The 109,578-nt window shown below is 39.0% G+C and overlaps 5 protein-coding genes across 8 annotated transcripts; 2 read left to right on the forward strand and 3 right to left on the reverse strand.

The window, feature by feature from the left end:
- Positions 1 to 17,534: 17,534 nt before the first annotated feature.
- Positions 17,535 to 72,828, reverse strand: LOC128742198 (uncharacterized protein DDB_G0283357). 4 transcript variants are annotated; one of them, XM_053838470.1, is made up of 15 exons: positions 72,646 to 72,828; positions 71,951 to 72,237; positions 44,905 to 45,025; positions 44,677 to 44,837; positions 44,425 to 44,612; positions 44,198 to 44,354; positions 43,845 to 44,135; positions 38,583 to 38,630; positions 37,954 to 38,136; positions 37,758 to 37,882; positions 35,841 to 35,919; positions 33,689 to 33,742; positions 33,250 to 33,625; positions 33,138 to 33,152; positions 17,535 to 19,186 (listed from the first exon to the last, which is right to left on the reverse strand). In XM_053838470.1, the coding sequence occupies exons 2-15, from the start codon at positions 72,062 to 72,064 to the stop codon at positions 19,062 to 19,064; spliced, it is 2,037 nt and encodes a 678-aa protein (XP_053694445.1). In that variant the 5' UTR covers positions 72,065 to 72,237; positions 72,646 to 72,828; the 3' UTR covers positions 17,535 to 19,061. The 4 variants fall into 4 exon arrangements, with proteins under 4 accessions (XP_053694445.1, XP_053694444.1, XP_053694446.1 ...); XM_053838469.1 differs by having other exon boundaries at positions 72,365 to 72,828; XM_053838471.1 differs by having other exon boundaries at positions 17,535 to 19,183; positions 71,951 to 72,828.
- Positions 72,829 to 75,780: 2,952 nt separating this feature from the next.
- Positions 75,781 to 77,786, forward strand: LOC128744368 (glutathione S-transferase C-terminal domain-containing protein homolog). The gene is made up of 2 exons (XM_053841328.1): positions 75,781 to 76,988; positions 77,059 to 77,786. The coding sequence occupies exons 1-2, from the start codon at positions 75,881 to 75,883 to the stop codon at positions 77,733 to 77,735; spliced, it is 1,785 nt and encodes a 594-aa protein (XP_053697303.1). The 5' UTR covers positions 75,781 to 75,880; the 3' UTR covers positions 77,736 to 77,786.
- Positions 77,776 to 80,927, reverse strand: LOC128744367 (uncharacterized). The gene is made up of 6 exons (XM_053841327.1): positions 80,791 to 80,927; positions 80,403 to 80,729; positions 79,706 to 80,347; positions 79,494 to 79,645; positions 79,245 to 79,435; positions 77,776 to 79,185 (listed from the first exon to the last, which is right to left on the reverse strand). Exons 2-6 carry the CDS (start codon positions 80,671 to 80,673, stop codon positions 77,934 to 77,936), a joined length of 2,508 nt encoding a protein of 835 aa, XP_053697302.1. The 5' UTR covers positions 80,674 to 80,729; positions 80,791 to 80,927; the 3' UTR covers positions 77,776 to 77,933.
- A 4,580-nt stretch (positions 80,928 to 85,507) lies between these two features.
- On the forward strand, positions 85,508 to 94,137 carry LOC128741535 (peroxisomal multifunctional enzyme type 2). The gene is made up of 6 exons (XM_053837420.1): positions 85,508 to 85,581; positions 86,081 to 86,871; positions 86,943 to 87,457; positions 87,518 to 88,115; positions 93,361 to 93,546; positions 93,751 to 94,137. Exons 2-6 carry the CDS (start codon positions 86,223 to 86,225, stop codon positions 93,960 to 93,962), a joined length of 2,160 nt encoding a protein of 719 aa, XP_053693395.1. The 5' UTR covers positions 85,508 to 85,581; positions 86,081 to 86,222; the 3' UTR covers positions 93,963 to 94,137.
- Positions 94,138 to 98,228: 4,091 nt separating this feature from the next.
- On the reverse strand, positions 98,229 to 105,678 carry LOC128742518 (putative phosphatidate phosphatase). The gene is made up of 6 exons (XM_053838912.1): positions 105,482 to 105,678; positions 104,615 to 104,769; positions 100,096 to 100,260; positions 99,959 to 100,029; positions 99,599 to 99,896; positions 98,229 to 99,537 (listed from the first exon to the last, which is right to left on the reverse strand). Exons 1-6 carry the CDS (start codon positions 105,564 to 105,566, stop codon positions 99,394 to 99,396), a joined length of 918 nt encoding a protein of 305 aa, XP_053694887.1. The 5' UTR covers positions 105,567 to 105,678; the 3' UTR covers positions 98,229 to 99,393.
- Between the last annotated feature and the right edge of the window lie 3,900 nt (positions 105,679 to 109,578).

Raw genomic sequence — 109,578 nt, forward strand, 5'->3', positions numbered from 1 at the left:
CGGTCCTGGGCTGCCTTTCTTCAATTTCCCCACGAGCACCAGCTGAACGTGCATCATCTTCGACAGCGCGCACCCATCAGAGGTGGGGTCTGCCTCGGAGTCTACGACCTCTTCCTGGTTCTCTGCTGAAAATAGTTTTGACTATTCTTTCGTCGAGCATGCTGGCCACGTGCTCAGCCCACCGCAGCCTACCACATTGTACTTCCTTCACTATATCAGCATATTTGTATACTTGGTACAGCTCGTGATTCATGCGTTTGCGCCACACTCCATTTTCCATTATGGATCGCAGAATTTAACGCTCAAAAACCACAAGCACTCGTCACTTCCTTCAGCGTCCATGATTTATGTCCGTAAAGGGCCACCGGAAAGATTAGTGTTCTATAGAGCGCCAGTTTTGTGCGAATTTGCAAACTACAGGACTTCAGGTGGCTACGTAATCCGTAGAAAGCCCGATTCGCGGCTGCAATTCGTCGTTTCACTTTGCGGTTTACATCGTTGTCACATGTCTCGAGTGTACCAAGATGTATAAATTCTTCCACTACTTCATATTGTTCCCCATCTAACTCCACTTCGGCACCAACACCACTTGGTCTTCCGTGTTCCCTGCCAACTATCATGTACTTCGTTTTGGCGGTGGTAATGGTAAGCCCAATCTCGCCACTTCCCTTTTCAAAGGCCTGAAGGCCTCTTCCACTGCTCTACGGGTGATTCCGATGATATCGACGTCATCCGCAAAGCCAAGAAGCATGTGAGATTTCGTAATGATAGTTCCATTCTTTTACACGTTTGCTCTTTGTATTGCACCTTCAAGGCGATGTTGAATAGTAGGTTAGAAAGTACATCTCCTTGCTTCAGTCCATCCAAAGTCACGATAGCTGCTGAGGTCTCATCCGTTATTCTAACGCATCCAGCGTCGCACGAATCAGCGTACTTAGTTTCGTCGGGAAACCATGTTTTAGCATTATCTGCCACAGCTCATTTCGTTCGACTTAATCGTACGCCGCCTTAAAGTCCACACACAGATGATGTGTCTGCAATCACGCTCTGCTGAAAGCAGCAATCAAACCGATTAACCTTTCGCTGCTTGGCAGCCACTGCCTTAATTTAGTATAGGTAAAAGCTAGATCAATTCGCCAGCTTTGTCAACTTGAAAATACTTGAGCATGAGCATACGTGAGCAGAAAAGTCAAAGTTTTACTGTCAGATCATCATTCTGTAGCATGTGCGCATTGAATTCTATCGTGCATATTGATATAATAGGTGGATAATGGATAATGGTGGATAGGTGGATAATAGGTGGGGGTGGCGCGCCTTCGAAATTTTGTAAAAATTTCGCATAAAAAAATGATTTTGGCGTTGAACTTTAGTATTCTTCATAATAGCAGCAAAATAACTGCTTCGTCAGGGTTTTACCGTTTGAACAGCTCTATAAAACTAACAGATTCCTTGCGGTTTGAAAAGCAAGCTCGATAAGATCAATTTTGATTGGTGCGCCATTCCCAGATAACACAAAATCGTAATAGAAAGTTCACATTAAATCGTTTTCATGTCAATTTGACATTGGAATTGTATAATGATTAGAGTATGTCAAATCGAAGTGAACAATAAGTTGTTTTGCAGTCGTGCGTGTCTTCATATACAATTCATGACTGTGAATTATAAAGCAGTATAGACGGTTGCAATATTCGATTATATCTTAATCATATATTCAGGAGTATTTAGTTGCGTGTTATAAAAACTACGCAAAATAGAATTACAAATAATTGTCAACATTTTCGCACGTATATCGCCTCCACTTTGGTACATATATGTTCTTATATGGCGTGAAATATAACTTTTTGGTTCAGATATGATTTCGTATATCTCAGTTGCAATCGAGATATACAAACCAAATGGTTTACTGGGTTGTGTATTGCTACACCACACTTATGGTAAGTGTATAAGAGATGTGGCGTAGCCAACAAGTTTTAACATAGTAATATAAGCAACCACAATAAATTTGCTTTATTAACAGTATTATTATGGCTTTCTAGCTAGCTATTAGTGTGTTTGGACTCGTATCCTCTTGGTATTGCCATAATAAAACCAGAGGTAATGATTAATACCGCAATAAAACCTTTATAAAATTCAAGTAAAACCAAGTGGCTGTAGAATTATTATTTGGGATCTTATCCATCGTGGAGCGACGCACGAAATCAGCTTTGTACTCGCCAACGAAAGACTTCACTAACGGCCTCAGCCCTCAGGATACGGAAGAGCACATTATAAGCAGAATTGAGCACTGTAATTTTTCGATAGTTTTCACACTCGAGTCGATGCCCTTTTTTAAAAATTGGGCAAATGAGACCATCCAACCACTCCTCCGGCATTTTTTCTTCCTCCCAGATCCTGACAATGATTCGGTGGATTGCTTCGTCCAGTCGCTCGCAGCCCACTTGTAGAAGTTCAGCCTGGATATCGTCCTTCTCAGCAGCCTTACCATTTTTCAGCTCACTGATTGCCTTCTTAACCTCCTCCTGTGTTGGTGGCTCCACAGCTTGACCATCGCTTACAATTCTTATCCTGTCCCTGCTGGTTTCCGCGTTTGCCTCTCCATTCAACAGTGTCTGGAAGTATTCCTTCCACCTGGCTGCTACCGCCGTTTTGTCAGTAAGCAGGTTGCCAGCGCTATCATTGCAGGCATGGCAAAATTCCTGCTTCTCACCGTTTTGTAAAGACTCCGTATGTCGTTGCTGGTGTATCGCTCCTCCACGCCGGCGAGCATATGCTCCTCGTACTCGCGTTTTTTTAGACGATGGGTTCTTTTTTTTGCAGCTCTGGTCTCTCCCCAACAAACATTGTTGTTGAATAACAACTTATTAAGCGATTGTTGCCCGGCAATTGGCTGTACAATGTTTGAATGAGCTACAAAAAAATGTTTGTTGGGTCTGTACCTCTCTGTGTTTTGACGCGTTACCGCAGTGAGCAAGCGACTCCTGGCCTGTTTCTTCTGTCACTCCCTGGCATTTGGCATCTACCAGCTGTTACGCTGTCTTCGCACTTTGCTTCCAATACACTATGGTCCAGAGAGCCAAATGAGGTGGAATAAATTGTTTACTCAGTAGTCGTTGATTTTAGACTATTTACGTGTTAGCAACAAATTCTTGATTTAGGATGCCGCTTTTTCTGGCATGAGCTATTTTTAGGGTGACCCTTAAATTAACCAAGATCCAGAAATTATCTTCTAAACGAAACAAGATAGAGCGATACTCACTTCAGCAATTTTTTAGCTTGAAGTATTTTCGTATTTTCGACAATTTATTCCACCTAATTTGACTTTTTGGACCACAGTGCAATGCTTGCTTGCCGTAAAGACGAAAAAAGCAATCGATTACTAAGCATTTGTTCCACCCACTTCATGACTTCATGGTAACGAGCAGCCTCCAAAATGTTGTTTTGTTTTCCATTCAAGTGATTTGAAGACCAACAATTGAAAAGGACCCAAGTCGAAAATATAAACAAGCCGAGTGAGAGTTCATTTTCCTATGCTAGTCTAGCAAGGAATAACTCACACTCGGTTGGTATACATTTTGGACTTGGGCCCTTTTCAATTGTTGGTCGAGCAGTTGGTTTAAGCAAGAAAGACGTTAGACTGATTGATTTAAAACTTTTTGCTTGCTCGTATGTCGCGTGTCCACCCTTAGGATTAAACTTAACGGTTATTTCACGCCTTTGAGTTGGAATGTACCCAATACACACAAACGTCCTTTTCAAAATATGTTTGAAGTATATGAATCTTTTCTGCAGTAGAATAAGGTATATTCCATCTGTTCCAGAAGATTTTTATCAAGAGAAACTGTGACTTAGTAGTACTTAGTTGTGCTTTAGTTGTGACAAGTCTCCGAGCGGAAGCTCATGAGTCTAACTCACCTAAAAACGATTTGTTGATCGTTTTGAACTTCAAGTTTTACACAGCTATGATAATGATTATAAAAGAGATCTTTCGATTTTGACAGTATTTCATTAAGGGGACATAAACGACTGAATTTTTATTTCAGATCTTGATTCTACAGTCTTTTCCGCTTATTTTGATACTGATTTTGCAATGATCCGACTACGAGAAGTGGTCGAAAAATGATCATACACGTAAGTAGGGGAAGACTGTCCAGAACGACCGGGGGGGGGGGGGTCAAATGGCCCATGCTATTAATTGTTTAAAAACGCGGAAACTATTTGGTAAAATTATGAATGCACATTTTATTTTGGTGTAAAACAAGCTAATTCATAATTGTGTAGAATGTAAAAGCATCAAATATAGCCACATCCAATAAAATGAAGCGATTATCCGCGATCTCATTCAACATGTAAGAAATCATGGTTTTCTCTTAAGCTTTTGCCACTAGTCGGTATGCAAATTTCATAATAAATACAGTCTATCTACTTGATATACTATCATACTCGATGTTTCATCACAAAAACGGCATTAACTAGGCAGGTTTTTTACATATAGAGTAAGGAGGGGTAAAAGTACGATGCGGGTAAAAGTGCGATTCAATGATTTATCAGTGCGGATTCCGAGTAAATTGACTACATTGGCATGGATGGGTGAGTACTTTGACAGCTTAAATCCATCATAAACATTTGTTGTTTACGAATCATAGTTGCTGAGTTATGGGTAAAAGTTATTTTAGAACGGTTTTGATGTAATATTCCGTTGTACGGCAAATACGATATCAACAGGAAGATATTACTTATTCACAAATTGTAGCAGCGTTTTACATCACTCAGATATCTCTCTTGAAATTGCGGTGAGAAGAATTTACAAAATACATATATGTTGCTTTTCCATAATTTAATCAAACCCCTTCAAGCGCCTAGCGGGGCAAAAGTTCGATTTATTGACGGGGTAAAAGTTCGATTCATGGATCGAGAATCTAACTCATTTTACTGACGGGACGACGACACTATGCAAGTCCTTGCGATTTGTAAGGTACTGCGGGCGACGCTGTTCGTCCGTCAGCGTTATAGCCACGATTCTCAACGGGGTTGTTCGGGGAAAGGAGTTCTAGTTCTATCACGGAGCGAAACAATTCGTTTGTTTCAAACGAATTTTTTGTAACAACCTAAAAATATTTTTGTTTCGAAACGAAATTCTATTTGAATCAAGAAAATAACAGTTTCGCTTTTCCATAATTTAATCAAACCCCGTCAAGCGCCTAGCGGAGTAAAGGTGCGATTCACGGACGGGGCAAAAATGTATAGCTTATATACAGCTTTTGGCACTATATTACAGATACTAGAAATGGAAGATCTGCAGAAAACTGTGTTCTACAGATGTTGGTCGAAGGAAAACAATGTTTTTCCGCTGATGAAACATAAAACAAACGTTTGGGAAAGTTTCGATCTGTCGGAGGCTGCAATACACCAGCGAAAAATAGGAAAGGTGTAAATTGAGAATATTCCTTACCGAAACATACCGCAGATTGTCGATAATATGGTTTTGTTAGCTACTGCTGTGCTAATTTCATGGATTCGAGCTTCGCACTTTTGCCCCGCGGTAATCGAACTTTTACCCCGCTAGTGGGGTATCACAGCGGGATCGAACAGTAATAAAATATTTTTAATTTGCAGTACATCTTTTGTTTCGGATTATTTATTAAAAATGTAGCAATATTACGTATTGTATAGGACTTAGAATTTGCCTTAAACCTAATTGTACATTGTTTAACTTACAATATTTCATCACACATCAGTTGGAGAAAAGTAGATGATTAAATTTTATTGCCAATTATGTTGAGATATGAACCCATTGTATTCCAGCAAACAAGCGTATGCAACAAACGCTATAACGAACGCTCCCGCCATTTCGGCAGCCTAGTTTTAGGAGTTTATACAACACGTGATTATATGTATTATATGCTGGTTGCGTTTAACGCCTAGCTGCGCAAACTTGATGCGTTTGGCCACGGGCTTTGGCGTTTTGCCTCACATAATGATTTTGACTCTTGCCAAAAATCGTCAAAAATAATAAAAAAATACTGGTTTTTGTTAGAAAATTTCACCAGGAGTAAGAGTAAAAACCTGATTTAATCCACCTAGTGGTGAAAGGAACCTTTGTTATACGGTTTTATTGCTCTTTGAGATAGAAATCGACAAGTCTTCGGAACCTAATTCATCTATTGGTTAACGTTGCGTAGTGCGTTGGTTTTCATAAAACTTTTGGAAATTGAATAAGTTTACAAAATTTTAACAAAATAGCAGCACCTATAAATTTTGATAGATCCTTTTGTTATGAAATTACTGAGTAAGGGTAAGTTGGTTGTTACTAATTTGAGTAAGTGCAAGTAAAAGAAAGTTGTAAGAGAAAATATTATTCGTTAACATATACATTGCGTAGTAAAAGTCTAGTTCATAGGTTTTTGAACTACGCATAAATTTCTGTAATGCCATTCTTTTTGATTGACATCAATAAAGTTTTCTTGAATAAATTTCATCAATTTTTATTAACCTTCGGTTACTCACGCTGTTGCATTTTGTACAACACGTGTAGGTTTTTGAATGCCATATTGTTATAAAGTTACGAATCGCTGTTAAAACTAACGTATATTTTTCAATAAACTTGTTATGAGCAAAATGTCATAATTATTCAATGCATTAATACGTTAAATTGTTGGGAAAATAGATCAGCATAAACCGACATTACAGAAACGAAGCTAGCAGCATTAAGGTGTACCGCAATTGGCCCCAACTGGAATTTTCTCTCGTTTCTTCATATAGAAAAATGGTGTCTGTATGCAGCAAAACTATCAGCAAATGTAAAATGTATAAAATGTATCGGTGTAAATGTATAAAAATTCGGAGTCAAAATCAGGGTATCTTTTATGATCAAAGTTCTACAGTTCCTAAACAAGCAAACATAGAGGGATACTATGTTCAGCAAAGTTGTGTATTTTTACTGTTTGCACAGCTTTGTAATACACAAAAAAGGCATACAACAATTACAAAAAGAGCTAAAATAGACAAACTGATTTTACAAATGCATATACAATAAATAAGATTTCTCTAACTTAGCTGAAGAGATAGAAGGTTACTGTCTTCAGCAAAATTTCTTGTAATAATATGCTCTAAAACTTTGCAGAACATATCAATGTGTTATATTGAAACTGAAGAAAAATAATTTTTTTATTTCACTTTTAGGGGGATTAATCAAATTTTAAATTCTATCAGACGATAGAGCATTCAATTTCAAGAAACTCTCCCAAAGGTTTGATAAACTTTAAGCCAAGTTTTCCTAGTCAAAAGTCTAGTACGCACGTTTTCTTTGGTTTGGGCTATTGTGCGCGCGAGTAACCGTGTTACAAAAGTTGGCGCGAGTGTTAATATCTTTTGACCGGTAAAACCAATTCTTATGAAAATTTGTATATATATTCGTAGTGTCAAAACCTCTCGATTGATATAAAAATAATAGAAATTAGGTAAATTATCTTGATTAAAATCGTTATAAATAATTGTTAATTTTGGTGTGGTGTATACGATTGCTCATAACTTTCAAATTAAACGTCCAATCAAAAAACCATTCAATAGTGATCTATCCGGCTATATTACCTGCCAAATGAAACTAATAGCGCATAAATCGGTTTGGCCATCTCTGAGAAACAGGCGATCATTTGAACCTTGTCAAAACTGGTTTTTTAAGGCTAACTTTTAAACCACTTGTTTGTTTTCAATAAAACTTGGCACAATGTTTAGCAATAGTAAGAGCTTTCATTTGGTACTAAGATCGTTGAAATTGATTGTGTGGTTCCGGAGAAAATCGTGTCACGTAGTTTTCACATTTTTGCTTATAACTTTTAAACGAAAAGTCGGACCACAAAACAGATAGCATAGCAATATTCTCCACTATAATACCTTTCAAACAAAAGTAATAGCAGACAAATCGGTTCAGCCATCTCCGAGAAATAGGCGATAGAAAATAAGCAGCGCACACACACACATACACACACACACACAGACATTGCTCAATTCGTCGAACCCTATCGATTGGTATATGTGACTCGGCCCTCCGGGCCTTAGATCAACTTCGTGTTTTTCGACCAATTCCTAAACCTTTGTTATATAGTATAACAAAGAAGATCCCAGTCTTCTAGAAATTGAAAAACTCAATGGAACAAACACGCCGTTTCTCTGCAAAATGATGTATTGCTTAAGCGGTGCATTCTGGACCATTTTACCCTATTCCAGTGCGGCGTGGAACAACGGGGCACAATCTCACCCCTTCTGGGGGTGAGATTGTGCCAAAAACATAAAGTTGAGCTAAAAACCTAAACAGTGAACATTAACATGTTTATAAACAATACACATAAATATCAGTATGGGGCCGTCCATGAACTAAGTGGACTATTAGGGGCAGGGGGTCGGCCAAAAACAACGCATCTTGCAAAAAGTATGAACGAAAATAACCCGGGGAGATCTGAAATAACTAAAAATGAGTTCACAGTCAATGAACAGCCTTTATATAGCCAGTAGCGTTTCAAGGGTTAACAAGGGGGAGATATATGAAGGACGTGTATCCTAAGGGGGCATACCAATTTGATCATTTAACAAAAGTAACCACTACTTCGTTCGAGAACCCGCGGCCGCATAACAGGTAGCCCATTCCACCCCCTCCTCCCTCCTAAAACCTGGCAGTTTATACAGGGTATAATATATTCGTCTTATATTAGAGTCTTTATTCAAAGCATTTGAAATTTCCAGAGAAAAAGTAAAAACTAGTTTAAATTATTTAGCGACCTACGATTCTGTTTGCTCGAAAATAGATGATGCAATCTAATCTGTCAAAATATTGTGCTCAATATTAAGAATGTGAGTGTACTGGTGTATACTGACGTATTTTTGTTGTGTATGTGAAATCCACAAATTCGATCATTATGGGTTGGCACATTCTCACCCTCGTGAAGCTCGAAAAGTACAAAGTTTCGAAAAATATTATTTTCGTAATCAAAACTTATCCAACGCATAATAACCTTTCAATACATTGTAAATGATTAGTTTACATACCTTCAAAATAGCAAGTTGGTGCGTTTTCTTGTTTGGGTTAGTTAATGGGGGACATTTTTTACAAGCATTATTCCCGAGTATTTTTGATCGCGAACTTTGAAAGCCTGTCTAGAGTATTTAGTTTGCTAATATTATCTGTGTTCCATTCTAAGTTATGAATAAATATGTTATTTTCATCATCATTTTGAATTCAAATCACCAGTTTCTATAGATATAATAAATTTTCACAAATAAACATTTTTGGTTTTTGGCACAATCTCACCCCGGATGGCGGTACCTACCTTTTTCTCAGAAATTACACATCGTATTGGAACAAACTTTTTTTGTTGTTGGTAGTAGCTTGACAAAGACTTTTATAACTCTTGAGCTTTGTAAACGAAACACAGCAAGAAAAAAACGAAAAAGAAGTAGAAAAGATGACTGAAAAACTAAAATTTTGTCTTAAAAGACTGCAGAATCAAAATCTTAAATAATAAAATTTTTAAACATTCAAAAGTTTCAGTCGTTTATGTCCCCTTAAGCCGACTTGTCTCACCGAAACTTGAAACGTTGCTGAAGAACCTTTGCCAACTCGTGCGAGCAGAAGATAACAGAGCCTTTGCATAGGCTTTCCGGACCAGCTTGAATTGAAGGCTCCAGATCAACCCTAAGGCGGCTATTCCAGGCTCTCCTGCGTCGTTTCGTTAGTTACGTGAGATAGTTAATAGTTCTGCATTCGCATGAGTGCCTTCTTTCCTGTCCGTATACGATCGTATACGAGGTTGGTTACGGGATTTCTATTAAGGTTGCTCGTATTCCGACTGGTACCACGGGGAGATAGGGATAGGATTTGCTGGATAAGAGACTGAGGTTGTGGGGTTTATTTTATTCCAACAAGTGCGCGAAGCAAAGTTGAGAAATTTTCCTTGAAGTTTTCTAGGATAATAGGAGAGAAATTCTTAAATTTTTCTTTCGTTCATATTTAAATTTCAGCATTCCCAAGCTGTCAGCATTGGCACCTATCATGGAATTTCGGAATAAGATGCATAACATACCTATTTGGATTCATTTTATTTATTATGCGATTTTGATTTTCATCACAGCGACAACTGCTAGATTCTTTCTGTTTGTTATACATAAATTTTATGCACTTTAGTCCGGATTGTATTTTTGAAGTGTGGTCAGTTTGGTACGATTACTAACATTATTTGACAATGACATAATTTGAGGATCAATTGTTACTGAAGGAAACACGCTCGAATTCTTAGAAAACTCATATTGTATTTGTTCCGAGTGTGGTCAAATGGTCGTTGTCCTTTTTTTCCTAAAGCAAAAATAGAAACCTTGGATGTGTCATTACGGATCAACTCTGATGGACTATCATAGACGACAAAGTCGATTGCTCAGAGGAGTTTTCGATTAGTGTGCTGAATGGTCAATCTTTACAGTATAGAATCGTACTGAAACTAATTGTGATCCACAGCAGTCATGTAGTGGTAATTGACATCACACAAAAATACAGATCAGATGCTCGTTATTTCTTTTTCGATTTTGCTTTTTTCGTGGTTCTGTTCCGAAGTAATACGATAAAAAAAACCTGGATACTCGACACTCTGCTTTACATTTATTACTTTTTCTGCCTATTCTAATACACATTTGAAAACATTAACAAATCTTAAAGTCTGAATGCCGTAGCAATAGTATTTTAACTAAATGGCATTTTAAATCCTTTCAGTAACAAGATTCCATGTAAAGGGAAAATGTGGCAAACGTGGTTACAATTTCATTCTATATTTTTAAATATTTACATTCAGATTTAGGTCAATTATAAATATTGATTAAACTTTTCTTCGTTTTTTTTTTGTTTTAAAAAATAAGTCTATACAAAAGGTACACTTGCAGAGACGTAAGGCGCAAGCTGGAACAAACTTGTGCGAGTTCTCTATTTTTATGTTTTCAATTACTCGTCATGTTTTGCTTTCTCTCGTTTTATCAGTTTTATATACACAGCATATCAGTGTTAGATTTTGGGTCGCTTTCGAAAGGTACTGTCGATGGTTGAAAATAATCTTCAAATTGTATATGTTGATCTCAAAAAATATACACTATATGAGATATATACTTACTGGGTAAACATGTATTTTCACAGAAAACTTTAACAAATGAAAAATAAAAAACAAAAGCAAATATCCAAAAATTAATAGAAAAAGTAATCTCAAAATATGAGTTTAATAAATCACAGGTTCATATTTATGATGCAAATTTTGTAACGAAATTTCTTCAACATGCTGGATGGCACAACTCAACTCAATTGTGATGTAGTTATTATTCAACTTTGACAGTCTTTCCATGAGATTGTCTGGAAGAACTGTCTTTTTGCAATACAAACGTAAGCATATCAATTATGTCCAGGTTGTGTGTTATTGAACCTTATTTGTAGCCAATGTTATTTTTAGAAAAATAACAAAATTTTCATGTATAGTCACAGGCAAATACGGTTGATTAAACGAAAGTAAGTTCAAAATATTACTGGGATAATTGTGCAGAAACACCATCTCTGATAAATGTCACATATATTCATAAAGCATAATGTACTCCATGTAGCAGCATTGTGCTACATTTTACAATTTGTTTTGCAAAAGTACTGCAGGGCTGTTCATGAAAATGTCACGCTTTTACTGGAAAAACAGTTAACGGTATAATGTTCTACTCTTTTGTTACGTTTTATTCAAATTTACTTTCGTGTGACCCAATATCAGGGCAGTGATTCTCCCTACTTTTCATCAATCAACCGTTCTGAATCGAAATTTTTTTTGTAATTCTTTTATCTTCAAGAAACTATTGCTAAGAGAGCGAAATCAAACAATTTTTTGCGAAAATATTAACCTTCTTCGTCGGTTCGCTTTTTACAATCGACCGGTATCCCTCAATCGGCATCAACTCTATGGTATTGAATTGACTAAATGCCACTCCTTATGAACGTCATTGTCGTTGTACAATTGACATTGGGTTGATATTGATAGTGTTCCAAATAGAACAGGAACGAGGAGTGGAGTGGAGAGCGGAAATTTACGTAAGAGAGGGTCACTGAAGCAACGCTTATTAAGTTGTGTACCGCAATCTTTTATCCAATCTGGGGGATGCGCGGATTAAGCTAAGCTATAATTGGGCCCAATTATAACCGAACACGAACCCACTCATCCTGCTAAGCTCTGTGGATCGCCGGTAGTGATGAACCTTTAAACCACAGCGGAATGGACAAAAAAGAGTCTCCACAACCCTCTTATTAAGCGTGCGATATCCACAAACTGGATAATAACTCCAGCAAAATTGTAGATAATAGGTACTAGTTCTACAAATGAAATATCCCATATTTAACTTTTTCAAAATTTGCTTGGCTGAGACGATACTGCGAAATGAATAAAAATTGAGTCAAAAGTAATCGAGCTATCCCTAGCTCTTCTTCTCCGACTCCCCTAGTAGCATAAAGCCGGAGTGGCTCGTGCTATATCGAGAATTTTTTCCACTCTACTCGGTCTTGGACTACACACGCAAGTCGGCATCGACCTGGTCAAGCCACCCGGCTCGTTGGGCCCAAATATTTCTAATGCCGGTAATGGTTCTTGAAGAGAACAGATTTCATTTCATTCATTTCATTCAACAGATTTCATTGCCCACTCGTCCGGCATCCTTAAGACAAGGTCAGCCTGGAATTAAATAAAAATAAAAAACTATTCCAAATAAATTCTACTATTTATATTTATTCGCGACAGGTACGTATTTCGCCTACGACTTGCAGGCTTCATCAGTGTTTGTTTTCAAACTGTTTTCTTTTCTTTTTTTATTTAATTTCAGGTTTTGTATTCTACTAAGACGCCCCAAAAACTTCAGAGGTTACCCTACCGTAGTCTCCCGACTTCCGCCAGATGTATAATGGGAATCTAGTTCCAAGTAGTGCCGGCAGCTCGTGATTCATAAGGCTCAGACCCAATCCATACAGATCATAATACGTTTCGGAAATTTGATAGAAAACCCATGGAAAAACTGTCAAATTTCCGCAAGGTATTAAAATTTGTATGCATTGCGCCTGAGTCAATACGCCTACGCTTCTTTTCTCCTTATGTTTGTTCCTACAAAAATAGCCCGCAACATTTTTCATTCAAATACGGCAAGTGCACGCACGTAAGAAAAGTTACAGTCTCAAATCCGTAGAGAACTACCGGTCATCGTCGTCGTCGTCAGCCTAGAACTGGGGCGGTTCGTACTGTTTCAAGCAGTTGTCTCCGTTCAACCGATCTTAGGTCACTCGTCGCCAATTTCCCATTTGCCTCAGAAGTCGCAAATTACTTTCGGCCTGGTCAAGTTATCTTGCACGTTGAGCCCACCCTGTTTAAGGTGCCTATTTGATTGTGGAAGGGAGCTGTTTTCGTCGCACTAGCGTACGGCATGCATGCGACGTGCCCGGCCCGCCGTAGTCTACCTACTTTTGCCAGACGTACGATGGGAATCTCTCCAAGCAGTTCGTGTAGTTCGTGATACATATGCCACTCTCCGCTTTCAGTTTGTACTCCGCCTAATATCGTCCGTAGTACCTTCCGCTTGAACACGGTAATGATGCGTATGTCCTCCGTGAGCAGCGTCACGGCTTCAAGTCCATAAAGAACTACCGGTCTAATAATGGTTTTGTACAATGTCGGCTTCATACGGTGGCGTACGCATCTCGATCGAAGCGTTTTGCGAAGCGTGAAGTGGGCCCGACTTCCCGCTTGAATGTGCTGCTGGTTCTCTTTACTAGTGTTGTTGTCCGCAGTCGCTAGCGATTCCAAATATCGGGAGGAGGAACGCGTTTGTTTCCTTAGAGCCTCTTCTATTCATGTATTTGGTCTTCGACGCATTTATTTTTAGGCTAATCATCCTAGACTCCGCTTTCAGTCTGGCGTAGATTGCCTCCACCGTCGCAAAGTGCCTGGCTATGATTCCAAAGTCATCTGCAAAGCCTAGGAGTTGGCTACCCTTGGTGAAAATCGCGCCTCTCGTTTCGATGCCTGCTCGTCGGATCACCCCGTTAAGAGCGATGTTGAACCGAATGCAGGATAAACCGTCACCTCCTCAACCTTCGCCGCGCTTCGAAAGAACTTGAGTATCTCTCCAAGATGCGCATGAAACTTATGACTCGATCCAACTGTAGCTCTGATCAGTCGCAACAGTTTATCCGGAAAACCGTGTTCAACCGTTTTCTCGATGGACTGACTGTCGTATGCTGCTTGACAAGCGATAAATATGTGATGCGTGGGCACGTTGTATATAGTCCCGACATTACTGCAAGATCTGTCGGATAGTAAGAATTTGGTCCGGAGCTGCGCGAGCTCCCATGAAACCCTCCTAGTAATTCCCTACGAAGCCTTGTGCTATCGGTGACAGCCGGCATTGAAGGATCTGGGAGAGTACCTAGCAGGCGGCGTTTACCAGCGTTATGCCACAAAAATTGCAGCATTTGAGCTGAACACCTTTTTTGTAAATGGGGAAACCACTGCTCTCATCCATTCCGTCGGCAGCTTCTCCTCCTCCCAAATCTAGGAAATAACCCAGTGTAGAGTCGTAGCCAGGCTTTTCTCGGTCATATTTATAAAGCTCTGCCGGAATGCGGTCCTTACCAGCGGCTTGGTTGGCCTTCAGCAACCCGATTTCTCGTTTGACTTCTTGGAGATCAGGTGCTGAAACATTGCTATCCTTCATGGGCACTCCTAGGTTAACTGCTACTGGTCTACCGGTTCCGAGGCCTTATTCTCACCGTTACCACACCTAAATTTGCACAATTGGAGATTCTGAATGTCACCTTGGTGACTTCGGCTATTACGTGTTGCTTCTAGTTATAGAAAGAATTTGCTAAAACGAGCTGATATTTTTGTAGTTTGGCCACGTGTGAGGTAAAAGAAGAAGAAATATTTTTGCTTTTCTACCAATGTTCTGACAGTTCAGTACGGCATTACGTGTAAATGCGGGTAGTTTCCAAAATCTCTTTAAATCTACACACAGCGGTATATGCATAGATTGATAATATAGCGTTAGATAGCTCAGGTTAGTATATCAGCGATATCTTGCGGACGAACAAACGATCTGCTCTTTTGCACGATCTTGTGACTATTTGTTTTCCACGGATAGAAAACAATTCGGCGTGTCGTGGAACATCCTGGGTGATGTAGACTACTTAAAATAGCGTCTGTACCACGGATTGAATGTGGCTTAGGCAGTATCTCTTCCGGAGCGACCGACTGAGTGAAACATACGGCATCCAATTTAAGATACGTAAAACGGCGACCCCATCAGCAGTATTGTGAGCCCTGTGTATACGAAGCCTAAAATGCAACAATAAACGATAAGAATAATTCGGAAAGAATCAATTGGCAAAAGCCATCGCAAGTCATACGGAAACCATTTAAGGTAACCGATCGAAAACTCAGCACATGGAATGTCCAAACTCTTTATGAGGCGAAACAATGTGGTTTGTTGCTTCAAGATTACACTGCCAAGTTGGGAAGAACGCAGTAAAATTACTGAACTCGTTCGGTGGGCATTCCGGGGAAAGGTGGATCCTATAGGACGCACCTATTTCAAGGCGGTAATGCAGTAGAACGTAGGGTCGGATTCGCGGTGCTAAAAAATTCAAACAAAAGTGTGGGTGGAAGCCCGAACATTAGCATATACTCCAGCTAGTACTCTTACATCTTTGTAATTGCTTTTATGACCAAGCTTTTAAGTCATCAAGTCATCTTCCATCGACTGTCGCCAATAGTCAATAGCTTCGTGGGAAGTTATCAGTTCATGGAAGGTCGGTCTACAACGGACCAAATCTTCACCCTGCGGTAGATACTCCAAAAAGTGTCACGAATTCTGAGTCACCACACATCACCTGTTCATCGATTTCAAAGCCGCATATGATAGTGTAGTCCGATAAGAGCTATGAAAACCTGGACAAAAACGACTTTCCAATGAAACTTAATAGACTAATCGTGGCTACGCTGGATGTGATCGAGTGCTGTGTGAGAGTTTCGGATGAATTGTCGGACCCATAAGAATCACGCTGCTGGAGGAGGATATGCGAGCACTTGGAGTTTTCGAACGGCGGGTTCTAAGAACCATTTTTCGCAGTGTGTAAGAGAACGGTGTATGAAGACGAGGAATGAAACCCGAACTCGCGCATCTCTAGTATTCAGAAAGAAGCCAGCGCTGGACGAATACGCTGGGTAGGACATGTTGCTAGAATGCCACACAACTATGCTGCACAAATTATTTTTGAAACAAATCCGGAAGGAACAAGAAACAGAGGGGCACAGCTAGTAAAAAAAGCAAAGCCTGGGTACTAATTCCGGGCCCTATTCTGTAAATCACGTCGAGCAACTCGGCTCGACTCTGTCACTGTCGAGTGTCGAGTGCAAGAAGAACGGGCAGCATAGCGGTTCATTGCACGACCAAAACAAAGCTAGCTCAGGCGTCACTTGCTAACCTTTTAGTCACTAGCTTTTTAGCGGTGGACTCAGTCGAGTTACTCGACAAAACCGGGTCGCGTGTGACTTACATAATACCAAAAGTCGACTAGTCGAGCAAAGTGACACTCGACGTGACTTACAGAATAGCCCTAGGGCCCTCCGTTATCGAAATTTGACCTTTTGTTTTTATACGACAGACTTCGCAACCAGCTGTTAGAATACAGGACAGTGCGGGGTCAGTGCTACGATTCTATTGATTCTAACAGCCTCTCCCAGCCGAGATTCGAGTATATGACGACTGGCTTATTAGACCAGCGTCTTACCTCGAGGCCAACTGGGAGGTGCGCACAGCTAGTATGGTGGTACATGATTTGGCGAGAATTGGGTCGTCAGACCAACCAAGTAAGTGGCGCAATAAAACCAAGTTGTTACTTGGGATGTACGTTAATAACTAAGGATTTATCACTTTTCAATTACAGTTTAATCAATAACTACGCACTGACAAACGACGACTACGCCGAAAAGCTGGGCCAATGATTGTAGGAGAGATATACATGTTGGCACGGAATAAGCTGCGAGGGTGGTTGTAAATATAAGGCATGGAATATTCCATAACTATTAGTTATATGCTGAGAACCAAAAAGCGATAGATGAGAAAAGCCAAACCAAAGGTCTCGTAGACTCACTGTGGCGAAGCGTTAAAGCACAGAGCAGCCAAAAATAGAATCCATCATTGAAAGTAACCTCTTCTTCTACCGAACAATTTTCCAGCATGAATTCATGACAAAATCGTATATTTTTATGATTTTAAAAGGTTCTTTGGTGGCAAAGAATGTGTCAAAACTCTTAAAAGAAATGACGTCTTTCATTCAACAGTCCTTCCTTACCTCCGAAAAGAGAACTAAAAATTGAAAGCCTCCAGCTCAAAACAAACGAATAACACCAACAGAAAAAAAGGACTAGTAATAAATAAAAGAACAGAAGCAGATTTTCATCTTAAAACATACTTTATACAGTTTTTGTTGAAGGTCTTCTTAGTGTAACATTTACGCTAGGTCGTTTTTTCTTCAGCTTCGCTTCACTCTACTTCTCAAGTTCAACAATAAACAGGTGCTTGTTCCATCTGTTATGTGACCATTGCTCCATTTTGTGTTTGCTCAACGTTTAGAATAAAAAACTTCGAAGTACACTGATCTCTTGTGGTTATTTCCTTAGTAACGCAAAAAATGTGTATTTTAGGTGAAGATCGTTTGTTTGTTTTTAGTTTGTTTAATCGTTTCGAGGAAAAATGTAGAACGGATTGTATGATAGATAGGAAAGAGAGTAATGGTTTAACAGTATAATAGCATGTATTCTAGTAGAAGCATAGTGAAATAGATTTATTCATAGTCGGTGACTGCAAGGCTAGTTGGAAATGCGACTTTTGTTTGGAGAGAGAGAGAGCAATATCGAGAGAAAATGAACGTTATTTAAACTGCTATTTGACTTTTCGATTTGGTTACATTGTATAAAACTGTTTTGGGAGCGATTTTATTGGATTACTATTTGTCTGCTGCAGGGGAAAAGATGGATTTGATATGTTACGATATTTATCTTCTCAACTAGTTTTCTTCTTATTAAAATTACACACTGTCTCTCTTAGCCACGTCTACTTCCTTGCATGCAGCTTTCGTTTGGATTTAGTTTTATTTTTCTGAAGGCTCACAAGTTAATTTATTTTGCATATAACTCTATCTAAATACAGCTTTATCATTCTTCCAGTAGTTGTTTTGTGTAAAAGATTGAGACTCACTCATAAAAAAAACTCATCTCAGTCACAAACGATCGTCTTCTAAATAAATGTTAAGTAATTTCCGTAACTGTTCGCATACCAGGCTAGTACGGTGCATGTACGTTTATTGTTAACAAAACTTCTGATTATATACTGCAGATAAACTACTAAGGTCATGTATAAATTTGCTAACGTAAAACATGCAATATCAATCTCCATGATATTAGTACGGAATTAAACCTGATCAACAAATAACTAAAAAATTTGCGCCAAAATTAAGGTAAACGGTATACGGAGTCGATTTGTGCTTTTATGTCTTAAATTCCAATTTAGGTTCGTTCTCTATCAATGCCTCGGCTCTGTTCTATTTCGGTAAGTCTCTCACATGCTAACTAGTGTTCTAAACTATTCACCTTTGCCCTGCCGCCGCTATCGATTAACTTACCTAATTGTTCCTCGTTATCTCAAGTATCTGTTCATTCTTACGATAAAACCTTAAAACACACTAACCACTTGTAGTAGTACTGCACATTAATAGTCTTATGATATTTCGGGGTCACCTACGTTTTAAAAGCATGACTCGTATAAAAATGAACCATCTCATACGCGAAGTAACAGTGCATCCACATTCTTCCAGGGGAGGAAGACATCCGTCCCGATGCTTCTATCATCCCGTTCGCCTAGCTCTATAAACGCAAACGAAAACGCTAAACTTAAAGCAACGTAACAAAAGCTTGTAACCGTGTTGTTGTCGAATCATCAGCTCGACCAGCTGGAACGTCGTCTCACTGAAGTTCCCGTCGAAAACTATCCTCGTCCATCGGATCAATCATCGTGCCGCTATCGGATAGCATCTGGAAACTCTGGAAATCCATCTGTCCAAGGCCCAGGTCGGTTTCAAAGTCATCTGCTAAAATGAAAACGAAAAGTAAAAATATCGTCGTGTGAGAATTGTCGTGGTAAAGTATAATGCGAATCGCATCGATTTCAATAGGAATTCAATAATTCTTTCGTTGAATATGTTATTCTCGAGTAAAGATTTTCAATCGTTATTTTATATATTTAACATTAGCGAAACTAGGTGAGGTGGGGGAAAACTGACAGACTGACACAAATTTCAAACGATGCCCACTCTCACGCAACCGAGTGTGAGAAGCATAGCATCCAACGCTTATGACGCTGATGCAAGTGTACGACAAATAACCGCCAGTGCTATGTGGCGCACATTCTGCTATCGCGAGTGCACAGCCTCGTAGTGTCTTTCTGCACGGCCCGCTCACGTAGCCAACAACTTGCGAGGGCTAGTGGCACACTAGGATGTATGTACTTGAATACAGATTTTGCATTACTTTTTCTTTTCTTCTTCATCTTACGCCCTCGTGAGTGATCGGTATCAACTACTCGAGTTGTATTGACGAGCGAGAAAGTCGATCATGGCGCATGTTCGAAAATTAGACCACGCGAGTGCGGGTTTCGCAACACTGGGAATAGCCTTGTCCCCATGTCAGGGGCGATTTTCGAGAATTAACAAACAAAGAGAACAGTTGTACACCAGGTTAGGAGCGGCTTGATCTGGTGCGGGCGGCTAAATTAAGAAATGTGTTGTCTCGACACCAGTGCACGCCTGAGTTGATGCAATATACTACTCATTCTCAACATACTGCTCATACAGATTAGATGAACTCAGCATTGCCAACCTGAAAACAACGATTCTAGCGAACCACTTGCGTTCATGTTCGCGTTGTTCTCTACATTCATTCATTCTCGATAATAATGAAAGAAATCAAATGTGAATCATTCATTCATTTTTAACTGCCGACAACGGTAAACAAAATTACAATAAGCGTAAACATTGCTCCAAAGTTTTAAATAATTTTCTTCAGCTGGGTTTTGGTTGATTTTAAAAAGCAGGCAGTTTAAAAAAACTAAACTTTGAGATCTAAAATATCAGTCAAGAGCAAGAAAATTGACTGACAGGCTACTCGAGCAATCATTCAGCATTGCAATTCATGAATGAATTATTTTGAATGTTAGAAAACTGACAAACACATACACTCTCACCAGCTCAGTGGCCATGTCCGTGGGTTGACAGATAAAAGAATACTGCCAAGGGTACAACTATATGCGCTGAATGTGTGCAACTTTGGTTGTCGTATGCAGACAGAGAAGGTGGAACACTCGCCGTGTGGTTTCCGGCTACCTAATCGTGCAGTTCGGCGCAGGATTTTCGGAGGGCGCGGCTGCGGGGTGTGAGCACACCGGGAGAGAGTTATTTTCTCAGCTGGCTTAGCACAGAGAGAGAGAGAGACTCTTAATCGGTCTGTTTTACACAATCTGCACTTACGCCCTTTGGCGGTTGGTGCCGAATTGTACGTTTGGGCAAAAATTGAGCCACGGGACCTGATCCTGCCGGGAGTCGGCAAATCAGGTGCCCCTAAGTCAAGGTCTATCTCCGTGCCGATGACTGAATGGCTGGAGGGGTGAAAACATGCCAGTCGCGAACGGAGTGCTTTGGGCATCTTGCCCCTACTGTGCCATGCGGGGCTCTGGTACGGTCGATCTTTGTTGTCCCTTGCGTTTCGTGGGAACAGCATAGTAGTCCTGCCCAATTTCCCTTATGGGTTTTACGCCAAGTGCGTTCTGGCCAACTTAATTGGCTTCGCTTACAATTTGCTGTCTGATCTGTGTTGGAGATTGTTTGTGCATATACTCCGCTAGTCAAATAGTTAGAGTCGCACAAATAAATCTTCAACACAAACAGGCAGCAAATTTGTATTTATGCGAAAAACTTTTTAATGGCTCTGTCACCATCGCATTGGTCCAGGAGCCATATTTTCGCAAGGGGTACTTTCATTCGACGGATATTGGAAACCAGAACTTTGCTGTTTTCAGCAAAACTGGTATGACAAATCCTCGTTTGATGCCCAGGGCATGCATATTGTTGCATAGGTCAATTAGTGCATGCCTTATCTCTGAGTTGACTACTCGAGATATTTGTGCAGTCACAGTAGAACTCGTCGTGGATGATGTCCATAGGCGCTATGTCTACTGTTCTGCATACTTACCACACGATGAACCGTCTCCCAGCGACGATTTCAGAAATGTGGTGAGATACTGCCAATCTAGTGGGCTTCCGCTCATTGTAGGCAGTGATGCCAATGCCCATCACATCATTTGGGGCAGCTCGGATATCAATCTGAGAGGCTCTGATTTGATGGAATATTTGAGTGGTACCAACCTTGGAATACTCAACATTGGCAATTGTCCAACTTTCATACGAGCTGGTAGAGAGGAAGTGTTAGATATAACACTCTGCTCTAACAGGATCAGTCATGAGTTGGCACAATGGCATGTTTCAAATGAGACACCAATATCTGATCATTGCTTTATATATTTTGATCATTTGGGTGTCTCCTTGAACGCTGCAACATTTCGCAATCCGAGATTTTCTGACTGGGAACTCTTTGAGGAGGAACTGGCGACGAAATTTCAAGGATTCGAACCGACGATTGAGTCATCGATCGACTTGGATGTGGCTGTAGATGTCACAACATCTTTTATTGCGGAAGCTTTTGAAGTAGCTTGCCCGCTAAAAACTATTAAAACGACTAGAGGAACACCATGGTGGAACTCTCATCTCGCGGAACTAAAGAAACGATGCAGGAGAGCCTGGAATAGACATCGCAGGGATGGCGTGGAGCCTTTCAAGCAGGCCCGGAAAGCCTATGCAAAGGCTTTACGATCTTCAGCACGCACGAGCTGGCACAGGTTCTGTAGCAACGTTTCCAGTTTCGGCGAGGCAAGTCGACTTAATAAAATACTGTCAAAATCGAAAGATTATCAGGTTAATAACATTCGAAGTTCGAACGGTGAATACTGTTCGAATGACAATGAAATCCTGGAATGTCTCTTTTATAGTCACTTTCCGGGCTGTGTGGAACCTGAAGTTCGAAACGATCCAGAAATCGTTTTAGGTGGCTTAGACTCATGGGCTTTTGCTCGGAGACTTGTCACAACTGAAGCGATTGAGTGGGCCGTGAACAGCTTCTCTCCATACAAATCTCCTGGAACAGATGGAATATACCCTATTCTACTGCAAAAAGGATTCAAGTACTTCAAACACATTCTGAGAAGGATGTTTGTGTGTAGTATTGCTATTGGGTACATCCCAACTCAATGGCGTGAAATAACCATTAAGTTTATTCCTAAAGGTGGACGCGCGACATACGAGCAAGCCAAAAGTTTTAGACCAATCAGTCTAACGTCTTTCTTGCTTAAATCACTTGAGCGGATTGTTGATCACCACATCCGCGAAACAAGCTTAGTAGAAGTTCCTCTTCATTCAGCACAGCATGCTTATCAAAGTGGCAAGTCTACAACCACTTTATTACATGATGTGGTGGATAAAATTGAGGTTGCTTTTTCACAAAAGGAATCTTGCTTAGGAACTTTTTTGGATATTGAAGGCGCGTTTGATAACGTATCTTTCGCTTCCATTTTGGAGGCTGCTCGTTATCATAATGTGCCTTCAATAATCATAAAGTGGATAGAACAAATGCTTAGTAACCGATTGCTTTTTTCGTCCTTACGGCAAGCAAGCATTTGGAAGCAAAGTGTTTGTGGATGTCCACAAGGTGGCGTTCTCTCGCCTCTTTTATGGAACCTTGTGGCGGACGGCCTATTGAGGAAACTCAATGGTCTAGGCTATCCGTCATATGGTTTTGCGGATGACTATCTCATCCTAGTAGTTGGAAAGTGCATAAGCACATTATTTGACTTAATGCAGCAGGCACTACGTGTCGTAGAAACGTGGTGCCGAGAAACTGCACTTTCGGTAAATCCGAGCAAAACATCTATCGTCTTATTTTCAAGACGTAGAAATACCAATGGAGCTCGCGCTCTGCGCTTTTACGATTCGGATGTTGATGTTGTGAACGAAGTGAAGTACGTGGGGTTGATTCTCAACTCCAAGCTTGACTGGTCCACAAATATTGATTTCCGAATTAAAAAAGCGTGCATGGCCTTTGGGCAATGTAGACGAGCAATTGGCAACTCTTGGGGGCTTAAACCCAAATACATACACTGGTTATACACGGTCGTTGTCAGACCAATACTGGCGTATGGTTGTCTTGTATGGTGGCAGAGAGGGGAAGTTGTGACTGTCCAGACAAAGCTAAACCATCTTCAAAGGATGTGTTTAATGGCAATGTCTGGTGCATTTACTACAACTCCTACTGCCGCCCTAGAAGCTATTTTCAATATTAAACCTCTACACTTCCACCTGAAGCAAGAGGCACTAATATGTGCTTATCGACTACACGCGATTGGCCTTTGGCAGTCTGTGGACGGTTCCACTGGTCATACTCGACTGTGGTCGCAAATTGTTGCTGAGGACAAGTTTGCCCTTGCTCCTAGCGATGTAACGCTCATGCGTACTTTCCCGTATAGGACTTTCTCAAGTGACTTTCCTCCTAGAGAGGATTGGATGTCAGGCTACATGGAAAGGAAAATTTCCGACTATGTGGTCTGTTATACCGATGGTTCCTTGTACGAAGGTCGCGCGGGTGCTGGTGTTTACTGCCGTGAGCTGGAATTGGAGGAATCCTATTCGTTGGGTAGTTACTGCACCGTTTTTCAAGCTGAAATCTTTGCAATTATGTGCGGAGCTCAGTTTGCACTTCAGAAAGAACTGATAGGCAAGATTATCTACTTCTGTTCTGACAGTCAAGCCGCTATAAAAGCCCTTTGTGCGGCTAATTCTAAATCTAAAACAGTCATCGCCTGCCACACCCAATTAGAAGAACTAAGCATTCTAAATGCCGTTCATCTGGTTTGGGTTCCTGGCCATTCTGGTATAACCGGAAATGAATGGGCTGATGAACTAGCAAGATCTGGAGCAGAAAAGTCGGTTTTCGGACCGGAACCTGCTTTACCAATTGCGGCATGTTGGATAAAACAAAAGATTCGATCTTGGTTTTCATCTGAACATGTACGTTATTGGGAAAATCTTGAAACTTGTCGTCAAACGAAAAGTTTCATTGTTAAGCCTTGTGAGAAGGTTGCGAAATTTCTTTTGCAACACTCAAAGGTAAATTGCAGTATTCTTGTCAGATCACTGACTGGTCACTGCAGACTAAATTATCATATGGCTACGATTCAGCGAGCTGAATCGTTTCATTGTAATTTATGTGAATCCGACTACGGTACACCATATCACGTAATTTGCAACTGTCCTGCAGTAGCACAATTGCGTCATAGGATCTTTGGATCCTACGTCTTAAATGAATCGGATTTTAGGAAACTAAAATTACGAGACATTTTGATGTTCCTTACCGAAAGCGGTATTGAGCTATAAGCTCTTATTTATCATGAGTATACCCCCCAGGGGGTGTACTTTTGATAAGTTAACTACCAAGGATTGCAGTATCCCCTCGGGGGTACAAAAATCTCTCGGTATATATATGTTTGTGTTTGTCCAAATTCCTCATCCACCCCTTCCTATTCCTCCTGTTTTCCTTCCCGTCCTCATCAGGTAAATGATGACACGGGCAAGATGGGCAAGGCACAAATCTTCCACATGATTGTGAGGAACGTGCTGCTCGAGCCAAAGATGCTGATACCTGATACCTGATACTCGAGCAATCATTCAGCATTGCAATTCATGAATGAATTATTTTGAATGTTAGAAAACTGACAAACACATACACTCTCACCAGCTCAGTGGCCATGTCCGTGGGTTGACAGATAAAAGAATACTGCCAAGGGTACAACTATATGCGCTGAATGTGTTTCATATTCGCCTTCATGCAGGGCTGACAGTTTTTTCGGGCACTGCTCGACACTCCTCCTAGTTGGTGTCGAGATACGATGCTGGTCTAATAAGCCGGTCGTCGTATATTTGAATCACGGCTGGGATAGGCTGTTAGAGTGAATAGGATCATTACACTAGCCCCGTAATTGTCCTGTATTCTTACGGCTGGCTGCAAAGTCTGTCGCATAAAAACAGAAGGTCAAGTTTTGATAACGAAATGTAGCACGTAAGCTTTGCTTTGTTGTCTCGACACTAAAGCTAAGGCGTCAGTACCATCACGGGACTCGGAAAACCCGGTAAGGCAACCTACCTAAACAATGATTATTACAAACACGGAGCGGAATACTCGACATCGACCTAAGAGACGTAACAAGGACGATAAACGGAGACTCAATACCTCGCAAACTCGACATCGTAGCTCTGCAGCAGATCTGTCGCTAAGGAGAGAAGGTTTGGAAGGTTCGTGGCGGCAAGACACTATTTTATAAGAGCGATGGCTCTACCAACCAACTGGGTACGGGCTTTGTAGTGTCGGGCGGAATACAAGATCACGTGATAGATTGGAAGAGAAGCATCAATGAGGGGATGTTCGTTAAGTTACAGAGTCATCAACATGCACTGCCCGCTGGAAGGTAGACCCGACGATGAGAAGTGTTCTACACGCGGTTGGAGGCAATGCGCGGCAGCGTCATTGGGGATATGAAACCCGGTCTATAGGGAAGAAGTCATAGACCGGTGATAAAACCTCATAGCCCGCACACCGACATGAATGATAACGGCCAACGATGTATAAACTTTGCAGCTTCCTTTCCAGAGGGCTGATCTGATGCATCTTTTTCTCACGCAATGCTACCTGGAGATCACTTGACCAACGTACAATGAACCAGATTGACCACGTTCTCTTAGAAGACCGATTCTTCTCTAACATCACGAACATACGTTCCCTACGGGGTGTGGATATTGACTCTGACCACCACCTAGTAGCAGTATATGTGCGCTCAAAACTGTCAACTGTATATCAGAGACCTCAAAGCCGCCTTTCTCGGCTGAATGTTAGGCGGCTAGTAAACCCGCAACCTGGCAAGAACAACGCCAAATACTGGATGTAGTACTGCGTTTCTCCCGATGAGTTAGGTGCTTCACACAAGGCACAAATCTTCCACACAATTGAGACTCACAATTTGTGAGGAACATGCTCGAGCCACAAATGCTGAAACTGGATAGGTGCTTCAACCCTCGAAGACAGTTGAGGCAGAAAATGCTCAACCATAGGAGAAGCCACTGAGCTAATAGCATGAGCAAGATATACGAGAAGGTGAACCAATCTTGTGAGGGCTACACAACGTAACCTGACATGCCATAGGGACGAGGAAGGGCAACTGATCAAAAAGTGCGAGGTAGTCGAAAGGTGTTTTTTTTTTTTTCCATGTTGGGTATTTTTATCACTGCGACCATTTGTTTGATCTATTGTGATATATCCCCCGTTTTATTATAGCTATGTTGTCAAGATGACGTACCACTATCAGAAGTGATCGTCATTGTTTGACTAATAGCATTTGTCCAGCCCGGTGATGCACTTCGGATGAAGTGCACTACTGCGCTGGGAGTTGTTCTCCAAATATCAGAGGGTTCTAACAGCCCTCTTTCAAAGAACCTTAATCTTTTATTGAGAATTGCCGGACATCGGCATAACAGGTGTTCCGAGTCTTCTTTTTCTATGCCACAGAAGCGACATATATCATCTTGAAGTTTTCCCATTAGCTTCAGATGATATCGGCTCGGACAATGTCCTGTTATAAGACCAGTATAAATGCTAAGATCTTTCTTCGAAAGCTCCAGGATTTTGCGAGTCATTGAAACGTTTGGAGAGATAAACCGTTTCGACTGCCTAGCAATGAAAGTGTTATTCCAATTTGATTCCACTTTCGCACATTCCCATGCTTTTAGCTCCATTTTTAAAGCAGAGGCAGATAAACCACAGAAGGGCTCAGGTCCTACAAATTGATGAGATGATCCGAGTCTTGCAAGCGCATCAGCTCTTTCATTTCCATCGATTCCACAGTGACCTGGGACCCAATACAGGTTGACTTGATTACGACAAGACAATTTTTGGAGTAATTGAATACATTCCCAGACAAGTTTTGATGTGCATGTCGCCGACTTTAGAGCGTTTAGAGCTGCTTGGCTGTCTGACATGATGCATATATTTGAATGTCTATAGTTCCTGCGCAAGCACACAGTCGTACATTCTATAATTGCTTGTATTTCAGCTTGGAATACAGTTGGCCATCTGCCCATAGAAATTGACATGTCTATTCTTGGGCCAGTCACTCCTGCTCCAACTTGATTGTCCATTTTTGAACCGTCTGTATAGAAAACTGTCGAGCCTGGACGAAGATCGGGACCACCATCTTCCCAATAATCACGTCTAGGCTCAAATACCCGAAATATTCGAATAAAGTTGTATTTTTTCTCCATCCAATCTTCATTATTATTTACAATAGGATTAATACTAATAGTTTTTAGAATACTGAGATGACCTGTTAGATCACCTTCAAAGAGGTTCATTGATCTTTTGATTTTTAGAGCACTCTTTTCAGCTTCTAATTGTATAAACTGATGCAATGGAAGTATATAGAGTAAAGCATCCAATGCCTTCGATGGTGTACTTCTCATTGCACCTGTTATTGAAAGAGTGGCTAGCCTTTGAAGTCTTTCCAGCTTTTTTTGGGTAGCTTTCTCTTTCGTTTTTGGCCACCAGACCAACGAGGCATAGGAAATCCTGGGTCTGACAATTGCCGAATAGATCCAATAAATCATCTTCGGTTTCAGTCCCCATTGCTTACCAAAAGTTCTTTTACATATCCATAGAGCATTTGTAGCTTTGTTTACTGCTTGCTCTAGATGTGTGTTCCAATTGAGTTTTCTGTCAAGAAATACTCCAAGATATTTGACAGTGTCTGAAAGTTTTAAAAGTGTTCCTTTCAATCTGATGTTGTTTAATGTAAATTGTTTTCTTCTCGTAAATGGTATGATAGTAGTTTTATTGGCATTTATGCTGAGGCCCTGCCTATCACACCATGATGAAATCAAATTTAAAGCCATTTGCATTCGGTCAGCGATAATAGAATCAAATTTTCCTCGAACAATTATGACTATATCATCTGCGAAGCCAATTATTTCAAAGCCTAGCGCTGTCAACTTTTGAAGAAGATCATCAACTATTAAAGACCACAATAAAGGTGATATTACGCCTCCTTGTGGGCACCCTTTTACTGCTCTAACGCTTACAGATGAGCTTCCAAGGTTTGCTGATATCTCCCTTTTTGATAACATTTCGCTAATCCAGTGGATAATGGATATATCGAAACCACGTTTCGTCATAGCCGTAATCATTGAATTATGAGATGAATTATCAAATGCGCCTTCTATGTCTAGGAAGGCAGCTAGTGAAATTTCCTTCGCTTCAAATGACTTTTCTATTTTTTTTACAACAGTTTGTACTGCTGTTATCGAAGATTTGCCTTCTTGATATGCGAATTGATATTTGCTCAACGGATCTTGAGCTATATATGATGACTTTATATGCTCATCAATTATTTTTTCTATTGTTTTTAAGACAACAGAGGATAAACTTATCGGCCTGAAGGATTTAGGTGAAGTTTTATCCTTCTTATTAGCCTTCGGAATGAACGTGACCCGTACTTGTCGCCATACTGCTGGTATATGGCCTAGTATCAGGCTTGATTGAAAAAGGTTTGTTAGAATAGGTGTTAAAAACGCCTTGCCCTTCTGCAGTAGTACAGGAAGAATTCCATCCCTACCCGGCGATTTGAAGGGTTCAAAAGTGTCAATCGCCCATTCAACCTTGCTTCTCGTAAAAATTTTTTTGGCCAAAGTACAAGCATCATTCCTGTTTCTATCTAACCCAGTCATTTCATTCGCTATTTCGTGAATGTCTGTCCTGGTTTCAAGATTCACAGTTCTCAATGCCGGTGCACTTTGGTCTCCGCATGTATTAATGATTGAACAGGGAAAATGTGTTCTCATCATTAATTCTAATGTTTCCTTAGTTGAGTTAGTAAAAGAGCCGTCCTCTTTTTTCAATGTACCTAACCCATTAGAATGATCTTTAGCGAGGATTTTCTGCAATCTAGCGGTTGCTGGAGTATTTTCAATGTTTTCACATGTGTGCCTCCAGTGAATCCTCTTTGATCTTCGTATTTCCCTATTATAGGCAGTGAGAGTTTGTTTATACTCCTCCCACTGTTGTGTTCGTTTAGCCCGGTTAAATAATTTCCGAGTTTTCTTCCTAAATTTCTCCAAAGTTTTGTTCCACCAAGGTACATCTCTATTCGTAGAGCGTTCCTTTGCAGGACAGCTTTCGTGATAAGCTTGTTGGATCAGGTTTGAAAGTTGTTTTGAGTTGTCCTCAAGTTCTTCACATGTCCTTGAGCAACCTTTCAAATTCTTGACTCCAACCTTCAATTTCAAATTATACTGATCCCAGTTTGTTTTCCTGGGGTCTCTTATAATTTCCTTAAGTTGCTGATTAGCTTCGTAATCAAATATGATTTGCTTGTGATCGGACAAAGAATCCTTCGTTCGATACGTGCCAGTTTTTTATATTATCAGTCATCGTTGGACTGCATAGTGTTAAGTCAAGTACTTCTTGCCTTATTGCGTTTACAAAAGTTGGCTTTTCCCCTTTATTGCATATATCTATATCATTTGATGATATAAAGTCTAAAAGGAGTTCACCTCTGTTATTGGTATCTGTGCTAGCCCAGACAGTGTGGTGGGCGTTTGCATCACATCCAATTAAAAATGTTTTGTTTTGTTTCTTGCAATAAGAAACCAAATTTACAACTTCTGATGGAGGTATTTCACCCACGTCTCCTGGAAAATATGCCGATGCTACGCAAATTTCAGTCTTGCCGTGGGTCGTTAGAACCTCCATCATTATTGCTGTGAGATCTTTTGTAATCAATTCTGTGATTGGAAAACTTTTTATGTTTTCACTTACCAAAATGGCAGCTCTTGGCGAGAGCTCACCTTCGGCATAAATCAATTTACACGACTTTGTAGGAATTCCTTGTATCCTACCTTTATAGGTCCACGGCTCCTGGATCAGTGCTACATCCAGGTTGCTTTCTGTGAATCTTCTACAAAGTACAGCAGTTGCTCCCTTTGCATGATGAAGATTCACCTGGACAAACTTAATATTTTTTCTTTGTTGTTTTATATGATTTGTGGTACGACCGGGCTGTTTTGGGTTTAGTCCTGCACCGTTGACACCACTGGATCCTGGGATTTGACTGATTATATCAGCATCGCCAGTTTCGTCTTCGGTCTTATCGATGTCAGGCTCACTCCTAAGCGCTGATCCCCCACTTGATTTGTTAATTACATTTAAATTAGAATTTTTATTAATTTTTTCCATCTTAATAGTTTTAATTTGCTGGATGAAAGAATCAACTGTTCTTTACCAGCTTAGAACAGAGGGAGCAATTTACTGCACGGGGTGCCCTGGTACCATACAGGCTCCGTTTGACCTTGGGAGACTTAATTAGACCCCCCCAAGCATTCATCCTTAGGCACGGGTCGCGTTACACCGAGGATTGGGGTCCTCTTCTGCACTTCACTCAAAGTGCAGCATGCTGCAATGTTGCTTGCTACATTGAGAGCAAAAGTTTTTTATAAGATTTGCCGCGGAAGAGACTCGGTGTGCAGATCTAGATGGATCCATCACATGTTTGCCATGGTTCAGCATTGCACACCGAAAGACAAATCTCAACACTCCTCCTTTATCCTGGCTTGTGACAGACAGTTCGGGTCCCGATCCAATTTCCCCATCACTTGTTCACTCTTTTGTGGAGCCACGCGTGTTAGTTCATCGGCAAAGGTCCCTCACTGGCGGAGGCGAAAGGTGTTAGTAGTTTTTCGAAGAACACCTCAATGGCGAAGTTGCAGAAGGAACCTAAGAATGGCCATGAAAGATAGTAGTGTCCCAGCAACTGATCTCCAAGATGTCAAACAAAAAATCTGATTGGTGAAGTCCAACAAAACCACGGGTAAGCACCCCCTACCAGCAGAGCATTATAAACATGGCCCAGAGACGCAGGCAACGGCTCTACACTGGGTTATTTCTAACATTTGGGAGGAGAACCTATCGGAGGAATGGATGGAAGGAGGTGTTTGTTACACCCAGCCACAGATTGATCGGGTCGACTACTGCAATTATCGCGGCATAACGCTGGTAAACATAGGCAAGCGCAACCTACAAGGTAGCCTCCCAGCACAGAACAGAAGTGGAAGTCCGAAGGATTCGGTGATCAAAACTGGTAACAGAGACTTTTTTGTTTTTCTTTTTCTTTGGGAAGGTTTTCGCAAAGAAGCGAATAACAGCAATATAAGCAGAACGCTCGCTGCCAATCGCATAGCAGCTTTCACATGTTTTCGTGTGCATTCGTATGCGTTCGTGTGTTTTTGTGGGAAAAAGTGACTCGCTACCGCCAGGTTCGCTAGTATCTGTAGAAAGTAGCATGTACGTGTTTGGATTTCTACTTCCACTTCTGTTCTGTCCTCCCAGATCATGTTACGCTGGCTGTCACCGATAGCACAAGGTTTGTAGGGAACTATCAGGTGGGCTTCATGGGAATTACGGCCACCACGGACCAGTTTTTACTATCCCATTCATCACATCATTATTGACCTCACAGCAGCATATGATACAGTCGATTGACACCAGCTATGGCAGATAAATGGATAATAATTCGAAAGAGTGATATGTTTCCAAGGTCAACAATACTAGTAAGGACATCCAGTAGCTCATTCAAGCAAGAAATCGGGCCGACTGAAGAAGCACACGCCGCTGTGCGAAGCTGGCTTTGTTGAAAAACCTGTTTATACCGGTAGTTCTTTACGGACTTGCAGCTGTGATGCTGATCACGGTGATGCTGTGACGTTCAAGTGGTTTGTGCTGCAATTTGAAGAGTAATTCAAAGTTTTTTGTTCGGGGTGGACATCAAAAATCAATTTTTTCACTTTGAGATTCACCAAAAACGAACATTTTCTTTAAAGGAATCAAGCCGCTAACTCCTTCGATTCCGAAATTACATTTATAATTTCTAAAAAAAATTGCTTGTGTGTATATTCGATAGGTCGGGCTCGATTATCCGGTCGAAAGATTTTTTTTCAGGTGAACCTGTAGTAATATATTGGTCACCGAAATTCATTGAGATCCATCGGTCAAAGTGTGGGGCCCTATTTTGCTAGACCGTATTGAATGTTGAAGTAAAATTACCATTTTACTTACCAAAATCACGATTTTCTGTTAATAGAATTGATTCAAAAACTCGAAATCAATAGTGACTTTAACTTTATCGATGCTCAAGCATTAAACATTATGTAGGTTTTGCTATTGTAAATTAAGCTGGATGTGTGAATTCAACTTAAAAAGTGACAAAATGCGACAAAATTATTAAACGTATCAATTCCTTGCAGCGGGTGTTTACTGTATTGATTTGATTGCCCATTTAAAGCGAGAGGCTTTTAATAATTGTTACTTCCTTTGGATTCGTTTATTTAGAACGATGCATTCCTAGTACAAACAACTGTGCCCACACGGTGTTAGGTATCAGCATCTTTGGCTTGAGGAGCACGTTCCTCACAATCATGTGGAAGATTTGTGCCTTGCCCATCTCACGCACTTTATTTTAATATTGCAAATTGTACCTAAGTTATAAAAAACTGCCTTTACATCCGGAAATAATTGAATTGTTTGTTTGAGAAACCCCACAAGCGCCATTTGACATAAGTCAATTTTCATGATTTTTTGACAGTTTTAAATCTTCGGAAATTACTACAAAAATCCCGCTCAAGTTACATAGTTATCTACTAACATAAACTGAATACTTCTATTTTTATAACAAACGTTGACAGAAAAATGTACTGGTTGTAATTTTCAAATAATTATGTTGAACCGTTTTGAATGGAGAAATATTTAAATTCGTTTGGCTAGATGTGTTACAAACAGATGACAACTTACCTCTCGTAGAGAAATCTGTAAGAAATGAAAGAATGACGATTAGTCACACCATGCAGCTTACACTTCGTGAATATTAAACGACGAAAACGTTACAAGCCGTTCAACTACTCACCGGTAAACACAATCTCTGGTATCGTGGTGGGAGTTGTTTGTATTTGTGGAGCTGTCTGCAGGCTAAGCAGGGGTTCGTTACTCCCGTTGTGATTATGGCTGTAGCTTTGGTGATTTACACTGTTGGGAAGTGAACCACACGTGACTGAGTTTAAGTGTGGCGATTGCTGTGGAGGGGTATGCTGCGGATGTTGCTGCTGATGCTGCTGATGCTGCTGGTGCTGCTGGTGCGACTGTTGGGACTGTTGCTGTTGCTGCTGTTGGTGTTGTTGCTGCTGCTGCTGTTGTTGCTGTTGCGATTGCGGTTGCTGCTGTTGATGTGTTGGGTCCGTCCGCAGGTTGAGATCGTTGTTTAGCGTCAGGTAGGGATCGTCAAACTGTGTTGGACGGGAGAATATTGAATAATTATAATGAAATTGAAACCAGAAAAAAAATTATACCGTTCCAAATACCAACTGGTTTGCGGAGAAATCCGGTGGTAATGCGTTGTCTCCCTAGAGAACGTTTGGGGATAAGAAAAAGAAATGTTAGCATGTTGCCGAATTGGATGGGCGAGCAAAACTCCAGTAATATCAAAAAGCATAGTAGTACTACCCTAATGAAAGCAGGATGATGCAGAAGTTTAATGTTACTTGCAACTTTGATAGATAAAAAGAAACTGATGGTCAAAAGATGACGTGTACACAAATAGTCAAGATAATATAGAATTAAAAATAATTTTAATTATATCAAAGTTATTGATAAGCCTATACTTCTCCATTTTTTTGAGAACTTGTTTGAAGAAATTGTTTATTATTTTTAATTTGTAGGTTAGGAAGCCTAATCGGTAGGTTTAAGCAAATGTTTACACGTATTTGTTATTAATTCCAGTATTACAGTTAAAAACCACAAATGTTACGGTTGCATCCCGGTCCTTACTAGACCCTGGTAAGAAACGGTGAACGGAGGGCTCAATAATATGAATGGAGAAAATTATACTAAACTTCTAATTGTAGTTATCAACCTGGTAGCTGATAGTCAATTATTCGAAACCAATATTCGTTGCTATCAACCAATAACATTTATAACAACACAATACAATATTGTATTGTCCAACCTAGCAAATAATGTTCAAGGAAATCAAAAAAGTAAGGGTCGTAATTTTAACCACTCGGCATAGGAACACAATCTTGGATATCGGAAAGTATTTGTAATGATCCCAATATTCGACAGAACGAAATTAGCGGAAGCACAATGCCGAATGCAGAGTATAAGTTTTGCAGCCTTCAATTCGCCTTTCATTTCGTTGAAATGAAACCAGAAAGTATGGATATCAGTATCTCTGCATGACAGAAAAATATAGAATTGCAAGAATAATATTTGTAGTAAAAACATCATAACCAACAGGTTGTACAAGGAAATTTTTAAAACTTGATTTGGACAAAACTAGATTTTCAAATCATGAATGTAAAGCGTCTCTATTGAATGATTTAAAAATATAAAATTAGAATATATAAATGAACTCGAAAGCATTCCATAACTACTACTAAACTGCGAAAAGGAGAGCATCATGCAAATACAATGTGGGTACCTACTTAAACAACAGCACAAAAGTCGTTACAACATTTGATTCAAAAACAATGATAAAAGATACCGATAAGAATGTTTCGAGGTAACAATCCTCTACTATGCAGGACTTTAAATTATCTGATTCAATAACCGAGAACACATACAGAAATCATGAAAGATCCAATTGAGAATTATTCGCAAATTTATGCAATGAAAGCAATGTTTTTAAAAAAACAGCATCAGCAAGAATAAGAAAAATAGAGTATAATAGATATAAAAAAGAGAAAATATCTGAAAAAATAGATATTGGTATCAACCTGAACTTGGGCGGTTAATGTACATCCAGACTCGACAAGACTTCGAACCAAAGTAGTCCAGTCCTTTTAGAAACGCACACCCAGTTTTAGCGCAGTGCATTTGCAATATTCGTTACCATCACGTATTCGTTTTATGATTAACGTTTTTGGGTGTTATATACGGGGCGTACGGTACGGTACGGTATTAGCATTTAAATCGCGGCGGCACACGGTGCATATACAGTGATGGAGGAACGGAGAAACGATGATGATTTATTTGGCGGTTGATGGTAATTGTTTAAGTAGATGGTTGGAAGGTGAATTGAATCAGCATTAGTCATTCGGAAATGATAATTCAGCTCTTCGCTGAATGTTTTGAATCGTTAGATTATTAGAGAAACTGTACAAATTAAAATAGCCGGTAGGCAAACGGCCCATATCAGAACGGTGAAATAAAGCAGTAGAAAAATCAAACCAACGAAACGGAATAGTGGGAAAAGCCGAGGTGGTGATAATTCCTAACAATAAGGATAAATAGATTGAATTTGATGCGGGGTGAGGAAGAAGAATATTTACAATAAAATAAGAAACTATAAAACGTAATACAGTTTGAGTTTTTATTTGATTTAGATATCATGGAATAAGTATAGGTAAATATCTAATTTGATGTCTGAGAAAAGCGAAACACAAGATTTCGAGTTAATGACTGAATGTTTATTTGTAGAGCGTTTCAGTAACAATTACTTACCAGGGTTATGTGTTCCAGGTGTTGTGGCAGGGTGTTTTGAACATAAACATCATTCGATGGATACTTGTCATAAGATTGTCTGCAAAAGGAATGAATTACAGAAACGCGTTAATACATGAATTCAAATTAAACTCTTATTATGTGTACGCTCATATCAGAAGAAGCGGATCATATCACTCCTTTATGAATAAGCGTTCTCGATTAACCAACTGCACTAATTTGATAATGATGCTTTAATGATTTAAAGATATCTTTAATTTTGTATAAGAGAATATACTCTTGAGCAAGAACTTTATGAAGTAAACAAACGATCCACGACAATGGACACTAGACAGTTTTGACTGATTAGCTTAATATGCCAGTGGTCGTAAGCTTAAATCTCAGAAGTATCAAGTTATTCGATGTCAATTGCTTAGAGCATGGGTTTATTATCAGCCCCTTCTATTATTCTCCTTCTTGCTGAATTCAGCATTATCCAGATGAAACTGCGGACATCCCGTCTCGGCATGGTTTGTTTTGGCTGCAGGCATCCCGTCACGCTTAAAATTATATATATCATAAGTCTCGGGTGATACTTTGTAATCGCCATTGTGATATTACTTTGACGGGATCGCCATTGTCTTATTACTTTGACACAGCTTACCCAAAATTCTGAAGGCTGTAAATTGAGGTGTTACTTGGCGTACACTTCACATGGTCGGTGTTAAATCAGACCGAACCAAGCAACAAAAACCTAATTTCGAGAAAAACGAAGTCAAAGTTTGCTACTCTGTGTTGCTTAATGCTATCAACCGTTCGAAATGAGTTCATATCCCTGGCTATTTCAAACATTTATGTAATCTGATTAGAGTAAAATGTAGTTTAGGAAGTTCTTGATCGTTTCCTGTCAATAACCCATTTTTTTTAAATTTTGCGACTTGCTCCGGTCTCACTTAACACCGATCACATATCGCACAGAACTCTCGACATAAATGTCATTCTTACAGCTCGTGAGCTGGTCAGTGGAACGAAGTGGGCACTCGTCAGGGTGAATTAAAACGAGTGATACTAATACGAGGAACGATATTCATATTGTTGAATGAGCTTCGAGAGAAGGGTAAAATTCATTACACAGAAGCACGGATAAAAAATTTGGAGGTCATCTAAAGCGATATTGGAAAGAAATGAAATGCGAAATACAGTACTGGGACCACAGTAATGCGGTTGTTACTGTGCTACTGCACCATTTGGTATGTTTTGTACGAAGCAATTCAGCGGATCATTGTCAGGATCTGCGCAGAACACATGCAGGAGCAGTGATTGGACGGCCTCATTTGCCACATTTTTGAATTTTTAAAAAGAACGACTCGAGTGTACAATCTACCGCGGTATTATATTGCTCAATTCTTTCTATAAGATAGTCTCCCGTATCCTGTTCTGTGGGCTGAGGCCGTTATTGGATTGTTTCTTCGGCGAGTACAAAGCTGTTTCTCGTGTGGGTCGCTCCCATATGGATCAGATTTTTACCCTGCTTCAGTTACTAGACAAGTTCCGGGAGTACAACTTGCCGACTGTTTATGGACTTTAAGGCGGTGTACGATTCAGTCAAACGAAATGAGCTATGGCAGCTGATGCTAGAACAGAGTTTTCCAACGAAACTTTTTAAACCTATTCGTACGACGATGGATGAAATCATGCGTCAGAATAGCGGGCGAGACCTCAGCCGGTTTTGTGACGTTGGATGGACTGACACAAAAGAGAGCAAATTGGGCTTTCTATGGATTACGTAGCCAATTGAAGCCCCGTCGAACCAGAAGAGCTTTGATTCTTGAAATATTTTAAAGCAAACATATTTTTGACATAAAATTTGACCATCGCTTATTTACGCTCCCCACGATTTGCCATAATTACAAAATATTTAAAACAAGCGAAACTTACCCGTTATTACTTCCTATACTATGAGACACAGGACTGCATGGTGCACTAGAACTTGAGTCGAGGTTGAGCACCAGACCAGGACTAGAACCGGGACTTGGCCTATTTCGGTAATCTAGCATCACATGCTACGAGAAGAAAAACGAAACGAAAAGCAGTTTTAAAAATTGTTAAACATTTCACGGAAACCCTTTCTCACCGGTGAAATGTTCCCATGAGATCCATAAAGAATATTTTCGGGAGAATTTTGCTGGTTCGGCGACGACAACCCGTCGTTTATTTGGCTGAAATTGTCGTAACTAATTTGATCCAATGTTGGTACCCGCTGCTGTTGCTGCTGTGGTTGGGGCGATTGGCTCAGCTCGTAAGTATTATTACCCTGCTGTAAGAGAAAAACAATTAGAGAGGTATGTGCAGTGCCGTGTGCAAGTATTGTTTTCTTCTTTAATTTAAACCCTTTCTACTGAAGTTTATCTCGTGGTTTTGATATCGAAAAGATGAGTTTTTTTTGTTTGGTACTACGAGGTATACTTCAGGTAGGGATTATTTTGCACTATAACACACGACTGCGTTATTTATTATACATCAACTTTATACTGTTTGTTACGAATTAAAACATCGAGGGAAAATGCTATTGCTTTGCTTTTTTGCGGTTTAAGAAGTGCTTTATTTACAGTTATGTATTTTTTCTAGCAACGAAAAAATAGATATATAAAATATAAAATAAAACAGACGCGTGTTGCAATGAATAGAGAAAATGGGTTCAAACCAGTCGCCGACTGGATTGATGCTTAGAACTAAAAAATAAATAAAATAAAAATTATATACCTTCGACATAAATGTAAATCTATTGCTATCTGGTACAGATAAAAAAGGCTGTAAAAAATTAATGATGAAGAATGTAAATAATTTAACACATCGAATGAAACAAGCCTGCAAGCGAAGACTGAAATTTGAAATCAAATAAAATGGCCAATCGGAGAAAAAACACTACTTTAAACGATATTTACATGAAAAAAAACACAAACAACGTTTAAGCCTTCAATTGTGTTGTTACGTTAGTCCGAGGAATTGTGAGAGACAAGCACGGGGTCACAGGCTGAGTTTTTTTATGTGATGTGAAATGAGATTACTGGGATTTTATCGGAGAAGTGATCCTAAATAGCGTTGTTTGCCCACATTAAAGATCTATAAGTTTCTCCCTAAGTTGTATCTCAAAGCTGAGCTCGTGTTAGTGTTAAATTGATGATTGTTAAATACAAACTTATTGCCTATAACGTAACACGCGGGGACGAGATATCCTTGAATACTTTCACTAGCTACAATCCCAATTCTAATCTATAACTATGACTCAAGACATACTGGATGTGTGACAGTTTCTTTTCAAATCCTTGCTCGTAAGCGTTCAAAGGCAATTGATAGTTGTCCAACTGAACGCCATTTTTCTGTAAAATAAATTTTCTGGTATGCTAATCAAAGAAAATCGGTCACTTCACTTTGACTTCTCGATATTCTATTAAACTATTTCGAGATTAGAAATTGAGAAATTATTTTAAAGTCAAGCTATTTCTTATATAACAGTTTCTACTAAAAACAAATACGTTTTGCCTGTTTTCTCAAATATCCATTTTCAAGATTATCGCTCAATAGGCCGATGGATCGCAGAATTCCTTAAAATTTTGTAAACCTGCATAGACTCATAAACGAAAATGATGTTTAAAAAACTCAAGGTTCTTTTTTTTCCGAAATTCCAAAGAAAAATTTTTGATTATCCGTCCGAGAAATCATTGCTGAGCAAATTTGGTTACCTATTGGCGTACCTTACATGAATTTTGCCGTATGAAGAATTCATCTATACTGCACTCGATCCTGGGCGACTCGTCACCAATTCCTTGAGCGTTTCGATACACGCAAGTCGGCTTCAACCTGGTCGCCCCATCTAGCACATTGGGTCCTTGAAGAAAACAGATTTCACTGCACAGTCGTCCGGCATCCTTGCGACGTGTGCAGCCCTTCGTATCTCGTTCGCCAGATGTACGATGAGAATCTCTCCAAGTAGTGTTTGCAGCTCGAGGTTTAAACGCCTCGGTTACTCTCCGGTTGTACGTTTGTACTTTCGTTCAAATACGGCAAGTGCACGTATGCCTTCCATAAACAAAGTTACAGTCTTGAATCCGTAGAGGACTACCAATCTGTTTAACGTTTTGTACATCGCCAACTTTGTGCGGAGGCGTATGCTCCGCATTAAAGGGTGTTGCGGAGGGAAAAGTAGGCTACAGCTTGAATGCGTCGTTGAATCTCCTTACTCGTATTATTTTCGGTGATGGCCAGAGATCCCAAATATATGAACTCATCAACCACTTCTAGTTCATCGCCTTCAATAGTTACTGTCCATAGGTAAGAAACGTTGTTGATTTGTAACCCAGTCCTTCTAGCATCCGTTTTAGTCTTGCGTAGGTTGCCTCCGCCGTCCCAAGGATTCAAGTAATGATATCGAGGTCGTCTGCGAAGGCTAAGAGTTGGCATTTTTTGCGGAAGATCGATCCTCTCGTTTCGATGCCCGCTCGTCGGATCACACCTACAATAGTGATGTTGAATAACATATAGGACAGTTCATTCCCTTGTCCGCGTTTCGAAGGGACTCGAGAGTGCCCCCAAAACACGCACGTAGCATATCACTCGCCCAGTTTGACCAAAAAACATTGTATCATATACTGCCCTGAAACCCCCGAAAATATTAGGCGAGGGCACGTTGTACTTCCGACATTTCTGAAGGATTTGTCGCAGAATGAAAATTTGATCCGTATTGGCACGGGTCCCAATAAAGCCCGCCTGATACTAACCTACGATTTCTCTTGCTATTGGGGATAGACTTTTTACTTTGTATTAAAGGTAAATGTAATATGTTACTGAACTGCATTTAAATTTATATGCATTTTTACTTCCACATGCTTCTGAGCGGACCTTTCTCTGAACTCCTTCCATCTTCCATTAATCTTATCGGCAACTTTTTTCGGAACGTTGAGCCACTCGAATCAAAATTCTGAAACCGTTGATACTTCTCCACCGAGCTTCTTGAGGTTTTCCTTCACAATCGACCAGTATTTTCGATCGGCCAGACAGATAGGTTTCATTGGCCGTAAATAATGTAATTTCGTTATACCTGCAGTTATAACTATGACGTAATGACAACTGGCTAAGCCTGGCCAGAACAACGGTTGCACTGCGTGTTGATTGAGGAAAGGCAATAGACGCTTTTTAGGACATTCTTGTCGGTACATCTCTGCATTTATGTTGTTATCGAATCTCTATTGGTATCTCTGTTGTTACGAATGTTTGAGATTTTAACCCGCGTAACATATTGCTTGCCAGGCAAGATATTTTTCAGAAAATTTAGTTTGGTCTTCAGATTCAGACGTACAGGGGCATTGTTCCGACTAACTGCAGTAACTGCGTTATCCATGTTCATCAGCACTTCCAGCCTTTCTTTCTTTCAAAGTGCTGTCCCAAGTCATCTTCCATCGACTATCGCCAATAGCCAATAGATTTATGGGAAGTTACCAAGCCGGCTTCATGGAGGGACATCTTCACCCTGCGGCAGAATTCTGAGTCCCCACGCATCACCTATTCATCGATTTCAAAGCCGCATATGATAGCGTAAACCGACAAGAGCTATGGAAAATTTTGGACGAAAACGACTTTCCGAGTAAGCTTCCTAGACTTATCATGGCTGCGACGGATGGGATCCAGTGCTGTGTGAGAATCTCGGGTGGATTGTTGGACCCATTCGAATCTCGCAGGGGACTTCGACAAGGAGATGGTCTTTCCTGCCTGCTATTCAACATTGCGCTTGAAGGTGTTATAAGACGAGCGGCGATCGAAATGCGGGGCACGATTTTCAATAAATCCAGTCAATTTATCTGCTTTGCTAATGACGTGGATGCCGTCGGCAGAACATTTGAAGCGATGGAAGATCAGTACACCAGACTAAAACGCGAAGCAGAGAAGATTGGATTGAAGATAAATACGCCTAAAACGAAGTATATGCTGGCGGGCGGGACCGAGCGCGACAGGGCTCGCTTGGGCAGTACCGTGGTAATCGACGGGGATGAGTTCGAGGTAGTCGACGAGTTCGTATACCTTGGCTCACTGGCAACAGAGGACAACAATCAATACCAACCGTGAGATTAAAAAGCGTATTATCAGCGGAAGTCGGACCTACTACGGACTCCACAAACACTTGCGGTTGAACAATCTGAACCCCCGTACAAAGTGCACACTGTAAAAAGCAAAGCCATGGGTTTATACCGTCTTTAGACATTACCCTTCTTTATCGACAGACTTCGCAGCCGGCTGTTAGAGTACAGGAAAATTACGGGGCCAGTGCAACAATCCTACTGACTCTAACTAGCAAGCACCGCCTAGCCGAGATTCGCCGAGCACACTGTACAAAACGCTAATTAGACCAGCTGTCCTCTACGGGCATGAACCGTGGACACTGGTAGAAGAGGACCTACGAGCACTCGGAGTTTTTGAACGGCGGGTGCTAAGAACCATCTTCGACGGAGTGCAAGAGAACGATGTATAGCGGCTAAGAATGAACCACGAGCTTGCGCGTCTCTGCGGCGAACCAAGTATTCAGAAAGTAGTTAAAACTGGACGGATACGTTGGGCAGGACATGTTGCTAGAATGCCGGACAACTATCCTGTAAAAATGGTTTTCGCATCGAATCCGGTAGGAACAAGACGAAGAGGGGCACAGCGAGCGAGGCGGCAAGATTAGGTGGAGCGAGATCTGGCGAGCACTGGGTGCCCGCGGAAGTAGAGATCAGTTGCCATGGACCGTAATAGATAAAGAAATTATACTGCGCAGGCCTTGTCGTAAGTCGTTAGGTCAATTAAGTAAGTAAGTAAGCCTTTTTTCCACAGCAAAGCACTCTTAATGACGTTTGAGCAGATCTGCAACAATTGATTTTGGCAAACTTAATGATTTTGCGTTGGAACGAATCGAAGAATGGCGATTTTTCAAATAGGTACTTCTGCAAAATCTTTCCATCTTATAAGATGAGAGCTCATATCAAATTAATGTACATATGTGATTTACGTTTGTTTATGTATCGATCATGAGCATAGAGAGATTTGTTCCGCTTTGTTCTAGTGTCAGTGAGTAACATGCTTAATGCTATGCCCGCATTTTGGTGTGAAAGACCTTTAAGCGATGTGCGAACAAGCCGGCGAGTTCTCATAGTTTGTTAGGAAAATCCTATTTTCCTTGAATTTTTTAAATATTGATTTTTTTAATGGAATTCTGAGATCATTCGGTCGATTGTGTACGTTAATCATTATCCCCAAAATAAGCTTACAGCATTTATCAGTAGTTAGCAAACGAAATCATGAGATTGTCAAGTTTCATGCGTTTTGTGGCATTAGAATTAGTGTTGTATTTTATTATCGATTTTACGGTTTTCATTTCACTTAAATTTTAACCGGCCCAGCAACAATTTAAGCTTTAACGCTCTCAGGTTGTATTTTATGATCAATTTTGGTCATAAAATATGTTTTAAGTGTGCAATAAAACTCACATTATTGTGTACTTGGATGCCATGTGACTTCACAATTACGCTAATTTCACGTCGAGAGACCACAAACAAAGAATTTTTATAAACCATTTTTTAAAACAAGATAATAATTTTCGTAGCTGGTGTAACGTTTAACTTTGTAGTTCTCACCTAACACTAATCAGAAACAAAAGATAATAAAATATTAATTGAGGAGATTCGCCGGCATATCTCTAATACCAAAAATCGAACCGATTAGTGCTTGTTAGCATGATTTACCGCAGTAGGTACAGCTTTTCACTAACGAAACAATACTCATGCAGGCTTTAAACGTTAGATTCTGTGATAAAGTGAGCGCAAGCGATTTCAGTTAGGTATTATAAGGTACTGGCCAAACTGGCTTTTCACTTTACCAGCTGTTGTTTGTTTTCGATAGCTACTATTATAGCTAGCTAGGTCAGCTCTAAACACTAGCGGCAGACAACATCTACAGCGCGGAAAAGAACACCAGAGCCAACAAATTGCTACTTACCTGACTAGACTTCGGCTTCTGATTATTATTCTTTGTTTTGTTGTTATGGTTAGTACTACTAACGTTGTTGTTGTTGTTGCTGCTGCTGGTAGTGCTGTTTAGGTTAGTGATGGTGGTGTTGTTGCTGTTACTGGGGCTGACATTGCCACTGTTGGGATGACTGCTGGTCGGAATCGGATAGCCACCACCTCCTCCGCCTCCCCCGCCGAAATTGTTCGGTCGAGGCTGCGGGTGATGGTTGTGGATGGCCGACGTTGGCGATAGCGATGACGGGGATGTACCGAGAGGACTCTGTGTACGAACAAAGTTAGATAATGACGGGCTGTGAAACTGAGGATTGACTCTTTACTTACAGCACAGTAACTATTGTTATGGGCGTTCTGATCGTATTCTTGATCCAGTGACGAAGGGTACATGGGATAACCGACCGAAGTCAAATCCGGCAACGAGCCCGTATTACTGGGGATAGGAATTTGGATACTATCTGTGTGATTTTGCGATGGATAAATGCTGAAATGTTTTACAGACGCAATAGTTATTCTTTATATGTCCACGAGAAAATAATTTCAGTTCAACGTACTTTATCCCTGGTAGACCCGGTAAACCGGTCGATGAACGGGATCTCATATCATGTGGCGAATGATTTTCAAGATGATTTGACGATATATGATGATGCACTTTAGAGATACTTTGAGCATTTGAAATCTTTCTTCGAACTGTTGGACTTAACGTTAGAGGTGAGTTTGTGTTCAGGTGATTGGACTCTGGCTGCAATTTGAAAATAATGTGTCACTCAAACGTTCTATTTAGGATGAACGATGTACTGTGTTACCTGGTTTTGACATAAACTCTGGTGGATAGCGGAGTCCGAAATGGACCGATGCCAGTTGCTTTCCATCGGAGGTATAAGATGCACCGAATTGCTACCGTATGGTGACGTGTCGTGGTTCCGACTTGACTGCCGATTCCGCATTGGTCCACCAGGAGTTCGAACTAGAATATGCACCCAATGGTACTTTATAGTTGATTCAAAATTTAATACAAGCTCAAGCATACTCACCCCTAGATTCTCGACTGTGATTGGATGGAGTATTCGGCTTGGCTGCTGATTCCTTTTTAATTTTTACGCTTTCCAACTGCGTATAGGACTTCAGTTCGGTCAGTGTGCTGCCGTCATCACCCTGATGTGAAGAAACAAAATAACACCGTTAGAATGAAGCAATCACAGAATGAACTATTAACAGTTAATAACAACAATGTGCGACACCGATAATGCTACTGTCAAATTAAATCGTGTTAAATTCAAGGCGCCTAAAACGTATATACAAATGAAAATTCTAAAGGTAAAAGAATATTTTCTATTAATTTCAAGCATGAGTGCATATATTACTACTATAACCAACCACTACTGCTTTGATTGATACATATAGGGTAATTACACAGTTCCTAAAGCATGCCTTGGTAGGTTTAACTTATATGAGAAAAACCATAAAAAAGTAATAATTCCTCCTCGAGCGTCGTTAGTTTTGTGCCACATTTTTACAGCGTTACTCGAGTAATTGTAATAATATTTTAAACCTCACGTTGAGTCTCAGTATCTTAGTAACGCATTCAAAATAATTTGTATTTGTAATAATTGCAAATGGCTAACAGTATGTACGTCTCTTTAATAATTCTTAAAAACTAATCGCTGTATTTTAAATGTAATTGCTTTCTGCGCCAATATTCCTTCAAAAGCAGTTAGTGCCAAAACTTAACAATCTAAAAGCTGTATGCACTTTTCAAAAAGTATCACTTTCATTTTGCTTGCAGTCACTATAGAAAAACTGCAACAAACCATGAACTCAATTTTAAAGTATTTCTGCATCGCATTTTCGCATTTACTAAAAGCTAGTCGAAGCACAATTAGCAAACAACGATATAAACAAGTGTATTAATAACTCCAGCAAAACGGCCAACATTCAAATAATGAAAGAAAAGAAAAGTAAACTGAATCTTCTCGGTACAAGAGTAAGAGTAAGAGAACACCACAACAATTAAACCGACACATTTCGGAATTTTGCATGCTGGACCTTTTCCTGATACAAGTTATCGTTATCGTTGTTGACGTTGGGCAGTGAACCGCCTCGAAATGTACCCAAGCCACCGAGCGTGGGCGTAAGATTGGCACTCCTCGAAACCTGCATGCAGCAACGCCACCACAACGGCAGGCACCGATGACCACCACCACCAACCGACCGAACCGACGATAATGGTTTGCATTGTGCGAAATAGGAAATGAGCAAATCAACGAGTAAAGCGTTAGTTCAATATACGATTCTACGGAATAGGTTGAAAAGATCGTGAAGTACCTTCAATTGAACCGGATATCTGATATTTAAAAACAATACTGAATGCTAATAGTTGTAAGGGCTATATGACTTTATACTTAATTATTTCAATTAAATTTAAATAATTAATTAATTTTCATCAATTTGGTATTTTAAAAGTATATAGTAACCTGTGTAATCACTATCCCATCTTTAAACAGAAATAACAGAAACATTTCACTCTAGTTCATAATTTGTAAGAACGTACTCTTGACGATAATTTTTGTTTTCAATTTTATGTGATAACTTGAACGTTGCAGAAAGTTAGAGCAATTTTGTCGAAGGCTAAAAGCTATATAGTCTAAATAGCTTAAGTTATTAAAATCACGTTGAATGTTGTTGGTTTTTCACACCATCAATCGTCATTGGGGTGTTTCTGTCTATACCAATGCAAGTTTATGTTAGGAATGCTTTAGAAGGCAACCGGAAGACAAAGAAAATTATCATCTTGAGAGGTGACAAACGGCAAAATGATTTGTATTTTCAACAGAATAGAAATTGTTATTTTTAATTAGTAAGCTGCTAAACACCTGTTCGGTCTCGTGCGATTCTTTTTACTTTTGTAAGTTTTTATATAAATACATTACTTCATACATATGGTATCTATCCTAGTTCATGCAAGTTCAGCATTTTGTCTGTTAATTCTCATAATCAATTAATTGTTTGAAGCAGTGTAAATTGTATTGGACTTAGACATTTTCCCGATAATCTTATTTTTTCACAATAAAGCGTTATGACTAATTGACCAAAAATCTCACTTGCATCCGTTAGAATTAAGCCCAGACTAGATAAGGCATGACGAGATGTTTGCCACACAACTAACAGGGAATCATTTTTGCCCATATCGCTATTTCACTAGTAAATATTTCATAGCATCATAATACTTAGTAACTTAGTTAATTTTTCTAATCTTTAAGACCAAATACTTAGCTAAAACATAAATGCCCCTAAATAACGGGCACTCTATCTAATCATTTCTATAGTTGTGCTAGCAAATCTAGAATGTAATTCCTTCGACCGATTTCTACGTCTGAATAAAAATATCAATTTCATTCATTCGTCAAAGCGAATGCACATAAATAAATAAAGCCAATATGTTCAATATAATTTATAAACAATTTTGAAAAGCATTGCAACCTAGGAGTGCCCATGGAATGTCCCAGTACCTAATCACCAAGAAGTCAAACGAGAAATCGGGGTGCTGAAGACCAACAAAGCCGCAAGTGAGGACCGCCTACCAGCAGAGCTTTATAAATATGGCCGAGAAAAAACGCTGACAACGGCTGGCGAATTTCAAAGATTTGGGAGACGGAGAAGCTATCGGAGGAATGGATGGAAGGAGTGGTTTGTCCCATCTACAAAAACGATGATCGGCTCGACTGCTACAATTACCGCGGCATAACGCTGGTAATTGCCGCCTACAAGATACTTTCACACATCCTGTTTCGTCGATTGTCACCCAAAGCACAAGGTTTCGTAGGGAATTACGAGGCGAGTTTCGAGGGGACTCGCGCTACTATGGAACAAATTTTCACAATCTTACAAATCTTGCAGAAATGTCGGGCGTACAAGGTGTCCACGCCTCACATCTTTATTGATTTCAAAGCAGCATTCGATACAGTCGATCGACACCAGCTATGGCAGATAATGCACGAAAACGGTCATCCGGATAAACTGACGCAACTGATCAGAGCTACATTGGATCGAGTTATGTGTTTCGTGCGTATCTCGGGGACACTCTGGAGTCCCTCCGAGATGCGGCGAGAGTTGAGACAAGGTGACGGCCTATCCCACATGCATGTTCATGTATGTATAATCATGAATTAATGTTTAATTATGGTTGCATGTATAATCTTACATCGTGTACAAGATGCTCAGTTGTAAGATTAGGCGGGTGATATATGAGAAGCAACAAATTCTACAGCTCTTAAAAATGGTCTCAAATTTGCAAATGTTGACCGATTTGGCTGAAATTTTGACCAAAGTCTTAGGATTGAATATAAAACAAGTGATGTTGAGCTATGAATGTGGGTCATTTTTAAGGTCACTTTAAGGAGCCCTAAAGAGAGAAAAAATTCATTTTTGTAGTTAAATTTCATATTTAATTGAAAAAATCTCATCTAACTTTTGTAGAACCATAGTGAATGTGTATATATTCTGAAAGCTTGTCCTCTAAGCTTTCCAAAAATGTATAAAACACTTAGAATTGCTTGAAAAATTATTGAGTTATTCATTATAGCATGCGTACACCTAGCCAAAAAAACGTTTTTTGCAATAACTTGAAATTTTGAGGGTGTTAGGATGATGTCATATGTGTTTTAATGATGTACTAGGTGCAACTAACAACGTAAACTAGGTCACTTGCAAAGTATATTAAAAAAATTTTTTTGTCACACCGTGTAATCAATCGAGTCTAAAAACTCGGATAATCGAATCCCCGGATAATCGAATCTGCGGTTAATCGAATCCCCGGATAGGGGCCATCCATAAAGTACGTCACGCTTATAGGGGGGAGGGGGGTTGACCTAATCGTGACGATTTGTGACGTATGGGTGAGGGGGGGGGGGGTATAAAGTTATGAGACGTCACATGAAAAAAATTTCAAATGGAAAATTTATTCGGGGAATTATAAGGGTTTACAGAATATGCTGTACACCACTGAAGAGCTCCTTGAGTACCGTCCTGCCTAAAAAATTTTTACAACCGCAAATAGCAGCCGCACAAACTCCTGAGGGGCTACTGGGTGCTACCAGAGACCAATGGCAATGTTTCGCCTTGATATTCGTGTTAAACTCAATTGATGAACATAAGCTCATACCGAAGTTCCAGCTAGTTTTAAGATTCTGCCGTCCCTCACTCAAAGGCTCCCTGAAGGATAGAGTTTGTACAACTTGCAGATTAAATTTCGCATCTAAGGTAATGTTGAGTGATTGCAAAAAATACACAAAATGACAAAATCCGTCAGAAAAGTTCTTTCAAGACTTTGTTGTTGCAAGGCGTCAGCAGGAAATCCTGATTCTTTCAAGATTTTCCATGAAAATTTTCCTTTTTTTATTTGCTAGTTCTGTTTTGTTATTTGATGGATTAATTGAAGTGAATTATATTGATAGGTTGAAAAAAAGTTGGAATGTTTATTTAATTATTTTGTTGTGAGGGGGGGGGGGTTTAGCCGTGACGTGACGTACTTTCTCAGGGGGGGTCATGAATGTGTGACAAAATGTGACAAAGGGGGGAAGGGGGGTTGAATTTGGTCAAAATTTGCGTGACGTACTAAATGGATGTCGCCATAATCGAGTCTGAACTGTATATGCGTTCTGGGACGGCATTTTGGTTAATTCACTCAGCAACGAGTATTGTACGACGTAGTAATATGAAATAATATTGCTGAAACAAAGTAAATTGCGAACCGATATAAAACTTTCCAATATTACCGCATAAAATACAACATATAAGCTAAATATTTAAAATCCGATTTGCGATTAGGGCGTAACTAGCAAAATGCAAACAATGAAAAATATCACATTCAAAAATTAGCGAGAACTTTTTTTTACATTATAATTTAAATGGAAGTGACTAAAACCAATCAGGCCATTACAAATATTTTATAAAGTTTTTGTCCTTCCGGTGTTCGGCCACTGAAGGGGGGGGGGGGGGGGGGTCGAAGAAAAACAAAGTGAATTTTTTAATCGAGCAAAAAAAAACATGGATTTTAAGAAATTTTTTTTAAGGTTTAAACGTGAAAACCGAATCTATTCTTGCTTATAATATATACGTTATTATTTTCTATGCAAAAATATACGAAAAAAGACAAAAATGAAGGAAAATTTTTTGGACGATTTTCGGAAATTCCATTGACTCATATCCTACAAATTATTTTTTGCCCCCCGATTTTGCAAACCAATTTCCAAGGGGGGGGGGGTGACAAAAACTTTAAATATGATTTGCAATGGCTTTATTTTTGTTGATTGACATAGAATAAACCTGTCTTAAAGTTTCTCAACCATACTACATTAAATCTATGCATTTATGCTTAAAATCTAGGTTTTCTTGTTTAGCCATTTTGAAATGAGTCTCAGCGTATTTTGACAATAAGATTCGCTCAGTACTGTTTCGCCTTGTTTTGATTTTTTGTAAAGTTTTTGCGAGTTTACATGCGCCTGTGTTTTGAAAACAATGTAGTTTCGCTCTTTACTAACGCCTGTTTTCCAAACGATTTGCAAATGAGCCTGTTACTGAAAAGGTCTAAATTTCAAATTGTCTTTTATTTTGATTAAACTCTTCTATCGCTTATCACCAAAATTTTTTTTTAATGAAATTATATCGATTACTATAAAAGAAAGGATTCTTACCATCAATATTGACAGTCTTTTTAAAGCTAATGGTATAATAAAACGATTTGTTTACATTTGGCTAGTTACGCCTCTATCGCAAATAACTCCGGATATATGAAACATTGATTCAGTGAGTCAACCTTTCTATTTGAGTCACTTTTTGTTTTGATTTCAATCGGTGCTCCACTAATTAGTCACTAATTAGCATAAATAAACAACAATCCTTCGCCAAATGTTGCTGTGGGCAGAGCAACACCATAGCAAATTTTGTTTCAGTCCCACGCACATTGGCAACCCTATATCGTTACTACCCTGGTGACAAGGCGTATTACGATATAATTCAATACACTATCAAAAAATCCAACCGAACATGCAAAACATGACTGCGTCATAGTTTTGCTCATTAAAGCCACAGTATAAAAACAACAGCAATCAACATGAAGGCAATTTATTTATCAACAACTAGTTCAATCTGACGCCGATCAATGGGTGCATTTTCACTGTTTACTCGACTAAAATAGCAACAAGTTTAAACTCTCGCTTCTGCTTTGTTTTTATTTACCTACTTTCGTTCCGTTTTTCGCGCGCTTTGCTGTGGGTAAGGCACTTTTCAGATATGACACTACCACCAACAGCACAAGCTACTACTAACGTACACCGGATTGACTACTCACTGTAACCGCTTTGGTGTAGTAGCATTCGAAAGTACACACCCCTCTGCCGTTTGATTGCACGATCGCTGGCAGCTGTAAATCAGAACGCTGGGTTCCTATATACCGACTGACTCTTACGGAGTCAGATCAACAAACATGTTATTTAGTAAAAATTCCATTCACAGAAATGATAAGAGAAATTCGAACATTTCGAGCAATTGATAGTAGAGAAGCTACTAACTCTATACTGATTATGTATACAATGGTGTAGGTGCACATGGTGCTACGTATTTTTGCCAACATAACCCATCTAGCGAATATTCGCCCTGTTGCTCAAAATCTAAACAAGTGCCTAGTCTCAAGACATATAGTCTCCGATAATTCTAAATATAACCCCGACGGTCTTTGTTTCAGCATTTGAAAAGCTCTCAATAATTATTCCCCCCGCGCGAACCCATTAGGCGCCATGCACAGGTTATTTGCACAGTTGTTTTTTTTTTTCACATATTTCTATATCAAACCATTTGTTCTACAAGCTAGACGGAGCTGCCTTTTCAATTTTCTTTTTAACATTTTTTATTTATTTTCAGATAATTTAAATGAATGCAAAGTTCGGCATATTCGTGTAAAATGTCAAAAGAGATTTGTGCTTGCTGCGCCATATTTTAGAAACCATTTGAGAACTAGTCGCGTAGTATTATATGTATTACACTTTCAGTGTGAAATTGGAAATCCCACGTAAAGGAACAGGCTCGTTTGGCAAATTCCAAAATTTTACCGGGAGCAGAGCTGGGTGACACGGTGGCGAATTGACCGCATCGAAAAAACCAGTTTCTTAATCGATTTGCGTCATTCGTGTCGGCCTTCTAAGTTGGCAAACCAGTTAGCCAGCCTGGATCCCACATTATGTTGCAAGGATTGAGAAGATCACTAATGAGTTGTAATAACACGAAAAAGGTTTGAAACCGTCACGTGCTAATTCTATGATTCATAAAATTTCACTATGATTTGCGTAAATGCAATATTAGCATAACATTACCGGGCATAATACACCAGACGGTGGACTTTTTTCTAACAATATTCAGATCAAATTATCTTAAGAACGCTTTCATCTTTATTGAGAACGGCCATGCGACCCCTTTTTCATATCCGATGGAGACTAATTTTTCATTTGTCGTCCGTCTTTAGTAGACAAGTGAATTATCGCAAATGCATAATTTGGATATTGTAATGATATATAAATTTTCCCATATTCTGATAAGGTATGATGTCCCTTACCATCACCTTTATTTAATTTGATTAGCGGAAATGTTAAAAAACATCTCTTAAATGAGTTTATGAGGCAGTGTTTCAAAATACCCTTAACCGTCTAACGAAAAAAACCGTAAAAACGATGGGATCAAGTTAACGACTATTTTACATGAAAGTACACTCAAAAGAAGCTCAAGTTTTGATTTGCATACAAATATAATTGTCTGGAGAAGTACCAGGTAAGAAATAGTACAATTTCTCTTTTTCGTTTTTTATGTCTAATGCTCTACCCACTATAAAATGGGGAAAGCAGCTAGTAAAAAGCATCCAACATTGCTCTAGCCATGTCAAACTCGAACCTAGCGCCTCCATGTGACCATACCTGAAAATACTTCAATTTGTAGTAGCCAAGCTGGGAGGTGCAGATCGTGTGTACTTTATTTTCAAGTGTTATATTATTGATAAGCTAATATTTTTGAAAGACCAATCTATTTTCAGAGAGCGAAAAAAGGCGTATATCCTTGGCCAATTGCAGCCTGGCTTCTGGTCTAAAACAATTAGTTCACCCCCAAGGGTCCGGAGTATAACTGAACCTTTATTAGCAAAGATACTCCCAACGTCTGTAAATAAATCATTATCTATATGGGAAGCGTTTGGTACAGGAGGTCCACGGTTTCTTCCTTCCCCTTGATTTCGAGGAGTTTGATGGAATTAGGTATTATTTCTGGTTTCACTCAACTCCTTGGAATTCTCTCTACGGTACATGCTGCGCAGTTGGTCTGACCGTAGCTCAGTGGTCTAAAATCGTAAAAAGCAATTGGGTAAAAAATGCGTAATTTTTCAAAGGTGGTATCTTTGAAGAAGTTTATCAATAAAATATAGCGCATCTTTCTGAACTATTAGGGTGACCGTGAATTCACCTATTAGGATGATACAAAAATGTTTTTTAAATAGTTAAAAAACAATTTTCCTCCAAAAAGTTTCAGAACATACTAAAATGAGCCACTTTACTGTTTACTGGTTGCGAAATATAATGATGTGTCTAAAAAGAGCAATTAAAAATCAATTATGCTCAATAATTTTGCACACGATTTTCTTATTGCTTTCAAATGTTTTACAAAGGTACCCAGTATATCAAAAATACATAAGGCTGTTTGTCGCTGGGACGCATATTTAATAAGTTATGCAATATTTGAAAAAAAAAATCGCACTGCCTTTTTTTAGGCAGGTTAATTTAATTTCGGGCAACTTCTCGCAATCCAACAACTTTCAAAGGAAAGTACTATATTTTGTCTAAAAAAAATTCCGTTAAAGAGATCCCTGAAGCATCCGCGGAAAAAATTTATTGAGAAGGGTGTTATTTTTTGATAAAATATTTTATAACTCAATAAATATGCGTCCTAGCGACAAACAGTCTTCAGAGAAAATGTGTATTTTAATATACTGAATAAGGCCATTGCAAATAATTTTGAAAATTTTTGTCTGCCCCTCCCCCCCCCCTTGGAAATTGGCTTGAAAAATCGGGGGCAAAAAAATAATTTGCAGGAGATGAGTTAATATTTATTCATAAAATCAATTGTCTGTGGGTTCTTCACCCTGAAAAACACGAAAAATGAGTGTACGAGTTAAGTTAATGTTTCTAGCACGAAACAGAAATGGAAATTCGAACAACGGAATTTTCGAAAATCGGCCGAAAAATTTGTCTTTTTTCCTCTCCCCCCCCCCCCCCCCTGCAGTGACCGAACACCGGAAGGACAAAAACTTTATAAAATATTTGTAATGGCCTAACTAAGTGATTATTAAGTACGCTTTTTAGACACATAATTATATTTCGCAACCAGTAACAGCTAGATAGTTATTATATTCAGCCTTATAGATTAGATTAAGAGTTTAGTAAAAGTAGCATTAGACATTTACTATACAGTAATATTTTTAAGGGACCGGGTCGAGAATAGCGGTTGAAATCTCCAATATCGGAAGTTTTGCATTGACTCGATTCCAAGCAAATAACTGATCAAAGAGTTTCCCGGTTTACTGAAACGAAGGCATTGGCGGAACTAGCGCACATTTCTAGGGGAGCTATAGTCCCCGGTATTTTTTTTACCATTTTTTTGGTCGGCCAGGTTCATTTTTCTAGGGAGGGCTTTGCCCCTAGCCATGTGTACCCCCCCCCCCCCCCCCTAGTTCCGCCAATGAACGAAGGTGTTTTTTTGTAGTTGGAGTGAGCGGTGGCTGGTTAGACAACAAGCGTCTGCCCGGTATAATGCAATCAACATTTTCGGCAACCATAATTTTGACGAGACCAAAATAAAATTTTGTTTCGGATCTAAAATTGAGTTTTTTTTCCCGATAGCACGTTACTCAACATTGGTAGATTTTTACCCTTTATATCTGAACCCCGTTTGGTTCGTTTGTAGATTACACGTGTTTTAATCAATAGAAGGTTACAAATTTTGGAGATATTTGACTAATCTATTTTAATACGGGCTATTGAATTGTATATTACATTGTCAAAGGTTTTGGTATTGTGGCTATAGCCACGACGGGTCATCCTAGTTTCAATATGAGTCAACATCTACTACTAGTATCATTCAGTACGTAGACTCAGACTACTTAGAAATCTGAGCTGTATCGGACACTCATCTAATCTGTTGATAAACATCGCCCAGGTTGTGAAAAAACTGACATTTATTACTCAAAGCATATAAATTGGGTACAGTAAAATTATGTCGATCATTCTTAGTGTGTTTTGGTAGAATTGTAATAACATAAAATCATGGAATAATTTTGGGCGCAATTTTTGGCTTTGACGAGGGCGCTTGAACTTAAAGTGTACTCATGAGTACACTTGAATAAGATGACGTTGTCAGAATGATGTTATGCTGGGCCAAATTATGAAGTAAACCGGTTTGAACAAATATTTCACTTTATCGATTAATTGTGAGCTTTAAATACATTTCATGAAATTGATATTTACGTAATTTTGACGTAGCTTAGGCGCAAAAATAAATCAGATATTTATTATTCTAATCGCCAGAAAATTTATATACTGAAATATAAATTCAAATACAACCCTTATAAATTTCTTCAGTAATAAAATTAGAAGTAACTCTCACCCTTGACACCAGTATGGGGGACACTTCTTGCATCGTCCTCTCGAACTCCAACTGCTGTAGCTTCATTTTTTCCTCCTGAATCTTTATCTTATCACGATATTTTCTTGGATTTGTCATGGTTACACCCTTTCACTTTAACGCAAATATACGAGTTAATTTTTTCAACACTTTTTTACACAATTATATCAACCGCAAACACAGTTTTAGTTTTCGCCAAAAGGCTGGTCCCAACCAAACACGAAATAATTCTCACACCCAAACGCTATCTAGAATAAACTTCCGCAATGTTCCATCGATATTTAATTGCGATGCATACTCTTAGCTTCCCCAATTCTGACTGATTCTGATTCCAAGGTTCAAAAACGGTTTGGTACCGGTTTTGCTAAGAAGCGGGCACATTCCAGCCAACGCTACATGTTTTCTTCTGCGCATTTTCGACACCTGTAGATCTTTTTTTTCGCACAGAGAACCTTAACACAAATACCCAAAAACATTCGTGACGAGAAAAAAAAACTTGAACAGAAATTGCCTCGCCTCCTAGCCGGGAGACCCAGTGCACGACACAACAGCAACACACTCGAAAGCTTGGCCTTGAATGTGTGTATTGATCATCATTAGCATCATCGTCATTATCATCATCATCATCATCAACAGCAGCAGCAGCAGCATTCGAATGGTAAAGAATAGAATACACGAGTCGTGTTGTATTTGTCAGAAGCGTAAACAACGGTTCACGTCGGATGCTGGTTCGCGAAAAAAAAGTCTCGTCAATATCGTTGAGATATTTTTTATGCATACACTGACAAAGGAGTGCAAACAAATTTCATCTACTATTTCAGTTCACTAATTGTTAACTCGACCGTTTGACAATATTATTTCGCAAAAGGTCACAGAGTCCTCACGGAGCACCAATGTTACTTTGCTACAAAGTACAAGGAATGTGGGATAACTTTCCGTTGTGGATGTAAACGAACAGTGCTGTCATGTTCATCCACGGTATGTACCACATTGGAGGAAGAGCAAAGAAAAAGGTCACCAGACGCCCAATTACCCCCTTCTGTTGTGCTCAACCTAGTAACAATTCAACGTGATACCGGAATGAACACATTGTGTTGCGTAAGATTTATTAATGCTAATAAAAGCGTGTCAAAATGTAAATTGTATGCCGCATTGTACCCGTTCCGTCGTCGGCGATCACCTACCTAATCGATTAATTTGCTCAGTAACTCAACCGCAGCCGTGCCCAGCAATCAGTCGTCGGGTGAGTTTTCAGTTAAATTCGCCATAAAAACAAATTAGCCCCAGCGCCGATGGTCAGCGTCGTATATAAGCGATCAAAATACTGTCTGAAGATAAATATATTAAAAGAGGCGGATGATAGTCGTGACTCGGTGACGCCATGGAATTCTGACCGGAATAAAGAATTAGATTAGTGTGGCATACAAGGAATGTATCGAAAAGTGGGTATATAAGTATGAGACAATGAGCGATTTTCGATCGGCATTATCTTCGATTAACTTTTTTGCAGTGCCGGCTGTCACGCGCTCTGGAACGATTCTATTGATTTTTTTTTGCAAAAATTAGTGATTGCGAAAGTTGCGACTTTCTGCATCCCCTGAGCGAAAAAATTATTGCAACAAAATTTCCTAAATGATTGAATCCAACTGATCCAAGAAATAAAACCATAAGACCATGCTCTTGTTATAACGAAAACTGATGTCAAATAAGCTGGAAGAACGCACTTAGCAGGGCAATTGTTCAACTAGTGGAATAATAGATAAACAGTAAAATAACAATTACTGTTGTATTAAGATAAAATATGTTTTTTTGATAGTTATAGATGCATGTTCGGTAATAAATAAACAATTGTAGTGAACTGAACTTATAAACTTATTTTGAGAAAACAACTTTTCCCGTTTTGAATCAGAACATTATTTTTCTTAAATAGGGTATGAAATGGGGAAGGCAAATGAGGAGCGTCCAATATAGCTCTAGCCATCCCAAGCCCCTACCTAGCGCCTCCACGTGGTCATACCTGGTAATGCTCTACTGAGTAGCCAAGCTAGGAGGTGCGTTGCTGGGTGGTTCCCGGCTGCCTGGTCTCAAAACCGCGGTTTTGGCCAGACAGCGGAGCCACACGGCCTAGTTAACAGGTAAGCCTAATAAGTTATTTTAATTTTTTTTTTCGTTTTAGCTTATGAAGCATCTCCTGCTATATAGTAAAAACCTTGGCCAAAACGAGTTTTAATACTGCACATGGATACCAGAATGAAAAATTAAATTAACTATTAGAAGCATTTATGGAACCTTAAAGGACGCTACTCTATTCTATACGAAGGACTGCTGGTGAGATTGTTCTATTTTTACCATATATACCACATTTCATCTTAATATCATATTATTAACAGTATTATTATTGATATCATAAATGCGGAAGGCTGGATGACGGAGTGGATTGCCAACCTGAATCCTTAAGGTCTGAAGCAAATATGGCACATCTCAATTCAAAACAAACAAATCATCACGTGGGTTAAAGTTGGTACAGCGAAATTGATTATTACATGGAAGGATCCTAATGCTGGAAAGCGACTCTTATAACCCCGGAATGCGCACAAGTGCCTCTGCTTGTGGGTCCGCCCAATCCCTTTTGGCCCTTCTGTAACAACATTAGTGTGAAATTCATTTGATAATCAAATTTGGATCTACTGTAATTCTACCCACATACATTGGCAGGTCCTTGAAATGATAGTGGCTTTCCCCTACTCATCCTCCTAGAACATTATTTTTCTTAAATAAAATATGTATGTATTAAACTTGACGCAAGGGTATTTAATTTACATCTTTTGAGCATCAATTAACCAAAAAGAACTTTGTTCTTCCAACTTGAAAGACATTAAAAATTGTCCTCAGTGACGAGACGCATTTTTAAAAAGTTAAATTGTCCAATTCTAATACTGTTCAATGATCCAGAAATATGCACTTATGATGCGATTAACAAGTTGTTGACAGAAGCATATTTGTTTGAAAATCCACTCGTCAGTCACCAATGAAGCATACTACCGGGCGGGGACCATCTATTTTTTTATTGACTATATAGAGTAAGGACGGCTCAAATTAAGTTGAACAAGTTACAAAAGCTTGCTACCATCTCCATAACAGGAGCTATCAGTAGCACCCCCTCTAAAGCCTTAGAAGCTCTACTCAATCTTCTTTCTCTACAGCAATTTATCCAATTGGATGCTATGAAAAGTGCTTTGAGGCTCAAGCGATCCATGAGGTTCTTCGATGGTGATCTCGTTGGACACTTAAGTATTCTCAAGGAGTTTTCCATAAATCCCTTAATATTAATGAACGAAGACCATATGCCTAAGCGTAACTATTTCGATCACAAATTTCGTGTTCTTGATTTTACTCGTTCTGATTGGAATGCCAAAGAACCTAACTTTCGCTCAGGATCACTGGTGTTCTACACAGACGGATCAAGACAAAATAACATGACAGGTGCTGGTATAACAGCCCCAGGGATTAACGTTTCAGTTTCAATTGGAAAACATCCCACTGTATTTCAAGCAGAAATATATGCAATACTAGAGTGTGTATGGATCTGCATAAAAAGAAACTACAAAAATGCAAATATCTGTATTTGCTCGGATAGTCAAGCAGCATTGAATGCTTTAAAATCAAAAACTCACACTTCTAAACTGGTGTGGGAAAGCATAAAACTGTTGAAAAAACTTTCCTGTCGCAATATGGTCAATCTCTATTGGGTTCCTGGTCACTGCGGAATCAAAGGGAACGAAACTGCTGATCAATTGGCAAAGAAGGGGTCATCCATGCAGTTCATAGGACCCGAACCCTTTTTTGGACTATCTTCATGTGCCATTAAAATGGCCTTAAAAGTGCCCTTAAAATTATAGAGCCAAATGCACTTCAATCACAAAAACTATTAAACCTTTCAAAATCCGACTTGAGCACATACACCGGTTTGATAACAGGACATTGTCCTTGTAAGTACCACCTGAAACTCATCGGCAAACTTAATGAAGCTAACTGTCGCTTTTGTAATCATGAGATTGAAAGCTCCGAACATTTGTTGTGCGACTGTGTTGCACTATATCATAAACGACGTAGATATCTTGGTAAGGGGCTGACTCAGCCCTGCGATATTTGGAATGTTGCTCCTAATCAGGTGATAAATTTCATACGAAATGCATCACCTGATTGAGATAAATGCCGACAGTAGTTGAGGTGGCTCATCAAACTTTGATAGCTCACTGATACGACATGGCATAAATTAACACACCACAATAGATCAAAATAATGGTCGCGGTGGTAAGTCCCCAACACGAAAAAAAATATAGAGTAAGGAGGGGTAAAAGTGCGATGAGGGTATAAGTGCGATGAGAGTATAAGTGCGATTCAATAATTTTAAATTGACTACAGTGGCATGGATGGATGGCTACTTTGACAGCTTGAATGTATCGTAAACATTTGTTGTTTACGAAGCATAGTTGCTGAGTTATGGGTAAATGTTATTTTACAACGGTTTTGATGTAATATTTCGTTATACGGCTAATACGACATCAGCAGGATATTATTTGTTGAAAAATTGTAGCAGCATTTTACATCACTCAGATATTTCTCTTGAAATTACGGTGAGAAGAATTTACAAAATATGTTTCGTTTTTCCGCAATTTGACCAAAACCCGTCAAGTGCCTAGCGGGGCAAAAATGCGATTAACGGACGGGGCATAAGTGCGATTCATGGATCGAGAATCTGACTCGTTTTACTGACGGGGCGACGACACTATGCGGGCCATTGCGACCTATAAGTTACTGCGCGTGACGCTGTTCGTCTGTCAGCGGGTTAGCCGAGATTCTCAACGCGGGTGTTAGCGTTGCTTCATACGACCCTTCTTTACCCCATCATCTTCCACTCTTTCCCCTTCACGCCTGGCATCAATTTGTTAGATTATATCGACTCTTTCTTTCATTACTTTCTTCTACCGTTCCCTCCGTAAATTGTAAAATCTACGCTCATAATTATTTACATTTTTAGGTACTATATTACAGTCACATTTTACGTCTATTCACGTTACGAAATTTCGTTTTACGTCGCCTTTTTTAAGTCCAAAATTTGAATTAACGATCTCTCGTTTTACGTCCAAAAAGTGAATTAACGTCCTCTTTTTTACGACTGATTTTTTTACGTCCCCCAATAGCGGACGTAAAACGAGATTTGAGTGTACTAGAAATGGAAGATCGGCCGAAAACTGTGTGCTCTACAGATGTTGGCCGAAGAAAAACAGCGTCTATTCGCAGGTGATGCAAAAAAAATGGTAAAGTTTCGATCTGATGTTGGCTTCAGTACGCCAACGGAAAATAGGAAAAGTGCAAATTAAGAATTTCCTTACCAAAACACATCACAGATTGAAGATATTATGGTTTTGTTAGCTACTGCTGTGCTAATTTCATAGATTCAAACTTCGCACTTTTGTCCCGCCGTATTCGCACTTTTACCCCGTTGATGGGGCAAAAGTGCGATTTAGCACATGATTAGAAACATGGAGAATTTATGTTGCATAACACTATTGCTCTAGATGATTTATAGTTTAATGTGAAGATATTGAGTATTTGCATCAATACAAAATATATTTTATTGCTATGCTTTTTAAAGTCTCGTGAAAACTGACGTCTTACTCTATAGAAGAACAGTAATTTCAGCAAGACGTCGCTAAATGCCATATTGCGTAAATAATTGCAGAACATAGACTCCGGAGTTTACGGATCCGGCATAAATGAATCAATTTTATTAGAAAAATGGTCCACCATTTTTCAGGCAAACATGCGCAACTTGGTACATTTGCGGACGGCCAGACTCAAATGTCTAGGGTTGTTGATCCAATAGTTGTGACTCACGACCACTCATCTTGTGCAGAAGGAGCACAACAACAAGCAGAGCTAATATTTTCTTCGTACACTGGCGACACGAGACTATACGCTCAGTGTCCCAAAGAGAATATGCGATAGGCAATTAGGTATATGGACTGAACCGATTTGCTCCGTGACCTTGAGAGCATGCATGCGGTATGCGGTCCGGCAGAAAAAGAAAGATGAAACCAAACTGATGCTCACTCGCCGGCAGAGCAAAGCAGCAAAGCACTGCAAAAGCAAAACAAAATTCGTCGCGTCGGAGAAGGTAACATCCGACTGAGAGAGAGCAAATCGATTCGTCTTCTGCGCTTTGCTAGTAAAACGCCGAGAATTTGAAATTTTTTGCAGAGCACGGCAGAAGCCTGACGTGGGACCCGACTCTCTTTACTACTCAGACCCGACAAACCGACAACCGAAAAAACCGAAAAGTTATATATCTATAAATCTGTGCGACTGAACAATATTGTCAACAAAATAAAGTTTCGCTAAGTAAATGTGTGGAGAATGATTGGGAAAGTTTAAAAGAACTTGATATAAGACTGCAAAATAGAAGACGGTGGTGTAATCGGTTAAATTACTCGACCGAATATTGGGAGCTGTAGCACAGACAAACAGAGGAGACGCTTGCGTTAATTACATCGTCCTGGAGTCAATTCCTGTGTCGTGGTTAGCATTCATGCCACTCACGTCGAGGACCCAGGGTTAAATCCCAACTCCGCAGAAAGTCACGAAAGATCCTAGCTGTTAAAGTAACAGTAACATCAAACAAATAAAATCCATCGTCCATACAAAAGCACTCATTTATAAAAAAAGTATGTTTCACAGCATGGCCACCCGACAGCGCTCGAACGTTATTTCAAGTGCTGAGTATAAAACCCTTTGTATAACAGAGGGAGTAAGTATGCAATCAAAATGCGTAAGGTGATGTTTTTTGATGGATTTTCATCTATGTGTTATGTTAGTTCGTCAGTGGTCGTGGGTTCGACATCACAAAATCCACCGAATGACGGCAGATAGCGTGGCAGCGGAAAGCTTGAATCAGAAAACTTGATCAACGAATCACAGAACAGAAGGAAGAAAGGGAAAAAGATATAAGTGGGCTGTGGAGGAAGCTCCATGGTGCCATTGAAACAACTGCGAGAGAGATGGTAGGCACGATGTGTGGAAGACAGCGTAGCAGCTGGTTTGATGTCGAATACCAGGGAGAAAATGAGAAGATCCAGGCCAGGAGTGGCATGCTCACGGCGGCTACACATCACAACAGAGAAAGGTATAAAGAGACTAGAGCTACGGAAAAAAGAATCCACTGTCTGAAAAACGCGAGTACCAGGCGCACGTGCTCGCGGGCGCAGAGAGATTCGGCGGTAACGGCCTGTGGAGTTTCTACAAAACAGAGCAGTGCTGACAAACCTGTGATGTGCAACGACTGCCCATTTAGCTTCGAGGTTCGAAGCTGGTCTAACAAATCGTCGTATGTTCGAATCTAGGTTGCCACCAATAGGAGGAGGCTGAGAAGACAATCAGTGAACTGCCAATCAGACAATCTGACAATCAGACTGCTGGGAAAGACGGTGTCCCAGCAGAACTTAAAACGGGGAGCGATCGGATGCACGAAGCAATCACACAGCAATCTCTAACCTATTATTCAACATTGTCTTGGAAAATGCAATATGAAGAGCGCGGGTGCTGATGTTTACTGCCGTGAGCTGGAATTGGAGGAATCCTATTCGTTGGGTACTTACTGCACCGTTTTTCGAGCTGAAATCTTTGCAATTATGTGCGGAGCTTAGTTTGCGCTTCAGAAAGAACTGATAGGCAAGATTATCTACTTCTGTTCTGACAGTCAAGCCGCTATAAAAGCCCTTTGTGCGGCTAATTCTAAATCTAAAACAGTCATCGCCTGCCACACCCAATTAGAAGAACTAAGCATTCGAAATGCCGTTCACATGGTTTGGGTTCCTGGCCATTCTGGTATAACCGGAAATGAATGGGCTGATGAACTAGCAAGATCTGGAGCAGAAAAGTCGGTTTTCGGACCGGAACCTGCTTTACCAATTACGGCATGTTGGAAAAAACAAAAGATTCGATCTTGGTTTTCATCTGAACATGAACGTTATTGGGAAAATCTTGAAACTTGTCGTCAAACGAAAAGATTCATTGTTAAGCCTTGTGAGAAGGTTGCAAAATTTCTTTTGCAACACTCAAAGGTAAATTGCAGTATTCTTGTCAGATTACTGACTGGTCACTGCAGACTAAATCATTATATGGCTACGATTCAGCGAGCTGAATCGTTTCATTATAATTTATGTGAATCCGACTACGGTACACCATATTACGTAATTTGCAACTGTCCTGCAGTAGCACAATTGCGTCATAGGATCTTTGGATCCTACGTCTTAAATGAATCGGATTTTAGGAAACTAAAATTACGAGACATTTTGATGTTTCTTACCGAAAGTGGTATTGAGCTATAAGCTCCTATTTATCATGAGTATACCCCTCAGGGGATGTACTATTGATAAGTTAACTACCAAGGATTGCAGTATCCCCTCGGGGGTACAAAAATCTCTCGGTATGTATGTGCTTGTCCAAATTCCTCATCCACCCCTTCCTATTCCTCCTGTTTTCCTTCCCGTCCTCATCAGGTAAATGATGACACGGGCTAGATGGGCAAAGCACAAATCTTCCACATGATTGTGAGGAACGTGCTGCTCGAGCCAAAGATGCTGATACCTGATACCTGATGAAGAGCAAACGTAAAAATGGGACAATCATCACGAAATCTCGCATGCTTATTGGTTTTGCGGATGACATCGATATCATCGGAATCAACGACCGAAACGAAACAATTATTGGCGACCTCTACAGGAACTAAATCACCGACTTTTTTGTACCACTATTGAGTGTCCCAAATGTGGTTTCGACAAGACTGCGCACCATGCCAGACCACGCGTTGCAGAATTGAAGATCAGCAATTCAACAGGGCTGAACTCTAACAAGTAGACACTGATATACGGTGTCTATTGCTGCAAACAGTGTGCGAAAATGGGATTTTTTGCATGCCAGTCGAGGTAGGCAAATTAAATTTTGAAAATGACACAGAATAATCTTTTGAATGAAGGATTTATAACAACTAACATCATTTATCTGTTTTATTTTAGTTTTAAATTCTACACCCTTTAGAGACCCTTTAAAGAATAAACGATATTATATCTACGTCGGCATATTAAATAACTGATGGTAAATTTCTTCTCTAATTATCGAGCATTTAACGGAAAATTGTATTATCTTCAAATTAAAATTAAAAAAAAAACAAATGCAATTTACACCAAAGGTAATAGACACCAGACAGGATAGTTGTTTCCATTCCAACATTGCTCTGCTAATCAACAATTCTTCAATCTCGTGAAACAGGAAACCAAAGAAAATGCAAAAATTTAAGGCTCGTCACAATCAGCACGAAAAAGGTAAACCGAATGATGTTTCATCGGCCAACGTTCATCTATCTAAAACGTACCGTGCCGTGCGTCGTCATCACTCCTTCCACGAGACTAAGAATTGAAATACGTACCGCGAAGAGGACTGCAAGGAGGGAAGCAATTGCCAAATACAATCATCTACTAATCGCGTATTCTGTCGGTACTCGTAACCAAATCGGTATGTGTAGGAAATAGGACGCCTACCATCTGAACCTTTTCATCTCTCTCGCCGTACACATACGTTATAAACAACTTGAGCAGTTAATTTCAACAAGTCTCTATTCTGCTCAACAGAAAAACGTTCCTTCTGCCGGTCTAGCAGTAAGCAAACCCATATAATGACGGTATAGGCACAAGTTTGAAACTACATAGTCGAGAAACGAGCTCTGAAATCGCATGTCATCTCATCACACTGAATCTACAAAAGACTTTTTTCGTAGAATTGAACCTACCAATCCAGGTGTTGGTTTATCGCGACTTCAAATAAGTCGTCATATTGCAAAAGTATGTTTACTATTGGTGGAAGTCATTTTTACATGTTCATAAAATTCATTATGTTTGATAACGCCGGAAATTTAGTGTACAGAGAGTAAACAAGGACAAATAACTAAAGATACTGTTCAACAGTACCATCATTCATACTTGGTATGACGAATCAGATATTCGCTTTTCAAATGCAAGATATTTGTCGGCTAATACGGACTTATCGCAAACTAGTGTCGGGAAATAATCGAAGTAGCAGTTCAGAAAAATAGGCGCCATTATCAGCTTTTATCAGCAGTGGTACAAAATTTAAAAGTTATACTAGGACGATGCTTCGCGTGTCAATAAATATTAAGTCACGCACATCATACATCACCCTCTGTCGGACCAACACACAGTTCAGGTCACAAACTCATACAAGCAGAATGTGTTGCGCCGTACCACGAGGCGAAAAACACAAAACACGTTATATTTATAAATACAAAACAGAAGCAAAAAGAGCGAACCAACCCGCAAACAGAGAGACAGAAAGGAACACAAATCGCATCACAGAGCCAGCATGTATTACGCGACCGCCAGTATAACCATCTTGAAAACCGCATACTCTGAAACTCATTCCCATTTTCTTATCGCAAAAATCGAGAGGTTGGTATGCACCTAGAAATGATACATCAAACACAAACGAGCTTCTAAAACATACGATCGGTATTGACACGTCATTCATAATAAAATGAGATGAACTAGCCCCGCTGGCTTTTTCAGAGAATTTTTTTGAGAATACTTAAAGTAGAAATGGAACTTGTGAAAAAATATTACATGTCAAGTTTCTTCGAGAAAATGTGCTATGCAGCATATGAAAGCCTTTCTGAGAATTGGGAAATTTTTTTTGGCAAAACTCATTTTTCAACCAGGTGCCCACAGCCCACCTTGCCTCGTGGGTGTGCTCATCTTACCTTGGCATGATTTAGACCGCTGAAAAAACTTATTTTTTTAAAATTAACTTCAAATATTTCTTAACAAAAGGGAAAAGGAAAATAACAGCGATTAGGTGACAAGCTTCAAGCTTTGCATAGCAATCAAAAACATAAACTGAGTTTAGGGTGCTCATCTTGCCCCGATTCCCCCCATAGAACATAATATGAATAATTTATATCGTATCAGCCAGTACGAAATACTACAGATAAAATCACCTCACGGTAAAGTAATATATATACCTGCCAGTCTGTAACCGGTGATATTGAAAAACCGAAAAAACAACGGTTTCATATTACTACCTTGCGGATCTCCACAGGTGTTCATACATTGCAAGGAAATACAGAAACCAAGTTCTACTTGGAGTTCCCTACTGCGTTAGTACTAGGTTAGTCATTATATCGTGAGCCCCCGCCAATTTGAACGTTTCCTCATTAGTTTGCAGGGTAAGTTTTTAATTTGAACTGGTAAAATATGCTGAAACTTGTAATAAATGATCGCCTTACTCATTGTTATTGTTTCGGCGGTTTGATTTAGTTGGCAGTTGCAAGCAGCGAATATTTCATTCTCTGAACGAATTTGTATCAGAATCGTTGGGAAAACGGTACGTGAAACAGATTAAACACGCTAGATCAGTACCAACAAATCAGGTTTATGCGCATTATCTTTATAAGCAAATGATGTCATGTTGATTACGACATTTGAACCATTTCAAACTAAAAAGTGTTCAGATTAAAAATGATCAAACGAACGGGAGTCTATGGTATTAATAGTTGAGATTTTTGTTGAGTTTACGCAATAATATTGCATGGCCGAATCAAACAAAAGCTATAGAGTACAGTATATCCAGTTTTGTAACGAACGAGAATGGCTATCAGGGATACAGAGATATACCTTAATGTAAGACAATTTTTTATTTCAAAAAGTTGTTCTATGTTAAAAATGTTCTTATGAGTTCAGATTTTTTCGATTGTAATCGCGTCCTGGTTTAGTCGGTTTTATAATAAATTGTCAAGATTATTATTTAGATAATCTCATATCCAACACATGTAATGGAATTATACTGTAAATATAAGCTAGAATAATACTAGGTTGGAAGCAGCATAGGTACCTCAATAATTCTTATTAAAGTACGTTGTGGTTCATGCTGAAACAAAAATTTTGACTTCCTGCTAGAAGCGACTGCTTAGAGTATCATTGGGATCGTAGCGGTAGCTTCGTAATGGATCATTGAAAAAGCTAAAAAAATTCACAGATGGCTCCAGCATAGACATGTTCTGTCAAACACGTTCTACGAACGTCTATGAACGCCTGTCAAACTGCCTTGCAATCTGATTGGTCCACCTAAAAAGACCGGTTCAGATTAACCGTTATCAACAGTCAACAACAACGGAACAGCAAGAAATTATGACGTGTAATCTGTATCAGCCTTAAAGTTTACTCTAAAAATACCACGAGGGGCTTTAGTGTCCATCTAGCGGTAAGCATGAGCAAAAGCTACCTAAAATGATCCATTGCTCCATACACTAACATACTATAAAACTCAGGTTATTCTTTTTAGTTTGAAACAAACTAACACAGTCAACACTTGAAAAGTCAATCAAACTTTCGCCAGAGTGCAAAACCACCCCTCTTCTTCAACCGATGTTATCGTTTGAATATTTAACCTAGTCCAATTTGATGTCCTTGAAGTAAACGATTTGTTAAAGTATTAAAACACCCCTTTTCTTCAGTCGAGTTTATCTATTAACATTTAATCTAGTCCAAATTGATGTCCTGAAAGTGACACCTCATAAAAAAGTAAGCGGTAATCCTTTCCTTTTGCCGGATAGATATCCATATAGGTACTGCAAGAATTTGTTCGGAACTGTCTTACACGGAAGCAGTGCTGAAGGGATATTTGTGCCTGTGAGGAACGCAGCAATTCTCAAAGCGTGAAAAATCAGCGATTCTTTTATCAGAGAATAGTTTTTAGCACTTCATTTGCTGCTTTGCGTCAGTTAGTTGAATAAAACCCTGTAAAAAATTATCGACTGGCAAAAATTTGGATTGTTCAACCTGCAGCACAGTCAAGCCATTTTAACATAATAATTTTTGATGTCATCAAAATACATACAGGGTGTCAGGGTAGTTTAGTGCAGATGTTTCAGGGGGTGATAGAAAGTCACAATTAATGAAAAAAATACTTCTACACATATAGCCAAATCTCAATCGTTACAGAGTTATTAAACATTTTTAGTTTTTGATTGCTTTTACCTTAAATTAGTTCTGGTGCAAAAGCTATGCTAGCTAGCTCAATTTCGTTACTTTCATTCGAAAACTGAGAAAATTTTGTACTAAAAATTGCTTTTAAACCTCCTAATTCATAAGGTTTAGTAACTTTTTAGAAGCAAAAAGCATGGAATCCAGTGTTTCTTAAAACGTTTTTTTTTCAAATTTCTCCTAAAAATGTGTGATAAAACTGATAAAACCTATTTAAAATTTAAAGCTCTAGCACCGTTCTACAATTTGTTCTTTGATGTAAAACGTCTATCTCTTTTAGTTTCGTTGCAATTTCGTTTTAAACGTACCGCCATCCGGGGTGAGATTGTGCCACGGGGGTGAGATTGTGCCAAAAACCAAAAATGTTTATTTGTGAAAATTTATTATATCTATAGAAACTTGTGACCCAAATTCAAAATGATGATGAACATAACATATTTATTCATAACTTAGAATGGAACACAGATAATATTAGCAAACACAGATAATATTTCAAAGTTCGCGATCAAAAATACTCGGAAATAACGCTTGTAAAAAATGTCCCGCATAAACCAACCCAAACAAGAAATCACATCAATTTGCTATTTTGAAGGTATATAAACTAATCATTTACAATGTATTGAAAGGTTATGCGTTGGATAAGTTTTGATTACGAAAATAATATTTTTCGAATCTTTGTACTTTTCGAGCTTCACGGGGCTGAGATTGTGCCAAGCCATAATGATCGATCCAATTTGGGGATTTCACATACACATCAAAAATACGTCAGTATACACCAGTACACTCACATTCTTTACTATTGAGCACAATATTTTGACATATTAGATTGCATCATCCATTTTGGAGCAAACCGCATCATAGGTCTGTTAAATAATTTAAACTAATTTTTACTTTTTCTCTAGAAATTTCAGATACTTTGAATAAACACTCTAAAATAAGACGAATATATTATACCGTGTATAACCTGCCAGTTTTAAGGAGGGGGGAGGGGAGTGGGATAGGCCACATGTTCTTTTGTTGTTTTGTTTACTTTTGTTAAATGATCAAATAGGTATGCTCCCTTAGGATACACCCCTTCATATATCTCTCTCTTATTAACCCTAGAAACGCTACTGGCTATGAAAAGGCTCTCTATTGACTACGAACTCATTTTTAGTTATTTCATCCTCCCTCCCCGGGTTATTTTCGTTCATACTTTCTGTATGATGCGTTGTTTTTGGCCGACCCCCTGCCCCTAATAGTCCACTTAGTTCATGGACGGCCCCATATGAACTACTTTATACTGATATTTATGTGTATTGTTTATAAACATGCTAATGTTCACTGTTTAGGTTTTTTGCCTAACTTTATGTAAATGAGTTTTTTCGAAAATCTCAGAAAAATAGAGAAGCGGTACTGCAAGGGGGATTGATCAATCCGTACAAAACTTTGGGAAATTGAACGTGAGGTTGAAATGAGCAATTAGGCCAAATTTGGTTGAAATCGGAGGTAGTCGATTACAACGGGTAACATCACTTGAGAGGAAATGACCCCTATATAAACTTAAAAATTGAATTTTTCAAAAAACCCAAGATAGAATATTTTAAGACCTTTTTAAAATTCATTGTTTTGATCAATACTAACAGCCTGTGAAGAAAAATCTAAGGTGCATCAAAGTTAAATAATATGTGCTTTCGGACATAGCGTGAACCGAAAACTAAAAATGTTCAATAACTCTATAACAATTGAGATTTGAGATTGCACTAAGCTACCTTACACCCTGCATATATGTAAATGATGTTGAAGTATGATTTGAGGCGCTATTAACATTCATTTAAAAAAATCTAATTTTCTCTACCTGCAATTAGTCTCAACAAATGCTGCATATAGCATGTATACATACAGAATTGTATTATTGCATGCTTTCGTAGTTCTGCGTCCCCAATACGGTCGTGTCTTCTTCACAAACCCGCTGATTTATTTCTGGCACACTCCCCTAACACAGACATCAAATTGGTCTAGGTTAAATCGCGGTCGTAAGGAATCTTTTGGGATGGGGGGATTTTGCAATTTTTGGTGGCATACTTCCCTAACACAGACATCAAATTGGTCTAGGTTTTCTTCGCGGTATAATTAGGATTCAAAATCTTCCATATTTTCATGACGCTCGCATTTTTTGATTCGGACGTAAAAAAGAGGACGGTAATTGAATTTTCAGACGTAAAAAAGTGGACGTAAAACAAAATCATATAAAATAAATGGAAGCAAAAAGATATTCTTCTGTATGGCAAACAAAATGGGTTAATGAATTTTCAAACTGAAAAATACCTTCAACATTTCCTTTTGACAAATTATTTTACTTTTTACAGACCTCAATTGAATGTGTGTCATTGGAATATAGGCTGAACCTCATGTTTTTTATTTATTTTGTTATTTTATTATTTAGTACCTAAAAGCAAAGCCTAGGTGCAACATTCCGTTAACGAAACTTGACCTTCTGTTTTTATACGACAGACTTCGCAGCCAGCTGTTAGAGTACAGGACAACTGCAGGGCCAATTGCTACGATTCTATTGACACTAACAGCCTCTCCCAATCGAGATTCGAACATTACATACGACGACTGGCCTATTAGGCCAGCGTCATACCTCGCCAACTGGGAGACTGATTATTTAGTACCTACGGCCTTTATATTATTATCTCAGTAATCGTGAGAACTAACAACCAAGATGCTTTACGTGTCTCTGGAATCAGTGACCTTAGCACTGAAACAGGGTTCAATTTTCAAAGGTTAGTTTGGGTCAAAAATATTTTAGCCAATAATATTTTGGCATAATAATCAACCATTCAACCTTGGTTTTGTACAGATCTATACGAGATCTAAGTACACTAAAAGAAAATGCTATCATTTACTTTCGCAAATGATACTAAATTTTGTTCAATGCATACCACCCTTGAAGCAAAGATTTCCTCTGCTAACACTCAGCTTTAATTCCTATTTTTCTGCGCTCATATTTTTAGGTCGAAATAATCCCCACTGTGTGTAGCAGAGAACAAATATGTTTTAGCGATAATGTTCTGTTTTGATGTCGTTTTGAGAGCTTATAATTTTTAGTCATAACTCCAAAAAAATGCTCGAAAGGAAATAGTATTGCTCAGTTTATTTTCCCGAAACAGACAGCTACAGTAATGGGTTTGCTGAGCGCATGATATTTTGTACCGTTTTCACTCATCATACAGATATCCGGAGATTCGAATTGGCTCTGCTGCTATCTTACCTTGGACGTGACATCCGAAACTTCCCGCATGATTCTCTCAAATTCCGCTGTCTCCTCAGCCTGCTTTTGGTTGTGCAAGGCAATTTTCTCGCTGAATTTCCTCGGGTTCGCCATAGTTAAAACAATTAATCCTGTTTATTTTTTTATTCTTCCAGATGTGAATTTTGTTGCAAAACTTTCCTATCACCGGCCGGACGGGTATTCATCAAAGCACTTAGGATGGGTTCTTACAGAATCTTCCGATTTTTTGTCAGTATATAACACACACACTTTTTCGATATTTTTTTCTGGTAAATGCAATGGGAAGAAAATTTATTTTTGTATAAAATCAATGGTTAGCTTAGCAAAAAAGGATAGCCTCACTTTTACCAATACCCGTTTCGTGTTTTTCACGGATTGCCCTTTGAACACTACCTAATGCCAACTAGAAACACACTTCTGCAAACAAAAACGCATTTTCCTACGCATCCCGCAATTCGGAGATTGGCCCCTCAATCGAGAGAAAATGCAATAGCAGGCTGCAGCGTTTTCTTTCCCCAAGAATTTCCTAGAGCTGCAAAAAGTTCACCCTCCGACTCCGTTCGATGAAGGCCGCGACGAACGATAGAGGAACGGCGACGACGAACGGATAGGAAAAAAATAACTCCACAGAAAATTTTCTACTCAGCCATCGCCATCCGTCAGCCAGCACTTACTGCTTTTGCACTATTTTTCCGATACACTTCTGAATGAAATAACCCGAAGTTTCAAATGAAAAACCGTAAACTTCACCGGAAATCGGTTCACAGCACTGTAACCTGCAAAATCCGCTGCTCAAAACGCAAGGAAATATCTGCAAAATCCGAAAATTTTCGCTGTATAGCCCGTGAAAAAACTTCTTCGATCTCCTCTTCGCTATTTACGTATCTGTACAATATTTTTTCTTCTCTGGCTCTCTGCTGACTTGTGTGACTGAATTCGTTTTCATTTCGAGCAAACGAAATACTCACACGAATACGAATCCATCGCAGAATAATTGACAGCATGACAGCATTTGGCCAGCATACAGGCACCAATACTTTAAAATGCAATCCAAGAGCCTTGCGCAAAACTGATCTCAAAACTAAAATCAAGATCTGCACCGGGAACAAACCGAACAAACGGGACAATCGCTAGTTTGACATAGAACTGAAACAAACGTACCGTTTTTGTTTTTTAACCTGGTTTTGTTCCAACTTGACCACTGAATAAACAAGCATTTTCAGGTTGTCCGTGTATTGCTTACAACCGGGTTGAAACTGTGAAAAACGGAAAAACCCCAGAGCGAACCCGACGTCTAAGAAGTTCAACCCAGAGCGAAACTAATAGCGTTTTTGTCTTTGCTCAGGTCCAATCTAGGTTCGCCCTAGTTCCAATCGAACGGCAGTCAAAACGTTTGTTTTTTCACTCAGGTTGGACTTAGTTTCGCTCTAGGTTGAATTTTTTAGACGTCGGGTTCGCCCTGGGTCTTTCTACAGTTTCAACCCCGCTATTAGCAATAAACTGACAACCCGAAAACGTTAGTTTATTTTCCCGAAAATGTTTGTTTATTCAGTGGTCGGATTGGAACTAACCCAGGTTAAAAAACAAAAACGGTATAAGTTCAACCTGAGTGAAAAAACAAACGTTTTGACAGCCGTTCGATTGGAACTAGGGCGAACCTAGGTTGGATCTAAGCAAACGCTAGTATAGATACAGTTCGATAATGCTGGACATTTTTCAAATGTTCAACAGTTTGTTACGCAAATATATAACGTTTCTTAAATAAATAAGTTATAATATTTGTAGTTCCATAAAGCGGGGTGCGCTGCTGAAAAGAAAACAGCTCAAGAAAAAAATTCTTGCTATTTACTTGCTATTTATTAACTCCAATACAATACCAACGCGTATGCAGGAAAGAGAAGGAAAGTACGCATTGCATTCATTTGAGATGACATGTCACCACTCTAACAAGGGTATGTAATCATGCTATCTCTTTCTCATGTAGGAGTGAAGACAGCATCCTTCAACTAGTTCGCCGGCAATTACCCGCTTAGGCCAAGTAGCTGGCAGGCAGCCATGTTTTCGATGCCAACATGTTAGCGTTAGCGTAAACGAGAAATCATATATTCGCCACTCTTCACACAAGTTAGCTTGTCAGCTGTCAGTGGGGCCCATCACGACTCCTGAGCCCGCCTGATGTTAGCTCTCGTCAACGCAAAGTAAACGAGATAAAGGTGCTTTAGGCGCGTCCAGCAGAAATCGAACAAAAATCTGGTAGCGAAAGTTGCCAGGCATTCTGCCGCATTTCTGGCCGCCGTCACCCGTGAAAACTACAGTATCCCCCCGCTAATCCGACACCCAATAATCCGACGACTCAATAGTCCGGATCTCGCTAATCTGGAAAATTCCGAATTAAAACGTATTGTACTTGACTTCTTTCAATCGAACACTACCTTCGTTTGGCTTCTCCGTTAAAGTCAGAATGGCACTCTTTCTAACTAAATGGAAATGGTACACGGTGCTGCTTCTAACTACGTTCACTTTTGCCATGGCTATTATATTTTCATTGCTATTTTCATTAGGCTAATATGCTTGCGCTTATTTCGACACTAACTAAGAATTTCAAAGTATTTTGTTGACGAAATTGAGTATTAGGGTAACCAACGTATTTTGGACCCCCTCAACAGCTGAACATAATTTGGACACTTACAGCAAAATCAAATGGAAGTGTCCAAATTATGTACAGCTGCTGAAGGGGTCCAAAATAGGTTGGTTACCCTACCGCGTATAAAACATAGTTATTGCGTACTTACGACAAATATTTTCAAAAATTTCCGGAGTTGTTTACGTATGGATGTAAACAAAACCACATTTCAAACTCACACTGACGTCAGTTTGACTGTCGGATTATCAAGTCAAAATTCGCTAATCCGGCTATAAATTTGTCGGATTAGCGGGGCGGTACTGTAGCAGAAATGCAACGCTTGGTCCGCAAAATCTTGACAATTTCACACCCCTGGTAGGGATAGGGTTGCCAGTCCCTTGGGTCCCTTGTAATCAGAGGAATCGTTGGGTTCCATAAAAACGATAAAAACTTTCAGCCTTAGGCCAAAACGGTAAAAACATCCCAAGAAAATGTGCAGCATATAAATAAACGAAATAAACAGTGTTATAGTTTATTTTACAATAATCTCGTGCCAATTTCACAATAATTGGCTTGTTACATGGTTCCTGAAAATTATTCAATTCACTGGTGAGATGTTTATTTGTCAAACATTAAATTCATAGCAATTGAACAAGGTTATCGATCGCCCAGTTTTCTTTAAGGCATTGGCAACATCATGATAGAGAATTTGTCACAAAGGCGTATGGTATTTGGGATTAGCTGCTTGATACTGTAAGAATATCTTACATTTTACATTGAGAATGAAATACTGAAGAGCAATAAGATTACAGATTAACCATTGTGGTGTTGATAATTGAATCCAAATGGATGAAGGCTGGTACCCGCCGTCAAGATTTCATCATTGAAAACAATTCCACCTGCTGGATTCGAGAGACGTATGAAGTGATCAAAGATTGCCACCCGTGTACAGCGTTCGAGATTGCCAGTAAGACGCAGGGAGTCTGCGTTCATACCCACAACAAAGAAGTGCTTAAGTGCCTCAGCGGAGAAATCGTCACTCGAAGGTTTGTTTTCTTCTACTCTAATGTGCAAAATCAGCCAGAGACAGTAGTTTTTTTTAACTTTAGCTGTGATCGAGTAGCTTGGTTGGACGAGAAGCATTACTGGTCTTTTCAAATAACGGTTACGATTCTGGGAAGCCTATCTGCCGCAGTTTCATTTCTGCGACAAAAATCGTTGAATCGGAAAGCTATGCTAAAAATTCAGAGTCAACTTGGAGGCTGTTAGAAAATAAACTTAAAATAATGATTCAATTGTATTTAGAATACTTTTCTGAGTTAAATTCCGTCGATGAAACACTTTTAAAGGTGCCAGTTGAAAGTTACATACTGCTAGCACTATGTAAATATTTGTATCCTGTTGAGATTGAACGACATGTTCAGATTAATTTTGCTCAATGCAAAACTAATCGTGAGAGTCATGGGGCGATTGTTGTGAATGTAGGACAGTTTGTAGCTATTTTCTATAAAAATGAAAACTGGCCAAGTCCTGCTACATATTGTCAGTTGCCAACATTAAAAACTAATGATTGGATTATCTCTGGTTTATGTGGAATTTGTCGACGAATTGCAAAAAGTCACACCGAGTACTCTGAAAATCCCAAGCAAATTCTAGGCTTCAAAGGAAATACACTTTTAGCTCCAGCCGAGATATCGATGTGGACACGATTTTGCGAAGTTGATATAATAAAGTGCGTTCGTGAAGTACTGCAGCTGGAAAAATGTTTTTCCCTCACTTTACCGGAGGATATAGGTAAATTGGAAAGCCACCTATCGCAGCCTCTCAAAGTTCATAACATTTACAAACTGATCAATAACTTGCAAAACGTAAAAATATCCTCCCAACAGGAGTACGACAAATTGAACGCCAACGCCGAGCGTTTTGATTTTTATGCTAATCACAAGTTCGCTGAGGGTTACGAAAAAACGCTTGCTGACATAATCCTATTTGTTTGTGTAAATTTAATACACCGTCGAATACCGTTGGAAAACCTGAACGAGAAGCTGCCAAAAATTATCACTTGGTATAGACTTGTGGCATCCGATGATAATGGAGAACTGAGTCAAATATGTGATGACTTAATTTCAAATTCGCAACAGCTACAGCCAAACCTTGCGCAACTGGAAGTTAAGCAAGTCGCCGTGAAGGTCCCCGACTGTTACAGTTTGTACAAGTCGGACACGAAAAAGCTGAATCTTCTGGGTGAACGTGTGCTCACGACTAATCAAGCGGAGGTATTAAGCATTTTGAACAAAATTGCTGTTTTGAAGATCGACATAGGCAGTCTACCAAATGACCGGAATGTTAACCTGTTTGACTGGGAGACAGTGCCGCTCATTGCGAAACCCGAAGGTAAGTTGACGGACATTGTTCCACTAGGTTCAACATGACCTAATGACCGACTTTCTTTCTTTGCCCACAGGTGGTAAACTTCCTTCGAAGCGCCTGGAACGAAAAAGACATCAGCTAGAATGTTTGGCAAATGAAGTGATAGCTTTGGCTCGTCCAGGCGACATCATCGTTGACTTTTGCTCCGGTACTGGTCATTTGGGTATTTTGTTAGCCTTTCTCTTACCCGATTGCACAATATATCTACTGGAAAACAAGGAAGAATCACAGCAGCTGGCAATGGAACGAATGCAACGTTTAGGTCTAAGCAATATCGTTTATTTCCAGTGTAACTTGAATTATTTTACTGCTCGCTTTGATATCGGCGTATCTCTGCACGCATGTGGAATCGCCAGTGACATCGTTTTGGAAAAGTGCCTGCAACAACGCGCGAAATTCGTGTGTTGTCCGTGTTGTTACGGGAAGTTGAGCGAATCGGAGGCGATGCAGTATCCGAGAAGCGAACTTTTCCAGCAGTCCAGTTTGTTACTCAAAGAGTATCTGTGCATTGCTCATTGCGCTGACCAGACACATGATTTAAGCAACAGCAAAACCAATTTGGAAAAGTCACATCAAGGTTTCTACTGCATGGACATAATCGATAAGGACAGAGCCCTGCGTGCCGAGCAGTTCGGCTACAAAGTTTTGCAGAAGCGACTTAAACCAGAAAATTGTACCATGAAAAATAGAATGCTGATTGGGATTTTATGATACTACTGATTGCTTTTTCGATAAATAAATATTAGTTTATTTTTTAGTTCGCAGTAACTTGATACATGTGTTTTTTTTGGAGACTACACTGGACAAAACACCTTGATATAAAATGGCCTAACACTATATTCCCGGCAAATAGTGGTTTTTCCTAATATAAGAGTTCACTTCTATAACTACAAAACAATCATACCTACCCTAATCTTCGCCCGTTTCTAGAATGGAGCGAATGTTTTCTATCACATCTTCTGGAACATCCAGCGGTGTCTCGCCTAGCTTTCCCGTCTGCGGATCTATCACGTAAATTTCGTAGATGGTCTTGTCCGGCCGTGTTGTATCTTGACTTTCGACCAGTACGAGCGAGTTGAGATCGATGTTCTCCAGTGGTCCCAATCCATGGCTTTCCTCTTCTTGTGTCTCATTCGGTGTCTCCAACGACATCTCCTGCCGAGTAGTGCCCGAATTTGTCTCAGCAACAGATCGCTTGTAGTCATGGGGCAGATCCTGCTCTTCGGTCACCTTCGGAGACACAGGCCTATGATGTTCCGAAGTCATTTCCTCCGGTAAAAGCTGTTCGGTTTTCTGAACTGGATTTTGATGTCGCTGTGGTGATTGTCTGTCAACATTTGGAGAATCATGACACTCTGACGGTGGAGTTGAATGACAGTCATCCTGCATGGAAGGTGTCGGCGCTGTAGTTAAGGATGAATAATCTCGAGCGCACGAATCACTGGGGACTGGGCGTGCTACGGGCGCATTCGCAGGCATTGGCATATAGATTGCATCACATCCTTCGAAATACTTTGTTTCGAAAGAATTGATTTCGGTCCCAGTTTCATTTGCCAACGGTTCTCTGTTTAGTGAAGGTTCCCGGTAAATAACGGTTGTTTGGCTTAAATCATCCAAATTTTGCAACGTTATGACGTTTGACGATTCAAGCCCGTCGCTATCGCATGCTTCTACGAGACAGGGTTTCACTTCTGCCTTAATTTCATATAAACTTTTGGATTCATCATCTACGATATCGATATCCATCGATTCAATGTCCAGTGGAGGAGTATTTTTTGGTGCTAACGAACTTTGTCTCTCATCATTGTTTTGTGCTGTAAAGTCTCCATTTGGAATATACGGCGAATTGCAATTTGTATCACTCTCATCCCAGTTTGCATTATTTTTAACTGGTTGGATATTGCATGCATTTCCAGTTGATATCACACCGTGCGTGTCGTTATTCGCTATCGAAATAGCATCTTTCTCTGGATTGGATGGTCGATTGTAGTTTTCAAGAGGGCAATCGTTGTTATTGGTCGTTTTCTGTTTTCTTCGTCTAGGCTTAGATTCCTTCATCACGGTTTCTGTTTTACTCAATTGGTCGGCATCTGACATTACTCGTGCCGCTTTACTCACCCGCTTTTTGGGGTTTCTGTTTTTACTTTGATTCAGATGCAATCTGTGCAAACAACACTAGGTATAAGTTAGTTTTTAATCAATATAAAGTTGAAAACTGACCTTTTTGCCGACCGTTGCTGTCGAAGCTTTTCCTCCACTTCCGCTTTATTTTGTCGTTCCTGTTCACGTACTCTTTCAATTTCTTCGTCTTCCTGTTTAAATTGCTGTTTCAATTCCTCGATGTTAAACTCTTTAGGGTACAGTAAAGCCTTGTTAACCAATATCAAATTGAGCCGCTCTTCTTTTTTAAACTAATTGAAATGCATGCTTTTTAATTCCAAAAATATATTAAATTTGTTTTTAAATTACCTTTAACTTTAAATCTCTCCTACTTCGATTAGGAAATAACTGAATCATCATGGAAAAGTCAGTCCCAATCGTATGCAGACAACGATAGAAGCGTATCGTTTCCTCCGGTGGCCAGTCCCTAGTTCGTTTATATCGACTATAGTAGCCAGAATCTACAGAAAAAAAGAACGATTAACGGAGAATAGGATTAAATTTGACAACTCAAAACTCACTGCCGCTGAATTCGTCATCATACACAATTTCCGTTCTAGCCATCGTGTCACGAATTTCCTTTTCCCGCTCGTTCTCGACGACCAAGCTAGTCTCGTCTAGAATCATCTCGCCGTTAGGTCCGAGCTTTAGCTGCGGTGTAAGTTGTATCGCAGGCTTTGGTGGTTCCGGCAGAGGGGGCGGAGCCATCGCTGGGGCAGGGGTCGGGGATCGAGATTTGCTAACACTTCGTTCCCTATCGATAGCTTGCGGAAGATTTTCCAGAGAACCCTTCTTAGTAATTACCGCATTTTTCATGGGATTCTTGGCTGGATTATAATAAATCATGTCGAACATTGTAAGCGATTGCTTATCTATATTCTGAATGTTATTCAATCGTTTTCGCAAATCTCGTTTTGCTTCAGATGCCTTCTGCGACTCTTCCTGTTTGATTGCTTTTCTAGATTTCAAACTCACATCCGAGTAAGATTTATTTGATGTCATCGATTCGGTACGAATTCGCTTACGAGGACTATTCAAAGCATTTATATAGACAAATTTAGAGTCAAATTTCTTTGGGGAGTGTTGTTCCTCGGTGTTGACGTCCACTGGCGAATGTGGCACTGGTGCAGCCGTTGTTATTCGCGGAAGCTCTTCAACAGGTTCTGAAATTATAAGTTTATTTATTTCATTACCTCTAACGAAAAGGTTTAAACATACTTGGAAACTTAAAGGTATGCTCCTCAGTGCTTGCCGAAACAGATGAAATTTCGGGTGAAGCCATCGCCGTACCAAAGTCCTGCGCCTCCCGTGCACTCACAGCTTCTTTGATCGCACTAGTTGACCGTACGTTTTGCAGCTCATCGTCGGATTCTGTTTTTACATTAGTAATCGTTTTCACATCCTTCTCCGAGGCGACCGATGGTACTTTTGAAGCCCGACGAATCGATAGATTCGCCGCAACCTTAACTCGAGGCCTCCGCGTTGCCATGTTCAATGACTTTCCGAAATATTCGTAACGGTTCAATGGTTTAGGAAAGTTTATTGCTAAAATTACCGACAAAATCAAGTCTAGTTAAGCATAGCTACCTAAAGCACACTAAAATACCTGCATGCTATTTTAATTCTCAGATTTTAATCATTCCAATTAGAACTGTTTCGTCACTTTTCACCTAAAGCCGCAATGGTCACAATAATACCTTTCTACAAAAATTTCAAAATTATGAAATAGGTCTGAATCTAAGCACGATTTACGATCCAGCATGTTTTTTTTATTGCAAATGCAGCAGCAATTCAAGAGCAACATTTCAATAGGGCCCAAGTGCAAAATGTAAAAAAACTGGTTTTTTGGTTATAACTATAGCATTTATAAATATCTATAATAATATAGAACATCATAATTATTAGAAAACTATAAATGCCTGAAAAAGCAAATTTAAAAAAAGCCTCATAAGAAAACTGGCAACCAAGTTTTCATTTTGTGATTCGGCCCTTTTGTTCGAAAAAGCCTTTATGCAGTTTGTAAATTGATTTGCGTTCGGCCGTCTTGTCCATTTTGTTTTTTTGTAATACGACGCTTCCACCAAGCACTAAACCTATAGGATTGTGTATTTAGCGTATTTAGGTCTCGAACTAAGATTATGTACAATCATTTGGTAAGTATTTCTTGTTAAATAAACGCAATAAACTGATTCATGCTTTTATAGTATATGAAAAGGCAATTGAATAATTTGGCGATTCATGTAAATTCCTTCCGGCGAAATGCTATGCTCGTATTCGAGAATCAAGTTTCGCTATGGCTATGGCTTAACAATGCCGATAAGCACAAGAACGTGTATAGAACGAATACGAAGCAATATCTGAAGATTTATGTTCGGCTGCTCACAGGAAGCGATCGCTGTTTGATGCCAGAAGCAATGTACTGATCTAGTTGACCGTCGAAAATAATGCTAGATTTATCAACCCAATGCGCTATTTATTTCTGAAGATTGATATCTATCGACTTCAGTGTATGAGAATATCGTTGCCAGGAGTAGTTGGCGGCGAACATCTTTTGTCGTACGCCGAACCCGGTGATCGGTATGAAGACAACGGGAGTGTTTGTTTTCATTTCTAGGAACAAAGGAGTTGAAATTCTCTAGGGACGTTAGGACGCTATTGATGATACCAACGGCTCTATTATATGACTGATTGACATGTTTCACGGAATACCACCACATACGTCTACCGGTGAGTACTGATTTACAGTCTGCGCTTTTTTTTAAATTGATATCAATGTGCTTTCACAGGGAAGCTGCACAAATATAAATATAGGATTTTTAGACCCAGGTTCACATTTTATCTTCACGCAAAGCATTGATGGACGGAACTTGTGGAATGCCGATACCATGTAAAAAATTTGCGTTATTGATGGTAACCAACTGAGCCCGATTCAATTCAATCAACTACGGTTAGAAAAAAAAACGTTTCTGAAAAGTCAACCGAATTATTGTTTGTTAGTCGTCTTATATGTATATATATATATATTACAGTTAATTACAACTTTAACTTTATTAACATAAAGATTGGTTTCAAATTCCAAACTTTATACGTTAGAAAAGCTTTTATTCGATGTCAAGCCGAACATAATTGATCTGAATATGAAATGATGAATAATTTTAAAAAGTTATCAACGGATGTTTCGAGCAAAATGATTACAATCGTAAATTACGGTACCGCCTTGGCTTTCTTATGGCTTGAAGATGGCAAACTGGCGACTTAAATGAAAAATTTCATATTGAGATTGAAATATTAAAATTGGCTCCCAAAGCCTGAGCCGACTGGAGCTTTACTAGGGGAAAATGCGCGATCTCCACCAGTTTGTCTTTAGATTTTTCTCTACCGTGGACTTGGGAATCGAAGCTGAGCAAAATATTTTCTAGGTGTCCAGGTCAACCCTTTTGCATGGATTATGCGACTGAAAACTAATACCAGAATTGTGTCCTGGAGAGCATTTAGTTCCTATGATCTTTTTCAATTCTTCTGGCCCGGTTAATAAAATTTTTCGAATCAGTTGGCAATAGTTATGACGAAATTCTCTGTGACCGACATATAGAGATGGGTTCTACCCCAAAACCCCGTTTAAGTTTCAGTGCCAGCAATACTTTCGGGATTTGCTTTCAGATCTTCAATCGCAACACCGAACGAATTGACACAGCTGGATCTGGATAATTTTTGTCAAACACTAACCGCCAGCCGTTAATGGTTTTTGCGATAGCTAGTTTAGATTGATTCTTTGACGTAAATCGGCACTACTTAACGGGTGAACTTCAGCCTAGGCTTCGAAAATCTGCATAATAGTCATAAGATTTATAGATCAAAGCACAACTTTTTCATTGAACTGCCATAATTGGAGTCCTGACCAAAAGCTTTTAATAATGAATGGATCAAACCGTGCACAGCCGGATAGTGTTCGACATCGGAACGAAAAATGAAGTTCGGGTTCCTGTCCGGTAAAAAATTCTTTAGTCCGATCTCATTCCAGCCTGATTTGGCTCTGTTCTGGAACCGTACAGGAAGGGAACAGAGCTAAATCGGACCGGAATGAGATCTGACTAAAAAGTTAGTGCCGAATTTTAACCGGCACTTTAATTTTCGTTCCGATGTCGAACACTACAGCCGGATGACTCTTAATCGGCAGCTGACGTCTAATTGTGTCCATGTGTCAAGTTACCGTCTCTGCCACCTCTTCAATGTGCAGAATGCAGCAACTTCCGCGACAGAAAACTCACGTATTTGTAATTAACGGATCTCAATCTCATTTACAAGACATGCTGCTTTTGTAAATACGTTATTGCGTTATTTAACATAAATTTCTATAATATTTGAACATAATAAACTGGAGATGTATCTTTTAGCTATTTCCCACTGTTTCTGGAGGTTCATGATCAAAACAAAAAATTGGCCGAATGCAAAACATTGAATAAAAACAGCCTCAACAACGAAGTCATATCACCAATGACAGTAAACAAAAGCCTCATCAGAAAAGCCCAAATAACAATCAATAATCAAATCGGCCTTATGAAAAGGACCCTTCGCCGAAAACGTTATAAATACGGCCTAATGCATATTTTTGCAAATTACAAAGTTAATCAATGTTTTTTCTGCTAGTTGTTGCATTACACATTAAACTATTATGTTTTTGCATCAAAATGCGACATTCAATTCTAAGCAACACTGTTTATATCAAATGAGGAGTTAAAAAATGATGCTCAAGTTTCATCATCGATTTTCTCGAAAGTGTCAGTTTTGACATCGGCCTATTTGAAATGTTGCTCTTGAATTTTTTTATAGTTTTTCTGATTTTGACGTTTTCGATCCGCGTTGCTTGCCGTGCGAGGTTTGTATGGGAAAAAAAGGGTAGGATATATTTTCACTTTTTTTTTCAATGTATTATTTTATAATACGTTTTCATGCAAGTGTGAACAGGCTTAAAATCTTTTTATTGCTGTCGCTACGCTGCTTTACCCAGGAGGCTGATATGACGTCACATTTTCGTTACTCACATGAAAAAGGCGGCAAACGCAAAGCGATTTCACAAAACGAATTTATCTAACCATTTTCACAGCTTCATGTATTTCGCATTAATTGTCTGCCTGAAATTGGCTATGTGATGCTAAAACCTTGACTAAAATCGAACTAAAACTAACAAAATTTAACAATTTATACATCCGACTCGGTTGTCAGCTTGAGCCCATCTATGAAGCTGTCAGCTTGGGCCCGCTCTATGTTGGCTACGTTTTTTTTGTATAGGTTGGTATTGGAAGTGTCATTCCCGTGGCTTTACCATATACGCACTATACACGCCAAAAAAAATTATATATAACTCAAAATCAGGGGTGTGAAATTGTCAAAATTTTGCTTATACCCAGGGATGCCAGATATACAGACAAATCTGTATTATACAGTCTAGGGTAGCTATATATATAGAGTGGCGACAATGTCAAAATTGGAATGATAATTATCTGTCAGTGTCATTCCAATCGAGCAAACGACCAATCCAACGCGTATGCAGGAAAGAGAAAGAAAATAAGCATTGCTAGTACATTGCATACTTTTGGGATGACATGTCGCCACCTTGTATATAGTCGCTCTAAAGGTGCGTTTAAACTGGGCAAATTTTCGGTAACATGTGGAATGTAACATTTGGTATGCGACATGCTGCTAGTTGTTACTCAATGCTGCTTCTGTTACCACCTGAACATTTGTTATACGTTGCTATGTTGCTTGGAAACATTTGGCAACAGATTGGAAAAAGTTGCATGCCACATGTTGCCAATCTAAACGCTCCTTAATACAGACTTTCCGTTTTCTGATACAGACTAGAAATACTCATAGTAAGAGATATGCGGAAACTAAAGCCAATGATTTGGCATCAGTGTATAAAAACTGCCAGCACTTGCTTCGGAGCAAAATGCTGTAGCAGTGTGACCTGATTGTTTTCAACATAATCCGCTTCAGTTTTATTTACATCAATTTTGCACAATAGAGCAATATATCTTTCAACTTAATCAGTGTAAAATGCATTGCAAAGCTTTATACACACTGTGTCCGAGTATAATATTCAAGGCGCGTGACAATAGCTTAAGTAGATTTCATAACTATTTCAATACTTGGTAATCAAACATTTGAGCAAACAATTCTCGCTGCTCGATTGGCTCCCAAGATGGCTGCTTCTGCGTATCTCTCGCCTCTGAGTATTTCTAGTTTACATTTGTGAGTTATGACACTCGCCCTTTTGTTAATTCTGTCTAGAAATACGGTATCCGTTCAGTCTTCACTTCAGTGTTTTGTGTTTATCTTATGTCTGATGAATAAAAATTGGTTATTCTTATTGTGCAAATTACTGTTATTTTAAATGGTAAGTTTACTTATTTTTGTTCGTAATTTAGTCAATATTCGGAATACTAGCGTATAAACTCAAATCTGGTATGTAATTGTCTAAATTTGAAGGTATTCACAATCAGTGTTTTTAAAAATCCTGAAATCAAGTGGCGAAAAAAATAAAAGCAAAATATTTTCAAGTTACAGAACAACTAAATTCTCGTATTTGTGATTAATGGTTAAACTTCTGGTACAATTCGAGTCAGGGGGTTCAGGTCATAACTTCTTGCACTGCTGCATAAATATTCAAATTTTTATATTTTCTTCTACTTCGCTGGTGGGTTTCTACGGTTTATACTAACACAAAAAAACTTCGTAAAAAGTTACGTGACTTGCGGTCTCAGTATACTTCGTATGCCTGGCAGAACGTACTGAGCAGTGGTAGTGCTAATCTCTACATGTCCACAACAACAAGAACAAACAAAACTTAGTACGTACATACATGAAAGTTGTTTTTTTTTCGGTTTTTTCTTCAGGCAATACTTCATTTCTGATTTGTGGTATCGTTTAACTCACTGGCAAGAGATAAGATTATTGTTGAACAAAATAATAAGCTCCAAAGTGCAGGATTCAGTTGCTTCAGAGGTCAGCTACGATCAGTAAAGAACAGAGGTAACGATGGTATCTGCTAACGCGAATCAACTGCGCTATGAGGGCCGTGTGGTGGTTGTAACGGGAGCTGGAGCAGGGTTGGGTCGTGAATATGCTCTGCTGTTTGGTGCTCGCGGCGCCAAGGTCGTGGTAAATGATTTGGGTGGCAATTTTCATGGTCAAGGTAAATCAAATGCTGCCGACAAAGTCGTTGACGAAATTCGAGCTACCGGCGGAACTGCCGTTGCCGACTACAATTCCGTGGTGGATGGCGATAAGATTATTCAAACGGCAATGGAAGCATTCGGCCGGGTTGACATTCTGATTAATAATGCTGGAATATTGCGCGACAAAAGCCTGGCACGTATATCCGATGAGGATTGGAACTTAATTCAGGATGTACACCTGAAGGGTAGTTTTCTTACGACCCGTGCTGTGTGGCCAATTATGAAGAAGCAGAACTACGGTCGGATAATTATGACCTCTAGTAATTCGGGAGTGTACGGCAACTTCGGGCAAGCTAATTATAGTGCTGCCAAACTGGGATTAGTTGGACTGGCAAATACTGTCGCAATAGAAGGTGCAAAGAATAATATTCATTGTAACGTGATAGTTCCGACTGCTGCCTCCAGAATGACTGAAGGTATTTTGCCGGAAATTTTGTTTAACGAATTAAGTAAGTATATATTGCACCAAAATGCAAAAATATCTCATTTAATTTCTAACTACGTTTTCGTATGTTCACAGAACCTAAACTGATCGCTCCGGTTGTTGCCTACTTGTGTCATGAATCTTGCGAAGATACTGGCGCTATCATCGAAAGTGCCGCAGGCTGGGCTACAAAGGTGCATTTTGTTCGTGGAAAAGGTTCCGTATTACGCACATCGATTGACGAGGATGTTACACCGGAATACGTTAAAGCGGTTTGGCATAAAGTAACAGATATGTCCAGTGCAAAGCACTTGAATGCTATTGGTGAGGCTAGTCTCTCCTTGGTAGACGTTTTGGAAAACCTTAAAGAAGGAAAATATTCCGAGAATTCTGTTACTGAAACGTACAAATTCAACTTTAAAGACGTCATTCTGTATGCCCTCGGTGTTGGAGCAACCGTTTCCAATGAAAGTGACTTGCGTTTTCTGTATGAGAATCATCCAGATTTTAGCACAATTCCAACATTCTTCATACTACCTGGATTGCTGTCAGTAATGGGATCAAATTTAACTGCAAACGCTATTCCTCATGCGAGTTTTGATTTAACTAATGTAAGAATGATTTAAAGCTCGTAGGAACGACTTTTATTTAACGGTTTTCGTTTATTCTAGATATTGCATGGCGAGCAGTACATCGAACTGTTTGATTCGGTGCCGACGGACGGCACTTTGACCACCACGACAAGCGTGATTGACGTTTTAGACAAAAAATCCGGTGCTCTTGTGATTACACAATCCGATTCGTACGACGAAAATGGCACACTAATCGCTCGGAGTCAGAGTAGTACATTCGTTGTCGGTGCTGGAAATTTTAATGGGAAAACAAAAGCTAGCCCGGAAGTTAAAGCACTGGTTGCAAATCCCAAACGTTCCCCAGATGCTTCAGTTCAGATCAAAACTACCCGAGATCAAGCTGCCTTATACCGTCTTTCCGGTGATTTGAATCCACTCCATATCGATCCGGGATTTTCGGCTATTGCCGGTTACAAAACACCGATTCTACACGGTTTATGTTCAATGGGAATTTCGGTGAAGGCTGTTTTGAAACAGTACGGTGCGGACGATTCAAGTCTTTTCAAAGCGGCCAAAGTGCGTTTCTCTAAACCCGTTCTACCGGGTCAAACCTTACGTGTGGATATGTGGAAGGAGTCGAACAATCGTGTCTGCTTCCGCACGGTTGTAGTCGAGACCAACACCGAGGTTCTTTCTGGTGAGTGCACTTGATTGCTTATATTTTTGTTTATTTGTTTATTTTTATATGTAAGGTAGGTATAATTGTGTATATTGCGTAAGTGCCATTCGACACTTTTACTATATATTCATCAGTTGTTTAAATTACTTGATTACTTTTTACTTCGGCAAAGCAGCATTGCCAGCTCAAACAGCAAAACGGTTTGACTGTTTGGGATGAAATATTGCTGATATGTTAGACACCATGCAAGGCATTATCATAATAAATGAAGATGAAATGAAAGTCATGATTATAAAACGTGATTTATCTTACCTCTATACCCTGCAATTTGTTTCATTTTTTAAAGGTAGCTTTAATTATACCCTTAAATCTGATGAAAAGCCACATTTTTTCAAATTTTTTAACTTAACAAATTTTCAAAAATATCCAAGGGTATGAAATGGGGAAGGCAACTAGGAAGAAGCGCCCAACATAGCTCTAGCCATCCCAAGCCCCTACCTAGCGCCTCCACGTGGCCATACCTGGAAATACTTCAATTTGTATAATTGAGTAGCCAAGCTAGGAGGTGCGGGGTCGTGCGGTTTTCAGTTCCTAACCTTACAATTGTAGTTTTAGGCAACCATTAAACCACACGACTTTATTTTCAAGTATTATATGATTTAAACTAATATTTTTGGCAAACTAATCTATTTTCAGAAAGCGAAATAAGGCGCTATATCCTTGGCCAATTGCAGCCTGGCTTCTGGTCTAAATACCATTAGTTCATCCCTGAGGGTCCGGAGTATCACTTAACCTTTATTAGCAAATATACTCCCAACGATTGTAAATAAATCATTATCTATGTATACGGGAAGCGTTTGGTACGGGAGGTCCACGCTTTCTTCCTTCCCCTTGATTTCAAGGAGTTTAATGGAATTAGATGTTTTTTCTGGTTCCACTTGATTCCTTGGAATTCTCTCTGCGGTACATGCTGCGCAGTTGGCCTGGCCGTTGACAAGAAAAATGATTGATTCAAGTAATCGTCATTTTCCAGGATGCCTTCAAGAATTGGCTGCGTTAGTGTGAGATTAGATTAGATTAGATTAACAAATTTTCAAAAATATCCAAATTTAAAATTTTTTTTAACATTTTAAAACATTTTAAAACTCAAACAAAGGAAAAGAAGCAAAAAAGGAAGTTCGGTTGGACAAGAAATCTATGATATATCTCCTAGAATCACAGATCACACTGAACAACTCCTACCGCAAAAGACGCGGAAAGGTCGAGGATGCATCCGCACGAGACTCTGTATTGGATACCCGGCGGACTAGTACTGCTGCACAGTCCCTGGGGAAAGAGCATTAATAGAAACGAGATAAAAAACTACTCATTGGTAAGTGTTTGATGCACGCTGAAGCATCGCAGCCCCACCGTACTGGAAGTTAGAAGAATATCGAAACTGACGGGATTTGTCGCCGACTGCACAAGAGTGTAAAAGAGAAAGCAATGAAGGAAAATGATCACAGAGCGGACAAGGACCATACGGCCCATCGCTTGGGAACGAACATTCAAATCACAGATCGTCACCAGCAAGACAACCCCTAAAATAATACCGCAAACACAGCGGGAGGAAGCCTGCACCCGGAACCACTCACCCGAGTTTCGATACACTAGTTCTCCCGCACATCGAAATCGCAAGTAATCCATCAAGAGATCCAATATCAGAACAGAGCCCAATGTGTGCCGGCGGACCATTCGGTATTTCCACAATCTAAATAGTCTGGAAATGTTAATCCGTGACAAAGCACCGCTAGTTCTCGTACTGCAGGAAATCTATCGTATTCCCCCAGATATCATGAAAAGAACGCTCGGAGCAACATATAACTGACTTCTGATTCAAGCCAGTAACGCGTACCATACAGTCGCTCTAAGCATTAAAATCGGTACTCCTCATAGACACCGAGTCGCTTGGATACTGACTTGCCGATTGTGATAACAAAGGTAATGACTCCTTTTCAGACAGTCATCGCTACCGTGTACCTGCCATGCCAAGAAATCCCGGGCCTCAAGACGAAACTGAGAGAGGCAATCCGGCAGATTCCGGAACTACGTCTACTTGGAGATTTCAACAGTCATTATCCAGTATGGGGAAGCGAAAAACCGACTAATCGAGGATCCGTCGTTGTTGACGTCATTGAAGAAGCCCAGCTGACGTTATTAAATGACAAATCTCCCGCTTTCTTCTGAGAAAACATTCACACTGTGATTGACGTATCGTTGGCCAGTCAGCAAGTATCACCATAATTGGGCTGAACTTCGACGTCGGTTTGATGGCCAATCGAAGGTAGTTCGGCCACTTCAGGCAACAAAGTTCGTCGTTTCATTGCACTTCGCTATACATCAGAAGAATCAGTCGGTAGTGTAGATTTTTTCATCAGGGATTTTGATAACTGCACAATGAGATTCTAATTTACACTAAGAGCAGCTTCTCCAGGTCGCATCGAAGTTCCGCCGTCAGGTGATCAGCGGAGATCAACGAGGATTTCCGATTACTGCAACCCAGTGCTATACGCCAATAGGTGCTGCCGAGCTTTTATTTTACTGCCAGCTGCCAGAAAATCCTTCAGATCCACTTGGGCGATATCAACGCAAGATTGGTTTAAACAATGCGAACGCGTCATGGGACGCCATGGCTTAGGAGAGATGAGCGAAAAGCGAAGAGCTTTTTACAGAGTTTTGTGGTCACATGGTCATTGGTGGATCGCTCTTACCCCATAAACCAACGCAAAAGGGCACCTGAGTTTCTCATGTTCCAAATTGACCACATCCGCATTAGTCGAAAGTGGAGTAGAAGCATTCTTGATGTATGTAAGTGCGGCACCGATATTCATCTGACCATCACTTTGTTAACGCTGAGACACGCGTGCACGTCACATGTGTTCCGCGACGAAAGGAGAAAGTTGGATGTTGTTACGACGTTCGCCAATTGGAAAATCCCGAGATAAAAAGTGTCTATGTCGATGGATGGATGGACCGACATCCAGAACGCCTTCAACACGACCAATGCCGGAACCATTGATAAAATCTCGGAACCATCGATCTCGGATAAAACTAGGAGGAAGATCAAAGAGTAGAGAGAGGCGGCTAAGACAGCTGTTCGTCAACGATACGCGGAACTGGAGAGGGTTGTTAAGCGAGCTTGTAGGCGGTACAAGAGAGCTTGGACTAACCCCTTACCGAAGATGGAGAAACCGCTGCCGCAAATGGTGACATCCGTTTATTGTACGATAATTCTCACCGGCTTAGTGGTGCCAGGATGAATACTAATGAGAATCCAGAAAATGATCGACGCTACTGTCCGGCGGCAGCAAGCTTGATTCCGTACTGACCGATCATGTATAATAGTAGTAATCATGTCTGGGGCGGACTTAGACGTAGGGGAGTTCCAGAGAAACTCCATCTTATTGAGGCTCAATACGAGGTGTTCTCGTGCAAAGTGTTGCACAATGGCGCCTTGTTGTCCTACCCTATAAGCCAGTGATGGCCAAACTGCGGCTCGCGGACCGTATGCGGCCCCTGAAGCTGTTCCGTGCTGCTCGCGGACTGCTATGGCTGAGGATGGAGGAGAACTATAGAATAAATATTTTAATGACTGAGAAGCATCCTGGTTAGTCGTGATGCCTCCTACATGTTGTGGAGCTGAATGCTTTCCGGTATGAATGCTATAGTGACGGCGAGTGTTAAATTTTGTTATGAGCAGTAATGGTCAGTTTCCGTTGCTCTAATGAAATGATTCGATTTGATCCGCAACATGCCTGCGGGATAGCGGGCCAACAGGTTAAGCAGGTGGATGCCATTCAATATCTAGGGAACATAGGTTCCCTATTGATGTTGTACTCTAGAAAACCAATGACCTGAGGTATTGCATCGATTAAAAATCACGAAACAAGCATTCCACATATAGCAATCTCAAACCCTAATTTTTCCTATTAAATTTGTTTAAAGTTCAATCTAAAGATGTGATGTTGGCGTGACAATTGTAAGATGTTTTTTTTTTATCAATAAGAAAGAGTGGAGCTTATCTGGAATTTTCGGTTGTGAGAGTGATAAGATTATTTTAATTGCCAGCTTCATTTTTCGAAAACAAGATAAACATTACCCCACAAGAACTCACTTTTGGCAAAGACACATTTTAGAACAAAATGTACAAATCTTTTTCTTTAAAATAAAAGATTCACTGTGAAATAAATTTTAAATAAAAAAATAGAAAAAAGGTAATAATAGCAGACCATTATAATAGCATCTTTGTCAATTTTGAAAAAAAAAACTTGCAATTCATTGAAGTTGCAGAGCGGCTCAGTTTTAATTTAAAACTCTAGCAGACAACAGATCATTGTATTAGTTGACCAGGTAATAGTTTGCTGCCGGCATTTACTACTTCGAAGTTCGAACAGATGGATACACGTACATTATGTCCGAAAACGTGTAGGGTAACTTTCCCGATTCAGGGCAAAAATAGTATCATAACAGAAAACACAGACAGGCAGTGCCTTTCTGCCATTCGTCGTGTCGATCCTGTATAAGTCCAAAACCAGTTTACGCACCTTAGAGAGCATGATTATAGTGCCAAAGAACACGCACACACTATTACGAATCGAATCAAATCTCCATCCTCTGCTGTCTGTCTGCTGAATTATTCATTCGTGATATCGGTTCATACATTTTCCGATGAACTTGCGGTGAAAGAAATTAAAGAACTTCCTTTTCTACTGTGCAAGTTCAAGGCAACATATTTGTGTAGTTTAGCACAGAGAAATTTGTGAATTCGGGTCAAATTATATGTGAGTATAATCTATTGGAACTTAGGAATATCAACCAACCTTCGTGAAATTTAATTTAATCTTATCTCGGTCAGGATTATACAACGATTCATGTTGTAATAATCATATCGTTGACTTTGATAAGAATGAAATCGCTCGCAAATCGTGGCTTTAGGTGCGTGACTGAGCGTTTATTCAAATAAAAATAACATTTTTGCATTATAGGTTGACTTTTAGACTCTGCCACTTATCGTTTTCTTCCTTACAGTGTTAGTATCAGTAGTGTGTCTGTCATTTAGAAGCAACGATTTTGTGAGCGAGTCAATCAGTTGATAGCAGCAATACACAGTGAGGGCCACACATTTCAAGCGAGAATAGTTTTATTTATCTGTACAGTGTCGATGCTAATCCATTCAGTTGGAGGTATTATTTATACATACTAAGTAGTTTCTTTTGTTTTCCAGGTGCATACGTTGATTTCAAGAAGATTATCGTAAAACTAAATATGACAGCCGGACAAAGTCTTCAAAGCGATGCACTGTTCACCGCGATTAAGGAACGCATCGCAGAAAATGAAGCCAAGGCTAAGTCTATCAATGCTGTTTTCCTTTACAAAATCACCGACGCCGGAAAAGTGGTCAAAGAGTGGGGTAAGTACCCACTGTTTTTTCTCTAATTCAAGTTGAAATAAATTTGGACTTTTTTTTATTAATTGCTTTCTGCAATTATAAAAAATTACTCTTAAAATTCTTGGTATGATTGGTTTGTCTGTTTGCTGATTGGAATGCATGCGTACGGTAGTTATTTCTGAATAACCTTCAGTATCTGTACTTTTCGGGACATAATCTTTCCAGTACTCGACTTAAAATCAGCCAAGGTATACGAAGGTCCAGTCCAAGGCAAGGCCGACACTACAATGACTATTTCCGATAGTGACTTTGTTGATCTGGCGATGGGTAAACTGCAGCCACAGGCAGCATTTATGAAGGGTAAGCTGAAGATCACCGGCAACATTATGCTGGCACAAAAGTTGGCACCTCTATTGAAGACGGAGGCTAAGCTTTAAGAAGGCATTATATCAGTGATATATCGCTACAAGCAAACATTCTGTACGTTAAGTTGGTGAAGTGAGTTATATGTTCAAAACTTTTATGTTAGATTTTTTGTAAAAGCATGCTATTGAATATTGAAAAGATGATTATTACTTCCAGCATGGAAGCCTGGGGCAATATATGGTACCGCTAGAATCAAGAGCTGTTCATTGGTACATGAAAGAAATAATCCTTTCCAATCCCTGAAAAAGTTCAGTGTGTCTAATACGGATAATAAAATTTTAATTCAATCCTTCGGAAGCTTTGTTAAACTAAAAATACAATGATTCTTATGCTAAATGCTTATCAGAGGTTTTCAATTTTGGATTATTCTATTCTATTGAATTGATTGTGCTTATATATTAGTTTGGTAAATGGTTGTACATGTGCAATTTGAGGTCGTTAACTTTTGTACCGTGAGGCGCCCTAATTTTCGGCGCTTAATTCCGTGCACCAGGTATTAAGTCAACATTTTCCCAGCAAATCATGCATGTTTCTGTCAACATCGTTCGAAAGCTTTCAAAAGTTTGAAAGTAGCATTCCTTTAAACATTTATCGATTTAAATTTAAATACTTATCGACATATTATGTATGTTTCGGTTCCAAAAATTTTGTCACATCTCGTTTAAATAGAAGGTTAGCTAGCATTCTGGTTGCCAATCCAGTACCTATATAAGTACACAGTGTTTCAGCTAAACATGGGAAATACGGAATGAATCCCGTACGAAAACCAAAGAATTATCGATGAGCGGCGCGTAGTGATAGCTGTCTTTCAAAGCTACACCGCAGTAGAATGATAGAGAATTGTTAAATAACCCTCCCGTACCGAGGAAGAATAAAATGCGGTTGCCAATGGTGATGTCCGCGTATTGTACAATATTTCTTAATGTTTAGTGGCATTAGTATGAAAATTACAATGCCGCTAAAAGAAAAAGCTGGCCAGCTACAAAATAACCATACAGACCCGTTTGAACGCTTTCGAGTTTCAAATATCACTGTAACCCAGAGTCGCTAATCCTCTAGTAGCATACAGCTGTGATCTGTGCTGTCTCAAGAACTTGTTTCCATTAACTCGGTCCTGAACTACTCGTAGGTAGCCAATTCATTGAGTGTCTTGACATCTGCAAGAAACCTTTACGGAACTGAAATTGAACAGCATTATATGCTGCAGCAGAGTGTTAGATATACACTACAGTTCAAAACCGGATTGCTTAAGACTGGTTCAGCCTTATCAGTTTTGATGATCCATCCACGGCTCATCGATATCTGGGAAACCGTAACTTTTCTTGCGGACTGGATACAGTGCATAAAGAGGTCAAAGCCACTAAAAAAGAGAATTATTAATATGTATTAATCTCAGAGTTCTATGCGAGATGATTCCTAATTGACGTTACACTCCAACGCCAGCAAGCCGGATTTCGTGTCACCGACATTTGTGGACCACCACCTCACAACGCGCTTCATCATTTTGGGCAGAGTAATTGAAAACGGTCACACGAACGAGGTTCCACGGTACTAGCTTGTCCTATCTTACTCGGGGCACGTTTGTCTCTCAGTCACTTGTGCATCCGTTATTGTAACGAAAATTCTTAAAATGCAAGCAATAAAATCCTTTTTCTTCATTTGAATGTGTTTACCCCCTTTTGTCAGATCTCCTGTTGTCACACAGACGCTTGTAAATCTGTATTCTTTCCGATAATCCCTATAAAGCAAGACAAAGCCTTTTTTACGTCAGCCCAAGCTCCTACCTAGCCCCCCCCCATTATTCCAAGAATGAAATATTTTTCTTTCAAACATCTTATCAGTACCTTTTTCTACCAGGGATAAATAATAACCAGCAAGTTATGAGTTTCTATTTCAAAATCATTGAAGTTTTTGGCACCGTCGCTTATGCGATACTTCAAAATGGAAAACTTGTTATCGTTTGACAATTCAATATCTTTAACCCTTATATATTCCACCAAAAATGGATTTCTGTCTGTCTGTCTGTCCGTATGTTCCTTATAGAATCGAAAACTACTGAACCGATCGGCGTGAAAATTTGCATGTAGCGGTTTTTGCGACCGAGGAAGGGTTTTATGATGGTTTCACCTAAAAAGATCTTTAAAAAAAGACATGTTTTGAGATAATTGACAATTTATGATTTTATCATGTATTTGGAAAGCTTTTTCTTAAAGTGTAATTGTTTACTGAAAATACACTTAATATACTACAACTTTTCCTTTGACGTCATTTTCATAAAATCAATAGTTTTCGAGAGTGTGGCTATAACTCACAGATTTTATCAAAATCACTGATCTTCCATCCCTGTTCGAGATAGAATTTTTTGAAAAAAATAATCTCATTTCTAAATATGCTCTTTCTAAAAGTTACTCTTGACGAAAAAATATATTTCATGGAAAATGATTCGGTGCGTGATTGTAATCTATTAGCAAAACTTCATTGCAATCAAAAATAGTCGAGACAAACCGTTTGCAAGCTGGAACAAACTGAAATTGCTCTGAAACAAAATTATAACAAACTTTGATATCAGAACAAAACTTGTAATAATTCTGTTAGCCACATTATTTTGTCTGATCAAAAATATAACAAATTATGTTATTTCTATCTAATTCAGATATTTTTTTGTTACATGTTTGTTATAATCATTTACTTGGGTTTTGACCCGCAAAACCAATTGTTCTAAAAATTTGGTGATATATTTGCAACATAAAAACCTCTAATTTGATGCCAAAATAATATAAACTAGATAAATTATCTTCGATGAAATCGTTATAAATTATTGTAAATTTTAATGTGTCGTATACGATTGCTCATAACTTTCAAATTAAATGGCCAATCAAAAACAAATCAATAGTGATTTATCCGGCTAAGTAATATAGCAAATGCAATATATATTCAAATGAGACTAATAGCGCATAAGTCGGTTTGGTCATCTCTGAGAAACAGACGGTAATTATTACCTTGTCAAAACAGGTTTTTAAGCATAACTTTTAAACTACTTGTTGGTTTTCAATAAAACTTCATGAAAAATTTAGTGTTAACAAGAGCTTTCATTTGGTATTTTGATATAAAGATCGTTGAAATCGGTCATGTGGTTCCGGAGAAAATCGTGTCAAGTAGTTTTCACAACTCAAAAGTGATATACTACCCAGATAACCAACAAGCACTAGTATAAGCAGTAAATCAATCGTTTATTAGCATTCCTGGCGTTATATACTGCTGGTTGCTGTTTATCAGCCTTTTGACTGCGTAACTGTTGTAAATTGGCATCCCCAATTCTATTTAAATTTTTCTTGTCGGCAACTAGCCGCAAATAAGCATTGTCAGCACTATAAGAGGGTTAGCAGTAAAGTAACCGCATATTATGCCAGAATATTATTTAAGTAGCATTTAAGGCAACTTAAATGCTTATTAGCTTGCATTTAAATTGCATTAGAAATGCTTATTGGTTACCTTGGTAGGCAATAGACCTTTCAAACAAAAGTAAAAGCAAACGAATCGATTAAGCCATCTCCGAGAAACAGGCAATAGAAAATGAAGCACACACACACACACACACACACACAGACACAAACATTGCTCAGTTCGTCGAACTCTGTCGATTGGTATATGTGGCTCGGTCCTCCGGGCCTCGGATCTATTTCGTGTTCTTCGACCAATTCCTAAACCTTTGTTATAGTACAACCAAATTAAAACGCGTAGGTACTATGATACAATTGGAACCAACAACTTATTTAGCACAGCGTCTATTTGTAGTCGTTTTTCCATTTTATCCACAAAAGTGAACTTCTATGAAACTATTTTGGTCTGGACAAATTATGGAAATTATATGTTAACGGAGTATATCGTCCACGGTACTTATTCAGAGATTATAGTTATCGATAGATTATAGACATCGTTAAGCAAATCAGAATTGTAAATTGGTATGATTGGGGCAGATTTCCAATATGTCAATGTCATGAATAATGCTCAGCCATGTTTCAGATACAAACATGGCGAGGTATTACTGGATACAAATTGGAAGAAATACAAGATCATATTCCCTGACTGCTGGCTTTAGTAAAACTTTAAGCCAAAAAGTCCTATAACATATTTGATTAGAACTGTGAAAAATCAGATTCAGATTTTTTGAATTGGTTGTGGTAATTCAATTTTGTGGAATTCGAATCATATGAAAGATTTTGTGTCTAATGTAATATTATATATTACGTTAAAATACAAACTACTAAATATTCTACTTAATTCTATAATCATCAGCTGTATTTTTTTTTCGAGAAATAACCTATTTGTATGGTATTGTTTTTAAAGAAGGGGTTGTGCAAAGCAACAATCGCAACTTTAATGAGTCATGACTATATGCAACATGCAACTAACGTTAATTCCTGTATGATGTACTTTCTTATGTGATGTTCTAAATCTTAAATGATCCTAATACAACTACTATGTTCAATTTATAATTTGGAAACGATACTGTCGTAATACATTTTATTCAACCACTTATAAGCGCAATCCAATTATTGAAGCAGCAATTGCCCAAGAGGTTCACAAACGAATAAAAATTAATGACCAATACTGGAATACACAACCCGCTAGTTTATTTTTACTGATTCTTTGGCCATTGACTGTTTTGTCAAAGACACCGGCATAGAGTACCGTGCTTTGCGATTATGTATTGCATAACTGGAAGCAAGCTGCAGCCACCTAGCCTATACAGAACAGGTAATATGTATCCATATCGACCACGAGCGTGTTGTGACTGCTGGATGCACTCGTGCAGTGTGCATCTCCTCCGCAAACGGAAATTGAGTAATAACGGTCGGTTTTATATTACACAATTTACGCTTTCGTGTTATGCCATTCATGATTCTAATGTTTATTTTAGTAAAAAAAGTGGGAATTGTCACCTCTCGATTCTATTGTACTATTTTGTTAATTTACTAGGTACATGCACGGAAATCTTGTTGTTTCGAATGTTACTTTTACATTCTATTATCACATTTGTTATTTCAAGTTGATACCACAGTGCAAAATATCCGTTTTAATTGTGGCTACTTATTAGTTAAAATGGAATACATAATTCGTTTACAATGTTCGTTGTTTGAACAGAATATCCCCTGTCACTCGTCAAAGGTTGACCCCATATGTCAAAGCCAAGCTTTTTGCTCGAAATGATAGCCAATCACATATACTTTCATAAAACAGGATCAACTCAACAACGTTGTTCTTAAAAACTTAAACATTTTGTCCAATTACTAGTAACGGGATAAAAAAAACATAAAATGGCTTTCTTGGATCGATGTTTTTTTTGCTATGGGACGGTCTTGCCACTATATGACGCGGTCAAAATTTTAAACACTAGAATGTTTTTGTCGTAAAATAAAACAAGTGACGCAACATAAATTGCTAGGAACAATTGACGATACTGCTTAGGTTGGCATCTTCTTTACATGGTGTGTTGTTTGATGATATGAGATTAGTGTGGTCTCTGTAGGCTGCCCGACGAGCTGCTGGTCTGGCTTTATTGAAATTGCGGCAATCGATGAGACACTAGAAAGAAAGTAGATTTGAGTACACAAAAATGTTTGTTTTTTTTTTGGAAAAATCTCACCGTAATTCCAGCTGCTACAAATCCGATTATCGCTCCCGCCAGCACATCCCACCAATGATGACGATTGTCCAATATCCTAGATAAAGGACAGAACATTCCCCACAAGGCAATGGTGAACTGGGCCAGAGGTAGGGCCATGAGTGATCGCAGCTTTGGGACACGTCTGTGCAAGTACCAGACCATGAAGACTGCTTCGTATACACTTATTGAGGAGTGGCCTGATGGAAAGGATTTGCTTGCATCCCGAATAAAATACAGTGAGTCATCGGTGTTGGTGCACGTATATGTTGAGATGAATCTAAAATTTATGCAATATTTTGGTCAATCACATTCCGGGAAATGAGATTTTTTAATGCTTACTCATTTCCTGTGCAAACAGCGTCAGGTCTACAAGTGTCGATGAAGTGGGGTCTATGTTCTCCGGCAAAAATCTGTAAACATGAAGTAAGCTTTTAACGTCTAATCTCATATTAATTGTTTTCTAACAGTAGTAATACCTTCAAAAAATCAACAATCAGAAGTTTGATAATTAAACCTCTAAAGTATTTGCAAAACCAGTAAACTGCTTGGTAAAATGAACCCTTATACTTTGTATTTGGAGCATCCGCAGTGGAGGTTTCGGTCATGGTGGGAAAGTAAAACAGTAGCTCCGCCAACCAGATCTGGAAATATCGTTGCGGAAGTTTCATCGTTAGTAAGGTAATTCTTAGAGACTATCGTAGTTTTTTAATGATTTTTTTATGAATTTATTTACTGATATAGTGCTCATAGTAAATTAATTTTTCACAAAATAACTAAAAGTTACACGTTATTCGTTGATAATGTTTTGAGTTTACCATGGTTCTGGTTCTGGTGATTATTAAAAACTGTCGTACATTTTGTTCCAAAGTGTCCTTGAATTTTAAGAAAAAACTTCATAATTTTATAGCTTTTGAACCGAACATAGTAGAACAGCCAATTTGCTTAACAAAGTAGGAAAAATATAAAAAAAGCTGTTCTCAAAATTTATCACGGTTGCCGAAAATTCCAAGAAAAGTCGGAACAGGTATAGGTAATGTTCGAAGTATTGCATTAAAGATTGTGTTTGATCACTAAACTGTGTTGAGTAAAGGAGAAAATAATTTTCATTTTTTTTTAATTTTTTTTTCAGAAATAATAATTTCTAATTATCAAAATTGTCAAAATATTTTTTTTTCATTGTTCATGCAAAGTGCGATTCACACACAACTATGACTTTTAGATAACAACTCCCTGATCATTTCGTTGCGGCGTGATTCATGGTAAGATTTTAAGGAATCCAATAGGTATTGTTGATTATGAAATGAGCTTGCAAATGTTTGGGGTTTTTTATCAGCAATGTCACTCGGGAGGCATGAACTCCCCAGAAACGTTTCTCATGGTGATTCATTGAACATCTGCGGAGAACCGCATTATTTTTTGTTATCTAAAATGGTTTTGTTATTTTTTCTTCTGTTTAGGGAAGTAATTTATGAAATAGCAATGTCAGGTACAATAAGTATCAATGCTTATAAGCCCTATAATTCAAAGCTTAACATGTTCATGGTTCGATCCGAAAAACTTCCGTTGGTTACAGTTACTTTGACTACACTGACTAGTGTAAGCTTCTTAACAGAACTGTAAATATTTGAAATCTCACATTTCCGAATACTTAGTTTCCACATGTACTAGTATTCCCCAAAACAGACTCAACATCATATTTTTTCTTGACTTACGGTAACGGTTACTTTGAGTAACGGGAATTTTGAGCCCCTATAGGGGCATCTATAGCAAAATCATATGAAAGTGTCCATACTATGTATAGCTATATGGAATCTAAAATAGGTTGGAAACGCTTCACTGGAGTCAGGAAATTATTCAATAATCAGTTTCAGAAATCAGTTTCAATAACAGTAGCATTTTAATAGACGAAAAATCGTAGAAAAAAATATTGTAGCAAAGGTGTTGTATGGTACTTTTGGGGTGGGACAAGACGTGAAGTGAAAATAGCAAAATATTAGACAAAGAGAGAATCATTACAGCATTTACTAGGTTCGTAATTCGTTGCTTTTTGCCAAACTAGGAACACCGTACCAGGTTATAATGGGAACCTATTATTTCCAGATTCGAACGCAACTTTTCTTCTAAACCCAAAAACCTACATCGGTTCTGATAAAGAAAACCATTTATTTTTAAGTGTGCGTTATTAAAAAGTTGCGTTCGTGGACTATTTTATGAAAACCTTTTTCCAAATATTTTTTATTTGGATAGCGAGGAAAGGAGACCTACCGGAGCATTGGATGGAAAGTGGTTTTTCAATCTATAGATAGGGCGGTCGGCTCAATTTCTGTAATTACCGCGGCATCACGCTGATGAACGTATCCTACAAGGTGCTCTCTTAGATGTTGTTACATCGTCTTTTCCCAAAAGAAACAGAATTCGTTGGTCAGAATTTTCACTCTCTGACAAATCCTCCACAAATGTCGGGAGTACAACGCGCCCATTTTCGCATTTTCGTGTATTTCAGCGCAGCAGATAATGTACGAGAACAGTTTGCCAGACGAACTGAAGAGACTGATCAAAGCTGCCCCGAAGCGAATGATGTGCTCATGCGTGTTTCGGAGGCACTCTTAAGTTCCTTGGAATCACGCAGAGGGTGATGGACTGTTCTGTAAGTTATTCAACATCGCTATTGAAGATGTGATTCATCGAAATGAGAGGAACAATGTTCAGCAAAAGTAACCAACTCCTAGTCTTCGCAGACGACCTCGACATCATTACTAGAACTACAAATCAATGCGTCGAAAACCAGATGAAAGTGAACTTAGCATGGGTTTATTCTCAGGCCCCTCAACTACCTTTCTTCATGCTGAACTCTATATTATCCCGATAAAGCCTATTAACAGTATAGAAATGACTCTTATAGTGAAATGCATTGGTTAGTTGCGCCAGGAATGGCTGAGGACAGCACTGTGATGTGGAACGCGGTTGGTAAAGTAGAGTAAGCATTAGAGGAAGGGTAAGCCCAATACCACAAACACGTATAAAAAAATTATAAGCTTATTGTTCACTCAATAACGATAATAGCAAAAAAGATATACAGTGCAGGTTACAGCAAAATATCCGGGTGGATATCACAAAAGATCTACAGTTTCCAGACACCAGAGAAAGCAACGTTCGCTTTCCACGGACTGTGACTATTGATGGAGAATTGGAATTTGTGGTTGGAAGTCATGATTACGTATAGAGCTACACACAAGCGAGAAAGAAAAAAGAAACACTGGTGGTGGTACATCACAAAACTTGCCGTGAGCGATGACGGCAACAGGCTGCCGTTTCTAAAGCACCAATCGAGTAGATACCTATCTTCTGTGCGGCAGAAAAAAGAGCAGCCACACATTAAACACTATTGTCGCTAAATAAGTGTGTGGAGGATAAAAAAAAGGAAGAGCGCAAAAAATCCTTCGATCTAACGATAACTTTGAAAAATGCAAAGCAAAATCTTGGTAGGGTTTATTTCTAATTCCCGTCGTAGTAAATAAAGCCATTCTAATTTTCATCATTTGTTGGATGGATTTAATGAATTCTCCAAAAGTTCTTGTGCTGATTTGACTAAAACACACTTACCATCCGATCCGTGAGCTTTGAAATAACTGAAAAGCGATTATTAAAGCATATTATTGAAATACGCAACTTACTTTATTTCTAAAATTCGTCGTACCGTTTTAAAATCCGTCCATCAACATTTTTCATCGTCCGAACTAAAAATCACAACCATTTTACGAAGCTAACGCGCATGTATTTGTGTAGGACGGCATGACAAATATTATTCTGCAAAATTTCTGCAGGTCTGGCAAGTTTTTTTGGCTGTAGAATAATGACAATGCCTTGCGTGAGTTATTTTCATTTATGAATGACGGAAATTAAAACGATTAGTCGACATTTTCTTCTTCGTCGCACGAAAAAACGTAAGAAATTTGGCTGGTAGGACTTCTTTAATGATAAAAAGCATTTTAATAGATCTCAGCTTACTTTGATTGATCGCGTATGATAGACAACAAACTAAAATATTAGGGAATAACTAGTTTTGTATTGTGTGTCATAAAAATGCTGATATTTTTAATAATTTGTGTTGGATAGGACGGAAATAGGCAATTACGACGAAGCAGCAACATACCCTACTACATTTCGTTCTTGAAATTTTACTTTCGGTTCTTATTCGACAGACTTCGCACATTACGGGGCTAGTAGGCTATTGACTTTAACAGCCAGTCGAGATTCGAACATACGACAAATTGCTTGTGAGACCAGCGTCGTACCTCGAGGCTGGTTTAAAAAATGTACCTACAAAGCAAAGCCTTGGTGCTACATTCTGTTTTCGAAACTTTCCATGGGTGTCTCAAGAATTAAAATGGAGTTGAAATGACACGCTTACAGGTTGAAACAATGCGGTTGCTAACAGCAAACAATGAATGGTTTGAATTTTAAGTCGAATCGAAGATGGTTCCTTCGAATCGATTTGCGAATACACGTGAAACGCTGCAGTAGGCGAAAAGAACATCCCTTATAATTCCACTGCCAATAAATAATTTAGCTAATCCCTTTAAGCAGCCCGCATAAGCACGAATAAAAGTTACAACTAGTAATCTAAACACGTGTGTCGGTTGAATAACAACGAAGGCACCTGTTTATTTGAATTAGAATTTTTACATTTTGTCAAGAGAGTAAACCAACTAAATAGAAGACAATCTTTGTACAATTATTTCAACTTGTAGCGTTTGCACGCTCTATTCTATTTGTTTATTGCAAAATAAATGTTTTAGAAGGATTTATCTTAAATTTGTACGTTTTACAAAATACTTGAGACATGAATATAAAAATGGATCATTTTCCATCATTTGCTATGGAATATTTCTAAAATTATGTTCACTAACACAACAATTTCCGGATGTTTGACCAGAGCAGATGTCAATATTGATCGATGGTATATATGGTATACATAGAGTTGAGGATACTCACCAGGAAAAATGGCACAAATCCACTTATGACGATCATCCATGCTGTTATGGTATCGCCAGTGTATGGTCTCTGGATCGATCGATCATCACAGTAGTAGCCTCTTTTCACGAGCTGAGGTAGCCAGCCAAGCTCACTGATTGTAACGAAAACGGCAACTAAATAAAATAGAGAGATAAGAGTTCAATGTTGTACCTTTTCTAATCAGGGTTTATTTTTGTTCTCAGACCAGAAAAATAGGCAAGGACAGTTTACAAAAAAAAATGCAACACTCCCTTGTGTTGCACAGTTTCAAGTTAACGTTCATTTAAAACTACAATTTGCATCAGCCAACGATAAAAAAACTATTTTAGTTCACGTCAAAGGGAGATCGCCATTTGAAAAAATTAAATACTAAATCTGGTTTTAATGCTTTCCCATTTTTTGTAAGATTTAACTCGGGAAATCGTAATGATCAGTGCAGCCATTGAAGAACCGAAATTTTACTAAAATACTGTGTGGCTAAATAAGGCAGCGGCGTGGGAAAGTAAAGTAGTGTTGGAACTTTTCTTCTCGAAAAATGGTTAAAATGCTTCGGATTTGAAGACATATCTTATGGTTTTCCAAAGTAAATTGTAGGGGTAACACAAATGAAGTTATGGTATTTATTTCCACTTGGAAAAAAATCGATACGAATACGAAAATTTGAAGCACACATTTGAAAAAAAGTTTATTATTGTCATTTAATGTTTGGCAATAAAACTTCGTAAACCACATCGTCGAACAGAAGGAAGTTTGGTTTGCCTGCTTGCAGCAAAATTGTCAAATAATAGGGAAAAGATAAGAGGTACGTTCGAATGATAAGCAACGTTCAAGAACATCGTCAATTACCTATTATAGCGGCAACAACATCAAATAGATTTATCCACGTTAGTTTCGGCCTCATGTTACCGAATCTACCGAATGTATCTGCCATATTAAAATGTACACAACCACCTCACTTTTTTATTCTACGACACCTACGAAAGGATACCGCGTTCAATTTGAGTAACTTCAGACGACAGTTAGTCGTCGTCAAAAACTCTACGCCTAAGGAAGCGAACGTAAAAAAGCAACCGCCCAACACAAAACCAGAACGTGTACTGAAGTGCTCCTGCCGACGTTTTAAAGCATTTCATTCAGCCGGTTGGCACAGCGATCTCGTGTTTGTCCTTTCAGCGCGCAAAAGAGTGTGCAGATGGAATGAATGAATCCTATCCGATTAGATAACTATCGTGTGTTCATCTCGTAAACGAATGGAATGATTCATAAACTGTTTACTTTTGATCAAGTTACGGAGCAAGGATTTATGAGCGACTGTCTTTAAATTTGTATTTTTGTAGAAAAGTAACGTATATAACTGTGCTGGATGTCTCATTGTTATCCAGCCTGGAGACGCTCGTGATGTTCAACGCATACCAACTCGTATATCATCCTAGGTAAATCTAAAGTCATTCCGCATCACGCATTATATCTCTGAACAAATAGAAAAGGTTTATTTATGGAGTGGGAATGCAGGAATTGTTATACTGAAAAGAAGAATGCTTGTCAATTGAATCCGATTTGCAGTTTGAAATTGTTCATTAATTAAATGAACAATATAATTTGCAAGTAAGAAATTAATAAAATTATTTTAAAAACTTCAGTTAGTTTTGTTTTAATTTTTTTTCTCCGTCAGTCTTTCTCACTTGTGATCATGTTGCAATTGCAATTTACAGTTAAGGAAGGATAGCTGGTCCGTGTTATGATTTCTATTTGCAACTATCTCTTGTGATTTCGTTTGACAAAATACTATACACATTCCATTCATTGCATTCCTACGAAGCTACACAGATTAACCTAGGACCTGCATCAGAAATGTACCTGCCAACATAATCTCTTTGAATTTGGTTTTTCTTTCTTGGGATTCCCACGATATGTATCTTCAGACGTTGAAAATAAACAAAAAAAAAAGACAAGCGTAATGCAACTAGAGCGGGAGGATTGATTTTTACGGATAATGGCTGTTGATGGGTAACGTAGAAAATCCATCATCTCACTAAGAATGTGGTAAAAGGATCTGTCAATGCCGCCGTTCGATTTCATGTAAAGAGACAAATCAGATTGGCTGAAAGGTACGGACACTTTTTAAAATTATCATATAGAATGGATTGAAGGGTCCCAGAATTTCATGAAATTTTGCCTATAAGAGTAAATACTAGATATATGAACAAAAAATAATTGAAAAATTGGAGGTCTCCTATTTTGTTTAGAAAATTTCAATAGAAATTTTTCGATTTTCTTGAATATCGCTGGTATTACAATTTCATAACTGTTTGTCCAAGCAGAACAACATTTTTTATGAAAATGTACGAATATATTCCTAGAATTCCTGGAATAATACCAGGAAAGTACGGCACGGAAGCAAGAAAAAGTGAAAAGTTTTCCATAAAACTTTCTACGACTTCTATGGTATGCAAAATTTTCAAAATAATTTTTTCTTATTTGTCAATTCATAGTCTTTTAGTGATATAAATTTCACGATATTGTTATAAGTTGTTGCTGAGCTATGGTCGAAAATTTTGATTTTTCACGACATTTTGTACGATAATTTGAAAAAAAAGCACCAATTCCATAAAAAAGTAGGTACCTACAATCTCAATTGAAAAGTGCTTTGATTTTGTTTAAATCTAAATCCGTTCTTTTTCGCAACATTTTAGTTCGGTATTTTGTTACTTGACGCCTAACGTGCCACCTTCTGATAATATCGCGTGCTTAGTTATCGGAGGTCGGCCACCTCAAGTGACAACGCTAGTAATAAGAAAAATTCAATAACGCATCCGTACCGTAATGCTCTCTGAACAGTGAGTAATCTTTTTTGGATATAATACTAATGATGATGATTCATTTACATCTCTAAGGTTTGAGTCACACGGGTAACGTGCTTGGATACTCGTTTAATCACTAACATGCTTCTTTCGAGAAAATATTTTTTATGATTTTCGTTTTCTATTGCTTCTAAAGTTCTATTTGTAAACAATCGACGCAAGTGATGATCGTTTGACTTGCGTTTTACCGTTTCATCTTATATCGGTGCACGCAGAGATGTAAAGTCTGCTCCATTTAGAAGTTGGTCACACAACATTTTCAATTTCTGCATGAGAAAATAAAGTACAAAATTTGTAAAAATATATCTTTGCAGATTTTATATTAAGCTTTAAGAAAAAAAAACCCTAAAAATTACTTTTTGTTTTTTCTGAGAAGCTCTCGAACTTTTCGTTAAATACCTGCCATCACCATACCATCTCAGTGACAGTGTCAATCATTTTGATTGTATTTTATATGATTATATACTTTTTCAATTTACGCTTGATAATTGCTCAATATTTTTAGATGGGACGAAGATCTGCACAATTTGGTGGATACATACTTTTTTCCTTAAACATACTTTTGCCCTTAGGAGCCGAGAGCCGCAGTGGCTCTTGCCGTATCAAGAATTCCTCTCTATTTTACTTGGTCCTGGGCTACTCGTCTCCAATTCGTTGCGTGTCTCGAAACACGCAAGTCGGCTTCAGCCATCTAGCACGTTGGGTTCCTCTATTCCTGGTGCCGGTGGGATTCTTGAAGAGAACGGATTTCTTTGCACAATCATCCGGCATCCTTGCGACGTGACCGGTCCACCGTAATCTCCCAACATTCGTCAGGTGTACGATAGGAATCTCTCCAAGCAGTACCTGTAGCTCGTATTTCATACGCCTCCGCCACTCTCCGCTGTCCGTTTGTACTCCGCTAAAAATAGTCCGCAACACCTGTCGTTCAAATACGGTTAGTGCACGTATGTCCTCCGTAAGCAAAGTTACTGTCTGAACTACCGGTCTGATTAGCGTTTTGTATATCGTCAGCTTTGTGCGGCGGCGTATGTTCCCAGATCGAAGCATCTTGCGAAGGGAAAACCCAGCTAGCATTTTCATATGTATAAAAAAGGTAAAAATCAGCATTACGTACAGATATACATGCTAAATAAATCGTATTTCATGCGCAAAATTGGCATATCCATACTATTTTGGAGGCGATATACGTGATTACGAATAATTTTGAGCTTTACGACTATATAAGTATTTATATACGATAATATCCGATTAAGCGCGAGTCGCTCCGTACTACTCTACGATTTTGTGCTGAAAATCGTATGTATGTCAGTCATTATCATTATATACGACAGAAAATCAACTTGATCCCACTTTATCCAGCTTTAGTTACGATTTCGAGTTTGTTAGGAGATATTTACGATAGTTTTTGTACATTGATATACGAGTTGGTGCTAGCTGGGAAGTAGGCTCGAATGTGTCGTTGAATCTCCTTAAGGCCCAGACACAATGCATACAGATTTTACTGCGTTGCGGCAATTTGACAGTTTTTCCATGGATTTTCTGTCTTTCCGCAGCGTAGTTACTTGTATTATTCTCGGCGGTGACCAGCGATTCCAAATATACGAACTCAGCAACCACTTCCAGTTCATCACCATCAATAGTCACTGTCCGTGGGAGGTAAACGTTGCTTTCTCTGGAGCCTCTTCCTACCATATATTTGGTTTTCGACGCATTGATTTGTAACCCTATCCTCAAAGCTTCCGTTTTTAGTCTGGCGTAGATTGCCTCCGCCGTCCCAAGGTTTCTTGTAATGAAATCCACGAAAATATGATGCGTGGGCACGTTGTACTCTCGACATTCCTGGAGGATTTGTCGGAGAAAAAAAATTTGATCCGTTGTAGTATGGGCCCCCATAAAGCCCGTCTGATACTGCCCTACGAATTCTCTTGCTATTGCAGTTACAGATGCCTTACCAAATCATCAACTTGCGAGTAAATTTATCCGCGAAGACAAATTTGAACTTATCCGGAAAATCCCACTTACGCTGAGTAAGGCAACAGTTTTGATCCGGGATTTGTCCAAATTCCAGTTTTGCGAATG

Source organism: Sabethes cyaneus, chromosome 3, assembly GCF_943734655.1.
Source record: "Sabethes cyaneus chromosome 3, idSabCyanKW18_F2, whole genome shotgun sequence".
In the NCBI taxonomy this organism is placed as follows: Eukaryota; Metazoa; Arthropoda; class Insecta; order Diptera; family Culicidae; genus Sabethes; species Sabethes cyaneus.

Excerpts from the sequence above, each read along its gene's own strand:
- LOC128744368 (XM_053841328.1), top strand. The coding sequence starts at position 75,881 with ATGATTCAATTGTATTTAGAATACTTTTCTGAGTTAAATTCCGTCGAT. Across the intron at positions 76,989-77,058 it reads GCTCATTGCGAAACCCGAAG|GTGGTAAACTTCCTTCGAAG; the intron begins GTAAGTTGACGG and ends CTTTGCCCACAG.
- LOC128742198 (XM_053838470.1), bottom strand. The coding sequence starts at position 72,064 with ATGGCGAACCCGAGGAAATTCAGCGAGAAAATTGCCTTGCACAACCAA. Across the intron at positions 38,631-43,844 it reads AGAAGCCGAAGTCTAGTCAG|CCTTTTTTATCTGTACCAGA; the intron begins GTAAGTAGCAAT and ends AATTTTTTACAG. Across the intron at positions 38,137-38,582 it reads GATTTACATTTATGTCGAAG|CAGGGTAATAATACTTACGA; the intron begins GTATATAATTTT and ends TTTCTCTTACAG.
- LOC128744367 (XM_053841327.1), bottom strand. The coding sequence starts at position 80,673 with ATGGCAACGCGGAGGCCTCGAGTTAAGGTTGCGGCGAATCTATCGATT. Across the intron at positions 80,348-80,402 it reads GCATACCTTTAAGTTTCCAA|AACCTGTTGAAGAGCTTCCG; the intron begins GTATGTTTAAAC and ends TTATAATTTCAG. Across the intron at positions 79,186-79,244 it reads CAGCAACGGTCGGCAAAAAG|ATTGCATCTGAATCAAAGTA; the intron begins GTCAGTTTTCAA and ends TTGTTTGCACAG.
- LOC128741535 (XM_053837420.1), top strand. The coding sequence starts at position 86,223 with ATGGTATCTGCTAACGCGAATCAACTGCGCTATGAGGGCCGTGTGGTG. Across the intron at positions 88,116-93,360 it reads CAACACCGAGGTTCTTTCTG|GTGCATACGTTGATTTCAAG; the intron begins GTGAGTGCACTT and ends TTTGTTTTCCAG. Across the intron at positions 93,547-93,750 it reads AAAAGTGGTCAAAGAGTGGG|TACTCGACTTAAAATCAGCC; the intron begins GTAAGTACCCAC and ends TAATCTTTCCAG.
- LOC128742518 (XM_053838912.1), bottom strand. The coding sequence starts at position 105,566 with ATGGCAGATACATTCGGTAGATTCGGTAACATGAGGCCGAAACTAACG. Across the intron at positions 100,030-100,095 it reads TGATTGTTGATTTTTTGAAG|ATTTTTGCCGGAGAACATAG; the intron begins GTATTACTACTG and ends TCATGTTTACAG. Across the intron at positions 99,897-99,958 it reads GCTGTTTGCACAGGAAATGA|ATTCATCTCAACATATACGT; the intron begins GTAAGCATTAAA and ends CATAAATTTTAG.